The sequence below is a fragment of the Ornithodoros turicata genome, unplaced genomic scaffold (assembly GCF_037126465.1).
Source record: "Ornithodoros turicata isolate Travis unplaced genomic scaffold, ASM3712646v1 Chromosome12, whole genome shotgun sequence".
NCBI classification, from domain to species: domain Eukaryota; kingdom Metazoa; phylum Arthropoda; class Arachnida; order Ixodida; family Argasidae; genus Ornithodoros; species Ornithodoros turicata.
In genome coordinates, this window is record NW_026999301.1 from 3,077,703 (window position 1) to 3,221,881 (window position 144,179).

General features: G+C 45.1%; 1 protein-coding gene and 1 long non-coding RNA gene across 3 annotated transcripts; both read right to left on the minus strand.

The window, feature by feature from the left end:
• Positions 1-13,542: 13,542 nt before the first annotated feature.
• LOC135371620 (cytochrome P450 2F3-like) lies at positions 13,543-114,652 on the minus strand. Its single transcript, XM_064605609.1, has 10 exons — positions 114,464-114,652; positions 96,636-96,853; positions 73,927-74,048; positions 59,868-59,974; positions 59,488-59,789; positions 58,135-58,250; positions 37,570-37,682; positions 27,287-27,432; positions 14,726-14,916; positions 13,543-14,498 (listed from the first exon to the last, which is right to left on the minus strand). Exons 1-10 carry the CDS (start codon positions 114,491-114,493, stop codon positions 14,323-14,325), a joined length of 1,521 nt encoding a protein of 506 aa, XP_064461679.1. The 5' UTR covers positions 114,494-114,652; the 3' UTR covers positions 13,543-14,322.
• LOC135371621 (uncharacterized) lies at positions 70,739-73,323 on the minus strand. Of its 2 annotated transcripts, XR_010415668.1 has the most exons (4): positions 73,199-73,323; positions 72,273-73,145; positions 71,338-71,421; positions 70,739-71,058 (listed from the first exon to the last, which is right to left on the minus strand). It is a non-coding gene; the product is annotated as an uncharacterized LOC135371621 (long non-coding RNA). The 2 variants fall into 2 exon arrangements; XR_010415667.1 differs by having other exon boundaries at positions 72,273-73,323.
• Positions 114,653-144,179: the final 29,527 nt, after the last annotated feature.

Genomic DNA, 144,179 nt, shown 5'->3' on the forward strand with positions numbered 1-144,179 from the left:
GGACGGGCCGTCGAAATATTTTGTTTGTGATCGTATGTGTTGTCCTTGTCTCCGGGTTCAGTCAAATTTCATCATTTGCGACTCTGTTGGCTCTGAAAACTAAGCAAGATATTTCATGACAAATGGCAAATGATACATATATGCTTCCAGCACGAGACAAACGTTCTCAATCAGACTACATCTCTCCATGTTTGTTCAATTGAAGACTAAATGGCTAAGCCGCTACAAAGACTCCATACGCCTGACAGCGGACACCAGGCGCAGCGTCAGTCGTTGTCATGACAACGGGTAAAGAGAGTGCGCCTGCGCGGCAGTGTCGCCAAGGGCCCGAAACTCGCCAGTTCCATTGCGGGATAAAGTGAGGCGCTTCATGCGTTTCACGTCATCGGACGTCAGAAAACGTCACAAATTGAACGTCATGGAGACATCCGGTGGCTAGTGATTACTGATTGGTTCCCATGAGGATGAATTCGTTTTCTGAGCCATGATTGGTTGTTTTGAAATTTGTTCGCGAGCGCTCGAACAGGCGACAGCGCGGCGGCTGTGCAGGTCGGAACCGGCGTCCACGGAGTCGCCGGCGTCCGTTTCAGACGGCTCGTGTTGTGTGCCGGTTGTGTTGGACTATGAGTTCTGATTTTTCCTGTTTAAAAACGCAAGCTGTATCATGTGAGCGCCCTCGAACAGTCACAGCTGCCAGGGAAGATGCCTGCGCAACATTTGTGCTCTGCTTCTTGGTGTAGAAACTATTCGAGCGTCCGAACGCCTCGTAACTGATACCTGGTCAACGACTGCCGAGAGGTAAGTCATTTGTCGTTGCTTGTTGCCTTACAACACCGCATTCACTTCGTGTATTGTGAATAAGTTGCTTAACAGTTACCGGAATACGCGGTGACCGAGACAGACAGCGTAGTTTTGCAGATACGATGGTAGACGATATTACTTTTCGTGGAACAATATCATCTAAATGTTATGATTAAATACCCGTTCACGTCGTACTGTATAAAGGTATGACGCTACTGTAAGCCTTATAAGTCTGATTCTTGGTGATTTCGCTCGACAAGTTTCATCAGACGCGTTGACTTAGTAGCTGTTCTGTACGTAGCGCCAAAGCCAAGATTGCCAGGCTAATCGGTCTGAATATATAATTGTGAAGTAGCGCAATAAAAGGTATTTTTCGTACTAAGGTCGCTCATCACACCCCATGACTGCGAGCTTCTCACAACCCTACAACCGTTCTTATTTTTCGCGTTCAATAGCACCTTTATTTTTCTATTTACATTGCAACTTTCACATGCATAACCATATATCTTATACCAATTGTTTTCATCTTGCAGCCACTGAGCTCCAGTTCCCAGTAGCAGTCCTTGCCAGAGGCAATCCGACATCATCAGGCTTCTTCAAGCAAATTTTGGAGCAATATAAATGTCATCCTGTGTACGTCTTGCTTGCATAACCGTATGTCGCACAATAAAATACTTCGTGTGACAAAAACAACCAAGGCTCAGTCGTATTCCTGTAACTCCCACTACATTCCGACAAACGCGAACAAAAAAACAGTGCATGGAAGAAAAAAAGGAACAACAAAAGAGGACGGGAAGCAGAGCAGAGAGGAGGAAAGTAGTAAGAGAGAAACGGATGACACGTCATTTACGTCATTCGCGACATAATCAAAAAAGAAAAAAAAAATAGGGTGGCTAGTCCTCAGACATTGGTCGAGCTCCGGAGGTCACGTGAGTTTTCTGCTACAATAGATTTATACTACAGCTTCGCGCCCCTGGTGTCGCGTTCTCCCCCACGTGCTCCTACGTGCTCCTCGCCCTCTCTGTACCGGAAATCGTTGCCAGAAAAACTCACTCTGCCTGCGAGTAGAGGCAGTGGAGTGCAGCTGTTCGCGATTCCAGCGAAGCCGTAGTCACCTGACGGCGATTTCGAAAAGCTGCGAGTGGAGGTCCAGCGCGCGTCTGGACAGGGAAGCGGTACATGTTTCTCTTGCTTATGGACAGAAAGCCGGAAAGAAAGAATGTATCGAAATCGAAAAGATGAATGTTGAATTACTAGCTTCTTCTCAGACTGTTGGAAATACCGCACGCTTTCTTTTCATAGTCTTCTAATCAAGAAGAACGGAACGGAAGTCCCATGTGTCGACCCATCGCACGAGTTTCCTGATTAGCTCTGTCACCACAAATTTATCTTAATATTAATCTTAGTAATACAGAACGAGCAATCGGATTTTCTTTGTCACGTTGACATGTATGCATTTTCAGACCTCAGGTAAAGTAAACAATATCACCGTACTAATGCGGCATAGCCGAGCATCCACTATGGATGGTCTCTGGGAGAGACAGCTTCTGTCTGGTGTCCCACACGTATCAACGAATGACCCGCAAAGATAAAAATACCACACCAAGTTGTGTGTGAATACCAAGAGCAGCGCAGAAAACGAATACTGCAATTTGCCAAAGCATCTCTTGCCGCACTCAGATGTTCGCCGCAGAGCATATGACATATATGTTAAATAATTACACATGCATGGTGTTAAGGCAGGGGGGTCAAGTATAGGCATGACTGCCAAGGGTTTTCAAAATGTCAACGTATAAAGTTGACATACAGACACAGAGTTCTGCGAACGTCGGGGTAAAAGCTAACATCACATGAGCACGCTTTGTCACCACCACACCAAACAAATAAGTGTTCTCTTGAGTTGCAAATGCCCATGTAAGCGTTAACTTGTGCATTACAATTTTTTATGATACGTGTGTCTCAAAGGTCCAAAAAGGGGTATCTAATTCGTAGAAACACTACGCTTCCATTCGGAACTGTTGCTGCCTTGCAACGCTCACATGTAAATACTACGGGACTATCGAAGGAAGTAAATACAAGGACCAGAAGACGATGGAATGCACATGTGCAAATTTATTGACACGGTAAACATATAAACAAGAAGCAACACTTGAATGGAAGTAAATCTACACGACTATTACAGAATACTGCAGAATAAATAAATAAATAAATAAATGCTGCAGAACAACAGAACGCGTGACTATCATATTATACAATCTTTAAGAGAACTGTGGCGGCATTGCCAGCGCCATCACATCAAGGCGCGAATAATAAATAGCCTTGCCTCGCTCAGCCCGAGCTCTCGCTCTGACCTGGCAATTCCACCGCCATGTTGTTGTCTGGTCTCGTTAGTCTTCAGTAGCACTACAGTGGTGACCCGGACAATACCTTGGACAATACCTGACGGACCTGGACATGGCAGTCGTCAATTCCTCCGGCTTCTCGGAACTGCCCGCTCCGCCTGTTTCGCAGGTCAACTTCGAAAGCTCCGCCCACGCCTTGTCTCAGCAGGTTCGTCACCTTACCCAGTTGGTCGCAAACCTTTTATGCCGACCAAGATCATCAACTTCCTGCCACGCTGACCATCGCGCAGACTGCCCATCGGTTTCTGCGCGTTCCTGCTCCCGAACCTCCAGCAGACTTTGTCACTACCACCACCGTTTCGGCGCCGATGCACGACGCTGCCTCCTACCTTGCTCGTGGTCGCGACAGCCGAAAACCTTTTCCACGACAAGAGCGCCCGAGTCCACCAGCAGCCGCCTTTTCCACATCGTTGACCGTACCACCGGGATGCGCTTCCTCGTTGATACGGGCGCGGAAGTAAGCGTCATACCCGCCGACAAATTTTCACGCCGACCCCGACAGCAGTGCTTCAGCCTAAGAGCCGCCAACGCCTCTACCATACCCGTTTACGGCCAACGGTCTCTAACCCTCAACATCGGGCTCCGAAGAGATTTTAAGTGGCTTTTTCTTGTCGCCGACGTCACCCAAGCAATTCTCGGTGCAGATTTTCTCAACAGTTTCAAGCTGCTCGTTGACGTCAACGGCAGGCGCCTCATTGATCGCTCAACGTCCCTGTCAGTCTGCGGCCTTAACCTCCCTGCACCACCATCCCGCGTACTATCTTGCACTGCGCCGGACGTCCCCTTCGCCTCTATCCTGAAGGATTTCCCTGCGTTGACTCAACCACCCGACTGGACGAAACCCGTACAACACGACGTTGTTCACCACGTTTCCACCCGTGGCCCACCAGTTCACTTCCGCCCGCGGCGCCTCGCACCCGAAAAGTTCCGCGTGGCAAAGGCAGAATTTGACCACATGCTTGAACTTGGTATCATCAGGCCATCATCCAGTACGTGGGCTTCGCCGCTGCACATGGTGCCAAAGAAGACCGGGGACTGGCGCCCGTGCGGCGACTATCGCGCATTGAACAAAGCAACCATCCCCGACCGCTATCCCATCCCGCACATCTTGGACTTCTCAGCTCATCTGGAAGGCGCCACCACGTTCTCGAAAATAGATCTCGTCCGCGCTTACCATCAGATTCCTATGGCAGAGGAGGATATACCAAAAACCACCATCACGACCCCATTTGGCCTGTTTGAGTTCCTTCGAATGGCGGCATTGCCAGCGCCATCACATCAAGGCGCGAATAATAAATAGCCTTGCCTCGCTCAGCCCGAGCTCTCGCTCTGACCTGGCAATTCCACCGCCATGTTGTTGTCTGGTCTCGTTAGTCTTCAGTAGCACTACAGAACCTATTCGATTGGGAGAAAGTAGATATTATTATACACGTATATAGCACGTAATGAGGCGCAGGTGCCATTTGTTTCATCCTAGCACAAATGTACAATTTCCAGGTGACATGGGCTACATGCTTGGGGATCGCAGGGCCACGAACAGGTGTCGGTGTCTAAATGAAAAAAAAAGAAAGAAATGAAACAACCTGTTAACGATATGGTAAAGCAGAGCATAGTCAAAGTTAATTGACTAAATACGCTATGTATCGTTATGCACCGACGTCTCGACTAATGACAAAATTCGGGGAGCCAGACGTACGCGATACATGCTGTTTTCATTTTCATACCCACCAGTGTATTACACATCAGACACATTCAAATAGTAGAGCAAACGCAACTAGTAACACGATACAGAATAGCACATCAACCAGGTCATCACTGATGACCAGCAGAAAGTGATGTAATAAGGGACAATGCGTGCCTCAGTTATGCACACTGTTAGGCGGAAGTATTAAACGTCTGATCATTGACATGCAGCATACGTTTTTCTGCTTACCTTTCATTCTGGCGTTCGTCTACGGCTCGAGCATCTTCGAAATGCACGAAACGAAATCACCGTCTGCCCAAATGGACGCCGGCTGCACAATGGTCAGACGAGTCGGCGCCTCGGAGGAAACGAACGCGATCTAACCCACTGGGTAAATGAGCCTCAGCCAATCGTGATCGAGAATGGTCAAGTGGGGGACCGGAGCCAATGAAAAAGAAATAGCCGGACTTTGGCGGGAAATATCAGCGGCGACACTACTTTCGCGGCGGCGAAACCCGCTTTGGGCCAGTTCTCACTTAGCGACACCCGACGCGACGTCATGAACGGGGGGCGGATGTAGAGGCTCATTTCAACCGCCCCGTCAGAGCGAACAATTTTCATGTTCCCACCACAGTGGCATTCCGTCGTTCAAAATGGACGAAAACTCAGGAGGCGTGGCCTCTCTCTCTCAACTTATTGGTCGCCAGTGTATCGATCTCGCTATCTCTCGCCGACGTCGCGAACGAGATCGGCATGGCATTTTTTTTTTTTTTGGCTCGACGTCTCTCCACTCCCAATACCGGAAATGCGCCTCTATTTCCGCCGCCAGCTCACGACGTCGCGTCGGGCGTCGCCATGTGAGAAATGACCACAGGGGTGACACAAACCCGCCATTGTTGTAACTACCCTCAAGCGGGTGCTTTTGGCAAAACTGCCATCTTGTCCTGGTTTCACGTCATAGAAAACGTCATTTTGAGGTCATGTGACTTTGTTTACATGTCGTTTTGCCGCATACCGACATATTTTCGCCGTCATAACACCAAGAGATGAACGTATTTTGCCAGCGTAAACTATGCGGTGCTTCTTCCGCAACATGGTAGCCCGTTTCACCTTAGTTTAAGTACATCGCATCGGCTCGGTAAGTCTTAACGCGCGGTCGTCATCATATCTTTGGAAGTTGTCAACAATACGAGGCTTTGTGTGTAAAACTCCGCGTTTTATTGCGAGATTATCGGATAAAAATAATTACCGTGATCGAAAAACATCCAAAACGTCGTCCAGAAACAATAACTGCATTGTTTACAAACGGTTTGGCCACCGATCACGGGCGCCGCCATCTTTAAGGTCACGTGTGCCTTGACGTTTGCTGTGACGTGCGACCAGGACCTGTCCAGGATGCGTTCGCCAAGCACGCTTTCGTCTACGGAGCAATACATTGGATGCCACCCCTGTGGAAATGACCCATACTGTGCCTCCTCTGGTAGAGGTGCGCCCCGCACCGCAGCCGCCGCCGTGTAATTTTTGCTCGCCGTCGCCGGCGAGTTCCGTGAATCGGTGCGCCGCCGCCGGTTCGGCTGATCGGCGCGCAGCTGTCGGTGAAAGAATTTATATTTTTTTCTTGAGCATTTACTAGTCGATATGGTGAAAACATCAGTGCCTGGCAGTAATACTGCGACCATCCCATACACCGTCCTGTTATATATGGTGAACTGAAGCTTCGGCTCTCAGCAGCAATGAAACAGTTATGGTACTGGCATCGCCAGCAACAGATAGTAGCAACTTCGAGGAGTGCATTGACAAGCACCGACTAAAAAGTGGGAGAAAGAAGACAGACGTGTCGGCGTGAAGTCTCTCTAAGAAATGCCCAAAGCACGTTCGCGATTTTTGGTGGCAGTTTAGGCTAGGTTGGGTTGGGGTAGGTCAGGTTGGCCATATTAAATCTGAAGATGAAGTCTCACACATTCCAACGCTGTGAGAAAAAAAGAAAAGAAAAGACAACTCTTTAGATCGATAGGCAACTCTATCATACAATGAATGCCGCTATCATCGTATATCATCGTTTCACTCTGTCTATCAGCGTCACGCTTACATCACGGTGACGCTTCTTCGGTAATAGTCTACAGAGTGTTGTCCCCAGATGCTTCTAAATTCAGGGGGAAAATGCTGCCTTTGCTTAGAGATTCATGATACAACTTAACTTAATTAATGCGTCCAAACAGCCTGTTTGCACTGCGGTGTCTCAGTTCCCGGTTGTTGCCTGTACTTCCTTCAACACCATTTTTTTTTGACAATCTATTTTTAGGATTAGTGTCACCAACATTGCAAAGCGGAAACCCATCCTTTCCAACCCAAAAGTCCCTTACTGAAGAATGGAGCTGTGGCCCGTCTTCTGCATGCATGCGTGAGCAAGTCTGCGAGGCAGGAATAAGCCTGGATAATTGGTACATTATGCTTAGGGTTCTTTGTTTTCGGATGAAACCCGATTTTTCACGATAGTTCCCCCTGAACAAGTTTTCAAGAATCCGGGGAAAACCCGATATCTACGCGAAATCCTTGCAGTCCTTGAACTTGTGATTGTAGGTAAGCTGTGGGAAAAGTGAATCATAATGTCAGCAAAGAGAGCTATTTGTGTCGACTTATTTGTAATCCTTTGATGATCCCCTCCTGCAGGAGAAAATACGAACTTTTGTGGAGCTCGGACATGTGTTTGAATACCATGGTCATTCACTGCCCGAGTTCCAAGCGGGAATATAAATATTATTGTTTCTCTTCCCAGTGCCACAGCAGTGGCTTGTTTCATGCCTTTCGTATAACCCGAAAATTCCCCGATGACATATCAGACAGAGATCGAAGTGCCCGATTTCTCCCCGAGTTCTCTTATGTAAACAGCACCCGATTTTTACCCTCCGAATTTGAAAAATCATAAAACCCGAAAACGAAGAACCCTAATTACGCTTGGTGTTCAGGAGCAGCAGCAGCAGACAAAGCCATGGGTTAGGACACATAAAACAGTCACACACAGATGGCAGTAGTGGTGTCTGTTATATGTGTTCGAACCCGGCCTTTGCCTGCTGCTCATCCTCAGTACCGAGCAAGTCTGCATGCAGTAATATTGCATAGGAAGTGAGTGCATGTCTGTGTAGTTTGTTTCATCTTCGTTGTCTTTTTACACTCCTATCATGCAAGCAGAGATCGGCGCCGAAACTGAACTGGAATAAATTTAAGCGGTTACCGGTTCGCGAAACGATTCCGACTTAATGCGCCTTGTGAGAGATCGGAACTAAGATTTACACAGCGGATTGAGCCGTGTTGCCAAACAAATTCGAAACTGAAACTGAACAAAACAAACTGCAACTGTGCGAGGTATTTACTCCTCGCAGCTATTGCGTTCATTCAGATTTTTGGGGTTGTCCTTTTGGCAGTTATAGTCTTCCTTATGTGCGATTTTTGTCATCCAGCACCCCAAGTTTTCATTTTCTGCTCTAAAACTAACGGCCATTCTGGCAGGGACTGGACTCACGACAAGACAAGAGTATGTATTGTCATCAAGTAAAAGGGCTACTATGAAGGTAGCCCCTTTTACACCGACTCTATCTTGTTGTATTGTTGACTGATTAGACGAGCCACAGAATTCGTGTGCCCATCTTACATAGCAGATAACAACGCTTCAAATGTATATTGTTTTGTTGACTTTGTTATCTATGAGATCTATGTATTGGCATCGTAGCGGGCAATATTCCAAACACTACATTTTATGAACAAATCTTCCTAGGAACAGCACTGCAAGTGATACTGCCCCGACGACTGTTTTATAGGCCGCGCGTTCAGATGCAAAGGAATGTATATTGTCATCAAACAAGAGAACTACTGCAGGCAGAAGGTTAGACCTAACGCTGGTGAGGCAAGAACATAAGTCGCAATGTAGCGTATTACACGGAGCTTGAACTACACATGTGACGGTGTGGTAAATAATAGCAGTAATTAATTCTGACGGGGTTGCACCGGATATAGTCCACCACATATAAGGCGACAGGTGATTTACGAGCGAGTATATTAGTCTTCTTCCGCATTATTTTTAGTCCGTCCAACTCCAACTGCAATCTTCTTCCTCAATACCTTGAACATGTGCGACACTTCTACTTTGTCCAAAGATCAGACGAAAACTTCCTTGCAGTTGTAATTGGCTATCACAGTTAGCTGGTACTATGGCAAGTCCCTGGCCAGTCCCTGAGCAGGATGTAACGGGGTATATACGATAAGTGAACATAGGAAGTCAGTATGGTACCATAGCGCTGTCAGCATATGCCACATGCAGCATCATAGCACATAGACCTGCCATACGCAGCGTTCCTGTGAACTATTGCTGTGTCGGCAACAACAACGGTGATCGTAAGGATTTGTTTGGTTTTAGCCATTGGCAATTTGCTTAAAATTCACTTTCCCGAACCGGTTCGAACCGATATTTTGCTCTGCTGCGGAGCTGAACCCAAACCAAACCAATGATCCTGACCCTGAACCCCAACTGAATCGAAAAAGATAACGGTTCCGATCCCTGCATGCAAGTGAACGTCATCAGTATTGTGCACTGATGATGGACACGAAAGCATGGAAAAGATGGACAAGCCAGAAAGCAGTCATGAGAGAATGTTTTTTTTTTCCTTGTTTTCTGTTGCCCATGAAACCCTGAGAATTCACGTATCAATCTCAATTCGCAGAAATGTTAATTTTCTACAGCAGAAGGCTAGAAGCTTCATTGATTGTGTGCGCGTACTACTGTATGCAATGCTATTGTAGATTGCAATAAACTTTGCAAGGACTACAGTGTTTTCATTCCATTATACTAGCACTAAGCTCAGAGAGTACCAATAGGAACCATACAGCCATGTACATACCTTAAAAATCACGGCACATTTTATAGGATTACGTGAATTTCAGCACATGAAGTGTATATTTCTGTGCAGCGTAGATCTTCGAAAGCAAAGCTTTTGGTGACCAGATATATCACAGCACTGGAGATTCATCGTTGCGACAAATTTGTCAAATAATTTTACCGTTTGTTATTCCTTCGTAGTACATTTCAATGACGGACATATACACCCCATCGGTTCATCTCATATGAGCCTAGATTGTCCCTAGGGTATTTATGCAGGATGTGAAAAACCACCTTATGACTTTGGATGTGCTCTGTAGCGTGATATGATATTAAACATATTTCACTTGAGGTACCTGATGTCTATCGAATTCTGTATTGCTTCAGGTAGGTCCTACATCGCCTGTATGATACACTACGCATAGCACCATGTTGGCCCTATAGATCAATGCACGGAAGTTCAAAACATAATCCGTGTGGCCGTATACAGGTGTTTTTCAATATAGTCTACAATTAGCCAGCTATTAGACATCAAAAGCTAGACGTCTACTGTACGTTCAGAAATCATACATCTATTGTACGTCAAATATTTGATGTCTACTGTGCAATGTCTGAGCGATGTCTAGTAGACGGCTTTCTGCAGAGGTCTAAATAAAGTATAGGCTGTTAGACGTCTATAAGACATCTATACGTAGCCTCAGCCACAAAGTTTCGTCCTAGACATGTTTAGACGTCTACTATCCCACCATGTGCTGCATGGGAAGGCGAACATTTACTTTTCAAACCACGACCAATCAAACAGGCACCGTTCTGCATACGCTGTTTCTCATGTTTGTGACTTGTTAAATTTTTACTGCTCATGTGTAACGTTGTTGTAATGTTGGGCGCCTGTTCAATCACATATTCGTCCTATAGAGCTGCACTACCGCATGCCTCCTTCATTCGTCCGCGTGGCGCCTCGTCCCTGAATAGCAGACGCCGGAGCGCGTGCGTGTGGCTCTAGCCGCTACGCTCACAAGGACAAGTCCGCTTCAACGTGTTAAAAAGGACGCTGAAAGCTTACTTAGTATACGTCCTCGTTTAACAGCTAGGGAAAATTCGTGAAATCCACAACAGTGATACCAAAGTGTCCTCGTTCGTGGATTGAGAGGGACTTGGATTCTTATGCTGATTTCCGTTATGCCCGAACGGTTTTGTTGCGAACCGGTTACCGTTTTTTTCGTTCTACTCCGGTTCCGGTTCAAGAGTGTAATGAAAACGTTGGTTCGGGTTCAGTTCTTGCAAAAATTACAGTTCGGGTATGGTTTTCGGTTCAGGCTCGGGTTCGGTTCGACACCCTGGTGTGAGTACGCTCTAATGACAAGGGAGGCGGCAGGTCAAGTAAGAAACGCAATGCCCGATAGAGAGGGATATCTGTTCGGTAACGCAAAGTGCCGAAGTGCCGCAAGTGCCATGCTAAGTTCATGAGGCGTATGTCCGTCACCGTTACGAAAGTGTTTCCCTCCTCGCTACTCTAGGAAAGGGTTGTAAAATTTGGGATCGTATCGTACTGCAATCCCAATGTCGACTTCTGAGGGACGTTCGATGTTCCACTTGGGTAGTTTAGTATCGGACTATCTGAATTTGAGGAAGGCGGAGAAGTACTGTACCTGTTCTTGTTTTGAGGGTAGTATTGTTTTGATAACGCTGCGCAACGCAAATCAGTACCTGCACAAAAACAAACAAATAAGATAAATGAAGTAGTATCCCTCAATGACAGAGTGGAAAAAAGAGTCCATAGCGTACTTTGCAACCTTTGCAAAGCGCTGCGTAGGGCAGTCAAGGGAACACCTGCAGGAAGCGTATCAGGGGAACGCCATCAGGAAAGGGAGCCAAGGGAACACCTTTATCAAGGGAGCCAACAGCCTTAAAAGGGAAGTAGCCTAAATACCTTGAAGGGAGTCATATGTGTAACGAGCGTGAACACCCTCAAGGGAGTTTCCCATACTCCCCTTTTTTCTGGGAGAGCTGGTGATGATACGAATATATGGTACTTCACTTCCGTGTCAATTTCGTTATGTCAATTTCTACACCCAAAGCATAATATCACGGGGACGAAGACAATCTTTATTTTCCAAGACAATACCTTCAACCATCAACAAATTTTCCACAGAGGGACTGAATTCTTTGACGCCAAATGCTTTTGGTCTGTGTTAACAGTATCAGTGTCCAAACTGTGGACATCATTGACGCCAAAGGCACAGTTCTGGGGCTCACATGGGGCTTGCAGTAGAAGTACTCCACCAAGCTCTTTGAGCGTCCCTTGGGGTAGAAGATAGGGGGAACCGACAACGTCGCTGGTCAAGGGTGCGCTGTGTAACGAGAATATGTATGTGCTCCTTGTCTCAGGTTTCACTTTACAGATATCGTTAATGTTCAGTTTGCATTCCAAGGTTTCATCCAAGTGGTGTCGTGATATTAATTAGAACCAGTCATGAATCCGTGGAACTATGACACTCATTCAGTCGCATAATGTAAAACCCCACACTGCACCCACAGTTGCATAAAAACCGCACACACTGGGTCCCAGAAACCGTCCCTTATTTCATACTCATTCAGTGTTTCAGCAAACAATAGGCTTAGACCGCTTCTACTGTAAGTGATCCTTCTGAAATAGTTCCCAACACTGCAAAGGGTCCCTTTTAAGTACCTCTCCCCCCCCCCCCGACTTGCAAATCGTCCCTTGCGATTAATCGCCAAATTCCTAACATTCTCAATAAATTAGTCCTATGCAATCAGTCCCTAACTGCCCTATTTTTGTAGCAATGCAGCTACGCCCCCTAAGGAAGTGAAATAAACTCTCCTCCTCCTAGAGCGTACGGCGAGTCGTACGCTCAGCTGTTTTGACCTTTTACTGCCTCACAGCGGCCGGCCGGGGTTGCGCAACCTTGACACTGGATGGCGCGTCGAAAGCCGTTGTCGAGTGGAACATGAAATGGTAATGAGTTGTAGCCATGCAAGCTTGCATGAGTGGAGGATAAGAAGAGATAAAAGTAGATTGAAGTAACAAATTCAAGCACAAGAACCTTATTATGTGTTCCTAACTTATAGCGAATAACAGATTGCACTTTGTCGTGAAGCCAGTATATATGACCCGTAAACACGTGGGCAGAAAACTTTCGATGTTGTGTAGATATAGAAATACAGGGTGTTACCCTATAAAAGTCTACCCGTGCCGCCATGCCGTACTCGCCAATTAGTTAATGCAGGTGACACATTGTGCGCTCTTCATATAAAGCTGAAAAGGGCATTTAATCTTGGTAAATTTCGAAGTGATTGAGCGCCGCAGCGCGAAGTTATAACTGAAAACGTGCAATTCCCGTAGTCAAAACATTCAAGATGGCGGCGTTGAGAAGAGCAGTTGACATGCTGCTCGCCAGACGACGACGTGTCGCATACTCTGCCAGCCGGATGGAACTGCAGTTTTCATTTCGCTTTCATGTAACTGTCGTATTTTCCTCAGAAGTAAGCAACTTGAGGAACAAAAATGCCGACGTACTCAGCAGACGACACCCAAAAGGGATGTAACATAACGCGGGGACGTCTCTGCCTGGATGGACGGATGGATGGATTGCCAGAGCGATACGTTGCCGTCTGGGGAACTGTGTCACAACTGCGATTCACAACACCGCCATCTTGGCTGTTTTGACTATGGGAACTTCACGTTTTGCGCTATAACTTTGCGTTACGGTGCTCAATCACTTCGATATTTACCATGATGGAATGTTCTTATGAGTTTTATACGTAGGCAACACATCGTCCCACCTGCATTGAGCAATTGGCGAGCACGGCATGCCGGCACGGGTAGACTTCTATAGGGTAACACCTTGTATATAAAAATGTGTAGATATAAAAGGAATATTGAAAAACATAGGAACTACAGAAAGATATCAATATATATAAAATATTCAGACACTTCACAACTTATTTTGCTACCGAGGAACATGCAATACTATGAATTCAACAATTCCCAAAATGTATGTAATACAAAAGTAAGGCATCAAAATACAGAACGTATACTCTGCCGCCGCTCCCACTGAAACGCATTGGGTTATTCGAGTCGGATAATATGGTTCCTTCCACTTGTGTTCCTTGTGAATTCCCACCTTTGTATTCACATAATTATTTTGAATAGATCAAACGAAGCAAATTCTCGATCCCTCGACCCCTTCATCGAAATAAAAATGGAGATAAAGGGGTCGTATACCAGGTCATGTCCCATGAAAAACAGTGTGAACATAGACGGCGGCTCAAGACCACGACAGCGAGCGTGTAAATGGTAGCCAGCACTGAAGAAAGCTAGAAGCAAGTGACGCAAGTTAAGCCACGCATATAAAGCTCCTGCGAATGACCTCACAATTAGAACATATACTAGAGCACCAGAAAAACAAGTTCCACGTTTCGTTATTGTTCTTGAAACTTGCTGCTCTCAGACAGACCACAAGAATGCCGCGTCAACTGACCTCTTGCGGAAGTTATTCAAGCAGGCACAATGTAGCTCTTATACTTTGAGCAGCCGGTACTGCTTATCTCGCAACAAACCGGAGGTTCTGAGGCAATGGAGCGGTGACGGTATGAGACTGCTCTGTCATGTCGATTGTCTTTCCTTGTTCTGGAAGCACAGTAAACTTCTGCAGAATACTCGTCAGGTACAGGAAGATTTCCATCGTAGCCAAGGTTTCCCCGGGGCACATGCGTTTCCCTGCAATTCAGTTTTGTGCTACTTCAGATACACACAGGTGCCTCAGACTCTTGTCGTATGTGCATGACTATTTTCTATTATATGGTCAAAATTGGTTAACTCACACATGCTTTTTATATACTGTGTTTAATCGTATTTAGCTGATACAACATAGTTTTGCCAACAAATTAGCTGCCTCGTGTTCAGCGTTGTTCAACGCGATGTGGGTTTTGGTGGCAGTTACTTACCTAACGAGAAAGAAATGAGTTGTTCTGGCCTGTCCGCGAGCTCAGTGCAGTTGTTCCGAAGGAACCTCTCGGGGATGAAGTCTTCCGGGTTCACCCACACCTCCTTGTTCATGTGAACTGCCCAAAGGTTAGGCATTACCACGGCACCAGCAGGTAAAAAGTAGTCATGCACGAACGTATCTTTCGAAACGCTGAAAAAGACACGGTAACACCAAATTATGTCAAAAGCTACGCTTTCCTCAGTTGCTGTTGTAATTGGATGACAAAGTGTAGCCAGTAATAGTTCACGAGAGGTTTACGCCAAAACGGTTGACTTGGTTAATGGTTCTAAACTTTTGATGAAGTTCACATGTAGTAAACCGTAATATGGCAAGTGAGATCTTCACAAACCATGAACTTCTTAATACCCTATATATTGCTCACATCAACGAAGCTTCAAAATGGCTCCCTGGACAAAATATTTTTCAAGGGAATTACATTCAGAAACATGCATACATATCAGACCGACGCAGTAATGTTTGGCGCTGCTTCACAGTCTACTTTGCCAAATTTCTTCTCTTCAGAGTCGCACTGCCTCTGCAGCTATGGAAACCCCAGAGATAGTGACATACCAATGACGTTGCCCAGGCAAATGAATCGGAGCACAGAGCAGGCCACTGACTTCGAGCTCGTTTGTTTCGTGTCCGCACTCCAATATACTAAGCGAAATGCCGGGGATAAACACGCTGACTTCCACTGATGAGAGTGAGTTGTGACACAACCATATCCTGTGGAACACGGTGGTACGTTTTTGGCTGTACGAGAACGCCCGGTGCTAACCCAGAAGTGACATTTCTTGACGTGATCCCAGACCAACCGCGACTTCTAGAAGCCAGCTCGGCCACCGGTCGTCGAAAGGCATTCCAGCTCAAACGTCCCAGCGACGTTGCTCCATCAACGTCTATTTACAAGAAAAAACTATATGATGTTGGGACATGCGTAAACGTCCACCAGAAAAAATATTCCCATAGAACGACCATAGGGCGGGATCGAATGTCAGCCCCGTGCCAAAAACCACGCGCACTTTGGCGCTTGTACAGGGCATACGGCTATAAATAGATAAAAAATCCTATTAGGTCCTTTTGAGGACGGATAGCTTTAGATCTGTCAGCTTCCGTACCTCCAGCGATCAGCGTATTAAAGCGTACTGGACAAGCAAAGTCAGCACACATCGTGCCAAGTTCGGATTTTTTTTTTTCGTTAACAACGGTTGGCTAAAACCAGCCGATTATACTTTTATTCGATAGTAAAGTACGCATACATTCAAAAAATATTTTAGATCATATGAGAAATGGTTTATTTCCTAAAAAATTGAGAAGTTTTTGAGCAAATGAGCCTTTTGAGCAAATGTAGGCAAATTGGCGTGCAAGAAAAGGCATTAGGAAGGGAGTTCCCTCCAGGACAGGAGCCGCTCTCCCTTCCTACATATCAACCGGTTCGCTGGATTTCTACCCATCTAAGAAAGGACATTGGTGGACGAGTTACGGATCTAATTTACCACCGATGTAAGCATCAATATCCCTGCTACCAACACTGGAAGTATCTCCAGGGCGTTTTTATTTATCGCGCGTGACGAATTTTTAAATTTGCCATTATACAAGGAACATGAAATGGCGCGCAGCAATGCTTTCGCGACATGCAGCGGCGTCAGAAGAGATGCTTGCGAGGGGCATCTGTGTCCTCGTGCTAAGTACACCGTAATGAACAACGTAAAAAATATAGTAATGGTGCAGTGATGTTACACGCAAGATGTCAGCCTATTTTTGTGTGGCTGTGTGGCTCCCTGCATTTGCACGTTTGAACTGCAACTTGAGGAGCAACTCCTTATACCATCAAGATGTCGGCGAGACCCGAAAGATACCCCCAGAATTTGTGGGTACCAGTGTCAACTATATGTGCGCAAATACCCTCACGTCTTGGCTTCGAGGAACTGTGTTAATTAATTTTCTGTTCATAACAAGAAAGTGAAGGGCACGAATGTGGTTTCCGTGAACTTATCTCCAAGCGTACCATCACTGGGTCTCGTCCCTGGCGACCGTGTTTGACCATGGCCATGGTTGTTGGCATGGCCGTGCAACCAGTAGCTTAAGCATCTTCCACATCAGAGAGTGCCCATGATGATGAGCGGGAATGGGGAAATGCGCATCCTGGGCTGACTTCTAAGGGAACTATGCACTAATTACACTGGCGCCTGCCTTGCGGTGAAAACAGCAAATCATTGAGTTTTTTGGAACTACGGAATGAATGGTTCGCAAATCTGGGGAATTAGAGGCCACAAAAGGAGATCTGAAACCAAATGTGAGTACTACTCAAACGACCCACGGTTGTAGGACAAGAAAGACGCAATAAGGTCGTAAGTATTGTATAACGTCCGCAGTATGCCGTGACTGAGTTCCTCCACTCTGCAACTCACTTGGTTGATGCAGGTTAAAGTTTGTCTTTGATGATGCTATTCTTCCGACAGTTTCAAAAGACACTCGAAAAGACCAACTGTGACGCCGCTGCATGTTGCGAAAGCAATGCTCCGCGCTATTCCATATTTTCTCGTACTATGGCAACTAAAAAATTCGCCACGCACGATAAACAGTAAACGTCTTGGACATACTTTCAGTATTGGTAGCTGGGAAAATGGTAAGTACACCGGTAGTAAATTCGGATTCGTAACTCGTCCGTAACACGAATGCTTATTTGCTTTCTTTTTTTTTTTCTTTTTGCCAACTTTTTTTCCCCAACTTTGCAATTTTTAGGACAAAAATTGTCACATTACCTAAAATATTTTTCTCCGCAATGTATTGTGCAATGCATTGTATATCGGAGAAAAATACAATCGGCTTATTTTAGCCAAACGTTGTTAAAGGCACTGTAAAGCAGTAGACCAACAGGATATGCTGGCGACGCGGCTTGAGACTTCGTTGCTTGTAAATCCCATATGCGGAACCATACGACCGACAACGCTCTCTAAGTATTTTTAATTTAACATGAAAAATCCGGCTTAGTGCAGCGGCGCGACGCCTGGTCTCGACCAACCCCCTGTGCAACGGGCAACACTGTCGAATATGTATTATGCATGCAGCACTATTTTGTCGTGTGTTGTTCTTTTGGTGGCTATATAATTTCGTATCATATTTCCATAGGGGTGCAGAGACCCCTGTTTAGTGTGTTTTTTGCGAAATAAAATCAGAAATGAACACAGCGCTGTTCGGCTGTCGGGCCCAGTGTTATACGCATGCCACGTGGTTGCCGTGGTACGCCTCCACGTGGTAGGCGGCTGAGAGTACGGATCCCTTCCGAATACTAATACAGTGTTACCCGTAATCTTTAATTTTAATTTTCTAATTAACTGCACCACCGACTGGAATGAAATTTGCGCCGTTTTTGTACTGATGGCTTGGACTATCGAATAGCCACGCTAAATAAAATTCAGTTTCTGCTGCTTTACAGTAGCTTTAAGGAAAAAATTCCAAACTTGACACAATGTGCGCTGACTTTGCTTGTCCAGTATATTTTAATGCGCTGACCGCTTGACGTATGGAAGCTGCCAGAGATGACACTATTCTTGCTCAAAACGACTCCATTCATTTTTTTTTATTCATGTACAGCAGTATTCCCTCGGCAAGCGCAAAAGAGCGCCCTGGTTTTTCGCATGGAGCCAACATTCGATCCCGCCCTGCGGCCCTTCTACACAGCGTTGGAGAAAAAAAAAAGAAAAAAGGAAACAAGTTTCTAGTGCACGTTTACGCATGTCCCAACATTTTTTTTTCTCGGAAATCGACGTTGGTGGAACAGAGATTTACAAGTTATTGGGTAGGGAAACTGTCTTCCTACAAGGTGTGGTTTAACACTTTCGTTTCTGCTGCATATATGATCATTTTTGTGTGGTTTGACAAATACATTTTCATTTCGAAATATGTAACTACATAGGAAAATTAGCCAAATGAATGCCCTCTCGAATGATGTAAGTTTCATAAAAAAGCTTTCCATGTATTTTAGCACACAAAACAGCTGGCGCAAACAGCGGAAACCTCATGAATATATGTCTGTATTTTGAACAAAAATATCAGTCTACAAGTTCTAAAAGACACAAAATGTGGCGAACCTTCTCACAAATAAGATGTACGAATATCAACGCTCTGGATCAAGAAGTTAATGAGTTGTGGAAAATGACGTCAACAGCCACGTTGTTCACTAACTGAGTGGCAGAGTTCATTGAAGATTAACAGAAATGAACATCGTAATGTCTGCAGAAAACATTAGTTTCATGCTCCACTTAACTGACGTACCACATATTGCTAATTCGGCACTCTTCTAATCCTTTCGGTTACTTTTGAGACAGGGAGAACAGCAGTAGTGCAAGTTGGATATCTCCACACATTCAGGACAAAAATCGTACTGTGTAACGCCTTCGCAGTCGTTATTTGCGTTGTAATAAACGAAATCGCATCAAAATATGATTCAAATGCTTGCATTGCGCATTTACGAAAAAGTTCCGCCGCGGAAATGCGACGCCGCGACGAAGATAAAATCCCCACACTGCCTCCCTGGCGCAGAGCCAGATGCATAAATCTCTCCCACAAAGAAGAGGTAAGACTGAAAAACGAAACTCATTCTGTAATTCTTTAGCGTTTGTAGTACCAAATAAGGGTGACCACTCGTCCAAATCTACTTTAGGAACCGAGTAGTGCCGCCACGAAACGTCGCTTTATGGACGTTGTAAGGAAAGACATTATCATCTTGTGATCATACTCTTCCCCGAAGAGGACTGTGAGGACGCTGTCCCCAATTTTCTTCCTATATTCTGCTATTGCTACTGGGTCGACATTCAAATGCCGCACAAGGCTCGTCGTTGAACCGGTCGTCGTCTTCGAATTGCTGGTGGACACGTTGCGTTTGTATAGGAAATTTCCGCGAAGAAGCCCAACACAAGGCTTCTAGCCTTCTTCGGTTGCATTCCGGGACACTTCCTCTGAAACCCGGCTTGACCTGATAGCGGAGGACTACGCGAGGAAGCTAAGTTTACAGGGCGGTGCGTATGTAAGTAAGAGGAAGAGATTTGGGCAGGGAGAGGGGGACATATCTGAGGCGAACAATTCCCTTTTCGCGCCCCGACCTGATAACAACACTGATAACACGCCCCAGAGCTTTCACATAAGATAAAGAATAAGACGTGATGTATAATTGTAGGAACGATCGTTTCCATAGTTGTACATCGCGTCTTATTCTTTCCAGAGACTTTCTAGATATCGGGAGATTGCCGGATGAAATTGGCAGGTTGGCGCCTGTGATAGCCTTCTGGACGACAAATTGACTAAATGCGAGTTCTAAGGGTGGAGCAAGGAAAACAGCTACGGTCCGCAGACGGTACACAGACTGCGTAATTTTATGATGATACCGTCATTGTCAAGTTGGTATCAAGAGTTATTACGAGCTAAAATAGAGGAAACTGACAGTTTTGCGCCAGTGAGTGCCACTTGGGCGACGATTCGGCAAAATGTCTGAAGTACATAGATTGGGCTGGTTGGTGTAAATCGATAAGCGACCAGCGAACAAACACGAAACAACAACACAGCGACTTGTGTGTGATCTTGTGTCCTGTTTGTTTGGTTGCTTGAAAATGAACGATTTGACCAAACGCTACTTGGCAGGTTGTAGCATGGGAAACAGGTACGGGGCGCGGACTCATACCTATTAAGTATGGATATACAAACTACGTAATTAAATAATGACATCTTCGATATCGCATTTATATCCAGAGTTATTACTAAATGAAATGGAAGATATGGACAATTTGGCATCTGCGAGTGCTGTGGCGCTGCGAGTGGCAATGATTTGACCAAACGCGACTTCGTTGGACCAGAGATTTTGATGCAGAACTAAATATATTCAGAATCGAAGGCGTGTATATTCCCAAATCCCAGCAGTGGGTAGGAATATAGAAGGTCACGGACACACGTGGCTGTGACGAAGTAGAGAACACGGAGTGAATTTTATTTTAGTGTATTTACAATACTATTTACCCATACATGTAGGTACAGTCGCATGTGGGTAGGCCACACGGCAATTTATAACACAGGAACAGACAATTACAACAGATGTTGCAGTTTCTAACTTAAAGTCCCGTCAAAAATAACAAAGACTGTTTACTATATACACATTAAAAACAAAACTTTCGTGCAGTAGGCTGCACTTCTTCAGGTTTCTTAAAGTCCCATGTCAGATTTTGCCTTCCGCAGGTAGGAACATTTGATTGGCTGAAGTGTGAGAAAGAAAAATCAATTACGAAACCAAAATATCATGAAAATGAGCTTTTTTCTGGGGAGTCATTTTGAAACGCGTTCGGTGGTGTGTTATCGCATCTCTGAATGACAATGCACGTCTGCCGCCCCCCTCCTGGAAAGGAAACATTTCCGTGATGCGATCGAGCGGGTGAAAGTATTTCTACCGAGGTGACATTCGTTCCTTAGAACTATAAATGTAGGGTGCATCAGATGCACCGTACGGATCGTGTTGCATTAAGTTTTTTTTTATTTATTGCGTGTTACGCCGCGAAGTAACTGCGGCTATGAGCGGCGTACAGACGTCTACAGATGTCTGTTGTATTCAGTAGTATAGTTGTGCGTGGAAAATGTAAGGTGCTCCAAAAATAAATTGCATAGCAATCAGCGAGTTTAGATCAGCTTGAAACGAAACAACAATAACGCGTATTGATGGTGCGACACGCTTCTTCAATCCCAGCCTATTGCTTTCAACTTGATCTCCAATGTTTATTGTGGATTTCCAATAACCAGTTGTATGGATCCGTGGTATGAAGAGCGGCATGGGATTGAGTGTAGCCTGTATAAGGGAGTAGAAACTGGAACAGCGTAGAATATCGCCGGTGGCGATTAGACACCCCACCGCCAAAAATAAAGTTGTTCTTTAGCAGATTTGGAGATTTGGTGTTTCCTCGAGTATAGTATTTACTTCTCGCTTAAGATGAAGCAATGCTTAGATAAGGGTAATCAGGGCTCTCACACACGCGGGCCGCATGTGCATGGCTTGCAGTTTATGGGCTTGCAGAAATAGCAGCACCCTCTCCGGATATCATGCACGAAAAACTATACGGAGCACAGAGAGGCGCAGAGAAAAAAAAGAAAAAAGAAATAGAGGTGGAGTAGTTATGTGCGAGGGTCATTGTGTGAAAATTCTTAATTATTTCTCTTTCCCTAATTTTTTTTCTTTTTCACTTTGAAAATGCAAGCAAAATTAACAATACAGTGTGTAAACCAACAATTTGAGTGCTCTAAAACGTTGGGATAATCGTTCGTGAAGAACTGTGTACGAAGAAGTTTAAACGCCTTTCAAATTTTCAGTGTCTCATTTGGAAAATAAGCCTCATTTGTTTCTGTTGGTGTGTCAAGTGAAGATTTTCGTTAATGGATTGTATATGCGAATGCCTAATAACTATACCGCTCAGCTGTTTACGCTAAGGTACTTCGCTATAATCGCGGTCCTTTCCAGGGATTTCATTACCCCCACCCCCCAGGGAGGTGTACACTCCACCTGAATTTTTCCAAACACCCCCTGTAATTCATGAGATTTCCTGATACAGCTTGGCCACCAATGCTTATTCGCGTTTTTAGCCATACGACGCCGCACAGCGGTGAAACTCGGGACTAGCCGATCCAAGTACACACGGCCGACGACCCCGCGTTCACTTGCGGAGAACTTGCTGCTTTTCGCATGGGTCGCTGAGCTGCACCTGTATTTTTCTGTTGAAATCATGGATGAAGGAAACAGTGCACACAACGACCAGCAAACTAAACCAAACGACTTTTGTTCTGTGCCACAACGCGACTATGCGCGCCGAGGGGACAGCCAGTTTGTCTTTCCACGTTTTCTTCTTTCCACACATGGAACACCGCCTACTTCGACGCATCCTCGGAAGAGATGGATTGAGCGACGCAAAATCAAACCCGTTACATCAGCAATGCTTATGTGTGTATGGCAGAGCTCTTGGAGCGGTGCTGCCTACATATCTGATGAACGTTCTTTTTCTTTTCTTTCTTTATTTTTTTTTTTTCTGAAGCACACTTCTGTGCAACTCACGTCAGGAAAGGAAGCAAAACCTAGTCTAGGCAAAACACAACAATATTTTTCAAACTTGAGTAGCCATTATGTGCAATAAAGTACAAGGGATAGCGCGAAAACGTATATTAAGTCAGTTTTGTAACTGTGCATTTGAATCAGCGCGTCAAATCACTTGGGAAAGAATGCAGAAAGAATGCGACGTTTCGTTAAAGTTTCCCAAAAACATACGCATCAGTGATACACGGATGTGGCAACATTACCCTATAAATTCTAAACTACATTCGTACACGCGCTACACACTTAGAAGACCTTATCTGTAAGTGAGCATCAGCACAGACATCGTGTGCTTGCATGTCTCTGACATTCCTGCAGCACGGGACACTCGCTGCTTGCTATTTCGGCCTCGCAACCGGTAAACGTGAAATTCATCTTCACGAAGTGTGGTTGATCAAACACGCCGGAACTTCGCAAATAATATGCGACAGCTATAGCCTTCTCTTTGGACAACTCGGTTACGCTTGCCAGAAGTATATGAGCAGCGTTTAATACTGGTTCGCCTTCAACGCATCGAGAATCAACATTGCAGTTCAGCAATCTCAAAATCGAAACTATAAGTGACGACCTGGATACGTCCGCCATGTTGGAGTTAAGATGCGCCACCTACAGGTCGTCGAAAACGCGAATACCCATCGCTCCACTCCAAATCACGAAGACATCTTATCACGCCGGATACGACATCTTGCCTTCTATGCGCATTGATGATAGTGCCAGCCGCAACAACAATGACAAAGAATAAATTGTCGTTGCTCTTCGGTGCTGATACGAGTTGCGCAACGGACTAGAAGCTGATACCTGCCGTTTGAATTCAGCATGAGAGAGCCGAGACGATATGACAAGGGGGGAAAAAAAACTTGCCAAGATACGGGGCACAAAAGTGAGCTTGCAGGGCAAACCGCCGGCAGTCCGATCGTTTACACAACAGCAGACACCTACGAGCACTGGTGGTAAAGTCTGAGGAAAAGACGTCATAGATGAAAATACATATCCGTTAGGAAGGCGTTTGAATTTCACTGTTCCTGGTAATCAACCAATTTTTCTCGAAGTGCAGCACACATAGAGAGGTCCATGATTCACTTACACGTCTACCTGCAAGAAAAGACCCACAGTCTCCTTCTGAAACATTGCATCACTCGGCGTCTTCTTTGAGAAAAGAGTAACCTTTCTGCAACCCTGGTGATGGCGGGGGCATCCAAGGAATACACCACAAAGAGCCACTAAGCACTTATACTGGGATTTTAACAGTGGTGACCGCAGAATTTGGAAAAGGCGGCTGCAGAGCCCTTTAGAACGCCCGAAACCCTTTGTATCATGGCGCCAAAGCCATATTCGAAACGGCTTATGCTATTGCCCTTCCCACTGCAATTGTAACGGAGGCGACCGCTAAATCCGTAAAAGACCTCGCAGAGCCCTTTAGAACGAGCGAAACCTCTTTAATCATAGTTCCAAACAGATATTATCAACGACTTATGATGCTCTTCTACTGGTATTGCAACAGAAGCGACCACAAAATTCGGAAACGGCAGCTGCAGAGTCCTTTAAAACGTACGAAACCCGGTGTATCATGGTACCAAAGGCATATTCATGACGGCTTATGTTATGCCTTTCTACCGGGATTGCGCAAGAGGGGATCGCAAAATTCTGATACGGCGGCACCAAGGCCTTTTAAAAAGGGCAACACTCCCTGTATCATGGAGCGAAAGAGAGAAAGCTATCAGTGGCTTGGTGCAATGCTATTCTGCTGGAGTTCTAACACAGGCGATCGCCAAATTCGGAAAACGTGACAGCAGAGCCCTCTTAAACGAACAAAGCCCCTTGTGTCATGCTGCCAAAGACTTACTATCAACAACTTGTACTATGCCATTCTACCGAGATCATAACACAGGCGACCGCAAATATCAGAAAAGGATGCAGCATAGCTCCCCTTGTATCATGGTGCCAATGACACGTCATCAATGGCTTGTGCTATGCCCTTTTACTGGAATTGTAACAGAGGCAACCGCAAAAAACGGAAAATGCGGCAACACAGCCCTTCAAAACGGTCGATAGCCCTTGTATCATAGTTCCAAACTCATATAAGTATACGCAACGGCTTATGCTATTGCCATTCTACTGGAATTATAACGGACCCGGCCGCAAAATCCATCAAGGGCTGCAGCAGAGCCCTTTAAAACGGACAGAAACCTCTTTAATCATGGTGGCAGCCATTTTACACACATATAAAGACCCGACGGGTTATGTTATGCCCCTTCCTGTAACTGCATCGGAAACCACCGCAAAATTTGGAAAAAGGCGGGAGCAGGGCCCGTTACAATGACTCAAATAATCTGTATCATGATGGTGCCAAAAAGATAATATGAACGGTTTGTACTGGGATTGTAGCAGAGGCTACCGCAACGTTCGGCAGCAGATCGAGCCCTTTAAAACGTGCGAAGCCCCTGTAATCGTGGTGCCAAGGCGTACCTGTTTCCCCTGTACATGGAGAGGTCGCGTTTCAAGAAACTGCTTCCAAAACAACACTCGCGAAGGCACAAAAAAGGAAGAAAAACAAATAAAATCCTATCAAATGTGGGGCTTAATGTCAGCACATATAAAAATATCAAAAATGTCTTCAGCTGGTTTTACAGTATGTATACATGAAATCCAGATTTTGGAGTTTGAGCCCCGTACCATTTTCCCCTTTTGCACCCTGAGAGGTCGCGTTTTACAAAATCGCTTAAAAAATGGCACTCGAAATGGCCAAATGGCCAATTTCATCAGATGTGCAAAGCTGATTTTCTAATGTGTATATCAGAAAGTAAGATCATGGGGTTTGAACCTCGTACCTTGTTCCCTTTTGCACACAGAGGGGTCGAGTTTGATTAAATTTTTCGAAAACGGCACTTGAAATGGCCAAATAGCCAATTTCGTCAACTTCGGGACTTAATATCATTTGGTATAACAATAATATTAAAGATATCCTAAGCTCATTTTGCAGTAGTAATATGCGAAAATAAGATAACGGGGTTTAACCCCGTATCTTGTTCCCCTCTTGCACCCTGAGAGATCGCGTTTGACAAAATCATTTGCAAAACTGCACTGCAAATGGACAATTTTATGAAGTTTCATATAAAAGCGATATAAAATACAAAACAGTATTATTTGTAAAATACTCACTCAACGCAAAGTTGTCTATTCTGTTGGAGATTCGGAAAAATGACCGTCTGCCTTTCGAACCGCTTCAGAGCGGCCGTACAGTCTCAGCGCATGCGTATTACGATAATACTGGGACTTAGTTAGCGCCTAGTAGGGAAAACCTGTCTGAGTAGCAACTTTAAAGGCCCTGGGTGCATCAGGATTAACAGTCACACATCGTGCCTTGGTTGGTATGTGGCCTGGACGACGTACTGACTAAAAATAGGCGTTTCCGGAAGTTGACTGTCATTGTCGAAAAATCGTAGTCTGTCTAAACATGGCCCCCTGTGCAAAAATTGACGGAATCCCCATAAGCGCAATGCCTTAAATTCATTTGGCCAGGGTGCACTAGGTTTATATACTGCTAGCGCCTTTCATGTCTCCAGTTGTTCTTTGCATGGTGTCCTTCTGTATTAGACGATGGCATTTAAAATTTCTATTCTGTTTAGCTGTAATTGGCATAAACGCCGACTCCCATTGAGTTCACATTGTGTAAGGGCGCTTCCCGCATAGCGGCTGAGCATAGTGGCGGAGCGCGCCGGCGGGAGGGCAACCGCGAATTTTGGGATTGTGTACTGACGCACTTTCTTCACTCTCATCAGACATCTCTGAGTTTTATGAACTAGTAGAACTGAAAAAGACAATCCCACCGAAGAAACGAAACCACCAAATGCCCTCCCCCCATGTCCGATACGCTTCCGTGCGGCGAGGCCTCTATAGACAGTTGAAGCTAGTTTGCCATTCAGAGCCACTGCTCAGTCGGTACCACAGTCGAGATTAGCCGGACCTAATAGTAAAAACAAGACGGCACAATTATGGCATCTATGATGGCAGTGCTCACGGGTGTGCCGAATGCGTGTTTCCACATAGTGGAATCGTTGTGACAGGCTATATGTGATGGATTTTGATGTGTATCTAACGCAAGCTCGAAACGATATCGAGTACTCTAACGTTGACGACTCATCATTTATCGAGTCCAGTATGACATCAACACGACCCGAACTCGAATTTTCGATTACTTGAACAGCCCTAGTAAAAATGTGTCAGGAAGGAAAATCCACGACACGAGAGACAGGAATGGAAAAAGAAAGCACAACAAATTTAAAGTGGTTTATTTCCACCCGTGACCTTCCACAGCTGGACATGTTAAAAGTGTGTTGAGATTAGCCTGCGCTTTGAACGTTCTGCGTGTATTGTCATTCTGTGTTATTTGAACGCACGTACCATCTGGGGAACCCCATGGGAGCGATTGTCCTGTACCGGTACATTTCCCATATGGCTGCCATAGTAAAGTGCATGTGGTTCCTGTCTTCCCAAGTAGGCGCCCGTTCATTCCCAATTACTTCTTCAATCTCCTTCTGGATCTTCGCCTGCATAGCGTTGGCAACATTAGCATCAAATCATAACTATCATTATATCATATGACATCACAATTATGCTTCACGGAATAACAATGAAACAATATTATGCATGAGACAACTCAACAAAAAGGTACTCTTTGGCGCAGGGCTAAACGTGTACGAAAATGCAAGCTGCAAAGCACACCATCTCAGCAAACGAAGGGCGGCCCTTGCGCTGTGACCGTACATGATTTGCGTGCTGCGCAACGACAAACCAGACCTTAGGTCGCCGTGGAACGCGTGCAGAAAACCGGTTTTGCTTGCAAGCGGTTTCACTTCTTGTTGAAGTCACTCTACTCTTTGGCGCACATTTCTGAACATCTGGTCGAATGTAATGGCAGCACCCTTTGTCGCGTCGCAGGACGGTTCCTGGCGTTATCGGCCGCACGACGCTTAAAGGAGCAACGAGGTGACATTTAACGGGACTCGTAATCCTGCCTCATCTGTCAAGCTGTCCACCAGGAGTCAACATGCAAAATATATCGCAGCTCACGCGCCTGTTATACATGCTTGAGCTGTGCCGATCTCGACGTCCTCTCGGACTGCAATTCGCAGTTTTCACAAGGTGCATTTTTCAAAGGTGTGCCGAACAGCGCTTTCGCGCCAGCTCTGTAGGTCACCTACGTTCATCGTGGTTTCGCAAGGAACTCATTTTATTCTCTCTCTTTGTCATGTTATTCGTTGGGGAACACTCTGCACTGAAAAAGGAAAAAAAATGGATGTCATCACAGTGCTTTTTTAAGTTCATCATTTTTGCTCACCGCGACTGCATCTCTTACAGCAGCATGTCCGACACACCTGCGAACTCTATAATTGGCCGAATGCTCCGCAGCACACCCCATACGCCCTACACAATAATTCCGCGGCGTTGGTGTTACCACACAAGATGAACGACATAAAAGGAGACGGGCTGTGTAGACACTGAGCTGCATGGCCGAGTGGAAGCGGCAGCTCGTTGTAGTAGCCAAGATCCTGCTGAAGATATGGAGGTGGCGGGTTCGTGTCCTAACACCGGCAGCCCTGTCTAAGGTGTTCTAGGGGTTTTCATTTCATTTCATTTTTTTCATTTCATTTTACTACCTTAAAGGGCCCTAAGGCATTACATAAGGGGGGAGACAATATATACAAACACTATATACCTCAAAATAGGTACAACTCAATGCACAACCTTTCAAAAGCACTTACATTGATTGGCAATAGAAAATCAGGTGGCAAAGAGTTCCAGTCGCGCAAAGATAATATCAAAGGAGAATTTCTATAATACTCACTACGGCAGACGGGAAGAGCTAACCTGTAATGGTGGTGAATGCGGTCAGAGAAGAAGGGGGCAGGGGTGACAAAGGAAGACGATGCGTTGTAAAGCTTATACATTGTTATTAGTCTGTGGACCTTGCGCCTATTTTCTAAACGTGGAATTTCTTTGTGTCTCTTAAACTGTGTCATGCTGGTTTCCCTATCATAAAGGTTAAAAATAAAACGAGTGGCTTTCGTTTGGACGGACTCTAGTTTTTGAATTAGGTATTTTTGCCACGGGTTCCAAATGATAGACGCGTACTCCAGTCTGGGCCGGATCAATGAATAATACGCGATTAGCTTGACATCAGGTGAAGCGAGACAAAGTGTGCGACGCAAGGAACCCAGTGTCCTTAGTGAGTTACTACAAACGTATTCGATATGTGCCCTCCAAGAAAGGTCACAGGAAATCAGAACTCCAAGATACCTAAACATGGTCACTTTGTCAAGAATTTCGTCATTAAGAGTATAATCGCTGGGTATGTTAATATTTCGTCTGGAAAAAGTCATACATTTTGTCTTAGAGACATTAATTTCCATTAACCATTGGTTGCACCATTCAGAAAGGGAGACCAAGTCGTTCTGTAAAGCAACGCAGTCCTCTACACCACTGATTTCTCTGTACACAACAACATCATCAGCATAAAGGCGTACAGAACAATCTACACATAAGTGAAGATCATTTGTGTAGATAAGGAAGAGAAGGGGACCGATCACAGACCCCTGAGGCACGCCTGACACTACCTGTGAATAAGAAGACAGTGCACTACCCCACCTAACACACTGTGTTCTCGCAGGCAAGAAAGCACGTATCCAGTTTACTATGTTATTTTTAATGCGTAATGATTCGAGCTTACAAAGAAGGCGCTTGTGCGGCACTTTGTCGACGGCTTTCCGAAAGTCGATAAAAACTGCATCGACTTGCCTACCAGAATTCATGCTTTCATAGACGTCAGAAACAAATTCAAAAAGTTGCGCCTCACATGAATACTTTTTTCGGAAACCATGTTGGTTCTTAAAAAGCATGTTGTTATTATCCAAAAAGTTCATAATATGGGAATAAATAATATGCTCCATAACCTTACAACAGATACAAGTTAAGGATATCGGCCTGAAGTCAGAAGGAGCGTGAGGTTTTTCGGTTTTAGGAATTGGTGTAACTATTGCATGCCTCCAATCGGAAGGCAACTGGGAGCAGTTCAAACACTGTTGAAAAATTATTTGTAGGACTTTACATGAGTACTCTTTTGTTATCAACAGAAGCTTCGCAGAAATAAGGTCACAACCTGGGGACGACGATAAAGACAAAGATTCAATAATTTTAAGGATCCCCTCACAAGTGATAGAAAGTTCGTTGCATTCATATTGAACGTTTAGGTTAGGAACGTCACAAGCTTGCACCGAGAGATCAGTGTCAGCTTCATCAGAAAATACTGAAGAAAAATAATTATTAAGGGCGTTCGAACACTCGTCATCTGACATAGCATCGCCATTTACACGGAGAAGGTTCTTATTCGTGGCAGCCCCGAACTGGCCGCCAATGACCCTCCAAAACCTCTTAGGATTTGTTTTTAATATCGTAGATAGATAATCACCGTAAAACTTCTGTTTGGCATCCACAAGCGCCTTCTCATATTCCGACGCGATAACAAACCATGATAACAAAGTAACTTTCCCAAAGCTGTGGGCTGTTGTTAGTATGTGCTCGGCGATACAACCTTTTTTTTCTCCGTAACAAGCGCTTTAGGTCGCAAGTATACCAAGGGCTGCGCTCACGAGTTTTAATTTGGATTCGAGGAATATACGTGTTCATACAGTACAAAACGGCATTCTTAAATTGAAGCCAGTTATAGTTCACCGGACGGTTATACCAGGTTGCCAGAAAACTGGACATGAAGTTCTGCATGTACGACTGAATTGCAGCAACATCCGCGTTTTTGTAATCGAAAATGTATTTTTTTAGTACCCTCTTTTGTTCGAAGTACAGGTTCAGTGTAACAGAGACTGCTCTGTGATCGCTAATCTCGTCTAAATATTGGACGTCTGTCACGTGGTCAGGCTGGTTCGAGAAAAACAAGTCCAAGGTGGAGTCTCCACGTGTAGGGGAAGTCACGAACTGCTTTAATGAGAATTCCTCACAAACTTCTGGTTTTCTGGCAGATTTTCCAGGCTAATATCGGCGCAGCTCCCCATGTAGTCGGCACACGGCGCACACTAACACTCCAGTCCCGCACTCGTTCTCATTGTCATTTCTCCATCTTGGCTTATCATGCTTGGCTTGTCATGTTTCCGGAACTGTTATCATAAATATCTCCCTATAGCCAGGATGTCCACCGAAACGTTTCTTCTCAGTCGAGACGGCGCAATAAAGATACTACAGGTGGATATTGCGCATCGTAAAATTGAAGGGGCCACTTCCGTTTCCAACCAGTGTGATTCGACGCGGACATCGAGGGCCCAAAAGTGCGCCATCGCATTTAAAAGAAAAAGAGAAGCTGTGTATGAGGCCGAAATGCTGAGACATGGTTTGATACAAGATGTGATAATACATTTGCAATGTGCGGGCCGGTAGTTTCAAGCATTTTGCCTAGCACTCTTACATAGTTGTCGTATTGTAGTTTATACTGTACTGTACAGTACCTGTCAGTACCTGGGTGTACAATTTCTGGCTCTTGGGGTTCTTTTGACATGCTCCGGAAGCTTATGGACGGTTTATGCAATATTCTTCTAAATGAAACTACGATTCATATGGCCAAATAACAGGACTTCGGATCCGCTTTCCTCAAAAGAGTACAGCATTGCCTCTGATTACATTATCACAGCCGCATGACATTCATTAGGAACCCATCCAGTCAAAACCAACCAAATGCCAATCCAACCCTAACAAAATATTTAAAAAAAAGAGGTTTCTACGCTTCTGTTTGTTCAAAAGCGTTCAAAGAGATGAGCAATGCTGCTAATTAAGTCTCTCGACATAGGATGATAAAGCAACATTAGAGACGAATGCAAAGAGCGCAAAAAACGTGTATCTCTCCTGTTTCGAACTTGTGTGCTGTGTGTGAACACTTCGCAGGGTTGATCACGACGCCGTACTCTTGCAAGCGGCGAAAGAGCTGTCGTAGGTGATCTTCATGTTCTTTGGCGGAGCTGCTGGCAATAAGTATATCATCAAGATATACAAAGCAGAAGTGAAGGCCGCGCGTAACCTCATCGATGAAGCGCTGGAACGTCTGGGCCGCATTACGCAGCCCAAAAGGCATGCGAATGTACTCAAATAAGCCGAATGGCGTTGTAATGGCGGTCTTGGGGATATCAGCAGGCTCTACCGGGATCTGATGGTAGGCCTTGATGAGGTCGATTTTGGAGAAAATGTTGGCACCGTGAAGGTTGGCAGCGAAATCGGAGATGTGAGGAATCGGATAGCGGTCCGGGATAGTCGCAGCATTTAGGGCGCGGTAATCGCCACAAGGGCGCCAGTCCCCTGGTTCTTTCTTAGGGACCATGTGGAGTGCCGAGGACCAGGGGCTGCTAGAAGGTCGTATGTAGCCCAGAGAAAGTAGGTGATCGAATTCACGACGAGCAATGGCGAGCCGCTCTGGCGGAAGTCTTCGGGGGCGCGAGTGAACCGGCGGACCTTTGGTGATGATATGGTGCGTCGTTGTATGACGAGGCGGGGTGTCCGTGGGCGGCAATCTGATGACGTCAGGAAATTCATCGAGGATGTTACGGAATTGCTGCGAGGCAGCGGGTCGGGCGAGAGCTGGGCTTATCGGATTCGTCAGGGCGCGGATGCCATTGACAGATAATCCAGTACAGTTGTCGATGAGCTTGCGGTTCTTCACATCGACCAGAAGGCCGAAATGCCGCAGGAGGTCAGCCCCGATAATGGCGTCCGAAACGTCCGCAATGATAAATACCCATTGAAAATTTCGCCGCAGTCCAAGGTTTAAGGTGAGGGAACGCTCTCCGTAGCATTTGATCGGTGAGGAATTGACTGCTTGTAGTATGTGGGAGGATAATCGCTGACGATCGGAAGCGCGGGGAGGGATGATACTAACTTCCGCACCGGTGTTGACGAGAAAGCGGATATGGTTGATGGAATCAGTGACATAGAAGAGGCGACGACCGTCGGACCCAGCAGCCGCTGCCGCCTTCAGTGGCTGGGGCTGGAGTTTTCCTGCCATGTACAAGGCTGACGGCAGTGGTAGGCCCGTGCACCGAATGTCTCATGATACCAACAATAAGATGATTGTGCTGGAGAAGGAGAACGGTAGCGGCGAGGGGAGCGGCGTCTGCGACGAGGGTCATCCCGGTAATAAGGTGGAGGAGAGCGATGGGGCCTTGAGGTAGAATTGACAACAAGGGTTCTCAGGCCGGACACTAAGTCAGTGAGGCGGTCTACGCTGGACTGGAGCGATGTGACGGTGGTAGAGAGGCCCGCGATGGTGGATGCTGGAGAGTAGCTGGCACCGAACTGGGCCGCTGAAGATGGGCATGGTGGGCAAAAGGCAGGAACGGCAGGGTGGGAAGGAGCGGGGGCGGGTAGATCGGTAAACCCATGGGATCGGGTGACGTTCGCCACCGACGGTTGACGCAGGTCGGCAATGCGGTCGGCAAGGCGCGCCAAGTCGTCGAGTGACATCTCGCCGGAGGCCGCGAGGACGATTCGAGCGTCGTGGGGTAATCGCTGGAAGAATAGCTCCCGCAGGAAGGCATCGTCTAAACGGGTGTCACCCGTGAGCTGTCTCATGCGGCGCAGCAGCTGTGAGGGTTTCTGGTCGCCGAGCTCCTCAGTGCTGAGAAGCTGCTGGAGGCGCCGATGGGTGGAAAGGGTAGTACGTTCGAGAAAAGTCACGCTTGAGGGTGTCATAGGGCGCTTCAGCTGGTGGATGTAAAATGATGTCGCGAATCTCAGCGGCGATCTCCACTGGAAGAGTGCTGACAGCGTGCCCAAATTTGGCGGCCTGCGAAGTCACGCGTCGAGCGTCAAACTGGCGTAAGAGAGATAGGCCAGGAGCGTAGCGGAATGCAGATGTTTATTGGCCGGTGGCCGCGGATGGAATGAACTCCGGGTGGAGAGCGTGGGCGGGAGCACGCGCTTCTTCATCGTCGGCGGAGGCCGCTACAAACTGTATACATCGAACGACTTATCCAAACACCCTACGCTCTTCATTTACGTAGCGTTTCACTGTAGAGTGTGTATCGAAGCGCTAGAGGCGCCATGAAGAAAGCCTGAAAACCTCTGTAAGGATATATAATGCATGCTTGGACGCTAATATACTCGCAATGCGGAGTACTAACCAAATATTGGTTAGAACAACAAAGCTATTAAAGAAACGCACACACGCAAAAAAAGGAACCTGCTACGTCCCTACCGTTGCCAGCACGACGGAGAAATTCGATGCGACGTCACAGCGAGGCAGACAGGGGACTAGCTTGGTGCAACCTTGCTGTGAGCAAATGATGTACGCGACGTCAAGCCGCTTGTAAACGGGGGGGGGGGGGGTTCTTTTTTGCTAGGGAACAGCTCCCTTGTTGACTGCGATATGGCACACATCAGATATATTTCAGATAAAATTACCCCTCGTGAGCCAATATTCAACAAGAACTCAGATTTTTCGGGGACCTTTAAGTGCTAAGTACAGGTCCAGACAGAGGTTTACGGAACATCAGAGCGATCTATTTCTCGGTCAGAGCGAGACCCTAGCAGGGAAAGAGTGGACACTCTTACTGAAAGGTGCATGGAATATCCAGCTACCTGTCTGTAAGTGTATCTGCTCCCGTTTTCTGCACGGGAGTCGCTCTAATGAACATATACTCCACTCCAGTGTTCCATGAACTGTTGTCGGGATCTGTAACAGCTTTTTTTCAGTATAGTCTGTCATCCCATCCGAAGGCGTAGTGGAAGGACGCCCCTTTTCGCATCAAACCTCATCTGCGCAGCAACAAATGGCGGCTTTTTACTGAAAAGGCATAGGGTGAGAGTTGGTTTTCAACCTCTTTTCTGCAGGATCGCAACGCTTACGAAGAAAAAAATCTGGCACATGTAATGCAAGTTACAGTGGTATCAAACCAACGACAGCGACTGAGCTGTTTATTTGAGCTCTCCTGTCGCTATGGGCGTGGCCCGCCCTGTTCATTGTGATTCGAAAAAAGATATTCTGTACATTAATTGGGACAGCCCATAAAGCCGCTATTCCACATGCATGCAGTAGCGTCTCCTCTCCGCTGCTATTATATGGGCGATGAGAATCCTATACGCACACCTGTTTGCTTGTATCTCGCATGGCTGCCGTTTTTTGGCAACTTTTGTCAACAACGCATCCTCCCTCCTGACGTCATGTGCGCTCCGATTTGCTGCTGTCCCAACCAATGAAGTGCCGAGTCGGAAGTCAAAACCTATGCCGGCATTGACAAACAATAAGAGAAAAGAAGCGTATTCCAGCTCCAAATCTATGAGGTTTTTCGGCTTCTTTCGAAAATTCGTGAAAACGAGTATGTGATGTGATGTGCTGTGAAGGAAAAAAAAAAGGGAATGTGAGTTTTGGGAAGCAAGTAATCTTCACTGAAAGCATTTATAATTCACGAGACTTTGAGCAAAATTGATTGATAACGCGAAATAAAATACACGTGTTTCTAGTGTGCTGTGGCACATTAACCGATTTTTTATCTTGTCGCTGAAACGTTTGTGTCTTGACACGTTTGTTGCTGTTCATCGTTCGGGCGTTGCGAATGCGTGCTTCGTGAGTTTAACGTCTTGTGCAATGTGTGTTGTTCAATCGATACGCATTCGAGAGTACGTGAGGGCTGATTAAAATTATTCGTTTTTGTATTCACTGTTTGTGCTATTTCCGGCGACCGCTCAGGGTTAAGTGGAGAGGTTTCCGGTTCCTGGAATGACGTGGCAACGCCCATTCTATTCCCTCAATTCCAGAAAGAAGAATAAACGAGGCAATATGACTGAAACAAGTAAGAGCCTTGTAGTGGCAATTACGCTGTCTCCATGCGCGTATTGTTCCTCTATAGCTGACCTTCGCACGCCTCTTCTTCACCCGGCCGCCTATACCTGTGTTTCGTCGTTTCAGTAGCAGACGACAGCCGAGCTCGGGAGCAGGTTTGCTGACTCCGATCACTTTTTGCCAAAATGATTACTTTCTTGCCCTGATGCCTCCTGAATATTTTGGATGGCTACTTTTGGTTACAGTTAAAGTTCGCCAAAAAATCCTCAGGAAATCAAGTTCATGTTTATCGGAAACAGGTGGTTTTGAAAAACCGACGAATCGTGGTAGGCACAGTGTTCGAGCCTTATCTGGTATTCCTTTTTATTTTATATAACCTATTCTCCTCTTTAAAGTTCCACATTGAAAGTATGACGCATAACTATGCGAATTAATGCGAATAAATTAGAGACATGCCCTCTAATTTAAAGGAAAAAGAAGAAAAAAACGCGTGCAGCCCCGCTTGAACTAAATGCGGACGACAGGATGCGTTTGGCCCACGAATATGGCGGACCCTATGCGCGATCCAGTCCTGGGTGATTCCATCTCAACTCAGGCAAGCTGGTCCGGACACCGTGAGTGATTTTTATTGAAAAAATATATGTTGTAGCCTGACTCAGACTGAGATTGGGACAGCAAGCGTTTTTTCTCTAGTCTCCATAGTTCCCGAGGAAAACAATCCGGAAGAATATGCATGTCCGGCGCGCTTTCAGGCATTGCGATTTCGCTGTTCAATGACTGTCCAACGAACGCATTCACGGCTTTGAATTTTTTCCCACGCACTGTCAGCTATGTTGGCTTCCAGTGCTTGGGTTCTGTTGTGGCGGGGATTTTGTTATTTTGGAGCTAAAAATAAGTTGGTTGCGACGACGAAAATTGCTCATATTCTTGCGGCTATTGCGGCACTCGTGTACATGCCAGTGAAACAAGAAAGGCATCTCCGTGTAGGTGGATACTGAGCTCTATAACTTGGTATCAAATTTAAGGGTGTAGGCCAGGTTGGTGTCACGCATGACGGCGTCTACAACACGTGACATTTGAAAAAAAATGTGGTTCGGAAAAAAACTGTTAGCTCGGTAACAAAGGATTCAGATATAATCATTCAGGTTTCTGCCACATATTATTTCCCTTGTGGTCAACGTCACTAGTAAGTATGGGTCAAGTAGACGTTTCGGTGTTACCTAGTCACTAAGAACTCCTTGTGAATGTGTACGCATCCTCCCACATTATTTATTTCTACGTCAGACTTTTACTTTACAGGTGTTATGTACTGATTCTAAACTAAATACGCGTACGTTCAGTGCATGACAGCTATTTCGGTAACCACTATTTGTACGTATGGCAACTTCCGGTTACTTTTCGGTACCCGGGCGGCTTTTGCATCGGCGAGTTGGCAAACCTGCTCGACGTTGCCCTCCGATTCCTTGTCCGTATCGCTATAAGCCAATCAGTTATCAGCGTACCCAAGCAGCACAGTGTACTGAAAGTCGAGTGCAAGAGGGGTGGACGGGTAGGTGGAAGGCCTTGAACAGACTCGTGAAACTAAAGAACATTGAGAAGTGTCACGTACCGTCCACCCGTATTGCACTCGCCTTTCAGTACATTGTGCTGCTTGGGTACCAATAGCCGATTGGCTGATAGCAATACACAAATGGAATCGGAGGGTACTCACGGGTTCCTAAAACTCCCGATTGGAGCACATAGGCCGGATCCTTCGTTTCCCATTTTGTTTTCGGACAACATAAAATAAAATGACGAGATACGCGCAGGCCCTTTAGCCGCCCCTTTGAACCAAACAAAGTTCACGGCGCTTTACCTGAACTTCGTAGAACCGGTGGGCGCAGTTGAGTAGGTGCCACTGAATGCTCAGCTGAACAGTATTCGAACCAGCACCGAAAAAATTGATGACGTTTCCCACCAGACGAGACACTGCACAAAATACCAATGTCATATTAGGAAACAATAGACTGTTAGACACGGTTAAGAAAAAAAATCTCAAGACTAAGATCCGAGAATTCCTAATCGTACCTTTGGCGCACGTACGTACATATGGCAATTCAATCCTTCCGGTAATGCGAATTTTTCACGTAGTCAAATCGACACTTGTTTTCGAGCCATTATTATTTGGCTTCATTATAAACACTTCTAATGTGCAGTCCGCTTCACGTTTCACGTCTAGTGGCATTGCAGAGAAGTTGAAATATTTATGAGCACTAACGCGCACTGCGAAAGCCTCCTTTCACAAGTGTAAAATTCAGGAAAGCATGGTGCAACTAATTTCCTCATACCAATGTTCATGGCGCCCTATATGCCCTCTTTTGGAAGCACGCCTTTCCTAGAAGCGCGCCTAGACAGATGGTTCACGAAGCAGTAATAAACGCATACGATCAAAAATGATACATAGCCTAGATGCTGCGCTTTTAAAACGGAACCTCACCGCATAGGAAGTCATCATCCCCAGAATGGGGTCGTCCTCTCTCCACCATATGTGGAAAAGGGAAGCATACGCCTTTTTGTGACATTTATGGAGTGATGTTCTCTGTCATAGAAAAGTCTCCAGTTTTGAACATATCAGGGGATAATGATGTTCTTAGGGATGATGGTTTGGCTAGGGGGGACCGTGTTATGGGGTGAAGTTCTGCTGAATGTAGTGCACACCACAAGGAACTGAGTGGCGCACACGGAAAATAAACAATTGACATCAAAACATGATGACGTTGAAACCCGATAATTGCTGAATTCCTCGATGTATCACTGATGCCCGTAGAAACTAAACGCCGCGCACGACACGAAACAATACTAGTTGTACATAATAAGGCGGCATCATGCAACTTCGAATAGTAGAAGCTCGTCTGAACTGCGTTGTTCACCATTTTGTCAAGTGGATATTGTTTACGGACAAGCCTTGTTGCATTCTCACACTTCGGCCAGAATGTGGAAATCAAACAAGCTTTAAAGGGTCTCCGACCAGAATCTGGAGGCACTTTTGCGCAGTGGCTAGCGATACAACACATAAAAGCAACTTCACATATGAAAATGCATGCCTCAACACCTCGTAGTTTTCGTAAACTCGAATTTTAAACATCGCGGTTCACTTGGACGCTGGCACACCTAGCATCAAACCAAGAAAACGTACGCATATATAGAAAACTCATCTGGTCATCCCACTGGGATGACACCAAACGCCCATGCAATCAAGCCGCAGAATTCCGTCACGTGATCAAGCACTACAACGACAACTTTCTCCAAGAACCAAATATTTCTACGCCAAACGTCTGCAAATTTCGACATCTGTGTCCTGTTTTATAACTGCGATAAACTAATTAGCGACTTCGCTGGAAAGCGGAACTAGCTACGACGACTTTCGGGATCCAGCACGCAGTTTTCACAGCGTTAGTGTAGTGTGTGTACTTCGAAGTTTTCTTTTTCTTATATCTTTTGGAACAACCGACCAATTTATCAACGTACACTGTTGGACTTCGTTTGGCATGCCTCTCGGTCGTGTCGTCAAAGTGAGGTTTCTCAGTGGGCATTCAGTTCCGTATGATACTGCGCGTTCAACCGCTACGTCAGCTATGGCTTGGCAGTATTGGAGAGTGTCCTGACAGCGCAGTAGAGAAGTGCAGATTTTGCCAATCGCATTTGAAGAATGCAGACTTCGAGAGGGACCCGTCGGGCGACTGCATCAGTCGCTGCACTTCAGATAGGTAAATATATTTCAGTTGTTGTGGTTAGAGTAAGTTATGCTCATAGCTCGAGCTATTTGAAACACGGCATTTTGAAACACGGAAAATGGCAACGTGAAGTAACACATGAATATTTATAGTACTACAATAGGCACAATTCTTCATTCTTATGTAAATATTTAACATAACCTGTTATTGACTTTACAACTAAGAATACGACAGCGATGAACAATAACGGACACATTTTTCTTGTTGTTACTGATTAATTTAGGCTTCCCTGTTTCAAGTCATTGCGTCATTAATGTGGTATGATACGTATAAGTACATGCATCTCCAGCCTCTCGCACTGTTCTCATATTGACTGTTCTGGCCGTACGAAAAAATTAAATAATGATAATAATGTTCACCAGTATGTCTTGTGCGTAATTGTTACACGCCAGCAAGCTACGAAATGAAAGTGACATGTTTATAATTTTACTTTCGTATACAACATCTCATTGAAAATTATAACATATTCGCAGTGCACTTTGCATAGTACTTATATGCAGCTGCGCTTCCGCAGCATTAGAGTACATGCGCCTCCTCATACAATGCTTTCTGCTCTAGAGAATCCAGTATGCCCTCGGGCCTTGCCCACTAGGCCCGAAATGTTGTCACGAGACCACACTAACCAAATGAACGGAGCTGTTAGAGTTCGCTGGCATTTCTGACAAAGATCGAAAGTTGCTGTGCATGCGTGCGCAGCGGAGTCATGAGTCCATCACACAAGTATGCGATCACCATTACTACCTCTACATATACATGTACTCCAGCCTCGTTGCTTCCAAGTTATCTACGAACCCCTTTGGACATCACATAAGAGGTTCTAGGGGCACGAAGTTCAGAAGAGGGAGGTTCGAGAGAAGTTCGAAGAGGCTCAATGCATGGCTTCCGCCATGGGCATCCTCAGATGGGCTCTGAGTGGGCTCAGTGGGCTCTAGGGCATCCTCAGATGCCCTAGAGCCCACCAACGCCTTGTTGACTGGTTATCATGAGAGCGTGGACGTTTTTTTCCTACCTTTGTGGTTTGCTGTCGTTAAATTATTTTTGCACATTGTGACCCGAATATACGTGTACACGTATGAAAGCAGTAAACATGTACCAGTGTGTTGAATTTTATCACTGCTTTGATCTCTGCTGGCATGATTCTGTTAATTCAAACCACTAAACATATGGACAGAACAAGCTTGATGTCGATACACTAAAGCTGTGATTATATGCCATCTTCTATCTAAAGGCACAACCGTCGGAAATGTAAAGGTTAAACAAATAAATAATAACGTAGCCAAGTAACCGAAGAAGCGAGGGAAACAGAAACGCACGACTCGGGGTAACCGCACCGGACGATACTGCATTGGAGTAAACGTCTGACCATCCTCGAGAAAAAAAATAATTTCTCGAACTTATAAAAAAAACTCGAGCGTGTTTTTTGATATGTGCTAGAAAAACGTCTATGCCACAATTGGATATCAATTTCATGCTTCTAGTCCGAACTCCTCATAACGAATTTTGCGCCGCTTTATGAGCATTTTTACCAAATGTGGCAACTTTGGCAATTTTTATGACACAAAGTAATCGCGATAAACCGATTACTTTTTTTAAGTCACCCACCAGTACTACACATCATTTTTTTTTTTTCAGCGAAATTAAACTCATCGACCTTTTTACGAAAGAAATTCATGAATTTGCTAGAAAATTGCGTTTTTTGTCCCCCCGCATGTACACGCGCAAAATGCGGTGAAACGTACGCGCCTCCGCACAGACATAGAAGCAACATCCCTGCAGCTGATTAAAAAACCGCAACGACTCACGTGGTTTCACTGAGCGCCAGTTGATCTCTGAGCGTATGGTGGTTTTCACGAAGCGCGCACTTTTCAATGGCGCCTCGCGCCGGGACGCTTCACTGCATAGCATAAATAACTCGCAGTGAAGCATTATACGAACCCAGAAGCACACCAGAATTTCCTCAGAAAAAAATGCGGGGGTCGAACAGCGCCTCTGGATGTTTTCGCGTGGAATGACTCCACTGCAATTCAGATAACGTGTCGTTACGTCTACTAGGGTAAAACCGTAGCTTCTTCTTGACGGTTACTAATATATCACAAGGGCGCCCTCTCGAGGACATGAAAATCCCAGGATGGGCCTTAGGGTATTTTATATTGAGGCGAGCCATTGTCGATGCCCCATGCAGTCACCGGAGGTACGAATTTTCCCTGTCTAAGGTGTTTTCTTGTTTGATTTTCGTACATAATCAAAAAGGCGGCGGTTTTGGCACAAACAAGCCCCGGTATGTGAAAAGGTTGAGCTCGCTCAGTGTGGACGGTAAAAAACTGGGCGTCCAAAATAAACCATAGATTGAGAAGTTACCCGTCAAAAAGTACTCTTTACAAGTTACCGTGTAAAAAATGTAACTAAGTTAATAACGAAGTTCTTCAGCATGAATGTAACTCACAGTTACTGAGTTACTTAAAAAAAGAACGACTTACTTCCAAGTTACTTCGGATACAAAAAAGCATTACGCAGGTGCAGCGGGACTGAGCAGGTTAGACCTTGAGTTGCCTCCAGAGGAGTGCAACACGCTTAGATCGTTTTCGTTTATATCCAACAATAGACCTCTCCCTGTTTGTAAACAAACGATGTCCAAGTGTTCCACAGCGTCACAAATTTGGTAGAGTTGAACTACGCGCGAAGCTAGACGTGAACAAGGTCGCGCCCCAAAGATACGGCCTCGAGGGGATTACAATGATCTCTAAAAGAGACGCGACCTTCGGTCCTACTTTTCTTTCAATAGGAGGCAGCGAACAAGTGCCCGTTCGTGGAACCCAGCCCTCTCGTTCCGATTTGTTTCGGTTTCAGTCTGTCTGCCAACGTCATGATGACGTTTCTGTGGTAGAAGTCTATTCGAACGCTTTGCATCAGGGAAGGGTAACGGTAATGGTAACGGAAACAGAAACGGTATACTACCGAAATTGGAGATGGTAACGATAACGGAAACGCATACCACGGTCCTCCATGACCGGAAACAGGAACGGAAACGAAAATTATCGTCCGGTATTGAATTCGGGTAATGGCTATTCCTGTTGTGCGATGACATTTGAGTCACTTTTCATTTTGGTTTTTGTATTTGGATGACTCAATTCCCTGTAATGCTCTACATAGTATACGAGAGCATGGAAAGAAGGCACAATAATGGATCTCGAGGGTGCATCCGTCGTTTACCTCGTCCCAGTACTCGGAACTCCATGACATCAACACATGACTATGCTCCACCATAGCACGAAGATGAGAACCTACGATTTTTAGTTACTTATTTCGTACTTTTTTTTTTCATTTCACCGTGACCATGGCTGTATTAGTTACTATTCAGAGCGTCCACTTATGAATGTGAAATTGGATGAAGGTTACGCCCAGCCTGAATTGCTGGACTCCGAGTGACCACAGACATGTTGCTACATTATTCATTTTAAGGCTTCCAAGATGTGCGCATCCCAACGATGCAAAAATACTTGTGTAGTGTGTACTCGTGACACAGCACTTGGCCGGACGGGCTGTCCTCCCGCAGCTCTGTAACAGCCGTTCCATTAAGAGGCCATACCAGTCGGGGAGCAACTCCGATTCACGATTTTCCCGATTCTAGATGGCGCCACGCTCACCGTCCTTATCACGCCGTTCGCCTCCGACTCACGAAATAATCCCCATTGTGCATGGTTGACCTCACGAGTTTAAGGCAGCCCGCGCCCTCTGTTTGTCGAGTGGTAAAGGTTTGCCACGAAAGGTCCGCAGTTCGATTCGAGACATTCACGTCTTTTTGCTTGTCTCCTATTGCTACATGAGTACTTTATTTTTATTTTTTTTGTTCATATATTCATGCTACAATTATTGTTTTCACAAGTCACTGCCGCCTGTACTGACTGATTATGGAATTTTTAGTTGCTCTTCGTATTGTTTTACTAGTGCATACTTACTGTATGCCGACGTACAAGTGTGATTGGATAGTACGGATGCCGGTATCTCGGAGGCTCTCAATTGGATCTACCAGCGGCTGTAAATTAGGCTATAAACATTGCCTACACACAGCGCTTACAATGCCAGTCTGGAAAATCTGCTCGAAACGGTATTCCTTTTTTTTCTGCACTCGCTTACATCATAATAATAGTAATAATAATAAATAATAATAATAATAATTTTACTCAAGAAAGCAAACTACAAATATAATAAAACAGGCCTGTCAAAGCGGAAAAGCTTGTGGCACAGCGCCTGAAGCAGTCAGCGGCATACAGTTTGACAGTACATTAACATATAAAGGTACTACATCCTATGATAAAGTTGCCGTAGCGCTTTTTTTAGTTTGTACTTCGATTCCAAAGAAAAACTGTCGAAGGGGAGCTCATTAAAGATACGAGGTACATAGCATTGCCTGCGACAAAGTCCATATTTTGTGTGTGAGAAATGCACAACAGGGCAGCATTCACTAACCGGGGTCCTATATGAGGGGTCCCAAAAATGTTTTTACAACCTGCAATTTACCTTGATAATATCTCTATTATTCATGCGAAAATGACATTTTGATATGTATATTTCTGGTAAGTAAGCAATATCAAATATCTGAATTCATTTACAAGGCGTTTGTGTGAAAGACTTTTCAAAATTTCCGTCGTAGAACATACTTCTTATTATTACCCGAAAACTTCAGAACATATTTGAAAGGCTCCTTTCCTCCACGTTCTCCCTTCTTTTTCTTTCACCTTATACCCGCTCAGAAAAATGATGTCAGTCGACAACCCCAGTGACAGGGGACTCCCTTTCTTCTGGTGTACGAGTTTGCAAAACCGTGGAGGTGAAGGGCGTGGAGGTGAAGGAGGTGAAGGGCGATAAAGGCTTGGGGTCGACACACGGAAACCAACCAAAAAAGATATGGGAAGGTCGAGCGGCAAGGCCTTGCAGCGGGAGTCGCGATATTCCCAACACAGTCTTTTTCTTTTTTCTTTTTCCTGAACGCCAAGAGGAACGATTCGACAAAAAATAAAAGGACACATTGTAGAAAAATAATAATATGGTCACCTGACAACATAACAGGTTCTTGTTTGAGTGTGGCAAAACAGTACAGTTCGGCCTCCTTATTATGTGGGACAGGATAATATATGCCTTTTCTTTTTTTAGAATAATTTCTGAAGCGTAAATTTTTACTCCAGATTTCTTTGTGTTGGATGCTAAGGTCTCAGTTAATTCAATCGAAACTTGAAAACGTGAAATTCGGTCGTGGAAAAGCTGAAGAACTGGACACAATGTGAGCCAAATTCATGCGTATTTTAGGAAAATCACTATTCTTGAAGGGCAACACAGATGCAATTACAAAATTGGGGTTTCCAGATATGAATATGAGTGCTAGTTGCCAAATGAAGAGATGATCACGGAGAAGTCGTTTCATATAATCAAAGCTCGCCCGAGATGCCAGATTTTCATCCCCGGAAAAAATGTCCCCAGGAAGAACCGTCCCCAGAGAAAAATGCCCCCGGAGAAATCGTGTACGCAAGAACGAAAGCCGTTTGATCGAACGCGGGACATTTGGTCGAAAGTCATTTGATCGAACACCGTTTGATCGAAACGGCAGCGGTCGTTTGATTGAGTTTTTTATTGCTTCGTTTGGAGCAGATGCGTACTCTAAACAAGATTGATCTAAAGTTTTATATGGCTGTTAATACAATATCTGTATTTTATACTATGACGAAATTTCCTTCTTAGCATTTATACTTCGAGTGCCTTTCGTGCACATATCACTATCCCATTTCGGATCCCGGCAATGAAAAGGGTGCCCAGAAGAAGCACAGACTATTGGCTGCTCCCAACTTGAAGACATTTTCTTCGGTATGTGTCCTACAGCTACGCGGGATACTTCCGCATTGTTCTATTCAATTCAATTCAGTTTTATTCAATTTTATTTCCTTTCGAATGGGAGAGAGTAAAAAGCCAGAAGGCTATGCTGTTCGTTAATGACCAATAAAACTTTTCTGCAAATGACCAGTGGTCTCCCCTCTTTAGCTGCAAAAAAAAGAGAGCAAGAAACAAACAAAAAAGGAGAAGACACTGATTGCCTCATGCGGGTCTAGGACTTTTCGGTACAGGACACTTCGGTACAGGACCTTTCGGTACGCGGACCTTTCGGTACACGGACATTTCGGTACACGGCCACACCGCTGGAAGGTGGTCTTTGGCTTCTTAGTCATAAAACGGTGACTGTTTCTTTTTTTTTTCGAGTACCTAAAATTGCGAGTAGCTAGACTATGCATTAATCATGCAATGCGTTGTTTCAGTATGTCATCCAAGGGAAATACTCGAAGCATCCCATGCACGATACATGTCTTTAGATGGTCGCCGCGAAAAGTATAATTTCCAGGCATTGCCTCTGCAGGGAGTGGCAGCCATAAGGCCGAAAAATCGAATCCTCGAACAAACCGAAAGTCAAAATTCAAGGCTAAGGTTAGGTTAAATTTTCTTTATATGGTTAGTTCAAAAAGAGTGTTTACAGTTTACACGCGCTTGGACGGACATTATATTGAAATCTTGTGCGAAAAAATTGAACAATGTCTCTTCGGCCTTCAGATAGGTCGGTGTTTTGATTTTTGAGCCCTTCGTCTGTTGGCCATTTTAATCTTTTGGCCTTTCGTGTTTTGACCTTTTGATGGGTTTCCCTCTGCAGGACACATAAGGGCTCAAGGATGGTAGTAAATGTGGTGACGGGAGTGTAGATGTTCCCCTAAAATTGCCTGTATCTGCATGCTGCAATGTCGCAAAGTAGCCTTTCTGCAGTGCCTTACGGGTGGCAACCAGAAGGGCGTAGGAAAGAATGACCCCGGAGAAAACGTTCCCGGAAGAAAGTGCCGCCGGTATAGCAGGCGGGCATTTTTATCTGGCTTATTTTGTCCTACTCTCTTTCACAGAAGACATCCCAGATGCCCGTTGTTAATGTAGGTCGTCAAAAATGTTATGCTCGTAAAAAAGAAAATGAAGATGTTGCCGGACTTTTCAGCAAACGTATTTTCGTTGAAAGCCGTTAAAAAAAAAGAAAGAAAGAAAGGTCATGGTAATTTTAATTTACAGTGAACAACGCAACGGACAACGAACTGATGTTTTCGTACGTGCAAAACCTTGTAATGCCCTTCCTTATACAGGGTCTTTTTTTATACAGATTTTTTATTAAAAATCTATGAGAGTCCCAGATATGCCGTGTGGGTGACAATAGCTGGCAAAGAATATCTGCGGTCCCAGAGATGTTAGAAGTGAAAACAGGACGTCTGTAGCTCATACATTTTTAATAAAAAAATCTGTATTGAGAACAAAACACGTTGTCATAACCAATAAGCCGAAGACCATATTCCAGCGGTATGGCCGTGTACCGAAATGTCCTTGTACCGAAAGGTCCGAGTACCGAAACGTCCCTGTACCGAGAGGTCCGTGTACTGAAATGTCCGTACCGAAAGCTCCGGTACCGAAATGTCCTGTACCGAAAGGTCCTTATCCCGCCTCATGCTCCGTCTGTTCGAACCAAAAGTTACTGAAAAAGAGGTGCTAAGGACACGCTGCGAGCTTCGAACTCGCTTCGAAAAAACGTCTTTCGAACAGACGGCGTCGATCAACCGGCTTTCGACCGAACACCTTTATGTATAAATGTACAAGATAAAATGAAAGGAACTTGACGCGCGACGAGGTCTCAGAGCACGATTTCCGTCTCATAACGCTCTGATTATTACCCGGAAACTTCAGTACTATATTTTTAGACACTCCTTGGTTTTCACAGGGTACTTCACATTACACCAGACCTTTCGTTCAGCGTAGACACTAGTTCAGCGGAGAATCCCCAGTGACCCGGAGCTTTTCCTTATCTTCCTGAGAAGGCCTCCCTTTGTGCGCCGTGCACAGACAGACGGGTACAGGTTTTGGGTCATCCGAGGGAGGAGGAGTGTCGTTGGGAGGAACCCGAGAGGTCTGCCAGCCTGATTAGGCGGCATGTTTCTCGGGAAGGGAAAGGTGGTGGAGAGGAGGAGAGGAAAGGGTGAAGTGGAAGACCGAGCGGAATCCGCTCGGGGGGAGGATAGCTGCGTCCATGGGCCGACTTCAGGGGAACTGTGCCGGCATACGCCTATTACACATCTGAGGGAAACCCAGGAAAAACCCCAGACGGCACAGCTGGCCCGCGGATTCCAACCGCGGACCTCCCAGTCTCCAAGCGCACGCGTTACCGCTGCGCCACCGGAGCTGGGTCATCCAACGTGCAACTAGCAAGGATTGTCGAAAGATGGAAAAACCAGGGAACCGGTCTCGAAAAATTGGCCGTATCTCAAAATAACGTGATCGAAGTCCCCGTTGAAAAATAAACTACTGTAAATAAATGTTATCTGGCTATTTCTGCGCATGCATATATTATACACCGCCTTGGTTTATTCTGTATACTGGTGGCAGTACAGAAGCTTGTAGCAACATTGCGGCGCGCGTTATGCACCGGTGCGCGTTATACATGGAAGTTTTTTTCAAATTCGGCTCATTTTTAGGGGTGCGCGTAATACACGAGTGCGCGTTATACACAGGAAAATACGGTACTGTAAATAAATGTTATCTGGCTATTTCTGCGCGGAAAACGCAAAGCCCACTAAAACTAACCTGAACATGAAAATGCAACCACCGAACTTTTACTAACCTAATAATCAGCTAACTAACGTGCTGTTCCGTCGCGTCCGTTTCATTTATCTCCTATTTCTTAATTTTATTTATTTATTTATTTATGTATTTTTGGAATAGCAAGCCGACGTCCCGTTTGGCTGACCTTTAGCCCGTTTTTTTTTTTCTTTTTCGTCTAATAAATATCCCCTCCCCCCCTCCCCCGTCGCTGTCGATGGTTGTCGTTGGTTTTCCTTGCTTCGCGAACGTGAATTTGGGTTCCGGAAAAGACTGTTGCTCATTGCGTGGGCGGAAATTAGCAGCGGTCACTTGATCGATTTTTCTTATTGGTTCACGTGGAGCGTTTATGAAAATAAGTTCCCCTAGAAGTCGGCCCAGGACGCACATTTCCCCAGGGCGTCAGTCGTGACGTTGCCCACATACGTGAGGCCGACAACGGCAAGCCCTTTCACCATCACCACCACCACCACCACCAAATAAATAAAATAATAAAGATAAAAATAAAAATAAATCGATCAATAAAAGAAAGAAAGAGAGACAACAAATAAAGCTGCAGTTCTAAGTGCGGTTATCCTAAGAAACATTTATATGTGTGTGATCCGCTTGCTGGCTGTTTCAACATTACGAATATTACAGGGCAGTCCTGTTGAACGTTACTGGAATGTTTGTGAAGTTGGCCTTTCACTAACCGTAAATACGAGAGATTCTCGTTAGCCTTATGAGACAGTTGACTGAGTAAGCACAAACCCGAAACGGCTGTGATGTTCGTGAATGACAAAGGTTTGCAAATAACCAGAGGTCTCCCCTCTTTAGCCTAAAAAAAATGAAGCAAGAAACAAACAAACAAACAAAAAGGAGAGGACACTGATTGCCTCATGCTCCATATGCTTGAGTCAAAAGTTGCAGAAAAAGAGGTGCTAAGGACACGCTGCGACCTTCGAACTCCCTTTGAAAAAACGTCTTTCGAACAAACGGCGTCGATCAACCGGCTGTTGATCGAACGGCTTTCGACCAAGCGTCTTCGATCCTTCTCCAAACAGCTTAGGATTTCGGAATATCCAGCTATAATGTGATGAGGACGATGCGATGGACTGTGGACGGTGAACTGTCAAAAACAAGCCTAAACTAACCTACCCTGGAAACTACCTAACCTAGGACCCGGCTCTAACCGGACTAGGGTCGCTACGTCCAACGAGACGTTACATCCAACGCGCCGTTACATCCATCGGTGGACGTAACGGCGCATTGGATGCAACGGCTTGTTGGCTATAACGGCACGGTATGGACGTACCGACACGTTGGATGTAACCGCACGGTGGACTTAGTGATCTTTTGGATGTAAATGCTCGATGGAGAAGCGGCTTCAGGATATGTCGGTCGTGAACTAATATGGCATCGATGTAGTTTTGGAATCAGCCACTCCATAACACACATTTCGCTGCGTATCCTCGCAATGTTTTTGTTTGTTTGTTTTCATAATGTGATGTCATGTGATAAAGCCAAAAAAAATTGGGATGTGAGTTTCGACGACGTCGAACTGGCTACCCCAGTACTCTTACACAAACACATGATGAGATTATGAAAAACAGAGATGATGATTTTCGTTTTCGTGAGAGTCCGTCAAATTACGATGTTTTATGATTTGATATGTTCACAAGTTACGGACAGAGTTGCTGTTGTGAGAGAATAAATTAGGTCAGTTTCTAAATTACGAGGTTGGTCCACAAGTTGAAATCCCCAAATCTCAAAATATTCACGAAATAATATAGAGGTAAAAAAGGTAAAAGCGCATTAGGTAAAAAAAGCTGCTGGTGGTGTGTGTCATATTCTGCTTGCTGTACGTAGTTGGCCTCGCTGAGGGCGGACCGCTCGTCACGACCAACGCAACAGCGCGCGTCCTAGGCCGACTTCCAAGGAAACCGTACCGGCATGTGATCGTCGGGGGAACCCAGGGAAAACCTCCTGGCAGCACGGCCGGACTGGGCATAAGTAATACCCCTGTCACACGGGGATTCGATCCTTCTCGAATCCGATCCGCATCGAACTTCCCGAGCACGCTCGAGTTTTGACGCTGCTACACGGCCACTTTCAATGCGCATTGAATGGTTGACCTGTGGCGCGAGAGGCGGCGAAACCGTCGCCGTCTGAGTACGTATCCGATTAGCTGTTCCGGCTGTTGTCGCGCGGTGTCGAGAATATAGGCAAATGAATAAACGGAACTCATTAATTTCGCGTTTCCTATATAACAGCGATATTAGTGGTAATTTATCGTATACCGATGTAAGCATCATTTGTAGCTTCGCACGCATGTCCGTCTTAAGTTATGACAGTTCACCGGGGTCGAGGATGCAAATGGCGTCCGTCGAGCCGTCTTGAAATTCTCAATCCTGTTATGGGAACTGTCTTGAGTCAAGCAGGATCAAAGTTCGATCCTGCTTGGAAGCGGCCGTGTAGCACCATCCGATCTGCATTGGGTTCAAGCAGGTTCGGTCCAGCAGGATCGAAAATGCCCGTGTGACAGGGGTATTAGAAAGCACCATGCCTGCCTTCGCGCCATTCGTTGTCGTAAAGCCGTGTTGCAACACGGCTTTACGACAACGAATGGCGCGAAGGCAGCCAATGATATAAGTGACAACAAAGCAGCGACAAAGGTAACTTCCCGGAATGCAGACGCAGCATTGCGATTTTTTTCTATTTCCAAAGTGCTGTCCGTTGACAATACAAAAAACCATCTGCTGTACCCCTAACATTTTATTAATATGCCCGTTGCTCCACACATGCGCATTGCTTAGAACTCAGTTGATGTTGATATTGACGAAAAAAATATAAGGGAGAAATAGGAAACTCAGTAACATGCCTCATACCCCAACGACCTTCGTTTTGTGGTTGTACCAATATAGCAGCTGTCTCTGAACCAATCAATGTCAATCCGTACTACAGGTCACTCCTTTTATTTAGTTATTTTTTCCCTGTTCAAAGACGTACCCGTGAGGTACCGCGTTAGTATCGTAACAGCTCGTTGTGTGTACTGACTTATGGATGTATCGGCCAGAAATGGACGTAAAGTCTCGTTGGATGTAACAGTCGTTTGTGTGTAAGAGCAGGGTGGATGCAACGACTCGTTTTCGGATGTAAGAGCATGATGGACGTAATGGCGTGTTGGATGTAGTGGCACGGAATCGCTCTAACCTAGGTTCCCACCGGGGACGATTTTTCCGTATCCCGGAAATTACAGGAGCGCCGTTGTGAACAGCTGAGGAAACGGATCATAGCCGATCAAGTGCTATCACATTATTTGTTTAAATTGGGAGACGGGATTTTTTAAATTAACATGCATGCTAATGCAGAGTAAAACCACTGAACAAGGAACATAAATGCGGTTACACCCACTGCTAGGGTTGCCACCTTTCGGAGTGCAAAATACCGGCTGAGGGAGAGGAGGTCGAATAGAGGAAAAGGATGAAATGTTCGCGGGAAAGGGAAAGTGGGTGAGGGTGGAGAGTATACAGAGAGAGAGAAAGAAAGAACCAGCGTACTCGGCTCAAGACAACAATGATAATAATAATGAATAACTAAGAAAACGACTGGTGACTACGGAGTTGGGTCTGTGCTTCAGATTTATTCAAGCTGTAGTGGAATGTTGAAAGGAAAACCCCGTAAAAACCCCTATGAGAGGTGTTGAGCCACAAATACCGGCAAAAGGCTGCCGGTATCACCTTCCTACCGGCAACCGGCAGAGCGAGCAAATAACCGGCCCTGCCGGTATAATACCAGCCTGGTGGCAACCCTACCCACTGCGCCGCTTGCGTTGTGCCGATTACATCTGTTCTTTCTGTTCCTCTCTCGCAAAGTTTGCTGAGTGCAGACAATGCGGTAAGATTAGGCAGGGATTCTCCAACAACAAATAAATATTGACTATGACACGAGGTGATTCATCACTGGTGATTTTCCAAGGTCCTGCTACCTTCTACTTATTTCTGGCAGATATGTTAGCCGCGTTCTTTTATAAAGGGGAAAAGGGGAGTACTACAGAATACTGAGCGCAATGACACATTACCTTCTGTATTCGTATCAATGAAATGAAACGCAAATGCCCACTATCCTGAGGCTCTGACTTCACGCTCGTTGAACGTGGATATCGTCGGACGTAGTTCCCAATTCAACCGGAATGCTGGTATTTTCATATATAGTTCTGTTTTGTTGTTGGTGGCGGTCAGTCAATGATGTTGTAGTTGTTGTCTCATACTTTCTATGTTGATGAACCGTATTTTCAATGCAATCAAACCTCAATGAAGCGCCTGAATAAGTGGGTGTAGAGCTTTTATAACCTATAAACATCGGCCCAGAAAAAGATGTAAGGACAACTGTAACACCCGTGTCTGACTGACAGTAGAGAAATACTGTAGAATCCAGCGAACGATATCGCTAGCGAACTAATGCAGCAAACTATGTATATCCATTTTATGTTGCTTGTTGAACGGAATTTAGATTTAACTACTCATTATTAACACATAAAAAAGAAAAAAAGCACCCCATGTCTCCCAATTTCAACAAATCCGCAAAGCGAACGATAACATTCGGTCGGCTGTGATGTATTTCATCGGCTGTCTAGATTTCAGTTCTTACTTGCATCTATATTCCAGGGGCTTTTAATGCACAATTATCCTCACTTTACCCACCACATACTTTCTTTTCGTAGTAAACATATTGTAGATTATTGTTTTCCATATTCGCTGGCTAGTCTATTTGCGAGCACCAAATGCTATGCATTCCAGTTATTTGATTTCTAATACAATAGCCACAAAACTTTTTCATAATCTACACCATCCCATTCAGTGGTCATTCACTGGAGTGCTGACCCGGTGTCTCTTTGGCCTTTCCATTTTCAGCCTTCTGACAGTTCGGCGTTATGATTTTTTGGTCTTTTGGCTGACGGCCTTCTGATAGTTCGGCGTCATGATTTTCGGCCTTTTGATAGGCTCAATCAGACTAAATAAATGCATTGCATTTAGCAACAGCTATTCAAAAAAATGAAAAAGAAAACGGAGAAGGAGGAAGCTCCTAAAACCCCTTGAACTCCATCTTTATGTATAAATGAACATGATAAAATCAATGGAACTTGACGCGCGATGAGGTCTCGGAGCACGATTTCCATCTCATAATTGCGCTGATTGTTACACGGAAACTTCAGTACTATATTTTTAGACACTCCTTGGTTTTCACAGGGTACTTCCCATTACATTTACACCAGACCTTTCGTTCAGCGTAGACACTAGTTCAGCGAAGAATCCCCAGTGACCCGGAACTTTTCCTTATCTTCCTCAGAAGGCCTCCCTTTGTGCGCCGTGCAAAGACAGACGGGTACAGGTTTTGGGTCATCCAACGTGCAACTAGCAAGGATTGTCGAAATATGGAAACTCCAGGGAACCGGTCTCGAAAAATTGGCCGTTTCTCAAAATAACGTGATCGAAACCCCGTTGCAAAATAAACTACTGTAAATAAATTTTATCCGACTGTTTCTGCGCGGAAACTGCCAAAGCCCACTTAGACTAACCTGAACATGAAAATGCAAACACCGAACTTTTACTAACATAATAATCAACTAACTAACGTGCTGTTCCTTAATTTTATTTATTTATTTATGTATGTATTTTTGGAATAGCAAGCCGACGTAACGTTTGGCTGACCTTCAGCCCGTTTTTTTTCTTTTTCGTCTAATAAATATATCCCCCTCCCCCGTCGCTGTCGTTGGTTGTCGCTGGTTTTCCTTGCTACGCGAACGTGAATTTGGGCTCCGGAAACGACTGTTGCTCATTGCGTGGGCGAAAATAATTGTGCAGCGGCCGCTTGATCGATTTTTCTTATTGGTTCACGTGGAGCGTTCATGGAAAAAAAATAATAACGATAAAAATAAAAATAAATCGATCAATGAAAGAAAGAAAGAGAAACAACAAATAAAGCTGCAGTTCTAAGTACAGTTATCCTAAGAAACATTTATCTGTGTGTAATCCGCTTGCTGGCTGTTTCAACATTACGAACATTACGGGGCAGTCCTGTTGAACGTTACTGGAATGTTTGTGAAGTCGGCCTTCCACTAACCGTAAATACGAGAGATTCTCGTTAGCCTTATGAGACAGTTGACTGAGTAAGCACAAACCCGAAACGGCAAAATCGAGCAAATTGACGTTTCATGTCAAGCTAATAAACTCATCTCACTTCTCTATAAGCGCACCGAAAAAAGAAGAGGTTTATTGGTCTCGGTGGTCTCTTACACGGGCCGCGACAACGCTGGCTCGTCTACCCAACGTCCCCTCCCCCCCCGACAATGCTGGCTGACGATAATCCCTTTACGAGCAGCTAAGTAAGCTTTTGTTCTGGTCTCCAAGGCCATGCTCTAAGTCCGCTGTCCATGAAAGTAAAGAGGAGAGAGGGAGCACTACAGTTCGCGTGCGCGCCGCATGGTCGGCGGATGGATACGGTCAAAATGTTCCGCGCGATTTTTCCTGTGCTACGGCTAGAGGGCGACACAGAATGACGCGGTTTACGGGGCTTTGAGACGGTATTTATCCGTACACACTTTTCATGCTTTTTATAAAAACGGAAAGTGGTAGACATATAAATTTGATGTCTATCGATTCCTGAAATAATTCCAGAGACAGTAAATACAAAATTTTTTTTTCGAAATGGCTATAGAAGTTTAATAAAACCTGTTCAAAAAGGGAGGAGAAAAATTGTGTATTTTTTTCGCATTCGTGACGTCGCCGTACAATACATACGACATATATGAGAAATCCTGTAGCGTAAGTAATTTCATCTCATCTTCCCCTTTATGATGAAAGCACCCGCGTCAAAATCTGCGCGGCGGTTACCGAGAGAAAGCATAAAAACTGTTCCATGGGAAATACATTGGGACGGAGAGCCCTCTTAACAGAAACAGTAACGGAAACGTAACGGAAACGAAATTGAGAGGCCGGTATCGGAAACGGATAACGGAAACGAAAATATAGCAGTAACGAAAATAGAAGCGGTAACGAAAATACGTCCGTTATCATTCCCTGCTTTGCATCTTTCTCTCTGTGAGCGCACAAGGGTTTCATTTGAATGCCAGCTTTTCTTATTTCCTGAGTAAAATACTGTCATAGATTGAATATCACGTCTTATGGCAAAAAATGCCACGAATGAACCGGAGAGAAAGCAAGAAAATAAGCGCACGGGAGTGAAAAGCGAATTAAAAGTAACTTGGAACTTAACTTAAGTTCCTTTGGCAAAGTTACCTGAAAAAGAAACAAGTTCCTCTGAAAGTTACCTCTGCGCAAAAGTACCGAGTTAAGTTACAAGTTACCAAAAAAACGGAAGTTACTGTCACAGTAACAAGTTACCTCGAACTCTAAAATAAACTATGCCACTGTGCTTGGTGCAATCGTCACAGGAGTTACTGGACTGTACGAACACTTTGAGACAACAAAGGCCTTGTAAATGACGTGACTCATCCCTAGGGACACTGAACCGGCGATGTGCTAAAACATTGGGGTCCTAGAATTATATTGATTTTGATAACCACATTATACTTATAGAAGCAAATATCCGCACCCGTTCTAATGAAATAAAATACAGCACAAAAACATTTACCTCAGGTACTTTTCGTTGTCACGCATTTCCGTTCACACATTTTTGTGGTCTTCTAAAAGCCCATTGTGGAACGGACGCCTTGGAAAACTGTCTTTCGTGGCCCCCATTAAGATCCCGAGACAATATAGGGACGACGAAAACCGACACACACAGACGAAGTTTCGATCCTTGTTCCATGTGTGCCTGTTTTCGTCGTCCCTATATATAGTCCCAACGTTTTGCTGTCATGAGTTACACTCAACAACGCACTTTTTTTAGCAGTTCTTTCTGTTTCTTCTTTTGTGTGTGTGTGTGTGGGGGGGGGGCAGCGTATTGTACAGAGAGTTCCGTAGCACTGTTTATATGTGTAGAGCTATCGGGTTCGACCACATATTAGAAAAAGTTACGGAGTCCTGTTTGAGCGCAGCCTCCATACGACAGCTGATTCCAAACCGGAATAAAACAGTCAATCAGTTCGACCACGACTGGACAACTGCACACGAAAACACATCGAAACCATCGGTACTATATTCTTCCATAGCTGCGTGTGCCGTGTCCACGGTTGCGTTGCGGATATTCTGCACGTGCAGACTACAACCAGATGTCCCGCAGGAAAGAACAACTATTCGGGTGACCGTTTCATGATTTACAAATAAATAAAATAAAGAAATGTTCCATTCTCGAGCGATAAGACATTTTCCGGTTTCTTTTAGATGTCCCTTTATTAGTCTTCATTCAGCTCCAGAACAAAGGATATATGCCAAACCACAGACCTTTCAATTATAACATCTAACGTCTTCGGTAAATTCCAATTCGATAAGCATTCTACGAGTTAATTTTTGTCCCGTTTGTCCCGATTTTTCTGTGTATAAAATTTGTACTTTGCAACACCGGTGTGCCACGGAACAGACAAAATATTCTAACAAATAGCGCAATTCGCGATACATATGCGTCTGGTACATCGGAACAAATCACACCACGTCACATCAGATATTTCAGAATTAGAACTGCGGTGTTGGCTGAACACATGCTTGCTAGAGCGTTGGATCGCACCCGGTTGTCCCGCCCAGGGGACATTTTTTATATCCATCAACTTTCTCCACCAACTCCGACCACCATCTTACAAACAACTTGGTGACGGTGATGTGGACACACCCGGCGGCTCCAACTACCGACCACTTTTGCATCTGCTCATTCGACGATAGGGCTGCATTCTGCTAATGACTAAACGTCCATATGAATATCTGTTTTGTATGAATTTGCCGCGAATGAAATGTGCACAAGCTTCGTTAGAGAACCGTACAAATCATAATTAATTCGCAGGAAGTTCAGAACATCCGAAATTTCATGGTCATGGAGATTTCCGCTTCGTCGCTCGTACCTGTGCCTCTCTAATTCCGCATTACCGAACTGTTTATACATGTTCTCGATGTCACACTTGTGTTGTGGGTGTAAATTTCTGTGTTCTCTACGTACATGTATAACCGTGTATGGTATAAGGGCAAGCTCTCTGCAGCGAGAAAAACGAAAGCGTGCTTGAGACAAATTGACAGTCCAAGATGCAGTCACTACGGTGATCTCGAAGGTCGAGACCACATCCTTTTCGATTGTGCGCACCAGTAATACTCCAGGTCCACACTTTCAGACCGTGGAGACTTTCAGAGTCTCCTAATCGGCTGGCACGTCTCACATGTGTGTTTGGTCTATGGCGCAATACAGCCCCCAACGCTCTGCCCTCAAAGCACTTCTGATCTTTTTGGACAACGTAGAACTTTTGTCATCTGTGAGTCGACTGTGAGGAACTACCACCAGCAAGAGGGTGGAGTAGAGCAAGAGGGTGGAGTAGAGCAAGAGTGACCCTGGCGATGAAACTCCACAATCGTAATCACAAAATGAAGTTCATGTTGATGTTGTTAATATCATATGGAAGCGGGTGCTACGGCGATAAATATTTCGTCAACGCTATCGTACACGGCCAAGAGCCACTGAATAAAGACAAGGCCAAAAAAGAAACTTTCCTTGAGGGTATCTCACTTAGTTATCGGGGCAACTGTTCCCGTCCAACGTTGCTCGGGTCTAGACAGCTAGCAGATCTTCTACCCAATCCCACTCACCCCTCATCACTCTCGCCTTCACCTGAAAGTCATCGAAAACGTCTTGTTTAAAATGACCTTTTTTACCATTCACGCATATCCTGCACATATCAGTTCGCCGCGAACAGTCATTCGCTTTCTGATGGAGTCATTTGCCCTTATACATGTATAGCGGTTGTCACCGTTAAGGGGCGCAAATCAGGTGACACCTATCGCTTAGATGCCGGAGGTTGTTTAAATGCTGCAATTGGTACATGTCACTGTGTAGGCAAGAACACTCACTCGTGAAATTAGACGCAGGATCTCCTTCGTTCTCGTGCATTTTCTTCAAATAGCCGTCGATGAAATCTCGATTGGAATAATTGTCGAGAGTCTCCCTGTGGGCTTCTACTTCACGCCTGAACAAATGAGGTAAGAGATACGAAAATATCCTAGCACATCATGACCAAAGGAGGCGAAAAGCGTTTCAATTTGACAGCTCCATTGCGTGAAAGTGTGCCCCGAGCACAAGCATGAAAGTGTCTTTATAGTTAAATATGAAAAACCTGTGACGGTTATCTGTCGAATCCCGCACCGTGTATGTGAACACACGTGTGGAACCATGAGCGGAGTCTTACAAGAAGAAACATTCTGAGCAAATCGTTAAAGAAGCACGCAAACCCTGTTTAGTTTAATCTCAAGCACTTCATGAGAAGAGGCCATGCTAAACAATTTCTCTGAACACGCTTATGAACGATGAAAGATGAAAGTCACTGAACAGGTTAGCCAGCTGTAGGATTCGAACCCATAGCTTCTGGATTACCAGTCCAGGACTCTACCAATTGAGCTAAGCTAACACGCCTTCTCAGCGACTTCCACGGGTGCGTCATCTGAAGGGACAAACCAGCCACTCTCTCTCACTCATTCTCCTTTCACTCTTACATTTTTGCTCACTCATACACAGTCATAAGACGGGATCGATGCAAGCGGCAACGTTTGAACAAGAGGGAACTGTTGTTCTGAGGCTCGAACAACATAGAAAGGACAAATACATACAAAGCCTCAAATTGCCTAAGAATGAATTAATTGAATTTGAGGCTTTGTATGTATTTGTCCTTTCTATTTTGTTCCAGCCTCAGAACACCAGTTCTCTCTTGCACGCTTATGAAGACATGTAAGCCATGGAAGTGCGGCCGCGCCGTCTTTCGTGCAGTGCTCTAAAAAGTTTTTTTTTCGTAAGAGAATTGCCTTGCATATTCAAGCAGAGGTCTCCACTGTATGCAGTTTTCGCATATTTCAGAATGTGTGGGGGCACCACACTCGTTCCTGCTGATAAGAGGAGGCGGGGTCAGACAAGAGCAGATAAAAGCACGCAGCACGGGGAATCAGGGATTCCCTTCAGTTAGCGAAGATTAAGGCGGCTCTGCACTGTAAGTCATGAAATAAACCTTTGTTTTTGAGTGCACTTTTCTCTTGCTGTGTCTTCCTCGTTGACGTAACGGACGGGCTGACGCCCAGAGGTTGTGGAAACACGGGTTTCCACGAATGTAACTCTACAATTTCGCCTTTAGCTTATGGTTTCTGGATGATTCTTTTGTTTTAGCCCAAAAATGTAGCATTATTTACAGGGAGTGATTTCCCCGACACCTCACCTACCTCACAAAGTCCTTCATATCTGTAACGGCCTTTATGAGAGGAGCCCACCTGGTAAAAGGCAATAAAACCAGCTTGTTCAACATTGGAGGCAGAAAGTTTAACACACTGCTGGTGCTGACAAACTTGGCCACTTTTCTCAGGGAGTCGTCCAAGAACTGTCGCCTGCGATCGCCGTATGGGTAACGGCTTCCAAACACCAGAGCCGTGATGTTATTCGACATGCTCGGCACAAGGTACTGCGATATGAGCACAGGAGATCCAGTCGATGCAGACAGTTTTTCAATGAGGTACTGGATTTCTTCCTGTACGTGAATGAGATAGTAAAGATCTCGGTTTTTACAATTATGTCTCTGAAGTAGGAGGTTCGGAGTACTCTGTACCTTCATATGATGTTCCATGGATTTCTTACCGAAACCGAGATCTCGCAATACATGAAGACAGTACCTTCGGTTGTCCAACCAAGCTTCTCCATTCAACGTCACTATGCCTGATTGAGAAAACAAAGCAAGGGGTTTAGGTAATGCTCTGACATCTCGAGAACATTTTGGGTTGTAAATGTTACGTTGTAAACATTTGGGGTAAATGTTAGCCTCCGAAGCGGTTATTACGTGAGGCATAAGTGAGGCAACACATCGGTAACAGTATAGCAACTTGCGTGGAGCTTTCGTGGCCAAAAACTATTTTCATCGCTGTCGTAGTAAGGTATGTCGAAGCGAAGAAGGTTGTCGTTGTCTTTCAGTGCCGCAGGTTCCGCCATTACCGTAATTGATTTTCAGTATCACGATACATTTTCTTTTTAAATCTGCACTTCCGTTACAAATTTATGGTAACGCGACCTCCGTCTCGTTATTGATACCGATACCGTGTACTGTTCCCCTCCTTTCTTAGATGGTCACATTTCTTACTTTTATTCAGCAAGGGCAGCTTTCCAAACGCCTACCGTGCCTTCAAGCAAGTGAACACAGCACTTCCCTCATGAGCAGAACGTCTGTGTCTGTGCGGGAACGCTCGCAAGAAAACGCGTTGGGATCACCGATAGCAGAAGAACACTTTGAAAGCCAGGTAGACGTGTACAAATCCAGCAAACCGGTAGGGAAGTACGAAGTTAACCAGTGTCTCAGCTGTATAACGCTGTTTTCTCCCAGTTCGCTATTTTAGAAACGGAGCGTTCATGCAAGCGAGATTTTCATGTCGCAGATTTCGTGCGGCCTCTTGGTATTTCAAAAGTGTTTCAAAAGTGGTTGCAAAAGTATCTTGGCCTTGACTTTTTTAAACGGTAGCGGTTAAAACGCTATGTTTATAAGGCAGTATCTAGCTAATCAAGTAACGAATATGGGTATAGCGATACCGGTAACGGCTACAACACTGCTGTACATCGATGCTGCGTTGCGTTCCAGAAAATCCTGACCTAAGATTACATAATGCGAGCAGTACGACAGAACAGTGTTCATTATCGCCCGCACTGCAAACATCAACTTCCCGGCATTATCTTTATCCTCTGCAGTTTCAACATGAATCACACCATTAACGATAACCTGAAGATTATTGCCCTCATGTTGGACTAACCCAAGCAGCACAATGTACTGAAAGTCGAGTGCAATGTGGGTGGACGGTATGTGTCTTATCAATGTTCTTTTGTTTCACGGGTCTGTTCAAGGCTTTCCATCTACCCGGCCACCCCCATTGCACTCGACCTTCAGAACGTGGTGCCCAAGCAGCAAAATGTACTGAAAGTCGGGTGCAATAGGGGTGGACGGGTAGGTGTAAGGCCTTGAACAGACTCGTGAAACTAAGGAACATCGATAAGGCACATACCGTCCACCCCTATTGCACTCGACGTTCAGTACATTGTGCTGCTTGGGTGCTGATTGGGAACTATTCAGTTGCGCTTTGCTTATAAAAGTTAGTGAACTTGAGGAAGATCGTCTGCCCGATTAACAAGTATCTAAAAGAAATGACAAGAAGAAATTGTCTTTCATCGTTCTCTCACTTTTTCTCCACGTATTCCATATTATGAAAAGTAGCGGTAGCGGAGAAAGAGTCCGCCGCTACCGGTGTTTGTAGCCGAATTAGTTTTTCCGTCACGAATTTAAAATGTAGCGCGATCGCTACTCCGCTACTGAAAAAAGTAGCGAATACGCTTGCGTTTGTGAATATGTACAACACTGCGCCACAGTGGTCGGGTCTCTGGATTAATTCTGCCCACCTGAGGGCTCTTTAACGCGGCGGTTGCTGGGTTTTGGCGGTGTTGCGCTACATTTGTTGTTTTTGGTAGGGACGGTATCATCTCCGTTAAATAGTGATTAAATTAATAAACATGGACTGAGTACATCAGCGTTTTAATCACCACGGTTAGTGATGGACGGCACCGCATTATCTCTACCCGGGATAGCCAAATCAAAGCGTCATCACTCGTAAGCTTCTTGTAGCTTCTCCGGTGAAGGCGGCTCCACAGTTGACGAAGCTGCAATGCATCACGTCACTATCTGTTATCCAGTCTGTGCCATACTCTGCCTTGCATAACCGTCGCCGAGAAGTATTCCGAGAAATAGTGCTCCTGGAAGGGCTTTTCTTAAAGGCTCTGCCACATTTCTTTATTGGTCGAGTAATGTGCAAGTGCTTTCCACTACGGTTCACACCCTTGCGTTGTGGATACGACCTTTGTGAATACTTGTCTGAAGTAAAGGTATATCTAGCGACATAATATTTTTCTCCTCTTCCCTTCACTGGTCATTGTTGTATTAGAGACATATTTTGTTGTTCCGTTTATATATTAATTTTTATTTTGTACCAAACTGAATTTGGAACATATCATTCTTATACAGGGTGTTCCACCAATCATTACAGAAATTCATAGTAAAAAAACGTAGGTCCCGGAGAGACATGCGGTCAAGGGATTTTTTTCTGCCAATAGCTTTTGCCACATATTGGTAACATTTTTTATTTAATTTCAATTGTTGGAAAGTTAATTTCTTGAAGTGAACTGCGAAATATCCCAAGGCAACCTATAACGTTTCTTTCTCTCTCTTTTTTTTTCGTAAATGGGTTCCCCGTGGTCATTTTACTCAGTATAACACATAGTCCCACTCGTAATACAATGGCAATTGCCGAAATAAAATCCTCGAAAATCCGTTTTAAATGAGCCCTTAGTTCCGCCTCTTTTTCGACGATTGTATCTCATTACGGCCGATGTCTCAATACGGCCGAAAGTCTCAATACGGCCGATAATCCTTTAATCCCCAAGTGTCTCATTACGGCCAAAGTCTCAATACGGCCGAAGGTAGTCTCATTACGGCCGAAGATGTCTCATAACGGCCAAAAGTCAAAATGTGTATTGTAACGTGCATTGACACGCAATGTTGCTGTCAGGTATGGATATACATTCCAGAGGGTATAAGCCATGCAGTGTGCCCTTATAATATATATAAACATATTGTGTGACAATCAGTATGTTATCATACCACAGCACAATGCAGCATATTGTGTAATGTGTACACCCCAAAGGTAGTGTTCATGTTGCTGTGAAGCAGCAGGCTACTAGGTGGAGTTAGCTGCTTGTGGAGAGCTAGATTTTTTGGAGACATCTTACAATCATTGGCCAAGGAGGAACACCTATCTCAGTCGACGTCAATTTATTTCCATTCGCTGTACAATGGTACAATTCTTGCTTCTGGAATGAGTGGACCTGCAATAAGCAAAGAGCAACCGTGAATAGGCTAGAATATTCAAAGGAAACAGGCATTTGACTCTACAGGGCTGGTTTTAATGTGCACAAGCTGCATACATGTTGATGTGTGTCTGTTATTTCATACAAGGCTAACATAAACCTTCATCTAGACCAAAAATGTGACTTCCAGGTAAACACAATGCATAACCATGAGATGAATTTAGCTGCATTAGTTCATTCACTTAATGGAAACATGTGAATATGAAACAGTGATACATTACAATTCATGAAATGATGCATGCATGACTTTCCTTTTCTCGTTTCTTCTTATAAAAGTAGTGCACGAATTAACTCTCGTGCACTACTATAAAAAAATTTTCACTTCACAACATAACCGTATGATACAATTGGTAATCTTAACAGCTCACCTCTTCAGCCAAGACTCCCTGGGCAGCAACATCCTGTTAGCCATGTTTTTTTTTTTTTTTTGGAATCCTTCGCGTACCCACATAACATGACTGAAATGGAAAATAGCTATAAATAACAATGTACTTAAATGACTTCCTCTTGAAATATTTATTGTAATCAGATATGCTTTTGCGCTTAGTACAGTGCAAAAGCCTGCGCAACATTTGCAGATGTTCGCAGGAAGCAATTCGAGGAGATCAAGTATGCCGACTTGTGTACACATTTCTGAACAAATATGAGGACAAATTTTAACAAATGAAATATGGCTCACAATGATAAATGCTGCTGTATGGTGCGGCATTATCGGTGTCTTAACTTCAACAGCAACTTAACTTAACAGCAACATCCTGTTAGCCATGTTTTTTTTTTGGAATCCTTCACGTACCCACATAACATGACTGAAATGGAAAATAGCTATAAATAACAATGTACTTAAATGACTTCCTCTTGAAATATTTATTGTAATCAGATATGCTTTTGCGCTTAGTACAGTGCAAAAGCCTGCGCAACATTTGCAGATGTTCGCAGGAAGCAATTCGAGGAGATCAAGTATGCCGACTTGTGTACACATTTCTGAACAAATATGAGGACAAATTTTAACAAATGAAATATGGCTCACAATGATAAATGCTGCTGTATGGTGCGGCATTATCGGTGTCTTAACTTCGAATGAATTTGTTGTTCCTTAAACGCGCAACGAACCACAAATGGTGCAAATCTAGAAACACATACCCACCTACATCTATTACAGGCACTTCGGCTGTTTTGATTCAGTCAAATTACTCGTATGAGAATGCAACTATGTGTAGATAACACACTGCTAAGCCAGACAGTCGACGAAAGCATAACTCACCAGACTTCTTTGTTCTCGGTCTTGGTCAACACAGCGCGATATACGTTGGGACTATGACGATTCATTCAATTCAATTTTCACCGGAACAATACGCGCTGCTCGAAAGACAACGACGGAAAATAAAGCGCCGCTTAAGTCCGCTAATTTGCACGTTACAGCACTACAAATCGACAGATAAAATTATTGCGTCGTAAACTACAACTGATCGCTAACACATGGATGGATGGATGGAGCTTAACACAAGAAACGAGATACCCAACATTGCTAGACACCATCCGAACTTCTGAAGTGAGAGCGTGAGAGTATATACTATAATAAGATATCAAAACACGAAAGGAAGAGTATTGATCGCCCCTCCTTCTATAGCATGCAAAACGTGATTAGCGCTGAGATGAACATGCATGTCCATGACGCGAGTTATTTTCGCTGATCAAAAAAAGGTCACGTGGGATTGCGGGACGCTTGCGAAATGTGCAGCAATGTGCGGTGAGCATCATGGCGAAACGAAACTTTTAAATCGTGCATTGCACTTCATGGTAGCTGCAGGAAACGAAGCAAACTTATGAGACACTGGATTACAGGTATATTGGCATCTTTTTCATTCCTGCATATCATTTCACATTACACTATACGTGAATACATGGGCTCACGTCATGGGTGTCATTTCTCACGATGCTGGGGAAGTAGTTGCATGGGGAAGTGTGCATGGTTCTACACTTTTAATTTTTGATCGCGTAATCGAAATATCGGCACCTCTCGCATTGTGGCTTGCATGTAACCAACCAAGTGCTGTTCCCTTACTAGCGCTTCCTACAAACGACAAAACTAAACATGTGGGAATGTATATTTTTGATTACTCATATATAACACGAAAATGTATCGTTTTCAGGTTGCTGCCACTACTCCATGTGGCCGCAATTGTCTTGCGTGTATGTTTACACTAACGACGTCGCCCACCACGGCGGAAGTGTTTTGCGTACACGCGTTTCAGCATGAAGCCTGCAGGTAACATCTGAAGCTTACCCTTCGGATATTCTGAATTTACATATTGTAGCTTAGAGGAATTCCGAATGCCCAGAGTGACACACACGTATAACATTGTGACATCAGTGCAGTGGCATAAGCTCTAATGTAGTGCCCCACGAAAATGAACAAGGGGCAGTGGTTTATCCACAATCCCAAGCACGAGAGGGGTGTTGGAAAAAATTGTGGGGGGAGGTCATCATTATAGTTACGTCATTACAGCATAACATATCATTACAGACGTATATGAAGCTGAAATCGCAAGGGCACCTCCTGTAGGAGGTGCACAGGCAAAAAAAGTTAGGGGGGTCTGGATCAAGCACTGACTAGGGGGACTCCTCCACCCCATGTCAAGCTTCATAAAACACCTCCTGAAATATTTTCCTGGCTATGCAGCTGCATCATTATGACGTAATTGTCATTGTTGTCCATAATTCTTGAATATGTTTTGAATATATGGAAAAAAGTCTGCTTGACAGCATACGTCTTATGGTCATCATCAAACAAGAGCATATGCCATTTTGTTCAGTGCCTTATGTACTTTCTTTTAAATTTCAGGTGGACGTAAATTGTAGAAGGTAGCTAGTGGGGGAGAAGATCATGGTCATAGGTCATGTGGCTCCTGGAGCTGCCAGTGGGCTCCCTTGTGGAGTACTTTTCAGAACACACACACAGTTTGCTCACAGAACCAACGAGTAGGATGTTGCTTGAATACTGAGAGAAAATGGCGTAACGCATACAAATATCGTGCGACACATATGACAATAAAACCATTTTTCACGAGGGATGCATGAAACGCTGTCGCAATATTGTGTGCATGAACCATTGTGTGTGACACAAGCCGTGGGGGCACACTGCCTCGGACACATTTTGGGAAGCATAAAACACAGTATATACACAGCTAATATGGTGGATGCTTCTTTTTTTCTTTTTGGCCGTTATGAGACATCTTCGACCGTAACGAGACACTAGGGGATTAAAGGATTTTCGGCCGTAATGAGACTTTCGGCCGTAATGAGACTTCGGCTTTAATGAGATGTTACCTTTTCGACGGCTCTTAGTTTGAGCGCAAACTGCGACGAAAGAATGTCACATTGTCCCGCCGCACGAGGGGGGAATGGTGACAAGCCTTACAAACCGAACAAATACGCGCGTTGAGTGCGGGAACCAGAGCTATCTTACCAAAAATGAGGTCACCCGACGTGTTGACAGTGTGTTGACTCAGCACACTTGACAGTTGTCAAGTGTGCTGAGGGTACTACAAAAGCGCAAACTCCACCCGTACCGCGTGAGCCTTCATCAACATTTCCAGCCGGGCGACAGCGAGAAACGCCTGTATTTCTGTAACTGGATCCTATGTCAGACCGAGAAAAGCAGAAATTTTGTGAACAGGGTGATATGGATTGATGAGGCCCACTTCTGCCATAGCGCTCAAGTGAATCTCCACAACGTGCAATACTGGAGCAAAACAAACCCACACAGGCTACGGGACTGCAAGTATTAGTACGAGTGGGGATTCAATGTATGGGCCGGGTTTTATAACGGATTCATTATTGGGACAACCTTCTTCACAGGATCCCTACATGCGGACCGCTACTGTAGCGAAATTTTAGATGCCGTGTTCAGCTTTGTTGATGACTGGCTCTTGCTGAACGGACCCGCGTATGGTTCCAGCACGATGGGGTTCCACCTCACAGCGCGCGGCGTCCAGTACAGCTGCTCCGTCAGATGTTCCGGGAGAAGTTGGTTGGCCGATTTGGTCCAGTGTCATGGCCCGCCAGGGCTCCTGACTTAACGCCGTTGGGCTTTCGCCTCTGGGGTTGCATCAGAGACGAAGTATACAACAGCGAGCCACGATCGCCGGCTGACCTGCAGGGGAAAATCACTGCTTTCTGCTCGTCGCTCACCGTATCGGAAATAAAAAGGGCCGCGAAAGACACACTTTGGCGAGCCCACCTGTGCGTTGCAGCCGATGGCGAACACCACTTCTGGTCATATCTGGTGCATGGTGATATTTCGCTTTCACGCCTTTCGTTTTTCTTTCAACTCTCGTTTGTTTTAAGGTGGTTTGTCTTCTTTTCTTCAGGGAAACGTATCCTGTTCTACATTGAAACTGTCGCGAATGATAACCTAATAAAAGTACGCAGGAAGTGTGTTGAATGTGAAGAAATCAGCAGCATGTCGAAACAAACGAATTGAAAAAAGACTGGCGCTGACAGGCGTTTGGTGCTTACAACTCTGTCTCTCTCTCTCTCTCTCTCACACACAAACACAGGTTCATGACAATAACGCTCTGCAGTAAAACTGTGAGAAAGCAATCCGCCGTCATAGGGTAATTCCATTTTAAATCGACCAAGGTCCGCCGATGACATTTTTTTATTTCATTGAAAAAAATATATGTTGGAAACGATCTTACGTGAAGACGAAACCAGGTTCCCGGAGCTTCGTATGACCAACCAGTCCACAGATGGAATGGTGGTAAGGTGGTGCCGTCTTCGCGCCGTGAGTTTTTCTCGCGACTTTGCAGCCTTACTGATGCCATTTCATTCGCGTCACAGCTCTCTCAGCTAGCACACGTAAAGTCTGGGCACTCTAGTATTCCTGTACGGAGTGAAAACGGTGTCACTTTAAAGGGACGCTGATGTAAAAATGCCAAAGTCAGCAGATATGACAAAAACTGCACATTTTTAGCGCTCGTAGCACTTCTACGGCTGGTCATATGTTGCACTATTTTAGTAGGGTGAACGCAGCGAATTTTTCTCTGTGCCCAGGTCTCGCCGTTGCGGCGCCACTCGAACGTGGAGCCGGAGTGCAAGGCCGGTACGGCGAGACCTGGGCACAGAGAAAAATTCGCTGCGTTCACCCTACTAAAATAGTGCAACATATTTTTGCAGCTGCATTTAGGGGATACGTTAGCCTTTCAGTAACCGCAAAAGTATTGGAATAAGTATGGCAGCGGCTGATGTACGCCATACCAAACATCGGCAATTTTCTGCTCCCACCTAATTTTGCTGACATCTCTTTAGGCAACGAAACGGGTTAGGATGGTTTTCTATACATTGAACGATAGAGGAAAGATTGCACATTAAAAGCATGCTTCATTTACGGATATCTGACTTGCCGTCGATGAGCTATTAGCGCTAAGATATGTGCAATTCTTGTCATATCTGCTGAATTTGGCATTTTTTCTTCAGCGTCCCTTTAAAGCCACAGCATTTTCGCTCCGTACAGTTACACGAGAGTTCCCAGACGTTACGTGTGGTAGCTTTGAGGGCTGTGACGCGAATGAAATGGCATCAGTAAGGCTGCAAAGTCGCGATAAAAAATCACGTCGCGAAGACGGCGCCACCTTACCCCCTCTCCATCTGTGGACTGTTGATCGTAGTGATCGTCCGGGAACCTGCTTTCGTCTTTACTGCAGTTCGTTTCCAATATATATTTATTTCACTGGAATAAAAAAATGTCATCGCCGGACCTTGGTCGATTTGAAATGGAATTACCCATAGTGAAAACTGCCGCGTACAGGAGGAACCCAAAAGCAAACAAAAACAGTGAGCAAAAAACGAATAGAGGAAAAAGAGCGCGCTCCTGAGACTGACGTGGGTAAAGCTGATATCTAGCAGCGAAATTCTTCTGTTGGCAAGTCTTGTAACCCTTTCGCCACTTCGTGTGGCGTGTCAATGTAACCTCCTTTCTTTGCAGCTTTGCGCTCAAACTAAGAGCCGTCACAACAGAGGCGGAGCCAAGGGCTCATTTCCACGGTTTTTGGCGAATTGATTTCTGCAATTACCATTGCATTACGAGTAGGATTATATGCTATCCTGAGTAAAATGACAACGGGGAACCCATTTCCGCAAAGAAAACCTTTGGTTGGAAATTTCGGAGTTAAATTCGAGAAATTAACTTTCCGTCAATTGAAATGGAATTAAAATGTTACCAATACGTAGCAAACGTTATTGGCAGAAAAAAAAATCCCTTGACACGTGTCTCTCCGGGGCCTACGTTTTTTGCTATGGCTTTCTATCATGGCTGGTGGACCACTCTGTATAGGTTTGCAGAAGCAGTTTGTATACCTCTCAGCTATCAATTCTAGGACACTCTCTAACGTACAAACTATCCCAGTCCAAAAGAGAGAAAAAAAAAACGCCAGAAACTGCGACAAACAACAAGGCTGTCGTATTTTGGGACTTTGTCCTCGTTCGTAATGTCTGTCGTGCACCGTTCTATAGTGTGTTGTACTTTATTGTGCCGTACGTATCCCTTCGTATAGTGTCGTGCATATCCAGTTTTTGCAGAGTGGTGTTCACTCAGTAACAGGTATGAACTATGTCTAATTGCATGCAAACATACAACATGAGGGAGAACCTGTGTATGAAGTAGTGTACATCTCTGTATTATTTCTTAACATTCAGCAGGATGTGCATGTGGGGCGTCTTCTAGCATGTAGAAAAGAAAGGAAAAGAAAAGACGACGTCAGCATAATAATGATGACAGCATTTATAATAACGATACAAGTCTCATATAATATCATTCACACTTTATTCTGCTGTGGAAAGTCGAAAAAAAAAAACAGACGCTCCGCAATAGACAACAAATTAATAAAAATTTCTCAGGTCTCTTGGTCTTGGATTTGGTCTCAAATCGGAACAGTTTTGAGTGATATACCGTTGTTTGTGACGTCGTGGTGACTCCTTTTCAATGCATGCCTTTTCTTCTAAGAACTACGAGAAGGCCGCTGAAAGACGAACAAGACACACGAGTGGCCTAGGAGACGCAAAGTCCACTGAACAAATTGTAATGCTGCTAACCAAGCAAACAATAACACTCAGCCATACAGAATTCCCCTAGCTGAATAATAAAAATAAGGCTGATATTATGAAAGAACGTTCTTTTCGGTTAGCATTCCTGAATGGTCTGCCGTGACGTGACCACTACGTTGCTCATTTGGATAGGTTCACTATGATTCAATAATATATGGAACTTGGAATTTTACTTTTTTTAGAACCAATGCTGTAGCAGTGACGACTTTTTGTAAGGGCTATTGCACAGAAAAGACAAAAAGAAGAACATGTGGATCCATAATGATTTTTTTTAGTTACAAATCCATTTCACACGTCTAAAAAATCACTAGTGGCCCACATATGTTTAGAGTTGCGATAGCTCTTACTGATATGCTATGGCATAGGCGATAAGAGCGAGGAAGTAAGATTCATAAGGTGCAAATATAGCCAGGTTATGGCTCCCCCAACGTTTTCTGCCCGAGAAACGGTAATAATAGCCATTTTTTAATTGTCCAGTCGGAGGGTAGTCATACAACACCTTGTACGTACGTAAAGAGGACCGAGACATACAGAGAGACACAATGCAAGTATTGAATTGCAACTGTGGTTTATTCAGCACTGCTCATCTACCATTTCTGCCCCTGTGTCACACTGCGAAAAGAGGTCAAACGCAAGCAGGAAGTGTTGTGTCCAGCACATTTGTCCTCTGACCTTTTTCTGCAGTTTGGTGTCAGTGTGTTATCAAGCTTTCATAACGCCATCCACTTTGTGATTCCCACCTGATGAGGAACAGATTGGTATGTTGCAACAGATGCGTAGTGAAACAGTAAGCAGCTAAAGAGTCTCCAGCCAACCATGTCCACAGTTTTTGACTGCAGACTGCGTCCCGCTTCAATTTATAAACAGAAGGTGGTACAGCGACATGTCAAAACAGCTACTTGAGTAGCTGTTTTGACAAACAACTCAACACAAACAACTCAACAACAAACAACTCAAAACAACTACGTGAGTTATGCATACTATGCAGTTTGCGTATGGCATGCGGCATGACAACTTACTGCATGTCACAAGCTATGTTGTTTAGTCAGGACTGTTGGAGAGACGGTGCTCAAACAGGTCTTGTCGGAAGCTGTCAAAGTAGTCTGTAATTAATACAAGGCATCGTTCGACCTGTAGCTACCATACATGATGCTTAGCCTTTTTTGCAAACGACCCTCACTCGTGGATCTAGGCCGAACCAGGCGAACTACTTGTAAAAAACATCTTTTCTGACGATTCCATATTTACGGAACCCTGAACACTCGTTCTTTAAATTATTACTGTTACAAATATATAAATAACTCACATGAATCTAATACTTTAGGGAAGACAAACTTGTACAGCACAAAAGTCTTCTGTTTTACTAATAGATGGTAGTAACCATGTAATTCTTACCTCTAACATTTAGTACCAAACTTTGCGACGAAATATTACCCTCCCAAATTTAGCAGAAATGACACTACAACAGAAACATACCAGCAACTTTCTCATTCATGGCTCCAGTATTTATTGCTAGTAAAAAAAAATATATAAGAAAAGTTCCAGCAACATAGCTGATTAACAGCACCCGCTGAAGCAGCGCAATGCATTTAGTGCGCTGCATTTGCATATATTTTTATATAAATGCTTATATGCATTTGCAATAGCATTTGCATGCATTTAGCATTTAGCAATGCATTTAGCGCTATGCCTTTATTGCATGTACATTTACTTGTGAAAGTTACTTCGAGATTTTCTGATAGACAACCTTTTCCAATTAAAAAAAAGAAAGAAAAAGATGCAGTTGCAGAATTTGCCCAAAAAAGTTGTCTGACCAGTAAGTGCAACATGTAGGTAGACAGCAACGCTGCATCATAAACATCACCGAGGAATAAAAAAACCATGTACATTCATAAACAAACTTTAGAAGGAACAAGTTGGCGCAGCTAGCATGCATGCTCAAGGTTCTGCTTACCAGTTTAGAAAACTTTCGAAGCGATGACAGCATACGATTAATACCCCTGTCACACGGGCGAATTCAGTGTCATTTTCATGAAGTGCACCCCAACCAAGGGAATGTCACTGTCACTCCGTGCTTGCTACACGGTTTCAGTAAGTGTCGCTGAAACAATGATCGCGATTGCGATACTTAAGAATAAACGGCGGCAAAATTTTTAGGCGTGCACCACAAACCTTCCTCAGAATGTTTTTGTTTTATTTAGAAACATCTCCTGCAAATTTTCTTTCAGCATTTAGGAAACTAGCCGCAAACACGCCCCACAACAAAAATTGCCACCGCCAGATTGCAAGACCGCATAAAGACCGCAAAGTTCTCATAGGCGGTTAACGTGAATAAGGAGGTGGTTTTTGGCACATTCTCACACCGTAGTAAAATAAAATAAACACACTGTTGAAAATACTTGTTTAAAACTATTGTGGTGTCGTGGCTCTTCACTTTTTCTCAATATTTTTACGTGTACCGTAAAGCCTGGCGACACACTGGGCTACACACTCGCTCAGCCAAAGAGTGTGAATTGACTTTGGGGAACTCACCAAATCGTTTGTGCCCTTTATCTCGAGTGTCGTTAAAAGATGCCGTGTTACAGCACACGAATGACACTAAGTGAAAGTGTCACTCGCTGAAAGTGACGCTAAATTAGTCCGCCTGACAGGGGTGTAAATTTCACCAGCGTCGCCACTTCTGCCTGCGAACTATTCCACGTCTTCTTCTGCATGCCTTCGTGAAGTGCTTGTTTGTCCTTCCTTGCGACATGTTTCCATAAGCGCTTACTGGTGTGCACCATGTGACGTCCGAAAGCTGTGATAGCCATTCACTTCCAATTGGTCACTAGCAAACGATAACAAAATCCGTCGTAGCCCAACAGAAGTGTCGGTTCTTACCTTTTTCTTCTGCACGTGGTTTACGACCCAGTCTACGTGGGCTTCGGCACCAGTCTTTTATCTTGCCCTATTTCTAGAATGTTTTTACGATGAAGAAGTAACTTATTCAAAGTCAGCTGTCGAAACCACCTTACCTATGGTGTAAGGTGTATCGCCTCGTCGCATTCCAAAAAGCCTTGGAAAACTTTTGTTTCTCGAAGTCATCTATTGCGTGAAAATTCACGATGGGATCGTGCTCGACGAATTCTTTTCCAGTTCTTCCTCACATTGGATAAACAGGAACATAACTGGCAACGAACGGAACCGCGTCGACCAACAGAAACACTACTGGCAGCCGTCTTGTACAGGAACAGAATCTGTTCTTGCCTGATCCTGAATATGTTCAACAGATTCAGGATCAGGCCTACTACGCGTACAGGGGGGCGCTATGTCAGTCGTCACAGGTGACCAGAAGGAGAGGAAATACTCATAATCAATAGTGTTATTAATGTGCTCGAACGAAAAGTAAACAGGATCAATATGCTAATCTGCTAAGAACTACTTTCCAACAAATTTAGAAGAATTTCGTACGGCCACCGAGCTATTTTCAGGAAAATCGCGTTGCAAATTTTTGTTTCTTTTAGAACCTACCAAACTACCCACGTCAAGCGATATGAACTCAGTGGCATTGTTCGCAACACCAAAATCGGAATTATTTCCATCAATACTCGATATCAATGATGACTTACCACTCATGCCGATGTGGTCCAGGACAGTTGGAGGTCGGTTGAGTAGCTCGCTCTTCGTCAATGCTTCTTTGATAGAGTCAAAGTCGTTGAGAGTGATCATGTTTTGTGCCCCAACTCTAACCCTAGAAGGCAAGGACGCCGCGGCGATCTATTTATTTATTTTATTTATTTCATAGTACCCCAAGGGACCAACGCACAATCTGCCCTATGGAAAATGTAGCGCCCAATAAAGCGATATTCTTGAGTTGGCTGGTTCTTAGACTTCATTTACTTGTAATTTCCCACTTCGTCATTCATAAAAAAAGGGAAAATTGTCCCGTACCACCCATGATTATGTGCACATGCTGCGATGCAGATGACAATTGGTTAAGCATTTTATAAAGACGTGACTGATCCCCTGGAGTTACCAATAAATAATTCATGGAGGGAATAAGACCGGGAGAAGAGGGGGGGGGGCGTGGATGTAGAGGAAGAGGGAACGGGAGTGAGACAGTAGGGCCCGGTTTCACCGACACCGATTACCACTGGAACCGAGATCAACGGTCCCTTAACCTGAATTTAACGCTAAACTGTGCTTCACTAACAGGAGTTATTGTTACTGAAACATTCGCCACGTCACCAACTAAAGTTTACAGAAGAGAATTGAGAGTTGACTTCAAGCTTTAGCAACGTTTGACATCGGTTGAAAGCTAACCAGCGTTGGTGAAACCGGGACCAGGACTCTCTACTGTCTACTGAGACCCTAGCAAGGTGAGACGTTGGGCTTGTTGGAACATACTTGTAGTGGAGTAGCGCAAAATACGACAAGGACACAGAAGAGAACAAACAAGCGCTTGTTTCAACACTTTGCACAGAAAAACATAAAAGTGTTGTGTAAATACATACAGTGTTGAAATGAGCGCTAGTTTGTTCTCTACTGTGTCAGTGTTGTATTCTGCGCTACTCTACTACAAGTGAGACAGTAGACAATCCGTTATGAAGAAAGTAATCTAGTGTCTGTGCACCTTAGTTTCGATAGAAATTGATTGAATAATATTGGAATTTATTTGGTACTTGCAGGGTACGTCTCCTCAGCATACCGTGGGAGGGACGGCGAAGGACCTGTGACCCCACATCGCCTGACTACCCCAGAAATTTGATTACCCTCTGAGGAATAACTCACTAACGAACAGCAAGCTGTTCCTTTCTGGCAAACTTTTCCTGTCAAAATCAAGCAAAGTGGTTCTCTTTTGTAACATGTATATTTGTAAATATAGAAGTATATACAAATACAATAATATAATAATATACAAATAATACAAATATACAAATAAGAGAATATGCAAATAATATTCAAATAAATATACAAACTTTTTACAAAAAAGAACCACTTTGGTTGCTCTGAAAATTTCCCCACGTAACGCTAACCTCCGTATCTTTCGGAATTCTCACTTATTCCCGCCTGTTGTCCCGTTTCGTCCCGTTGTTCGTGAGCTCCTCATTTCTGTGACCGCTCTGGAGCAAAGACGACTTCATTCACATAATCCCCTCCACAATCTCACAAAGCGGCCGCTCACTGTGTCCGTAAAAGTATGAACGGACGCTTTCTTACCCCCCGGCTGTTAACACAAAATTCGCATGAACCTTTAACACGTCACACCTAACCCTTTAAATACCATGCCAATGATGAGGACTGTGCCCAGAAGAAGAACAGTCTGTGGTGGAAATATCGGCGGCCCTCGTCCTAAGGCAATATCCTTCATACATTAAGGTACAGCATTTTACATTAAAGGCGTTTTAAGTAATCGCAATGCAAGGTGTTCACTTTTATTTGCTAGAGATTTTCTTTATAAACGGCTACGAGATCAACATATATCTCGTTTTTGAAGTTAAGCCCTACAGCCATGCGGATGTCCTCTCGAAGAGGGTAGAGTTGAGAAGATTGTGTTCCCCTACATGAGGTCTATCGGCACCGTCCTAGCGTCAGGTCACAAACATCTGCCCTCTGGGACATTTCGTCACCATAGGTCAGGTCTCATGTAGGGAAACTACAGTACTCATGTAACCATAACATGACTATTACCACAAATTCATTATTGAACTCTTTCATTGGGGGATCTCGGCCGAAAGCGACACATCAGAGTAGAAGACAATCTTCGTTGGGAGACCTTTCCATTTTTAAATAATCTTGACACGCGTACGTGCATTGAAATATTCGTAGCCGAATTTTGGTACGCAAATGAGCCAAAACAAAAACTACGCTGATCGGGACAACAGAGAGGGCAGCGCTCATTCTGCGTCAAAGAACTACGTCAGCCAATCCAAGCCAAATGATCCACAGATGCCGCTCAACCTACCCTGGAATTTTATGTGAATTTTATTGGTATTTTATGACCCGGTGAAGTAACAAAACGTTGTTCTTTTTGACGTAATTAAACTTTATGGGATCCAAAGGCCTTCAAAGCTGCAGTGCTTGGCGGAAAAGATGTCGTTTTGACCAGACGTATCGGCCCACGTCAGGCTAGGGGAGAGTTCATATTATCGTATTCAAGCAATTATCATCATCGCACTCCTGTGCTTGTGACAACCGGAATATTTGTAAAGCTTGTGCACACCATGCACGATGTGCAGTCACTATATTTCTTGCAAAATAAAATTGTGGAATTTTTCCTGAAAATTTTTGGTGAATGTCCCCGTATTGTGCTCTACACACACACACACACGAACGCTCAGTCCTACAGGTGGCCTGTAAGCCGCCGAAAACTGGGGGGGGGGGAGCTGGGAAGTTCTGAACATAAGACAAAATGAACATTTTTACCAAAAAAAATAGGCGTGAGGAGGTCGGGACAGAAGCGTGGTCAATATGTAACTTAGCAAGACGGAGCAAAAAAAACAAAAAAATCTCAGAGGTAACTTTTGTTAAACCCAAATAACATATATGCTTTTTAACTTGAAGGTAATTTGGCAAGCGTGTGTGCGTGTTGCGGTTCATCGTGGCGCGGGAGCAACTGAGCGGAGAAGTCCCCAAGCACTAGATGGAAAGAAAACACTAAGCAGTCCCATTATTGAACAGCAAATAACGATTCCAAACACGCGTTCTCCTCCTTCGAGCCCTGCCGTTGTGCAGTGAGCGCTCATCAATCTGGGCATCTACAGATTTTTCCGCCGTTATTAATCATCTTGTCCTACATTTTAATCTTTATATCATGACATTTAATCATTTTGCCATCTGAATTGATCCTCTTTTTATTATTGTTAATCCTCATTTTGACGTACTTAATCCATTTGTCACGCATCCACGTGACTATTCGTGGGTTACGTGACTTTTTGGGGGCATTTTGGGACCATTCCCATGTCTACGAGTATTACCCATGCTTTTGATTAAAGGTGCGGGTTTCTGCATTGTAATTGGATTTCGATATTGTAGGACTTGACCCATATCTACGGGTATTACCTATAGTTTCCATTAAAAATTTTGGGTTCTGCACTGTAATGTGATACTGTAGGAAGGCCTATCTGGATTGCCATACTGTGCGACTATCCCAATGTCTACGGGTACTACCCATTATTTCCATTAAAAATGCGTGTTTTTGCACTGTAATGAAATACTGTGAGATTGTCGATCTGGATTACGATGTTGTGAGACTGTTCCCATGCTAACGGGTATTACCCATGCTTGCCATTAAAAATGCGGGTTTTTGCACTGTAATGGGATACTGTGAGCAGGGTGTCGAACCGCAAAAAATACGGGTTCGGGTTCGCGTTGTTTTGATTTCGTTCCGGTTCAGTTCCGGTTCGGCCACGCCAGAAATCGAACCGGTTCGCAAACCGGTTCGCAGCCCCGAACCGGTTCGCGAACCGGTTCAACGCTTCCGTTTTATATGTTCCATAAAACTGCTTTTATCAGGAAATGCGTGGCTAATAGCTTACTGCTGTTGTCTGCATTGACGTCTCTAGCGGTGAGGTAGCCCTTTAGCGAGAGAAATGAGAAATGGATGAACACTTTTGCAACTAGAGGCACGCTGTTCACGCTGTTGAAGCGGTGTAGTCCTGCTACTTTCTGTACCCAAAACCTCTTTTTTCACACGCACAGTGCCAGCAAGATACACTTAAAGGAAGCCTAATAAGATGGACAGCGTAACATAGACGACAGTACTTGCCGGCACACTGCCTTCGCAGCGTGAATCGATCTGAAACCGTACTGAAGCATGTCGAAAATAAGCCTGCCAGCCTTACTCTGTCCGAGCTCACAGCAGTGTTATAGTTAATCCACAACATAACGGCAATGTGTCACGACACAACTGCGCTACCAATAAGCAGAACCACATTTACTTTTCAAGCCACGACCAATCAAACAGGCACCGTTCTGCGTACGCTCCTTCTCCAGTTCTCATGTTTCTGACTTGTTTAATTTGTACTGCTCACGTGTAAAGGAAAATCTTGGGCGCTTATTTGATCACATATTCGTCCTGTAGAGCTATATAACTGGCCTACTCCATTCGTGTTTCATTCGTCCGCGTGGCACCTCGTCTCTGAAGAGTAGACGCCGCACCGCGTGCGTGGGGCGCTAGCCGCGGCGCTCACAAGGACAACTGCGCTTCGACATGTTAAAAAGACGCTGAAAGTATACTTACTATACGTCGTCGTCTGACTGCTAGGTGAACATTTCTGAAATCCATAGGCGCGTGATGATGATACCAATGTGTCTTCGTTCGGGGATAGAGAGGAACTCTTATGCTGACTTCTTTTATGTCCGAACCGTTTTGTTGCGAACCGGTTACCGCTATTATTTTTTACGGTTCTGCTCCGGTTCGGGTTCAACAGTGTCATGAAAATTTCGGTTCGGGTTCGGGTTCGGTTCCGGCAAAAATAACGGTTCGGGTACGGTTTTCGGTTCGGGTTCGGGTTCGGTTCGACACCCTGACTGTGAGACTGCCTACATGGATTACGATATTGTCGGACTTTTCCCATAATTGTGGCTATTACCCATCCTGTTCATTAAAATGCGTGTTTCAGCACTGTAATGGGATACTGTGGGACTGTCTATATGAATTACGATATTATGGAACTATGTCCATGTTAGCGGGTATTACACATGCTTTTCATTAGAAATGCGGGTTTGTGCAATGCACTGGGATACTTGGGGACTGCCTATATGAATTGCGATAGTGTGGAACTATAACCATGTTTACGAGTACTACCCATGCTTCTCATTAAAAATGCGGGTTTGTGCACTGTTATGGGATAATGTGGGACTGTCAATCTGGGTAACGATATTGTGGGACTATTCCCGTGTCTACGGGTATTAGTCATGCTTTTCATTAAAATATGGGTCTGTGCACTGTAATGGGATACTGCGGGACTGTCTACATGGATTACAATATTCTGGGACCATTCCGATATCTGTGGGTATTACCCATGCTTTTCATGATAAATGTAGGTTTTGCGCTGTGATGAGATACTGTGGGACTGCCTATCTAGATTACGAAATTGTTGAATGTACAACCATTTCTCCAGGTATTACCCATGCGTTTGATTAAAAATTCCAGTGTTTGCACTTTAATGCGGCACTTTGGGGCTGTCCATCTGAATTACGATATTGCGGGACTTTGCCTATGTTTACGAGCAAAGAAAACAAGCTTCCCGCACCTGGTCACTGAAAGAAAAGTGGACGTATTTCTTTGTTTTGTTTGTTGAGTGCCTCGCGAAACAGTGTGGCGGATAGAATCGTTGCGGTTACCAATGTTCCCAAGTTCGCAGCTGTGTCATTACTGCAGGTTGCATCACGTTGTGCAACGGTCGGCGTCTTGGTGGTGGTTGGCTAGGCGGACGCCGCTTATTTTGGAAGCAGTTTGTCGGTTTGTCTCCTTGGCTGTGATACATTGTGACATTGCTGGCGTTGTAGAAGGCCGGTGTCTAGACTGATTGGCAGTATGAACGCATCGTTGACATCGTACAACTTCCGCAAGAAACAACAACTTTGTCAGCCGAGCCTCCGTGCACAATTGGTATCCGACGATCGGCCATGAAAATGCCGGTAAGCAACAGGCTGGGCATAGTGTACCTTTCCGAGTACGTTTGCGGAATATTGTCCATACTTGCAGCACAACCACCTCTCGTAGTTGCCTCAGACGAAGAAAATGATGTGCTGCGCGTCTATACCAGTAATTCACCTTTCCGTGATTGCGTTTCTATGTCATGTTGCCCTTGCGTTTAATTTTCCTTGGTGTTAAACTCTTCTTTCTTTCAGACTTAGCTGGCGATACTCCGTCCTCCGACTACATTGGGGAGAACACTGTGATCTGAATATTTCGGGTAAGGACATTTACCGCCGTATTCTTGAACGAGCCTCGACTCGAAACTCGACTCGAGCTGCTCCTCGAGGCCGGTTTTGCGCTTCATAAATCGACCTTGACTCGAAACGCTCCTCGAGTGGAGGAATTCCTCCGTGCATTCCTTGAAAATCTCGAGGTAGCATCGGTGCTACTTCGAGGACGCTCCTCAACTCGAGTTTGGCTGGTGTCATGGCGGAAGACAGGTCGTTCGCTGCGTCTATCGACTGCGTTCTGTGCCACGATGGCCTTTAACTGGGTGTTGACAACATCACCACTGAGAGACAACGTTCAATAAGGGGCCATCAAACTCCTTTTCACCATTTTGATTATCACGAGTTCCTCATATGGTATACGGTACCGCTTCATGAAGACAACCGTACGAAGCCTTTTGGATATATTCCCGCTGGAGGAAAATGTGTGCAATCGTGGGCTGCCTCTACCTCCTGTGTTACAGCTGCCCGTCGACATGTGATTTTATGGCGTTAGGACTTTTCGAACTGCCACGGGAGACATTGTGAAAGTGTCAGAAACGACGGTGTGCCGCGTTGTGGACAAAATCCCACACCTTCTCGCAAGCACACTTTTCAGGACAAGGTGTAATAAATTTTCCTTCTGTCGCGCTATTTAGCACAAAGAAGGTGTGTTTGAAGGATGTTTTCACGCAAAAAGAAACAGTGGATTGACTGGACATCTAAAAAAAAATAAACATCTGATCTGCCTCCTCAATGTTTTTCCGTAATCTTTATACTGTACCAAGCTGGCCCAACCCCTGCTCCAGCTATCACCGAAACGGCTCAACAAATCTTCCATTCATGTTTTTTTTTCTCGTTTTCTTTATTTTCTTTATTTATTTTTTGCAGTCGAAGACAAAGCGGCAAAGCGTCCATCTTTCGTCTCAAACGGTCGCGAGAGTTCTGTCGCATACCTCCCCCTTTTTTAGGGTATTTGGGAGATGTCGCAATAGTGTCACCCCAGGTCATAGTCATGATTTTTTTTTGTTGCTCCAATAGTACGAATTCCGTTTGTTGGGTGGGATAACAGGCTCCACCGTTTAGGGAGAGCGCGAATGAGGGCCATAAAAGCTCGTACGACATGCTCGCGGTGACTCCCCAAGAATGGTCTCCCCGATTCTTTGCTCGGGATGTTGTTGTAAAATCTGTTTTGTTTGTTTGATTGTTTATAGCTACCCTCAAGGCGTTGGGTAAACGTACCCATCCGCTAACAAACAGTCATTCACGCCACATATTGTAACATAATAGAAGAGTGACAAGCAGTGACATCATCTTTCATATTATTTGATACGAGGTGACCATGCCATTAAGCTAGCTGCTGCCGTTGTGGTTGTAATTGCCAGACCAGAAAACTAGGAAACCTATCAGTCTGTTTCCCGGTTCGAAACACCTGCACCCTTCTTCAAACACTTGCAGACCTTTCTGTTTGTATTTGAAATGCACGTTGGTCGAAATAAAGTAAAGAATTACATTTATTTTTCATGCCATAAATGTGTTTTAAGCACGATAATTAACATTTTCGAGTGGTCCCGAAAGGCGGCTGGGGACGAGACTACAGCTTTATTCGAGGACGGTTTCTCGAGGAGCGCCTTGGCGGAGGAATCCCCGAAGCGGGTTCATGAAACGCATTGGCTCTTCGAGTGGAGCAGCGCCACTTTCCTCCACTCGTTGGAGTCGAGGCGGAGCGTCGAGTCGAGGCTTGTTCAAGAATACGGCGGTTAGAATTATTCATAGCAGCTGGTGTTCGTTTACTGAGATAGCTTAAAGGTAAGCCCTTACCAACTCGTGTCTATGCCGCACTATTTAATTCTCAATAATAAATTGGAAAGAGAGGCACATGAACATGATAAAAACACGACACTTGAATGTATAAGAGTGTGAGCATGCGAATGTGTGTCAAAAATTATTCGGTTAATTGTAGAAATGCTTAAATGTCTGCACTAATCTTTTTTTCTTTTGTTTTACAAACCTGGGTGCTGAGAGACTCCTATGCAGAGTATACACGCGCCTTATTGGGATCGCCATTAATGTGGATTCACCTGTGAACTTGCATTGTAATCGAAGATATTCCAAAAGCCGGGCGTCATAACTGGAGAATGAAAAAATTGTCACCGACTTAACGCAACGGGAAATAACAATTTATTTAGACGTTTCGTCTCCTATGCGGGAGACATCATCAGTGCAAGTCTAGGGACGGGAATGAGGAGCACTAAAACCGGTCTTGCTATTTACGGGTTTTCCGAGGCCAGAGTACAGTCCAGGAAGTGGGCCACGGTTGGCATTACATGCTGTTGGCTCCCTCTGTATGTGCCACGATTCGAGGAATTTTCTGGGTCCCCACCGCTGTTCACGTGCCAAGGTGACGGCACCCTTGTAGTCGAACACGTGTCCCGTTGTCCAGCAATGATCCACGAGCTCGGTCTTTGACCTAGTTGCGTTGGTCGCCTTTTCAACGTCTCGTCTGTGTTCTTTAACGCGGGTGTCCCGTTTCCTGCCTGTCTCACCTACGTACGTGGCATTGCACTCCAAACAACATAGCCTATAAACAACACCGCTTTCGCTTCCAGGTGGGGTGGGATCTTTTGGCCTTGAAATGATGTGTCGAAGTTTCATATGGGGTTTGAAACAAGTCTTTATCCCCAAAGGTAGTAGAATGCGCCGAATACGCTCCGAAACCCCTTTGACGTAGGGAATTGAGATGGTCCCATTATGTGTGGAAGGTTCTTTTGGCTGCCTGTCTTCTCTACGCCTGCGCGTGTCGTCGATAAACTTCTGGGGATAACCTCGTTTCCTAAGCAGTTCATTGACGGTGGTCTCTTCTGAAGATTGAAGTTGAGAGTCGGAGGCGAGACGCTCAGCACGATCCAACAGGGTTCTGACGACGGCTCGCTTGTGTTCGGTAGGGTGGTGGGAATTAAAGTCCAGGAAGTTGCCAGTGTCGCAGGCCTTACGGTAGACCGTTGTTTTGATTTGTCCTACTTGGTCGTGATGTACATTTACGTCCAAAAAAGGAAGCACGTTGTTTTTCTCGATTTCATAAGTAAACTGAATAGAAGGTTCAACACTGTTTAGGACCGAATGGAAGGCATCGATGTGAACCCTGCTTAAAATCCCAAAGGTGTCGTCAACGTACCGTCGGTAGAATTTAATGGGGCAGGGCGCTTGCTCTAGTGCAGATTCCTGCACGTGCTCCATGACCAAGTTGGCCAGTGTCACGGACACTGGGCTACCCATTGGGCAGCCCTCAGTCTGATGGTACATCTCCTGATTGAACGTGAAGTATGTTTGTTTGAGGCAAAAGCGCAGCAGGACAATAATGTCTTCCACAGTCAGAGAAGTACGTGCACTGAGGGTGGCATCATCACGGAGCCGCTTTTCGGCGACCCTCACCGCGAGAGTGGTCGGAACGTTTGTGAAAAGGGACACCTCGTCGAAAGACACCATCACGTCGTCATCCTCGAGTACGCGCTCACGCACCAGCTCCACAAACTCACGAGAGTTCCGAACCGTCAGGGCGTTGGCTCCAGTTACGGGCGAGATGATGTCAACCAGGTCCTTGGCGAGGTTATAAGTTGGGGAACCAATGAAGGACACAATAGGGCGCAAGGGGCATTCTGGTTTGTGTACTCTGGGGAGGCCGTACAGCTTTGGAGTGGAACCGTCGGACGAGAAAAGATGACGGTATGTAGACTCGTCGAGGTGGCCCTTCTTTTTTAGGTGCCGGAGGTGTTCATTGAGACAACGCTCAGATTTCGCTGTGGGGTCATTGGAAAGTTTCACAAAATGTTTCTTGTCACTTAAAATGGTCTGCATCTTGGCCTGGTAGTCGGTCTTGTCTAGAATGACGGTCCCCTTCCCCTTGTCAGACTCCGCCACATAAAAGACAGCACTGGTGTGAACCTAGCTCGCAGCCGCGTAGCAGCTACCTTGTCTGTCGCAAGAGTAAGCCCGGCTAACCTGAGCTGCCAAGAACAAGCGGCGCTGCGTGACCTCAAGTCGGACGAAAATATAATAATTCTCTCTGCTGACAAGGGGAAGGGGACCGTCATTCTAGACAAGACCGACTACCAGGCCAAGATGCAGACCATTTTAAGTGACAAGAAACATTTTGTGAAACTTTCCAATGACCCCACAGCGAAATCTGAGCGTTGTCTCAATGAACACCTCCGGCACCTAAAAAAGAAGGGCCACCTCGACGAGTCTACATACCGTCATCTTTTCTCGTCCGACGGTTCCACTCCAAAGCTGTACGGCCTCCCCAAAGTACACAAACCAGAATGCCCCTTGCGCCCTATTGTGTCCTTCATTGGTTCCCCAACTTATAACCTCGCCAAGCACCTGGTTGACATCATCTCGCCCGTAACTGGAGCCAACGCCCTGACGGTTCGGAACTCTCGTGAGTTTGTGGAGCTGGTGCGTGAGCGCGTACTCGAGGATGACGACGTGATGGTGTCTTTCGACGTGGTGTCCCTTTTCACAAACGTTCCGACCACTCTCGCGGTGAGGGTCGCCGAAAAGCGGCTCCGTGATGATGCCACCCTCAGTGCACGTACTTCTCTGACTGTGGAAGACATTATTGTCCTGCTGCGCTTTTGCCTCAAACAAACATACTTCACGTTCAATCAGGAGATGTACCATCAGACTGAGGGCTGCCCAATGGGTAGCCCAGTGTCCGTGACACTGGCCAACTTGGTCATGGAGCACGTGCAGGAATCTGCACTAGAGCAAGCGCCCTGCCCCATTAAATTCTACCGACGGTACGTTGACGACACCTTTGTGATTTTAAGCAGGGTTCACATCGATGCCTTCCATTCGGTCCTAAACAGTGTTGAACCTTCTATTCAGTTTACTTATGAAATCGAGAAAAACAACGTGCTTCCTTTTTTGGACGTAAATGTACATCACGACCAAGTAGGACAAATCAAAACAACGGTCTACCGTAAGGCCTGCGACACTGGCAACTTCCTGGACTTTAATTCCCACCACCCTACCGAACACAAGCGAGCCGTCGTCAGAACCCTGTTGGATCGTGCTGAGCGTCTCGCCTCCGACTCTCAACTTCAATCTTCAGAAGAGACCACCGTCAATGAACTGCTTAGGAAACGAGGTTATCCCCAGAAGTTTATCGACGACACGCGCAGGCGTAGAGAAGACAGGCAGCCAAAAGAACCTTCCACACATAATGGGACCATCTCAATTCCCTACGTCAAAGGGGTTTCGGAGCGTATTCGGCGCATTCTACTACCTTTGGGGATAAAGACTTGTTTCAAACCCCATATGAAACTTCGACACATCATTTCAAGGCCAAAAGATCCCACCCCACCTGGAAGCGAAAGCGGTGTTGTTTATAGGCTATGTTGTTTGGAGTGCAATGCCACGTACGTAGGTGAGACAGGCAGGAAACGGGACACCCGCATTAAAGAACACAGACGAGACGTTGAAAAGGCGACCAACGCAACTAGGTCAAAGACTGAGCTCGTGGATCATTGCTGGACAACGGGACACGTGTTCGACTACAAGGGTGCCGTCACCTTGGCACGTGAACAGCGGTGGGGACCCAGAAAATTCCTCGAATCGTGGCACATACAAAGGGAGCCAACAGCATGTAATGCCAACCGTGGCCCACTTCCTGGACTGTACTCTGGCCTCGGAAAACCCGTAAATAGCAAGACCGGTTTTAGTGCTCCTCATTCCCGTCCCTAGACTTGCACTGATGATGTCTCCCGCATAGGAGACGAAACGTCTAAATAAATTGTTATTTCCCGTTGCGTTAAGTCGGTGACAATTTTTTCATTCTCTTGCATTGTAATGTAGGACAAACAGTTTTGTCTTACCTTCATATTTTGGCGACTTCATGGGCGCCTACTTAATCCCTTACCATCCTAAATGTGTATAGCAGCGTTCATAACTGCACTCTTATATTAGTTCTGTTGATTATAATCTACTGAGAGATATCACATTCACTGCATCCTACCAAAGTGAGAATGGACAGACATGATACTCAGATTACATTTATCATAGTGACCCTGCTCCCTCACGCTCAACTGAAGAAGTCCTTATGTTTTGAAGTGCCTCATCCACTACAGTGCCCTTCAAGTTCATCAGACATTGGCGATCCTGGTACGGTACTGTTACCTTCTCTAAAACTGATTTGTTGTATTAGCACGGAAACAGCATGTTGAGGCACGAAATTGTTTAGCTTAATTTCTGTTGCTGTTGTATCTAATTTGCCATCTGGACAATGCATTTTGATTGAAGCATAAAAAAGAATAACGTTCTTCTGCATTGCACATGTTTTCAACACGATCACCTGCAACAGCCACGCTCGCATTGCTCTAATACAGTTCTTTTTGTGAAAATGCAGTAGCTTAAGAAAACAACTGTCTTGTCAGAAATACACCCGCAGGCCAGATAGATGCCGAAGTAGTGGTGCTGTACATGATCTCTGTGTGTTGTGTGCCAATAAAGATTGAATTCGCTTTCCACACATTGATGTAGTGCATACCGGTTGACGCGAAAAACGCGCAACGCATAACAATGGAGGCGCATAGGAGTCGCGGCGCATAGAGCACGCGGCCTGCAACGTGGAGGCGCATAGAAGCCGTGGCGGTTAACCCCTGCGGCGGATATATCCGGCCTTAGAGTAAGCGCTATAAATTTGCAAAGAAATACCACTTATTTATCCGCCACCGGGTTTAGACTGTAATACCCGAAGACATGGGAATTAGTCCGACATATCGAAATACAGATACATAATAGTCCCTAGTATTTCATTACAGTGTAGACCACCGCACCCTTAATGAAAAGCAAGGGTAATACCCGCTGACATGGGAATAGTCGCACAATATCGTAATCCAGATAGACAGTCCCACAGTGTCCCATTACAGTGCAGTCACCCGCATTTTCGATGAAACGCATGAGTAATACCCGCAGCCATATGAATAGCGCCACAATATCGTAATCCAGATGGACAGCCCCACAGTATCGCATTACAGTGCTGAAAGCCACATTCTTTTATGAAAAATATAGGTAATACCCGCAGACATGGGCATAATCCCACAATATCGTAATCCAGATAGACAGTCTCACGGTATCCCATTACAGTGCAGAAACCTACATTTCTAGTGAAAGGCATGGGTAATGCCTGCAGACATGGGAATAGTCCCACAATATCGTAAACGAAGAAGAGAATCCCCCAGTATCCCATTACAGTACAGACAACCACATTTCTGATGAAAAGCATGGGTAATACTCGTAGACATGGGAATAGTCCCACAATATCGTAATCCAGATCGACAGTCCCCCAGTATCCCACTACAATGCAGACAGCCACATTTTTGATGAAAAGCATGGGTAATACGCGCAGACATGGGAATAGTCCCACAATATCGTAAACGAAGTAGACAGTTCCTCAGGATCCCATTACAGTGCAGAAACCCACATTTTTAATTAAAAGCATGGGTAATACCTGCAGGCATAGGAATAGTCCCATAATATCGTAAACGGAGTAGAAAGTCCACTGCATCCCATTAGAGTGCAGACACCCACATTTTTTATGAAAAGCATGGACTATACCCGTAGACATGGGACTAGTCCCACAATATCGTAATCTAGATAGACAGTCCCCCGGTATCCCATTACAGTGCGAACAACCACATTTTTGGTGAAAAGCATGGGTAATATCCGCAAACATGGGAGTAGCCCCACAATGTAGCAATCCAGATATACAGTCCCACAGTATCCCATTAGGGTGCAGAAACCCGCCGTTTTTAAAGAAAAGCATGGGTAATACCCGCAGACATGGGAATTGTCCCACAATATCGTAGCCCAGATAGGCAGTCCCGCAGTATCCAATTACAGTGCATATATCTACATTTTAAATGAAAAACATGCGTAATACCCCTAGACATGCGAATAGTCCCACAATATCCCATTGCGGTGCAGAAACCAGTATTTTTAATGGAAGCCATGGCTGATACCCGTATAGGTAGGCACCGCACTGAAGTACTCCTAAAAAGTCACATAACCTACGAATAGTCAAGGTAAAGTGGATTTTATATAAAAGTGGACTAATTTGGGTGACAAATGGGTTAAACTATGTGAAATGAGGATCGAAAATAATAAAGGGGGATTAAGTCTGATGGAAAAAGGAGTAAATGTCATGGTGTAACGATTAAAATGTACGACAAGAGGATCAATGACGGCGGAAAAGGCTGTAGTACATCACGTCGAAGCAAACGTTCAGACAGCTTGCGGTGCTCGTAACTGAGACATAAGGAAAGACACGGTAATACGGCTTTATGGTGTCATGTGGCTGCTTTTGGTCGTGATAGTCAGTCGATCCAGTCGTGATTCATTCGAGTCGTTTACATGAGGCGAGTAATGATGATACCAACCGCGATCATCTACTACCTGCACTGAGCACAAGCGGAGATGGTTTCACCAGTAAGTTCCTGGGGTGTGCCATTCTTTCTTTCGTCCGTTTCTTTATATGTATGGGAACTCATTCCAGTATTTGAAGCAAATTAGCATCCTTTACGCTCTCTACTCTCCTTGTTACACCTATTTAGTGGCTGTGATATACTTTTTTTTTTCGGTTTGTTCGTCATCAGTTCAGATGTCGTATACCCCGTACGAAACGCCGTATCAGGCGCATATCCGAGTATGATCAGATAAATGGCGACTATGTTCCCGCTACATTCAACTTTTAGACCAGGACCCATTCAATCCCAGAATAAACTAGCGGAACAAATCCTCATTCCTTAATAATTCCTGATTGCCATTCCCGCCCAATTTGAGGTTTAGTCGGAATCAGGTCTAATGGAAGAAACCTCATCTTAATTTTCTTACGGGATATATACCGAAAAATGTTGCCAGTCACGGCCGCTATCACTTACGATATCAAATAAGCTATTGTAGGTCAGCTCTGTTGTGGACAAAGCTATTGCGCCATTCAGACCAGGTCGACAGTTTCTTTCATGGTTGTTTTGCATACGGGGGTAGTTATTGAAGAGAAACACGGGCGGGCTTATGAGAGCATACCGAAATTTATCCTGCTTAGTGCATCTATCCCTAAAATATGATTTCAAGGAGAGCTGTGAGTTCGTCTTGTTCCTCAAGATCTGATCACTGCCATAAAAAAACGCTCACAAGGAAAGTCAATTTAACGTTTTTTCGCGAGTTGGACTGTGACAGCCAAGGTAAGACAGCCATAAGAAACAAGGCGAAAAGTCACAGATCTCCATGAAATCATTATTTAGGATCGTCGTTACGCACTAAAGTGTCTTCATATAGCGTACAGTGTAAGTGTCGTCAGTCCTGGTACACCCGCCCTGACCTGAATACCTGACCTGAATAACGCATTATCATTGTTTTGTACATTAGAGAAATGCCCGGAATCAGCTATCCGGTATCGAAAGTGGTAGCACCGGCGGCTGACAACATCGAGCGTCTTGGAAAGCTGGTCACAACCAACGTTTCCATTTTCTTCTTTCTACATCTACCTACCTAGCTAACATTTTTTTTGTTATATATAATTGGGGTGTTGGCGCACAATGCAAAAAAAAAACTGCATATCGCAGCCTCTAAGTAAGTTTCGCAAGAAGAGTAGGCAGCTAAAACGATGCTAATTTGTCTTTAATACTGGAACAAGTCGCCGTACATATACGAAAAAAATGATGAAAGAAAGACTGACACACCTCAGGAAATTACTGGTAATTTCTCGGCTCTCCTGGTGAATTACGTATTCTCCACCTGTGTCCAGTGCGAGTAGTACTAGATCGCTGTTGATGTCGTCATTACTGTGCTCATTTCAACGACTCCACGGACAGATGCCACCAAGGCCATAAGCAGCAATTTCGTACCATAATGGCTGAGTAGACCCACTATCTTCATGCCCTTCTTGATCTCGCGTTTACCGGGAGCTGACTGAAAGGTTGCTTCGTCGTAGTGCACATGATGGCAAGATTGATGAGCTCTCACTGCACTACCGTCGCGTCTCGAAGAAGGAAAACACGTGCTTGCTGTTCAATGAAGCGACTGCTTATCGTTTTCTTCCCATATAATGTTTTGGGAACTTTTTTTTGTCATCTGCTGTTCAATCACTGGGTTTTGTAGTCAGTATATTTTGCCTACGAATGCGTATGGAGTAGCCAGACCCTAACCCGTCGGGACTAATACATCAGTATTTTTTTCTGTTTCCTTCTAACTCTAACTGTTGGAACGAGCCTTGTTAGAGCAATTATTCTTCCTCTAATTTTCGATCATTGAGCTCATTCGGCCCTTCAACTCCCAAATGTTGGTTCGTAATGGTTTATTTGGTTTGTGTTAATCTTTCATTGTATGTACATGTATTATTGTATGTATATGTATGAGTGTTCAGTAAAATGTCTCAGTGTTGTTAAACTATCCTGTTCATGAATCTATCGAGTTAGCACAGCGCATCGGCCCGCCACCGACGATTGACTCCATCGTCTTGCTTTGGCCCTGCCTCACATGGCGCAGCCGATAGATGTCTACACAGCGTTTACAACACAAAACAACAATGTACTTGACGTTTCGGGTCCCATACGGGTTCCATCATCAGAACTGAGCCGTCCAATCCGCTGCTGCCGATTTATGTACCAGTGGGGTGTAACAGTCTGGGAGAGGGCCAGGGTGCTTCTTGAGAGTATCTTTTGTTTTCTTTATGTACCAGGATTCGAGGTGCTTCCGTACACCCCACTTGGTTTCCCGTGCAAGGGTGAATGGATTATCAAGGTCTACCACGTGTCCCACCTTACACGCGTGTTCACTTAGTTCAGTCCTGTTTAGGGCAGATTTCTCGATATCTTTCTTGTACTCTTTCATTCGAGTCTTCGTTTTCCTTCCCGTCTCCCCGATGTATACCGCCGGGCAGTCTTGACAAGATATCTTGTATACAACGGCCCCTTTCATCTTCAGGCGGCGTTCTGTCATTTGGATGACAAATCAGGCTTCTCAGTGTTGACATGGGCTTGAAGGGGTCTTCATGTTTATCTGAGACAGTACACGCCTGATCGGTTCCGATAGACCTTTGATGTAAGGGATGGTGGCGTATATGGGTTTGTCCTGGGTTTCACCAGGTATCTCCGGGCGGGGCGATAACATTCGATTGTATGTGTCATTAATGAAAGATTTCGCATAGGCCCTTCTTTGAAGGTTTCTTTTTGCTTGTGTGATTTCTTCCTGCCTCGCTTGGGGTTCTGAGGAGATCTTAATGGTACGTGAGAGGAGGGAACGAACTACTGACCGCGTCTACTCCAGCGAGTCCCCTGAAGTATAGTGGAGAACTTGGCCTGTGTCACATGGTTTCCTGTAGACCGATGTCCTCAAAGCACCATATTGGCCCCTATTTACCAAGATGTAAAGGAAGGCGATATTTCCATTAGTTTCTTCCTCGTGCGTGAACTGAATGCTCTGATGAATGCTGTTCAGCTTATTAGAGAATGCGTCAATAAAAATCATCTTAATAATCACAAATGTGTCGTCAACATAACGTCGGTAGAAGGCCACATGAGGTCCTGAATCCGCTAGGGCTTTGTCTTCAACGTATTCCATGACTAAATTGGCAGTGGTCATTGATATTGAACTGCCCATAGGGCATCCGTCGGTTTGTTTAAAAAACTTGCCCTTGAACTCGAAGAAGGTTTGTCCCAGACACAGATTTAAAAGCTCTAAAATGTCGTCCACTGTAATATCAGTGCGGTCTTCTAAGTCGTCGTCATTTTCCAGCTTCGCACGAATTATCGATGGCGCCAAGTCGACCGCCACATTGGTGAACAGGGATACGACATCATATGACATTATGACATCATTATGAGATACGCAGAAGTCACGGATGAGGTCACAAAACTCCGCAGAATTTTTTTACCGAGCGCCCGTTCATGCCAGTTAAAGGCGTGAATAACTCGGATAAGAACTTGGACAGGTTATAAGAGGGTGCTCCTACGAAAGAGACAATGGGGCGAAGGGGGCAACCATCCTTATGGGCTTTCGGGAAGCCGTAAGCTTTCGGTGTGGCGCCATCAGATGAGTATAGTTTCCAGTATATGCCTTCTGAGATCTGTCCTTTTGTCCTCAGCTTCCTGAGAGCGGCAACTAGGTATCTTTCTTTTGGAGGTGGGCGTCGGGTCACCAGGAAGTTCCATAAAGTGCGCCTGGTCCTGCAGGATGGAATTCATCTTGTTGTCGTAATCATCGCGATTCAGGACGACTATTCCTTTCCCTTTGGCCGCGGGTAGTATGATGATTGCTTTGTCGTTGGCGGAGGTTGTTCATGGCGTTACGTTCAGCCCTTGTCATATTTGAAGATGGGGGTTTCGAGTTCTGTAATATTCCCATGATTCTGTTCCTGGCTGATATCACTGCTGTCTTGTCTTTCATGTTCCGTAGTTTATCCTCTATCTCCGAGACAATTTGGCTGACAGGTATATTTCGTGCCGTCACAGCGAAGTTAATACCTTTGGTTAATACGGAGAGGTGATCATCGCTTAATGTCTTTGAAGAGAGGTTAAAGGGGCCGTAAACAGGCCACCAAACATTTCTGAAATAATGATACCCCATGAAAGAACGCAGATCATAATACCCAAACATACATTTCGTTCGGCTCGTGCCAGCTCATTGACCCATATAACTTCTTTCAAAGATGAGTAACCAGCGAGCCTCTCCACCACGCATACGTCACATGGCTACGTAGCGTTGGCCATCCAGTCGGGGGACCGAGCTGCGCACATGACGTTTCAAATTACCAGCCAATAAACATACTTCGTTATCAGCTGTGAGTCGGAGCGCTCAGTTTGTTTGTGTGAAACGACGTTTTGCGCTCCGTGGTTCCGAAATTCAACGTCATGACAGCTTCAACATCTCCTGCTGGCGCAAACGTCAACAGTTGGGCTGCTATCACATGACGCGATTCGAACCCGGGTTCCTCCCAGTCACGACATGACATGGCCAGCACGCTATCCACAGTACCACGCGAGCTGGTGCCGCGATGCCGCGTGGCTCAAACCAAGGTACGGCAGCCCAGTATTCGGAACCATTCGAAGATGACGAAGATATTCCATCGCGCACCTACCAAAGATTCCGGGACTGTAGTCCCGGATATTCATTCGCGCTCGCGGTGTGCTGCGTGCTACTGCCCAGAAAACGTAGTGCGCGTATGACACCTAAATTAAAGGCATTTCTTTTTCAGTTTGAGGCTGTAACAGTTTAGATTTTGAATAGAAGAGGATTCACGTTCATCTAGTCCAATTCCTGATTTGAAATAAAATCATACGTGGAACACTCGATCCTAATTGGTGAGGAAAGCGCTACGTCAAAATGACGTAAAGTTAGAGCGCGGGCCAGAGCTAAAATGCGAAAGGGTGCAGTGAATATTTCATCGGTATGCAAGCCCCTTTTGTTTTTGAGCGTTAGTAATTGCAAGGAGTTTTCACTGCATAAGTTTCAATAATATAACGCAAACAAATGTGCACCTTTAACCCCAGTAGTCTTATCGGCTTGTTCAAGGTTATTCGGGAGCAGAAGGTTAAGCTTCTTCCGATGTGCGGTTGACCGCTGGTGGTGCTCTAGAAGTTCCGTTTGTTTTCGTGCGACGATGACCTCGTGGAAGTCATTCACGCTGAGGGTGCGCTGAACGCTCTTCTCAGCAGTATGTAGTTCTTTCCTCGTCACTCGGATCACTTCCCTGTTTTGTTGAGCACGAGCCTTCAGACAGTTCCTTTCATAGGTTCTGGTGAGACGTCTACCGTATGTTGTATCCACCAGTGGTTTACAGTGAAGACCAGGAGGGATGACACCGTCGATTCAAGCAGATTTGATTAAAGTAAAGATGACACTGGTATCTAGTCAGCTTCGTCACCAGGTTGAGATAACGACGGGTAGCGGTCAGGGCGGCGTATCCATACGTCTCTTTCCATACGTCTCTTTAACGTATCTGAATATAGTCCAGAGGCAGGGAGTAGACGTGCCTCTCGACTATATTCAGATACGTTAAAGAGACGTATCGATACGCCGCCCTGACCGCCACCCCTCGTTATCTCAACCTGGCGACGAAGCTGACTAGATACCAGTGTCATCTTCACTTTAAACAAATCTGCTTGAATCGACGTGTCATCCCTCCTGGTCTTCACTGTAAACCACTATGTGGATACAGCATACGGTAGACGTCTCACCATAACCTACGAAAGGAACTGTCTGAAGGCTGGTGCTCAACAGAACAGGGAAGTGATCCGAGTGACGAGGAAAGAATTACATACTGCTGAGAAGAGCGTTCAGCGCACCCTCAGCGTGAATGACTTGCACCAGGTCATCGTCGCACGAAAACAAGCGGAACTTCTAGAGCACCACCAGTGGTCAACTGCACATCGGAAGAAGCTTAACCTTCTGCTCTCGAATAACCTTGAACAAGCCGATAAGACTACTGTGGTTTACCTCTCTTCAAAGACATTAAACGATGATCACCTCTCCGTATTAACCAAAGGTATGAACTTCGCTGTCACGCCACAAAATATACCTGTCAGCCAAATTGTCTTGGGGATAGAGGATAAACTATGGAACGTGAAAGACAAGACACCAGTGATATTAGCCAGGAACAGAATCATGGGAATATTACAGAACTCGAAACCCCCATCTTCAAATATGACAAGGGCTGAACGTAACGCCATGAACGACCTCCGCAACGACAAAGCAATCATCATACTACCCGCGGACAAAGGGAAAGGAACAGTCGTCCTGAATCGCGATGATTACGGCAACAAGATGAATTCCATCCTGCAGGACCTGTAGGAGCAGGATTGTCTCTTTCGTAGGAGCACCCTCTTATAACCCGCCCAAGTTCTTATCCGAGTTATTGACGCCTTTAACTGGCATGAACGGGCGCTCGGTAAAAAATTCTGCGGAGTTTTGTGACCTCATCCGTGACTTCTGCGTATCTCATGATGATGTCATACGATGTCGTCTCCCTGTTCACCAATGTGCCGATCGGCTTGGCGCTATCGATAGTTCGGGCGAAGCTGGAAAATGACGACGACTTACAAGTCGGCACTGATCTTACAGTGGACGGCATTTTAGAGCTTTTAAAGCTGTGTCTGGAACAAACCTTCTTCCAGTTCGAGGGCTAGTTTTTTTAAACAAACCGACGAATGCCCTATGGGCAGTCCAATATCAATGACCATTGCCAATTTAGTCATGGAATACGTTGAAGACAAAGTCCTAGTGGATTCAGGACTTCATGTAGCCTTCTACCGACGTTATGTTGACGACACATTTGTGATTATTAAGATGATTTTTTATTGACGCATTCTCTAATAAGCTGAACAGCATTCAGTTCACGCACGAGGAAGAAATTAATGGAAATATCGCCTACCTTTACATCCTGGTAAATAGGGGCAAATATGGTGCTTTGAGGACATCGGTCTACAGGAAACCATGTGACACAGGCCAAGTTCTCCACTATACTTCAGGGGACTCGCTGGAGTAGAAGCGGTCAGTAGTTCGTTCCCTCCTCTCACGTACCATTAAGATCTCCTCAGAACCCCAAGCGAGGTAGGAAGAAATCACACAAGCAAAAAGAAACCTTCAAAGAAGGGCCTATACGGAATCTTTCATTAATGACACATACCATCGAATGTTATCGCCCCGCCCGGAGATACCTGGTGAAACCCAGGACAAACCCATATACGCCATCATCCCTTACATCAAAGGTCTATCGGAACCCATCAGGCGTCTACTGCCTCAGATAAACATGAAGATCACCTTCAAGCCCATGTCAACACTGAGAAGCCTGATTTGTCATCGAAAGGAAAGAACGCCGCCTGAAGATGAAAGGGGCCGTTGTATACAAGATATCTTGTCAAGACTGCCCGGCGGTATACATCGGGGAGACGGGAAGAAAAACGAAGACTCGAATGAAAGAGCACAAGAAAGACATCGAGAAATCTGCCCTAAACAGGACTGAACTAAGTGAACAATCGTGCAAGGTGGGACACGTGGTGGACCTTGATAATCCATTCACCCTTGCACGGGAAACCAAGTGGGGTGTACGGAAGCATCTCGAATCCTGGTACATAAAGAAAACAAAAGATACTATCAACAAACGCCCTGCCCTCTTCCAGACTGTTACACCCCACTGGTACATAAATAAACAGTAGCGGATAGGACGGCTCACCACTGATGATGGGACCCGTATGGGACCGGAAACGTCAAGTACATTGTTGTTTTGTGTTGTTGCTTGCCGGTGCGCTGAACTTATTAAACATGTCTACTCCCGGCCTCTGGACTATATTCACAGCGTTTACTGAATGCCTTAAATTCACGTTGGTAGACATGATCGACACAAAGTGAGCTACAAAAGAGGAACAGGTACCTGACGACAGGGCCATAAATCTTTGAGAGTTTCCAAAATGTAACATGTTGAAGTTTTCCAAGAAAGGGTAAATATCCAACAAAAGGAAGCCCCCTGGGTCCCGGTGGGAGCTTGCTGGAGTATCCTTTAATGTCCCACCATGAACGGAGTACCATGAATACAATGACGCCAACGAGAAGTGCAGTTGATAGGGAATGGTCCTGGAGGAACTCGAAGACCTAAACAAGAAACCACGATGGTAAAAATGCACAAATAAGCAAGAAAAACGTGTAACGTCGGGGGAAGTGGTCGCAAACGGTTGCATGAATCGACCCAAACTGGTTATATGTACTCAATGTTACTAAATGTGGGTACTCCTTTAAGAAAGTAGGGACTATATGTCGTTTGTGGAGTTGTTTCTTAATAAAAAGGAAACTTACTTTCTACTCCTCTGAATAGAATTACATCCTGTGAATTACATCCTAGAATTACATGCTACATCGGATGCTATTCTTCACGAAATGTACGATTCCACTGAGCTGCACAGCAGAGAGCCTATCAAAGCACGCACGAAGACTTACTGTCGTCCCCAGGTCTAAACTACAGACCACTTTACTGTTTACAAACAGAAGGCGCCATCTGCGCATGCTCGGGGTTGGTGTGGGCAAATCACACTGAGCGCAGCCGCGCGGATGCTTTCCGCAAGTGCGACATCAGCTGTGTTGCACTGCTACACGGTTCTCGGCTGTCGCTTTCGGGCATCGGAGCGTTTCTGAGAACTGCGCTGATTTGCTGCTGTGCACCGATTCATGTTAGCCTCGTTTATTTCTACACAGGTATCTTGAGGGGATTAAAGTCCCTGAAGTGAGAAAAGCACCGTTATCCCATGATCTTGCCGCCTCGACCTTGGATCCCTCGGACGCTGGGACAAGCGCATTAGTGCAGCTGCCAGATTACGTTGAAAAATAAAACTAACTTCTCTCCTGTAAGTTCATTTTACTTTCGCGAAAAATGCAAAGTCCCGGTTTGACTTCATCACTCCCGTAAGTTGTACATGTTTCTAAAGCAGAACGTCGTTGGCATTAAAATGGCTACTACCCCATCTGACGACGCGAAGACAAGAGGAAATAAAATCTCTAACAAATGACACAACTTTTAATTAATCATTTTCTTATTGAGTGAATAGCCCAGACGCAAGAAAATAATCAGAAACCACTTAATCAAAGATGATATTCTGAATATGATTACAATCAAAATCACAACTTTTATTATAAAAAGTCTAAGATTCGTATATGCGACTACCATAATTGCAATAGTGGGGTTTTTACAAGTGCCGATAGATGTAATTAATTGTGCACAAGAGAGACCCTGGAAGAGCATGGGACACATTGAAGAACGACACAAAGAAAGAGGAAATAAAATCTATAACAAAGGACACTACAGTTAAGACAATCTTAATCAATACAATTACAATCAAATTACAAGTTTTATGATAACAAGCCTGAGTCGCGATCACTATTATTGCAAAACTAACAATTTCCCCATTATGAATATTATAAGAAACCACCATTCTATCTTTTTGGTGCCGACTGATGGATGTGAAATATTAAGTATATTTTTAGGTCTAAAAAACAACAAAACTAAGGACGTTTATGGCATGAACATAAAACCAATCAAGTCTCCCAAGCAACACAATGTACTGAAAGTCGAGTGCAATAGGGGTGGACGGGTAGGTAGAAGACCTTGAACAGATTCTTGAACCTAACGAACATTGATAAGACACATACCGTCCACCCCTATTGCACTCGACTTTCAGTACATTGTGCTGCTTGGGCTGTTATTGATGTCCTTGCCTCTTGCCTAGAGTACATTTTCAGTTTCATTATCACAAGGAAAGTTTCCAGAGCAGATGAAACGCTCAAAAGTGTCAAAAGTCTGTTATCTTTAAAGGAGGCGACATAAACAGTCTCGCAAATTACAGACCGATATCGGTATTACCCGTGTTTTCGAAGGGCCTCGAAAATATGGTAGAAACGCGCCTGAGTAGTTTATATTCTAAACATAACGTTCTTACCGACGCTCAGCACGGTTTCCGTAAAGGTAGATCTACCGAAACTGCGCTACTTGTGATAAAGGAATCCATAATTCGTAATCTGGAAAATAAGCTCCTTGCACTTGCTGTATATATACACCTTTCAAAGGCTTTCGACTGCTTATGTCCCAATATTTTATTACAGGGTGTCGAACCGAAACGTTTTTTGTTCCGGTCTTCGTTCCGGTTCTGTCATAAACAGTCCGGTACAGGGTTCTGCTCCGGAGCAAAAAAGAAAAGAACGGTTCATACCGGTTTTAACCGGTTCCGCTTCTGGTGGGTATATTCATTCCCAGAAAAAAAAAATCAATGTTGCAAGATGTAAACCCGTTTATTCCGCATACATGGTATTTAACATTAATAGGCAGCTGTGAAATTGGTAGCTCCTGGTTCCTGTAGGTGACTGTGTGTTCAAATAGACTTTCTCCTTTCTGGAAGCGCATGATACGGACGGACTTGTTTGTGGTGATGTCATAGGTAAAGTAGTTTCTTGCTGGATTGGTGTGATCGCGTCCCATTCGAATGCCTGTTGCTGCTTCCTCGCCAGGAAGCACTACCGCACGAGTGGGACGCAAATCGAGTCACACCTGCGCTCACAAACGCGCTCGACGGCTCCGTTTTGTTTTCTTCGTGTCCTGTCCACAAAAGCGGCGCCACTTCGCACGCGCTTGCCTCGCCAATACGTAGATGTATTCGACTTCACTGCTCTCGAACAAGGAACGCGTTGCGCGACATTACCGATAGAGGAGCCGATACTCAGCCCCCTTGGGTCGCAGTTTAATTGAGGAGAGTTTGGCCGGATGAAATCAAAACGAACACTACGGAACATTGGTAGAGAGCCACATCTGGTCACATGTACCTCTAAGTCTATGTGCGCGAACAATAAAACGTTAAAAAAATGGAGCCAAAGGGTCATACTATAACGACATACATTCCACCTTTCATCCAGTCGTCATCCAGTCAAACGTTGCCTGCCTGACTACTGCTGATGAGGCCCAAGAAGGCCGAAACAGCTGTCCAGTATGGCAAGGCGACCCACAATTTTATGTCGATACTGCCATTTGGTCAGTCCTCTGCGGATAAATCGTGAAAATTAGAAAACCGCCGCTGCCTAGTCGGCTATACATGTGTTCCAGCTCCTTTCCGTCAGATGGCGAAACGGTCGAACGCGGCTTTGCAGACAACATCGAAATCTGAACAAGTGGAACTGAATGCAGAATCGTGCTCTGCAACGCCGCGTTCCACCGTTTCGCCATCTGACGGAAAGAAGCTGAAACACAGGTATAGTCGTTTAGGCAGCTACGATCTTTTTTTTTTCACGATTTATCTGCAGAGAAACAGGCCAAGCGGATTTATCAACATAAAATTTTGGGGCATAATACGTCTTCTAACATCTACTTTGGCTTTCTGACACTGTTCTAATTTGTTTTATCTTCGTTGCAAACCCCGAAGTTTATCTTGGCTAACCCTGTATATATATAATAGACACTAAGGGAAGAAAAGTAGCAGAAGCTCTTTGGCTTCACGTAGAATATGTTTATAAGCCCCAAACGTCGCCACACCAGCAGCTGGTGGCAGCTGGACAGCTGTTTCGGCCTTATTGGGCCATCATCAGCAATGCGTAGGTGGGCGACGTATGAGCGAGTGGGGTCGAAAGGTCACGTGGAACATGATGTCCTCCCGTCAGGGTGAGAGACTTGCCTCTGAAAGTCCAGTGCAAAGCCAGAGGAGTATTACAAACATTATATACATTACATATTTATATACATTATACATACATTACATTATACGCCCCACCCTACAGTCCAGACTTGGCACCGAGTGACTACTTCCTGTTCTCAAACTTGAAGAGGGATCTCAGAGGACGGAAATTTCAAAACGATAGTGAGGTGCAAGAGGCAGTTTTCCAGCATTTTGCGGACAAAACTTCGGACTATTTTTTCAAGGGTATAAGAATGCTGATTGAAAGGCGTCAAAAGTGCATTGAAGTTAAGGGTGACTATGTCGAAAAGTGATACACTTGTTTCGTCTCAATGACTATTAAAAGTTGGTCGGGCCGGAAACTTATGGAACCACCCTCTAAAACCTCGTCCTTGGCGCTGAAAGTAGCTGAAAATAATCGGTGGTTCTATTTTAATGAATCATCATTCTGATGTGGACATTTCGACCATTGCGTTTCCTATGCAGCTTGACGCCACGTATCTTCATAACTATTTAACCTTTTTTTTTTACATATTGTCTGGGGTGGGAAGCATTGCATCGTAAGTTGTGAGGATCCTAAGGTTTGGCTTTGAGGAGATAAAAAATCGAAAATTTGCCTCATTTGTAAAATATGGTACGTTTTGGGAACCTCACAGCTCGGCTCCCAGTTGAGATACCCGGATCTGATACCCGATATCTAAATGACATAATTAACATTGATGTCAATTGTGAATTTATTTCGTATGCAGACGATGCAAGCGTGTTTTCCAGTGGCTCTGATATTGATGTAATAGCCACTACTGCTAACGAGATGCTTTGCAACTTGGAGAAATGGGTTAATTTAAACTCTTCACGCATTAATAATAGTAAAACTGAAGCAATCATATTTCGACCAAAAACAGGAGTGTTAGTCTAAATAAAGACGTAGGATATCTTAATAGTCCTGTTGATAGTGTAAAATGCATCAAATGTTTAAGTGTCATCTTTAACGAACAGTTGCTATGGGATGAACACATTGAATACGTTCGTTACTAGATGAGCAGGTTGATACAAGATCCTTCGATGCATCGAAACAGGAACGAGGACAAACACGAGAGACACGCTACGTTCACATTTAGTACGTTCAGAATAAACTGTGTAAAATATTAGGCATGACCGCTAGGCATAGACACATGTTTCCTTTTCGAAGTAAGCTACTACTATACCGTTCACTGTTCATGTCTCACCTAAACTATTGCCATTTATTCTGGGGTACAACAAGTAAGAATAGTCATCAGGAACGTTTGCGAGCAAAATGAACGATGTTACGAGTAGGAATATATGGTATGCGCGGTGTCTAATTTACGCATTTTCCGTAGATATCCGTCACAAAAAGCCTATTGGGGGTGTTGCCCCAATTCACAATACGACGTACCCGCTATGGGAAGAAAGGGAATTTCGAGACGAACACAATGATGTCGATTACTTTCGGGTATCACAACTGGGGGAGGAGTTATGAGGTTCCCAAAACCTACCATATTTTACAAGTGAGGCAAATTTGCGATTTTTCGTCTCCTGTGAGGCAAATTTTAGGATCTTCACAAATTAGGATGCAATGCTACCCACCCCAGATAATACGTGAAAAAAAAAAGCTGAATGTATGAAATGGTTATGAAGATGCGTGGTGTCAAGCTGCGTAGGAAACTCACATCTGAATGATAATTCATTAAAAATAACCACCAATTATTTTCAACTGCTTTCAGCGCCAATATGCCTGCTAGAGACAAGGCTTTAACATATGTTTGAAAGAGAAAAAAATCGAGATTATGCAACCACCCTGCTGATCCCTCACTGTTATCTGCTGCAGCTGGGATTTTCTCATACAAATCTGCATGATGAGGTACACCACATCATTAAGGCTCCGTCCGGCTGTCCGTTCACAGAATATTTTTAATCAGTTTGACGTGACCCGTATCGGAGCTGGGTCACTCCAGGCCAAATCGCCCAAAGGTCGTGCTCGACCCCCTTCACTTTTTGTTCGAAAAATTATCATGGACTACTTACTGCAAATAAAGGCACTTTACGCAGTTTTACTGGACTATGTTGAACCGCTGTCGATTTAGGCGCGTTCGTCAGAACCGCGAAAACCATGCTACGAAAAAAGTTATCTAGTCAGCAGGATTTTGCGTCTAGGTGTACTTTAGTGACATACAATGAAAGAGCGTGGCCCTAACGTTCTCCCAAGATCACGCCCTTCCCACGTGTTCCATTTTCGGCCAGCGAAACAGGGCTGCTTTTTGGCGTTATTTCTTGCAACTTTGCGCTTTGCTAAGCTCACTTTTCGCACAAGCTGTAAGGTACAAAAATATTCAGCGTGTTCTGGACCTTCCATACTTCAAAGTCACATGCTTTGAAGGCCCAGCACATAACACTTTTTGCCACATTTATTTCCAAAGCTCGTACTTTTGGCAAAGTTGGCCGTTTTCAACGCCATTTTTGAAAATGAAGCGGTCGGCCGAGAAAACTCCAAATGTGTGTAGATGACAAATCAATATCTATAGTAAAGCATATAAAAAGATTAAGAAGGTACTTTTTGATAAGGGCGAGAAAATATTTTTTAAGCCCCACCCGTTCTACACATGGTTACGCTGGGGGGGGGGGGGGGGCTTGGTTCGGCAATTAACTTTTTTTCGTGTGGTGACGTTTTCCTATCCGTTATGGAGGACCAGACATACATTATTTACAGCTACATCACATCTATACTACTATCGCGTAGAAGCCCGAGACGTTCATGTGGTGCTTGCTAATCTATCCACACCGAGCAGCTAGCTGGTGATGCTTACCCAAGCAGACTGCAATGATAAAACGTTTATTTGCAACTCAGACAGTCTACATATTTTATTTTCTTGATCGTAACAGCTTGAAGTAAGAACAAAAAGATACCCACATAAATGAATGCACAAATCTTTCATTATTATTTCACAGTTTCTTTTCAAACGTTAAAAATCAAAAGCGACCATTGGTAGGGTATCTCATTAAAAGTGACCACTACAACTTCGTCTGTACGGCAAAAGGATAGGTATTGAACGGTGCTGCGATTGAACTTTCCGTGCGTCTCACGCACTTTCGTAACGGTGTCCTTCATTTTGCACGCGCGCATTTGCTGACGATAAGTCGTGAGCATTTGCCACATTATTCACTGGCACGTTGTGCGCGTTTTGCCTTCACTTAGATAAGTATGAGCTGAAGTGTAAGCTCTAGACAACCATGGCGAAAGAAAACAACGACTTACCCAGGGTGTTGAGGAGACTCAGAGGTTCCTCCTGACGTTCCTACTTCGGTCATTGTTCAACACAACGACTTCATCTTACGTGTAATATCACAGTCCATTTTATTCAGCAAGAAACTTGGAGCAATAACGACCTGTTTGGTAACTCGGCATGCATCACATGTGTCGATTATAAACTAATCAGCTGAGCCGCGGATGAACTCTCTCCTAGAACGATTTCAAGATCATGTGTCAAAGGTTGCGTGGATATACGAGCGCGACCGGCTACCGTGCTTTACGTTTTAGACGCTACAATGCAGCGAAAGCCACTCGCTCACAACATGGCCTGTCTTAGTATTAATAATAAGAAATGCGCAATTGAAGGGATAGCATGATTTGCTCATGATGTTCCTTGTGATTGTGAAAGCATCGTTATCGTTTCTCATATATGACTACCACTTTAAAACACCGCGAATGAAAGTCTTTGAGAAACACCTACTAACAATACAATAGATACTAATGCACTGATAACAATAAAAACTACACAGTTTACTACAGAAAGGGATGGAAAAATGTTGGGCTGTATCTTTTGCGTCCAGCATGAAACCTCAACAAAAAAAAAACAACAAAAAAGAAAGGGCATGCTCATAACCGGCGGGAGGACGCGGCTTGTGAAACCTGAGGCGCGTTCCCGGCCACCTCGCGAGCTCGCGAGCTCGCAATTGCTCCGCTCACAGTCGGCGCTGCGCGTGTGACCGACGGTGTGCCGCCGCCAGCCGACGCATGGCAAGGAACGCCATCTTTTGAGTGCGCATCGCGGCTGGCGACAACCAACCGCGAACCCGCAATAACTCTCTGCAACAGGTGCCTGTTGGAACAGCAATAAGGCTGGAAGTATATGTAATAAAATGAAAACCATACATGTTCTTTTGTTGACATTCAGAAATAAAGTGCTGCTGTATTGCAGAAATGTGTCCACCTTTACCGCAACTTTTTAAGTCAACTTATAACCAATAACAGCACCGAGCACTGTCGTCTGCTATCGAGTTAGTCGCTTCATATCGACATTCACATCCACAGCGAAAACTTCGTGGTAAGTGCAAATCAGCTACATAAATCATTTGTGAGTGAGTAACTGACGTTGTACGATGTTATGCAACGTAAGTAAAGTTCACAGCAAGTTGGTATCACATTACTCGTAGTTTTGTTCAATTACCTTGGGTCCTGACTTTCGGTGTTCATTACAACAAAGTTCCTGGTTTGTAGACGTTAAGTTTAACGTTAAGTTTCTGACTGAAGTTGGGAATGTTTTGCTGACATTAAACTTGTGCACAATGTAATTTTGTACTTACTGTAAACAAATTGGATGAACATTTGAGTGAGAGTTCGCAAGTAGCTCAATAGTGATTAGCTTCAGCACTCAGATACAAACCACAGGCTGGCAGGAGAATACTTTTAATTACAACACATGACTATTCCTTTTTTTTTGTCTTTGTCCACTACATAGCATATTTCCCCCCTTTTTTACAGATGGCGTTACATCAGCAACATATGCTTTCGTTAGGCGTCCTCGAGGAATCGCCACAGTTGTGTAACAACAGGACGTTCCTCGAGGGAGAAACTGCGGCACAAAGGAGAGCCCAGTGGGAAACTATCGCTACCCATCTGAATGCAGTTGGGCCACTCCACAAGGATGGGAAGGGGTGGCAGCAGTTGTGGAAGGACTGGCGCTACAGAGTCCGAAGCAGAGCCAGGCAGATATCCGACAAAATGCATGCAACAGGAGGAGGCAGTGGCTTCATTGCTCCTGGGCCAGGTGCCGCCCCAGTGGACATTGTATCCCTCCTGTCTGGAACCGATCAGCGTGTCATGGCACTAGTTGGCTGGGACACGGTGACCGGCTTCGCAGGAGGGGTTCAAGTGTCCTCCAGAGGAGAAGCGGCAGTGCCAATAGTTATTGCTGCTGCTGTAAGTGGTACATCATGTCACAATCAGAGCTGACAAATATGCCACGTTATAAAACTGAAAGCAATTATATCAACCTGGATTTTGCATCAGAAGAATCAACGTGCTTTAGCCTCTCGGTCTTGCTTTATTCTTTTGGGGACAACATTATGTCTTTATTTTTCAGAGTGACACGTCAGAGCCACTGCCATCAACATCTGCTGCCACAGAAGTGACAACACCAGCAGCGGTACATAAGACTGCTCAAGTACATCCTCGGATGGTATTGTACCACAATGTTTTATGGCTCACAGGGGGAGGCCTCATCTGAAGCTGCTGAGGTTCAAAGCGAACCCCAGCAACAGCAGCAGCAACAACAGCAGCAACAGCGAACACGAAGACCGTGCCGCAGGCGAAGGCGGCGGATTCCGCCATCCATTGCCACTGATGTCCTCGAGCAGCAGCGACAATTGGTGGCGGGACAAAAAAAAATCATAGACAGGATGAGTGCACTTGTCCAGGTATAGTAAACATATGTGCACATGATTGTGTGTCAGAAGCAGTGTTGGAGAGCACATGATTTGCATTACTATGTAAGAAGATTGTATTTAAGAAGAAGAAGAGAGAAGAAGCTATTGTCTCACGTACTCAAGCAGCAAGATGTTTTCAAAATGTTACGAAAACGTCAGATCAAACGTCAGAAACGTCAATAGTCAGGGAACTATCTTAAAAATGCAGACATTGCTCATGAAGGAAATGAAGTGTACAGAGCATTTAATGGGACACAACAGAGCATTCCATTGTGATAGCAGTATGACTACCTCTGAAAACATGTTTCCAAATCTTTGTTGTACTCGATACAAGATCTCATTAATTACTGATGTAATGTACTTTTACAATATTTACAGCTGTTCACTCCCATAAGTGAGTATGCTGCTCTTCTGTTAGAGAGGGAGCGAAGACATAGGTCAAGCCAATAAGGTAAGCTAGCATCCAGTGTGACAACCCCTCTCACGAGCTCAACTGTAACATGCAAATGCAATGCATGACATCTTTTGGCCTGTGCCGTCTGCCCCTCTGCCATATCACTTTCTGCTTTTCTCCAGCCTCTGCACCCTCATCAACAGCAGCTTGCCATCACCCTTTACCATTTCACCAGTTTCCCAACATTATAATACCACTACTGACTGATTTCTCTATTTTTAACTATGTTCACTTTTTATGTCTGTAAATAACTTATAACTGCATCCTCACTTACTGATAGTATAGCAATGAACTTATTCACTATGTATTTTTTATGTACTCTATATACCAGTATTGGGGGTAACTGGCTACTGTAACTAAGCTTCTTTTTTTAGTACCTTTTTCCTTAATTTGTTGCTTTTGAGCTCCAGTAACTTCCTCGGGAACATGTTCATTTGTCAGTTAACTTTCTCGGGACCGGCCTCGGTGGCTCAGTTGGTAGCGTGTTTGCCTTCTGATCCCGAGATCGCGGGTTCGAACCCGGCCGAGGACGCCTGCAACTTGGTGGCAGGGTACAAGCTGCTTAGACATGCCGTCTTCCTCGAGGGATGTTAAATACAGGGCACCGTGTGATGAGCTGTCACCGCACGTTAAAGAACCCTCAGGTGGGCAAAAGCAATCCACAGACCAACCGCTGTGGCATCACTCCTTATCTCAGTTTTCTCGCGACGTAAACCCCTAATTATAAAAAAAGAAAACTTTCTCAGAATAACTTGGAGAAAGTTCACTTTCATTACATGTAAATTTGTTAGTAACTTAGATTTCTTGCACTGTAACCTAAGCAGCAATGAGTTCCCTTTGTATACTAATTTCCCCATCTCTGGTATATACACATGCACATATTTGACACGGGATACTGTAATCCTTCAATAAATCAGTTCTGTCAGTTTCGTTACTGGTATCTGTCCTTGTTGATCACACACATTTCTATCAGTTGATCCTCTGTGTGCAGTTTGTGGTGTTTCCGTATGCTTCACCCACATTACATGACACATTCACTTAATACATTTCGCAATTACGAGTGGCAGCATGAGTCTGGAAGAACAGAGCAGAGGCACATGAATTTAGGACTGCAACACTGTGAACAAAGGCAATGTGCACTGCACAGAAACACAAGTACATAAACAAATCTTTCAATTTTTCACTGCTACCTCCACAGAGTAAGAACTGGAAGTGAAAGTAAATACTATGATATCACAAATAAACCAATTCTCACTTTTCCCCTCCATTGATAGGAAAACATTCACCACATATAATACTGAAAATCTTCGAAAACTGTAAGGAAGTTGCGTGGCATGTATGCACATCGCTGTCATTGAGTATACCTTAAAATGTGTATGTACAGGAGAATAAAATGAGTTGAGTACCGTAATTTCACGCGCATAAGCTACAGGGACTGTCCTTAGGAAAGTCTTTTGAAAATCTTTTGCCGGATAAACCGTGTGCAATACGACAACTGATTTCATGCCACAAAAAAGACCATAGAGAAGGCCAAAAACCCTGCATGTGGTCCGTATTCCAGGGTTTGCATGGTGTACAACAAAGAAGGGCAGTTGTAGTGCACTACCAGGGTAAGATTGTGCCGTTGAGTGTTTTTCATGGATCGACAGGTCAGTAGCCTTCCACAAGAAATGAATCATTAACACCACTTTCGTTAAAGCTGCCTGGCAAAGGCACCAGAAAGTCAGTCTACCTGAATGTGGACAAGCCCCTATTACGTATTGCTCGTTCATTGGCAGGGCAGCGCTGTTCCGAAGACACAGTTGGCACTTTTGTTAAAACCACCCTATGGGGAAAACACGACGGAAAAATAGTCTCCAGATAAGCCGCTCTGTGAGAAAAGCTACAGGGCTTCTGTGAGGAAAAAAATTGTGCACGTACCACGGCTAATGCACACGAAATTATGGTACAACAAATAATGAATGTCACTACAATTGATGAGCTCTAGAACAGGGGCCTCAAACTCAAGTCAGGTTGTTGGTTGCATAGAGGGCCACACAGAGAACACACAACAGCATTTACCATAAAACACCTTATTATAGCATACAGTGATGGGCTAAAAGGAACAAATGGGCAGGTGCACTTAATGTGGAGCTATCTTGTGTGTGTACAAAATTTGTTACTGGAAAACCCAACATGACACACAAGGGAAATAAATCAAATGCCTTTCCAAGTCCAGTACTGAAAACGTGAAAAACAATGCAACAAAAATGTGTAGTCCCTCAGAAACAAATACAATTGTCAGGAGAATTCAAATTACCCGCTATTTACAAACTGTATTGTGCACTTTCTTCACAAAATAGTCTTGGAAAAAGAAATTGAAAATCAGTCACACAGCTTGCTCAGGTGTTTGAGGCCCCTGTTGTAGAGCAGAAGTCAAAGGCACAGTTTTATAGCCACAGGTGACAAAGTTCCACAAGCACTGGAGTCAGTTAGGTAGTTAAAGATGTCGCCTAAAGCACCGTGCTATAAGGCGACTTCTGACCTGGGTTGCACGACTGCTTGTGGCAACAGCACTGCCATTGTCCTCTGCATCGTCTGCCCCCGCAACGTGTGCCTCTTCTGTCATGTCATCATCAGGCCCACTTTCTGCGTCAGCTGCGTCAGGTAGCTGAGGTGTGTTGTACGCTATACACATGTTGTGCAACACCACACAAGCATTTATGATGTTGCACGACCGGTCTGGAGCAAAGTGTAAGGTGCGGTACCTCTGAAGGCACCGGAACCGCATCTTCAGCATGCCGAAACAGTGCTCAATGCGCACACGTGTTCGACTGTGTGCGTCATTGTAGTCCTCTTCTTCCTGTGTCGTTGGTGTTCGGACAGGCGTCATCAGCCATGGCTGCAAGGGGTAGGCGCTGTCTCCTGTAGATTATTAAAAACTCTCATCCGTTATTCTGCAGATGTAGGTTGCATGCCCAATCGTGATCATAGCACGTAGTGCAAAGCAGGTCACTCAAACATGTTATGAGACTTAAAAGACTGAGTACTGAGAATGGCTGTATCAAATGAATATTAAAAAATAATCTTTCAAGTCACTGCATGCTTGCACTCATCAAGCGTCAGGGAGCAGCTGGTCACATCAGTGTAATCTATGTTTCCGTTTTATTCTATTTCTTCAATTCGCCGCTGAAGCAATAAGGCACCAGTAGTGGGTCCCATTCCACATCCTTCAATTTCTGGCCAGAGAAGCTAGCAGATACACCATGCTAGCCATCCTCCGTTCAACGTGCGAAGCCATGCTGGGAAACACAAACACCCACCCTCAGTATGTTCTCTCTTACATCAAAGCATGCAAAGGGGCATTGTGAGGCTTGTATTTTGTTCGTCATTCTAAGCTAAGTTTAACTACCTCATCGACTTTTATGTTGGCTGTATCAGACAAATTAAACGATCTGCATCCACGGATAGTCTGAAATGACAACTTGACACACTCTGACATACAGGGTGTTCAAAATTAAGCTTTCACTAGCACTTTATAAATAGGCGAACAAAAGAAAACTGGTGCTATTTTTTCTGTTCCTTGAGTAAGAAACAGGTGCTACATAATTAGCAGCACCTGTTTCTTACACAAGTAGCATAACGTTGTCATCCGGTTTCCTGTCATCGCTGTGTTTGCGTAGCGCTCGTGAAAGCTTAATTTTGAACACCCTGTATACGTAAATGTCATATGGAGAAATCTGTTGAGCAGATCACTGAATAACCAACAAAAGCATAACACATGCTCTCTAGCTATATGATGATGCAGTCGTGAACTGCAATAGCTATCAGGACGTCACATAGATGTGCCTTTTATATACATTTCTCTCACGAGGTAGGATTAGGCCTGCGAGCTTCATTTTGAACCCGCGACTCAGGTGTTGGCAGGCAATAAAATCTAGGCAGCGTCTAAGAAACACTGAAGTACATGTGTGGGGATGTTGACACAACTTGCAGTGTGTGTGGTGGGGGGGAAGGGTTACATGAAAATGGGCCATCGTAAAAAAGTGCAACCCAGATCAGTAACCAAACGAAGAAAAGCAGGAAATGTACAGACTAACCAAAAAAAATTCTCACCAATTAGCCACTCTCCATCTTCAAATATTGTGGGAGCTTCTCGACAGAGCTGGGACGCTGCCCATACAGAGGCATCATGGCACGATCCCGGGTATCTGGCATTCAGGAACAGAATGCGCCTGGTTGCATCACAGATCTTAGAAAGATGTGCAATGTTACAGCGTGAACATCCTCTGTATGCATAAAAGGCAACAAACAAGCAAGAGAATGTACATAGGGGCATTGGAAATACAATGGTTCTGGAAACACAGTTGCTTAATTGATTTTTTGACTTTGTGGTACAAAATTGAAATGAAATATTCATAGATTGAGAAGTTACTCGTCAAAAAGAACTCGTTACAGGTTAAGTTACCGCGTGTTAAGTGTAACTAAGTTAATAACGAAGTTCTTCAGCATGAAATCTAACTGGCAGTTACAGAGTTACTTAACAAAAAGAATGCGGTACTTCCAAGTTACCTAGGACACAAAATGGCATTAGGCAGGTGCAGCTCAAGAGCAGTTGAGTTAGACCTTGAGTTGCCTGCGGAGGAGTGCAACACGCTTAGATCGTTTTCCTTTATGTCCAACAATAGACCTCTCCTTGTTTGTAAATAAATGACGTCATAGTGTTCGATAGCGCCAAAATTTGGTAGAATTGAACTACGCTCGAAGCTAGGTGAACAAGGTCACGCCCGAAAACCACAGTCTTGAGGGGATTACGACATGATCCCTTGAATGGACAAGACTCTCGGTCCTATTTTTCTTTCAATGGGAGACGGCGAACATGTGCCCGTTCGTGGAACCCAGCCGTCCTTCCGCTTTGTTTCGGTTTCAGTCTGTCTACCAATGTCATGATGACGTTTCTCTGGTAAAGGTCTATTCGAACACTTTGCATCTTACCCCCTGTGGGCGCAGAATGGTTCAGCTTTATTTCAATGGCAGCGGTTCTTACTTCCTGAATAAAATACTGTCACTCATTGAATATCATGTTTTATGGCAAAATATGCCATGAAGGAAACGGAGAGAAAGTAAGAAAATGTGTGGACGTGAGTAAAAAGGGAGTTAAAAGTAACATGGAACTTAAGTTACTTTGGCAAAGTTACCAAAAAAAGGAACGGGTTCCTCTGAATGTTACCACGGCGCAAAAGTACCGAGTTACGTTACAAGTTACCAAAATAGGAACTCAGTTACAGTAACGAGTTACCTCGTACTGTGGAAATTTGTGCAGAAATAAGTACCAAAAAAGTACGAGAATTGCTCACCGCTAAGACGTTGATGGAATGGTATCCCTTATGGCAATAGTAGTTTCCATCCACGAACCGTGGATCAGCAAGGCTCGGTTGCTGTATTGCCACTTGGGTACCATCAATTGCACCTGCGAAAAATGTACACTCAAATAATGAGGATGTTCCCCTCTGACACGACTTTTAGGGGATAATCATTCATTTTGTACCAGGGAGTTGCATGATCACGAATGCTGAAGCTAATCACCATTACTATTTCATGTTATATCCAGTTTATGTTTTTGTATACTGACTTTTTGTTACACATTGCCATTAGGCAAAAAAAGTGAAACGGAGGAGACGTGTTATTCATCATGATTCTTGCATGCATTGTGAGAGGCATTCCTATGTTGTTTATGGAAAACAGGGATTGCTTACCTAGGCACCCAGGAAACCCAGCCAACTCGTAGAACCCGCGCTTTACTTCCAACTTTTCCTCTGGAGTCGAGGGGAACCGGAGATACTTCCGCGCAAGGTTCATTGTGATGGCTAGGCTCACTGCGTGGAGAGCCTCGGATATTGCATGCTTACTGCAAACGAAGCTCTCTTCCCTCGCAATGTTGCCGAGGAATGCCCCAGTGGCGTAGAACCGTAGCGCCATTAAAACTCTCTGCTCGACGCTGAGGGTTGTACGACGCCACTGCTGAGCTGAAATGTGCCGTTGTTTAAAAATGGAACTTCTGCATTGGTGCACAAATGCAGTTAGCAAGTGCACTGTATGAGTTTCTATAGTTATACTTACGCCGCTCTAGATCCCCCTTGACAGCTTCGCGGACCTCTCTAGCAGCGTCCTTAGACAAGCGGAAGGTCGCAATGAAGTTGTCCTCTGACATCGTAGCGAAAGCATCGCTGTAAGTGCGATATGTGCGTTCCGGGTCGCGATCGGCGATGCCCTCCTCGTCAAAAATGACGAACAGATCCGCCATTTTGATCGCGAACCCCGAAGAGGTTTGGGTCGTCCTACCTCCGCTCACAACGGCTACGGTCACGTGATGCACGAGCCGCCGCCGGGGTAGCAGGGAACGGCTCTTTAGTGCTCCATCGCGAAGCCTGTCACGTGACCCGGCTGTTGCTATGGGGATGGGTGAAACAATAGCGAGCTCGCGCACCTACGACGTGGCTGGGAACGCGCCCCTGGGCACACGATCTGTCCACGCGCCGTCTCGCGCGGCCCTCGCGTAACAATGCGGGACATAAAAAATATTGTGTCGCGCTTATCAAAAAGTACCTTTTCTATAAGCTTTAGTATAGATATTCACCTGCCATCTCTACCCATTTCGATTGTTCTCGGCCGAACGCTTCATTGTCAAAAATGGCGTTGGAAATGGCCAACATAGCCAAAAGTACGACATTTGGGATTAAATGTGGCAAAAAGTAGCATGTGCTCGGCCTTCAAAACATGTGGTTTTCAAGTATAGATGATCCAGAATACGCTGGATTTTTTTAACCTTTCCACCTTGTGCGAAAAGTGCCCTTAGCAAGGCGCAAAGTTGTAAGAAATAGTGCAAAAAAAGCAGCTCTGTTTCGCTCGTCGAAGATGGAACACGAGGTAAGAACTTCATATTGACAGAATGCTAGGGCCAAGCTCTTTCATTCTATGTCACTAACAATCAACCTAGACGCAAAACTCTGCACACTATGTTACTTTTTTCGCAGCATTATTTTTGCGATAGGCTGACGAACTTTGACCCCGCCTAAATCGACAGCGGTTCAACATAGTGCCGTAAAACTTGGTAAAGTGTCTTTATTTGCAGTAAGGAGTCCATGATAATTTTTGGAACGAAAACTGAGGGAGATCGAGCACGACCTTTGGGTGATTTGGCCTAGAATGACCCAGCTGCTTCGAGATGCCTTGCCGCGACAATTATTTATGAACTGTGCCTCAACTTTACACACCAATATGATTTCATCCTCTTGTTGCAATACCTTTCAGTGATAATCGCTTATTTACAATGCCCGGAGTCACATATGTAGCACCCAAGGATTAATTCCTAGGTGCAGATGAGTGACAGCGAAGGCTGGAAGTATGTTATCCTCAAGGCAAGATTATATCATTTGCCTACCGTGGGCACACATAGAGTTTTGAGTACACGTAACATATCGTGAAGTTAGGCTTATTTTTTTTCGGATAAAAGCCACCGTCAAAGAAGGTATGATACAACATTTGGGTGTTCACAATAAAAGAGACTGGTTCCGGGACATAAATAACCACGGTCCTTTGATGGTAGATATCAAGGGACCGTGCTATAAGCAACCTAGCTCCAGAATAACGCAGCATGAGATAGCAACCCAACCACGTTCGCTACTTTAGGAGCGTCACTTTGTACAATGCGTACACCTGTCAAATTTTCGATTTTTCTTCCAAGTCCCTGGTCACATGTGGATGCTAGTTATTACAATCAATGAGAATGACACCTTGTGTTGCCCAGGTAAATGGGCACCGAGGAGCCGTAATGTTGGACAGCGAATCCTTCGTCAAGGGCCTAATCCGTCCTGCACACGTTTCATGTACTTTTCACCTCACCTTTGCAGCGGAGCTCCAGTCCAGCAACATTGTATATCCCTCCGTATCGTCGAGTATAATGGGAGAAATGTGCTGAGTAGATATAAAGTAACGCGGCGAAAACCCGCACGGTTCCACTAAAATGCAACCGATGCTTCCTGTCTGTACGGAAAGAGTCCCTTAAAAGTCGCGCAATTGACTGAGGGTGGAAAACTCCGTGTTGTTGTTCTGGTATATGTTATCTAAATCGTGCACTTTGTCACCCACGTGCGTACCAGCGTGCTTCCCACCTTTATTTACCGACCAGACTTATCGTAATAATGATTATCCGACGCACAGCAAATGTTGACGAACGATATGATTATGAGACCGCCTTTGTGGCGTCTGACAAGCCTTGCGTAGCGGTTACGGTTACCTAGTATTGTGCGTAACATCATCACCGTAATAGATACTTCTTTCCGTATCGAAGTAGTGATCGCGATACTTTTTGAATGGGTATCGGATAAGCCTCTCCGTTATAAATTTATGGTAACGCGATCGCCATATCGTTACCGGTGTTAAAGGGACGGTCGCATCCGTGAACGTGGGCATGAATCTGCTACCATGATGTTGCGCATCCTCCGACAACCTACTTGACGATTTTTCTCTCGCGATAATTGTTTAGTTATTTCACAATCATATTTTGAAATTCGCGCGGCCTCTACGGCGGCGAGCGTCGCAGCAACGACGACATCGTTGTGACGTGGTTCGGACCATGACGCGACGGACGAATCAGAGCGTAGTCGGTCCCCGAGCTTCTCCGTCGAAGGTTGTGTCTGAGACCGTCTGCCTCGACTTCGTTATATATATATATATATATATATATATATATATATATATTAGAAGCTTAGGAGGGCGGTTGACCACGAGAATGAAATAAGCAGGAAAAATCAGAAGACGACAAAGAGCTTACAGGAAAACACAAAGGGGAGTTTATTAACACATATAAGGGGATAGGGGTCGACGTTTCGGCAGTCAGCGCTGCCTTCGACGGGACTGGGGTTTGGTGACAAGAACAAGCTTTATATATGGGAGAGGGTTATGTACAAGGGAAAGAGAGCAGCGCATGCGCTTTTGTCATGACTAACATAGGTTGGTGACTAAGTGAAAGGGGAATGACCGGGTCTGTGCAGCAGGACCTTGAGGAAATACGCGTGAGCCTGAAAAAGAGACAAAAGAGTGTATGTATTGTGCTGGATTAGGAATGGAGGTTGCGAATAGTAGAAAGGATTCCTGGATCTTCGTTTATCTGACACTGGAATTTATGAATGAGATAAGACTCGCGCTGTTCCCTGAGCCGCTGGGAAAGAAAGCCTGACTGCAGGATGAAAATAGATATATTGGTGATTGAGTGTCCTGGTTTACTGAAATGGCGCGACACTGGCAGATTAGGTTTCTTCGCGACGTCAGATTTGTGGTTATTGAATCGCGTTCTAAATGAAGTAGCTGTCTGTCCGATATATTGGGCGTTGCATTCATTACATTGAAGAAGATAGACAACATTGGAAGAATTACAGTTAAAGTCGCCATTAATGTTGACCCGATAATTAGAATTGGTACTATCTGCAGAGTTAGCGGCTTGCATTGATTTACAAATTTGGCATCTAGTTGCATTACAAGGGTGGCAACCAATGTTATTTTCTGGAAGTTTGTTAATTTTGGCATTTACTAGTTTGTCTTGGATGTTCCGCGCCCGGCGATAACTTACGCGCGGTGGCTGTGAGAATATTTCCTTCATCCGATCAGATTGTGAAAGAATTGTGTAGTGGCGGTTGAGTATCCGGCTAATGTTAGGAACGCTGCCATTGAATGTGACAGTGAGATTTACTGCAGAATTTCCATTGGCTCGAGGAGATCTTTGGAGCAATTGTTGGCGATCTGTGGATCTTGCTCTGGCTATAGCGTCTTTAACAAGTTTGTCCGGGTATTCACGATCAATGAAGGTTTGTTCTAGTCGTTGGAGATGGTTGTCTAGTTCGGCATCGTTAGTGCATATTCTGCGGTAGCGCAATGCCTGACTATAAGGTATGGCTAACTTAGTATGCCTTGGATGGCAACTGCGGAACGATAAGTATTGCTGAGCATCTGTAGGCTTCCGGTATAGGCTTCCTGTAAGCTCTTTGTCGTCTTCTGATTTTTCCTGCTTATATATATATATATTTCAAGTGTTTCGCTGTGATACTTTCTCCCAAAGGAGATTATATCATGTCAACGAGCACAGGAACGAGATGTTATGCTCCTGGCTGCATGAATTCGTCCGCGGCCAACCCGGAACTAACGTTTCACCGACCGAGGGACAATAACACAAAACGAAAATGGGAGGCGGCCATCGCAAGCAGATATCCTGCTATGGAGAAAGAACGTCGTGTTCCGCACATATGTTCTTCACATTTCTCTGACGAAGCTTATCTGGAGACAGACACCATGCAGGTTCGCCTCGGGTTCGCTCCAAAACGAAGGCGGCTAAAACCTGACGCTATGCCTACGTTGTTCCCGGAACAATTGGAAAGCCTTGACATGCCCAGTGACGAGGTAAGCTTTTATTTCAGTACGAGAGCGGTATAGTGTGCAGTTAGGCAGTCGTGATTTCCAAACAGAATTATCCAGCAACCAATATTATTTATTGGCTGGCAAAAGTGCACATCGCGGGACATCGCCGGCACAACCATAACAAGACTGATGATGCTGTCATTATCCCCCCACATAGCGCGTGTAAAGTGTCTGCTTCGAGTGCTTTCATATGTACCTATTTCTCTTTTTTAAACACTGTACTTCTATTACAGGCTCAGTCAGGCAGCATGATGGAGTCTGCTTCATTTGGCATGTCAACAACAATATATCTTCTCTTATAGCATTGGTAGTGCGCGTGTTGTCTGTCAGTAGTAGTCTGTCTAGCAGTAATATATAGTGATAGTATCTTTTGTAATATGTATGGAGATTGCTTTCATTAATAAATGAAGATATCTCACGGCTCCGCACCATATTTAAACTCAGCCTGCTGGTATCATATGCTTGCATTATAGAAGCACAAGTGCCACCTACAAGTGGCACCGCATATCCTGTCTCACAGCGGATGGCACCAATAATATTACCAGATGATGGTATGTACCTACATAAAATGCAGTGCATCTCTAGTGCAGTGTCTTACAGGCCTTTTCTGTTGTACCTTTCTACCCTTTCTACCCTTCTACTGGGGGTCTTTACCTAGCTGTTTTCATGTTGATAGGGTTGATATCATACGCTTGCATTAGAGAACCAAGAGGAGTGCCATCTACGAGTGGTACCAGTGCATGTTCTCTTTCACAGCACATGGCACCAACGACATTGCCAGAAGGTGGTATGTATACAACACGTTTATCTACCTTGTTTTATGGTTTTCGGGTTAATTATGAGGAAGCAGTTTACGTTCTCTCTGAAAATCAGACTTTAGGCACATATATACTTTCTCTGATGCAGTGTGAAGGTATCAGTGGGCATTATGCATTTAATACGAAATTTTATGTTCTTTTGGTTTTTCAAGTACTCGTCCTGGATGGACTACCCCTCAACCCTTTGCTTCCATACCAGAGAGTCAGCCAATATGGCTTCCTGTACACCTTGGTGCCATATGAGCCTCACATTGAAACTAGAAAAATGGTGCACAAGAACACTCAGACTGCTGTTCCAACTGCCACACTTGGTAATAACGTCTGACGATATGTCTTTTTTGTACTTCACGTAACACAGAGGAGAAACACTTCACATGTGTAATTAGAGGCAATTACTGACCTGTGGCAAAGCAGAGTGATGCTAATACTGCCTTACATGACTGACATTCTCCACAATTTCAGATTGTTGGCAGATTGTTTTTGGTACACAAAATTTGTTGATGTTGATGATTTGTTGTTCAGAAGAAAGCTATAATGATGTGCAGGGTCACTGCTGCATCCTTACAATAAATGTCAGCTAAACAAGGTTACGGAGGCAGTCGCAACTTGAACAACTGTACAACTCACCATACCTCTCGTGTTGCTTGTTGGCATTGCCTGCACACACATGGCATGATATGGAAATGTTACGGAAGCTACTAAGGTACTTTATATGCATGCAGTTGTACTCCATAGCTGTGAGGTCCATTATCACAATACATGGTTTTTGGAACACCCATTAAGGTTACACAAAACTGACAAAGTAAGAGAAAAGCATGATTTCAGCACTTTCTTCCAAAATGTCTTAGTTTCTTTGCGTGTCTACATGCGGGAACTCAAACCCGAATCCTTATGCCAAGCAGGGCAAGTCAAACGAACTTGACCATTCCAACTGGCAGTAGCCTATCCTTCACGTCATCGGAAATGACGGAATGCCCAGAAGACAGTGTGGGTAAAAGTGCATTGCTTTCCACAGCAGAGGTTCCTTTGCATGATGTGGGCACGTCACAACTCTTTGATGCCTCACTTGAAATGTCTCATGACAAGGACCGGAGCTCCATTCCAGTACCTGAACAGTTGGATACGACAGTTGGATCCTCCAGGTAATGTGAGCTATATGAGCATATCAGTTACTAAATTGCTATTACTGAGACTTTGGTTACTGCATTACATGTCAGTGTCCATGGAAAGTGTAAACGGAATGACCTCTTTTCTTTGATGTACACAGCCAACCTGACCCTATGGATGCGACGTTTCACCTGTCCACAGCAACGGAGAGCTCGGATACTGAAGAGTAAGCATAAGAGACACTAAGTGGATAACAACAGCTCCTCTTCTTCTCACCCTGTCCTTTTTTTAGTGATGAATACGAGAAGCAGCAGCAGCCTGGGCACTCAAAATCTCGTAGTCGTCAAACGTAAGTGAACGATTCTCTACAGTATAATTACACGACGCTATACATTTGTAGAGCAAATAAATATCCTTCTGCTTTTCAGAGTAAATCCGGAGGAGCGTTTCTTCCTAGTCGCTGAGTCCAGCCTGCAAGAACTCTTGTGTTTCTGCCCCTTCTGCATGAGTGATGGAGCTCGTGTTGACACTACAACAAAGGGAACATCGGTAAAGTCTACAACTGTTTGCAGCTGTGGCAAACAGCGTACTTGGCACAGCCAACCATGGGTGAAGGACAGCCACTTGGCAACATCCTGCTATGTTATGCCATTCTGTTTTCCGGGGTCAACATCAGAAAAGCATTTCGAATGCTTGATATGATGAAGGTGGCAACCCTAACAAAGTCACAGTACTTTTCAGCAGCACCTTTTCCCTGCTGTGAATGACGTGAGTGCAGTGACGTAACGTGGAAAAATAAACACTGCGAGTGTCTATGACCCAATTAGTCCTCAGTTCATCACCTAACTTTGATGCACGCTCATATTGCATTAAAAGTCGCGAATGTCTAATGTTTCAAGGTCTACATGAGTAAGCAGGCTGTTATCCTGTTCCAGCTTCGTCCGGTACCCCTGATCCTTGCCGGAGACGGCAGGTGTGACTCACCTGGCCACACAGCGCTCTATGATACATACACTCTTCTGGAGACAGCTGTCAACCGCATCGTCCACTTCGAATTGGTGAAGGTACTTCAGATCTATCTGTGTATGACCAACAGAGCAGCTTTTCATAGTTGTAGGCTCCGTAGCAAAAGTGTAACCAGAAGAATATTTTGGGAGAGGTTCTATAGGGAGTTTACATAAGAGAGGAGGATTTTCTACAATTTCTCTCTCCCAACTGCACTACCAAATGTACTATTTGGGGCTGAACCAGTAATCCCCCTCCGGCTATACGCTAATGCTTGGTAGAATTGGATAACTCAAGGCATCGTCACCAGAAACATAGGTATGGTGGTCATCCCATATTTACTTGTTTTTTATATGTCAGACATTTTAACACAACGGCTATGAAATCTGTGAAGATGCTATTTTTGTGTGCGGGTCATACAGCCAGGACATTCTATGTGAGATATTGATTAGCGGGCCAATAATTTCACAATTGATATTCATTGATTAACGTTTTAAGCATGGCTTCTCGGGCAAAGCTCAGATCAAATACTGTTTGTGCATAGTGCTTATCTACACTCATTTCATTTTTTATATAGCAAAAAATACTTATATGTTGTATATCCTTAATATGTTATTCATAATGTTTTCTCTGACATAGTCATCCGAGGTCTCCAGCAGCAATACCATGGAAGCGTACGGCCTTCAGTAATGCCTAGCATTCCTCGAGGTCCAAGACATGGTTGTGGACAGTTTAGTCACTGACCGCCATTCTGGGATGAAGGCCATGCTGAAGGAGTCCTGCCCACATATTAAACATCGATTTGATGTGTGGCACGTCGAGAAGGGCGAGCATAGTGACTTGTAAGAATAGTTTGATATTTCAGGCACAGTGTCTCCCAACAGGTATCAAGAAGAAGCTCATAGCCCTGAGCCGCTCTACAAAGCACAATGTTGTGAAACTGTGGATTGAGAGCCTGACCAGGCATGGCTATTGGTGTCCGAAACCGAGTGGGGATGATGGGGAATTGTGCATCGCAACGTGGGTGTCGGCACTTAACCACATTGTCGACGGCCATGAGCATGACAACCCCCTGTACCCAGTGCGCTACTATGCTTTCAGAACCACGACAACGGCTCAGAGAAGGTACGCACTGACAAAACTGACATAGTGGAGCATGTAATTTAGTTGCAGCTTGTAAAGTGTTACACACTCCACACTCACTTATGTGACATCCATTATTCCTGGTGGTCGGGATAATGACAGACCTATGAATATTGAACTCAGCGGTGCCTTAAGCTGAAACCCGTCCCCATATTCAATGTTTGGGAAGTGGGGAATCTAAATAAGTTAACTCTGGATAAATGTGAGTCTGTAGTGATCCAAGAGACAATGAAGTGCTGACTACAGCACGCTCACGCTTCTGGAGCCCGTGCTCCGAATAAACACTTCTTTTCTGCTGCCGCACTGGCCATTCCGGTTGTCTCTTTCTCTGGCTCCGGTCGAGCTCCCACATCTGGTGACCCGAACGTACCGAACGTCTCCATGACCTCCCAGGGTGGCGCCGACGCGCCAGCCCCGGCGCCGCACGTCAATTCCGTCGCGGTCCGACTCCCTGCATTCTGGCCCGCCAATCCCTCAGTGTGGTTCTTGCAGGCAGAATGCCAATTTCAGCTCGCCGGGATCTCCACACAGCCTACGAAATTCAGGCACGTCGTATCTGTCCTTCCGCCCGAAGTCGCTTCCGACGTCGCGGACGTCCTGATGGCCCCAATGGGCGAAACACCGTACGACACCCTCAAATCAGCTCTTATTGAACGTACTATGGCCTCCGAACGACGCAGATACCAACAATTGCTGTCTGCTGAAGACCTGGGCGACCGCCGCCCATCGCAGTTCCTACGACATCTTCAAGGCTTGCTAGGCGACCGGGCCTCGTCCTTCGATGAACGCTTACTCAAGGAATTGTTCCTCCAGCGACTCCCTACCACCGTACAGATGATTCTTGCCACGGCCACCAACCTTTCGCTTTCGGAACTCTCCCTACACGCTGACAAGATCATGGAGGTGGCACCGCCGCCTGTTTGCGCCGTCGCCTCACACCACTCTGCCTCCCAGCACCATCCAGCGGAATCTAGCGTCCCCGCCGTTTCCCAGACCATCCCTGCCTCTGAACTTTCACCCTTGAGGGCAGACATTCAGTCCTTGGCGGAGGCAGTGGCTTCTTTGCGCCAGTTCCAGCCCGCCCCCGCTGCGTCCCACCGCCCCCCCCCTTCTCTCGCCGCGACGGAAGGCGCCCAGGCTCCCGCTCGCCTCGTACGGACAACAGTCGCCGCAGGCATCCGACACCTTCGCCAGTCCCTCCGAACCCGACCACCTTTTGCTGGTACCATTGGTCGTTCGGGGCACACGCTCGTAACTGCACCCCACCCTGCACGTGGCCGGGAAACCAGCCTGGACTTGATTTCCCGGAAACGCTTTCTTGTCGACACCGGGGCTCAGGTCAGCATACTACCGGCAACTAATTCGGAAAAGCTCAGATCACTTACGTATCACCTCGTTGCCGTAAACAACACTGGCATTCCCGTATTCGGAGAGCGATCCCTCACGCTTGACATCGGCCTCCGCCGTACTTTCCCGTGGATTTTCAAAGTGGCGGCCACCGATCAAGCCATTATCGGAGCCGATTTTCTTGAACATTTCGGCTGCTTGTCGACCTCCGGCACCACGTTCTTCTTGACCACGGCACCAAGCTCTGCGTTGCGGGCATCGCCTCGTCTCCCACACCACAGCTCGCCACAACCACCCTTGCGGCGCTACAATCTCCTTACGCCACCCTGCTTGGCGAATTTCCTTCACTGTGCTTACCACCAGACTGGACTAAGCCCGTCAATCACTCCGTCCTCCACTACGTTTCCACCTCAGGTCCGCCGGTGCATTTCAAGCCCCGACGAGTCTCTCCTGATCAAATGAAGGTAGCCCGCAGTGAATTTGAGCACATGCTCGCCATTGGAATCGTCCGCACCTCCTCTAGTGACTGGGCAACGCCTCTTCATATGGTCCCCCAAAAAAACCGGGGACTGGCGTCCCTGCGGAGACTACAGGGCTCTCAACGTCATCACCAAGCCCGACCGCTACCCCTTGCCCCATATTCAAGACTTTTCTTTCCACCTCGCCGGCATGAAGTTTTTCAGCAAGATTGATTTAACAAAAGCATATCATCAGATCCCTGTAGCCCCCGAAGACGTCCCCAAAACCGCCATTATAACACCCTTTGGATTATTCGAGTTCTTGCGCATGCCCTTTGGGCTGCGCAATGCAGCCCAAACGTTTCAAAGATTCATTGACTCTGTTCTCCGCGGACTGCCTTTCACGTTCGCTTATATGGACGATCTGCTGGTTGCCAGTGCGACCGAACAGGAGCACCACGACCACCTCCGCCAGGTTTTCTCCCGCCTCGATGCTCATGGCATCGTTATCAACCTACAGAAATGTGAGTTCGGAAAGACATCTCTAGAATTCCTTGGACATCACGTATCTGCTGACGGGATAGCTCCCCTCCCTCAAAAGATCCAGCCCATCATGGACTATCCAGTTCCATCCTCCGTGCGCCAGTTGCGAAGATTTCTCGGCCTTGTCAACTACTACCGCCGTTTCGTCCCCGCCTGTGCAGCACTTCTCTCCCCCCTCGAAGACCTCCTGAAATCCCCTAAGACCCCCCGCCAATCTCTGCCGTGGACCGGCGTGCACGACACCGCTTTCACGGCCGTCAAGCAAGCCCTTGCCGACGCCACCCTCTTAGCCCACCCCCGCCCCAATGCCCCGCTCTCCCTGCTTGTGGATGCCTCCGCCCAGGCTGTCGGCGCCGCACTCCAGCAAGAGGTTGACTCCTGCCCACAGCCCATTGCATTTTTCTCACGGAAGCTATCATCAGCAGAGTCACGATATAGCGCATTCAGCAAGGAGCTCCTGGCAGCTTACTCAGCCGTTCGCTATTTCCGCCATTTTCTCGAGGGGCGGTCCTTCACACTCTGGACGGATCACAAGCCTCTAGTCGGCGCCATGGCGTCGGCCGGCCGCAACTACTCTCCGCGGGAAATCCGTCACCTTTCCTACATAGCGGAGTTCACAACCGACATTCGTCACATCGCTGGCTCCGCGAATGTAGTGGCTGACGCCCTCAGCCGCATCTCCACCCTTTCCTCCAGCCCGCTCTCAATCGCGGACTTGGCTACCGCCCAGGCACGGGACCCCGAACTGCAACGGCTTCGCACCGCGTCTACCGGTCTAAAGTCCAAGATATCTCGTACCCTTTAACTCCGACGCCGGTGCTCTGCGACATATCCGGTGCATCCCCTCGCCCTCTTGTCCCTGACGCCCTCCGGAAACCCATATTCAATAGCATCCACGGCCTCGCACACCCCGGCGCACGCGCCACCATTACGCTGATCACGGATCGCTACGTATGGCCGGGAGTGCGCCAGGACGTCAGAAGGTGGGTCCGCGCTTGCACTCCTTGCCAGCTGTCAAAGTGCCACCGCCACACAAAGTCTCCGATTGGCACGTTCCTCCCCCCGTCACACCGCTTTGCTACCGTGCACATCGACATCGTGGGCCCCCTCCCTCACTCTCATGGCCAACGATACATTCTCACATGCGTGGACCGCTTCACCCGTTGGCCAGAGGCAACCCCCATGGCGGATTCAACGGCCGAAACGGTCGCTTCCACGTTTCTTTCCTCCTGGATCGCCCGTTTCGGCGTGCCAACGGAAGTCGTCACTGATCGCGGTCCCCAATTCGAGAGCCGCCTATTTACAGCATTCACCAAGCTCCTTGGTACCACGCGCCTCCGCACCACCGCGTACCACCCTGCCTCCAACGGCTTGGTGGAGCGTTTGCATCGGCATCTCAAGCAAGCCCTGATGGCCCGCGGCGCGCCCCAGCACTGGACCGAGAATCTGCCGCTGGTCCTCCTCGGCATTCGCGCGGCCTTGAAGACTGACATCCAGTGTTCCTCCGCGGAATTGGTATACGGCACTACCATCCGCCTACCGGCTGACGTGTTCCAAGTCTCCCCCCTGCCGCCCGATGCCCCCTCTGACTACGTGCGCCGTCTCCAATCTACACTCTCCCGCCTTCATCCTACGGCTACCCGCCCTCCCCCGCCGTCGCCGGGATACCTTCCCAAGGCTCTATCTGAAGCCTCCCACATTTTCCTCCGCGTGGACAGGCTTCGACGGGCTCTTCAGGCCCCATATTCCGGCCCGCACAAAGTGCTCCGTCATGGCACGAAGACCCTCGTCATCGACCTCAACGGCAAGCCGGAAACGGTGTCCATAGACTGCACCAAGCCAGCCTTCATCGACGCGCCCTCCGTGCAGGCCTTCGACACGCCTCTTCCATCGGGCCCGGTGTCCCCCGCCCCGCGCCCTAAAAAGTCCGTTTCCTGGACTCCCTTGCTTCGGACAATCCTTCCAGTCCCCCCGAGGGGGAGGGTAGTTTGTAGTGATCCAAGAGACAATGAAGTGCTGACTACAGCACGCTCACGCTTCTGGAGCCCGTGCTCCGAATAAACACTTCTTTTCTGCTGCCGCACTGGCCGTTCCGGTTGTCTCTTGACAACATCTGACAACATGCCATTGTAGATACAGAGACCTACTGACGAGTCAGGGATATCCTGATGGCACCTATGCTCCTGAGGGACATCCCAATGCTCTCCTCGCACGGGCAAACTTACGTACTAGAGGCTTTCCACAGTGTCCTCATCTATTTCCTGCCAAAGTCCTATCCATTTTCGGACGAGGGGATGGTCGCCAGGTATGAAACATAATTTGCAGTTTTCAAGGCTTAGGAAGACTCAAATGTGTCATGAGAATGAGAACGGGTTCGTAGGACACAGCTAGCTATCCTCCACTACAATGAAAATGCGGACCGCGCGCAGTTGGAGAGAAAACGTGGGTACCCGTACCTCTAAAGGAAGATGCTACGTATGGTATGTTCTTGTATCTTCTAAGATGTGAGCATCATGCATGAGCTTATGTGCTGCGTACCGCAACTCAACACAATCTATCATGCGTGGTAGACTCTTGTTGATTCAAACTCCAGGGGACCATAGAAATTTGTTTGAATTGTCGGACATGCCTCAAAATGTGGGTTACAAGCGAGAATTATGTTATGGAGGCATATATGTCATGTGCTAGAGGTTGCTGACAATGGTCTACAAGTGATGGTCATGACTGCTGTAGCTGACATCATGCAATCCGACTGCCACTACATTTGACTGGTGTCACAGCTAACCATATGATCCAGGTCTCTACCTTTCTTGATAGGATGCACCCAGAAAATAGCAGGCCAGGACCTTCTGTAGCCCTTTTAGGTATAGAATGTGTGCTCCATGAGCATCTGAGCAGCTTGTCAGCACATTTTATTTTGTGTTTGGGTAATTCTACTAGTGGGTGAAAGGTTGGATTTACGGGACGGTAGAGCCTGGGTCATATAGCTCTTCAGTAGATGGAAAACAGAGCAGACCAAACAAAAATTTCAGATTGATTTGAATTAACCAAAAGTTTAAATTATCAGGGCTTGAAACAATGGCTATAGGATAGTACAACAGACAAAAAAGTTGTGATGCGTACAATACTTATAATGACCAACTGAAGTTTGACCATGTGACCACTGTGAACTTTACAATCAGGATGTTACTCAATTCTTGCAAACAAGCCATCAGTGCCAGATTTATGCTGTTTTGTCATTTGTCTTGTACAGGCAGGTTGTTTTTCTATCTAAGACGTACTATGCAGGTACCTGATGACCATTTGCCACATAGGAAGCTTTCACGAAAAAAGTTGGATGCAAGAACGTGGAATGGGAAACAATCCTGCTTGAATCCAGACTTGAGCCTGTTGCCTGGAAAAAGTAACTGATCACCGTTATTAATTGCTCAACTTAAAACGGAACTGAATAGCAAGAGGAAAAGTAACTTTACTCCGGTCGCTACTGTGAATTCATCCAAATTATATCTTCCTTTGAAAAAAGGGGGTCAAAAGGCAGAACATTTGCAATAACACGTAAAAAACGAGACGGTCAGGTGCACAATTCTTCATACACCTCATCACATCAGCCACGCGGTATTGATATGAACACATTAATGCAGTTACTGCTTCAATATGACGGAGCACATGATACATTCAAGAAAAGCTGACGAGCAGTCCCTGACATGGTGGCGCACACGCTGCCAAAGAAACACTACTAACACAGTCCAACCGGTAGTACGTCTGTATATATCGCAAGGGAAGATGTTGACTGATTCTTGAAGAACAACTTAACCACACCCTGGAACTTTCCTATAACTTGTTAAAACTCTAAATCTTCAGCCACTGCCACACTGGTGTAGGAAGTGATTAGCATTTGCAAGATAAGTCAGTCTCTGCGAAAAAGTAATACACCGCTGGGTAATGGATCACTAATTCATTACAAGTCATGCAATCACTTTAGTGCATTATGCAGAAGTCTGGTTCAAAGCTAATCTGTCTGTTACAAATCTTGAAGATTGTCTTCTGTTTTGCTATCTCCCCTTTGACCAAAAGCCACTGAACGATCTCATTAACAAAATTTCGGTCACTGGGTAGCATCTAGCTGCTGCTGTCATGCTCCTAAAGTGCTATACAGTTTTGTGGCCATTTCACACTTTCTCCTTTTCTTTTAGACTATACATCAATCCTCATTGGCGAGGTGTTGTCTTGCACAGAAAAACACCTAAAGGAGCCTGTTTCTGTGGAAATTGGACCACCACGTGCAGCAACATATGGTGAAAGACCAGCTTTGGCACAAGCTATGGAAAAGCACCAGGCAAGGTGTGAGCCATTTGCCATCTGCTTACTGTGACAACTAGTCGTTCAATTACACTTTGCACTTTTCTTCCTAGGTTCCGGAAGTGAGGGCTGTGACCACCTCACATGCTGACACTTCAGACCCTTCAGAAACCATGACAAAGAAGAAAAAGAACAAAAAAAGCCCTTTTCAGGGCCACCCAATGCTTTACACAGAGACAAGCGTTGCTTTTTGATAAATCCAATCTGCATGCTAATATATGAAACCAGTTTTACATATTCATACAACTAAAGTATTGTGACACTACCTGGACTGTTTAGAAGTAAAGGTGTTGGAAAAATGGCAGTATCGAACTAATTGAAATCAGTTTTTTATTTTTTTTATTTTCAGAAGTAGTTTTGGAGAACCTGCAACAATGCTGAGGTCATGAGAGCTCTGGAACATTCACCAACAGTGGTGGCACCCAACAGTGGTCTCAGCTACGCCGCTTCCCTGGGGTATTTTATGTACAGTTTTATGTACAGTACGTTCCCTAACCTAGTGAGATTCGTTCATTTAACTCTGCATGCCAAAATAAGTGCCTTTCAACAGCTTTGTGGGGTATTGGGGAAGGATTGCCAGAGGGGATGTAGTGAGATGTGGTTGTAGGGGTGTATCCCGTAGGTCCTTCCTTGATCTTTTACACGCGGTGGTAATACAATAGCCAACAGGAATTGATCATAAAATATTGCTACAGTGTTCTATCTTTGCCACCAAATAAGCCCAACATGGATCTACAGATTCCGACAGAAGTTCCAACAGAACACACGGTTGGCATGTATTTCTTCTTAGGAGTGCCACCTTAACCGCAAAATTCATCCGTAGCTGACACGCTGACAGGTGGGCACCTTGGTAGCCTAGCCACATATTTGTAATTGCATCCACACCAGTTCGCTGATACGGTGTCACTCCTGTGAGGAAGTATGTCAACCCTGTGTTCTGTAAACTTTTGAAGGAATCTGTACATACTTATATGAGGTGGCATAACTGTGCCAGCTATTTTGTCTTCCTACTGCGCGCACTGACATGTGGGAAGCATCACGGTGGTCTTGAAGGAAGTTCTTTTCACAGCTGTCGAAGAAGGGTCATATGCCTGAAAGAGGTAAGGTAATGATGTACCAGCAGGCATGTGCGAATGCACATGTAAATAAAATACGCATAGAAATAAAGGGTGCACACTTGCGTCCTTGTATTCATTTAATGATGAAAATTACGATACTCCCATAGGCTCGCGATACCTATGGGGCAGAATAGATCCCCCACGGGTCCCTCGAAGATCCGCATCGGCGGTCCTACAACGTCCATTTCGCATAATTTTCTCTTGATTAGCACGGTAGTACGAGCGTAGTTAAAATGTATCCGGCAATAAATGTGTACGTTCGTGAGACGTACCCAGCATCTACAACCCGGCGTTCGCTGGCTGTTGATGGGCGGTTATTGTTCTGTGGGATGTAGACGAACATTCTCCTTGTTCAGCATGAGATGGCGAAGCCCCACTGAAGCCAGCCTTGCACTGTGTCTACCCCTGGGCTGATTTCGACGAAATCCGGTGTCATTCCATTCCTTGCCTTGTTTGCATTGCGGCATTGTTTGCCGGACAACGTCGAGCCATGTGCTTCATGGCTTGGTGGGACCCTTGCTTTGTGAGCGATTTCGGCCCCGTAACCGTTCTGACGGTTCTAATGCATACCTAATGCTAATGCATACCTCACTTTTTCCGTTGTGAGATCTGCCAAAACACACCCGTCGAAGGCCCGGGCAGCGCCATGGTAGCTCATCGGCAGTCCTGGGATAGCTACTGATGCTATCTCTGCATCCTCGATAGCTTCACCCAGGGCTCGAAGTTGTTCGCCGAGAGGTTCTACTCGTTGCATATACTATGATGCACCCTCGTCCTTCGTCCACTTGATTCCATTCAGTTCTCCAGTGTAATTTTTCGCTTCAGGACACGACCTCGATTGGCTTCTTGGAGCTTCAACCTAGCGCCGTTTGCCGCTTAATCAACTAAACTTGATTAATGACGCAGCATGCCTGGCTTATATATAAAGTATGTATTATTGCGTTGAGTACTTCTCGATCCTCCTTTACCAAGGCTGGCAATTCTTCTACCTTGTTCGGTGGATCACCTTCCATGACATCTCAAAAGCCCTTTGGCTTCAAGTATACTGTGATCTTATACCTCCAAGTGGGGTAGTTGCCTTCTTCTAGCCTTTCGAACTTTTCGAAGCCTTCCGCCGTTTTGAACGATTAAGAACACCGGCGGAGACGTTCATTCACGTATGTTCACCGCTCTCCACTCCGCCCTGGGCCCATAACCATTGTTGCAGATACGCATCAGGTGTAGAAGCTAGCGGTAATACCACAGCATCGTTCCTTTGGTCGAAGTATCAGACGTCTGTACTCGATCTCGTGATAACTAGGAAGTGAACGAAGAGCGAGCTTCTCGCGCCTCCTGGTCCTAAATTTATTTTTCTCGTATAAACGTGTACCGACGAAGAAAATACACACAGAAAATATTAATGTACACGCAAGACATATCAACGTCCGCCACCCCGCGTATCTGATTGATACGCGCCCTTTCTCTGTTCGCACGGACGAAACACAGTTTATCCCATAGTACCTTGATATCAGATCCTTTTCACTAGCACAGCACTGGCCCAAACTTTTTCTTCAGCACCCCCCGTTGCGAAGTAAGCTCAAGAACACTCAATTCATTGGTGGATAAGGGAGTGGAAAATCGTCCTTTACAATATGTATGCATATATATATATATATATATATATATATATATATATATATATATATAGACTACAAGTAATGAAGAGACTTGGGAGGCCGTATAAGGGTTAAAAACACTTGCTACTTTTATTACATTACTAATTAAGGGGGCGCTAGGAATATATTTACAGTTAGGGGTCGACGTTTCGGCAGTCAGCGCTGCCTTCAACAGAACTAAACTTGGAAATAGGTGACAAGGGCTTATATACAAGGGAAAGGGGGAAAATGAGAGGGGAACAGTGCACGTGGAGCGGAGTTGGTGATGTTGCAGGGGCATTGTTGCTAATGGTCCATTGAGCACTTGCAGGAGCGTTGGCTGTCTTCCAGGAGAGTTCTCCTTGGTCGTCTGATAAACCTGAAATGATAACAGAGAGACGGCAGAAAGAACGAAAGAGGGTCGGGGGACTTGGTCTAGGAGCTAAGGCTGCGAACTGTAGACAATACGCCGGGGTCTTCGTTTATCGTGGACTGGAATTTGTGGATTAGGAATGATTCACGCTGTTGCCTGCTACGGTCTGAGGGGAAACCAGATTGTAAGATGTACACGTGGATGTCCTTGAATAAGTGGCCGGTTTGATTGAAATGACGCGACACAGGGAGATTTGGTTTCTTTGTAATATCGGACTTGTGATTATTAAAACGAATTCGGAATGATGTTGTAGTTTGGCCGATATATTGTGCTTTGCATGCGTTGCATTCCAATAGATATACTACGTTGGATGAGTTGCAGTCAGAAGTAGTTTTGATTTTTACTTGGAAGTTGCTGTTTGTGCTTTGTACCCTGTCTGCAGTCTGCATTACAATACAAATTTGGCATCTTCGTCCGTTGCATGGGTGGCAGCCTTCGGTTGTAGGAGGTGGCTTATTGACTTTTGCGTTGACTAAGTGGTCTTGAAGATTCCTTGCACGACGATATGCTATGCGAGGCGGTTCTGGGAATACTTCTCCAAGGCGCTCCGACTGTGTTAAAATTGGGTGATGACGTTTCAGTATGTTTTTAAGGTTAGGGATCGCGCCATTGAAGGTGACTGTAAGATTAACCCGCTTGGGGCGTTCGGGGCGTGCTGAGTTTTTTAGAAGTTCACTGCGATTAGTACGGCGGGCTCTACATATCGCGTCCTTCACGAGATCCTGGGGGAAGTTTCGGCTGACCAGCGTGTTTTGAAGATCGTTAAGGTTTGCGTCCAGCTCGTCCTCTTGGGAACAAATGCGCCGGTAGCGGAGGGCCTGACTGTACGGGATGGCCAATTTTGTATGTCGGGGATGGCAGCTGTGAAATGATAGGTACTGTTGGGAGTCAGTTGGTTTTCGGTACAGATTTGTTACGAGGGTGCCATTGGATATGCCTATATGGACATCTAAAAAATCTATGCTTTCTCTAGAATAAGCGTGAGTGAATTGTATTGTGGGGTGCACGTTACCGAAGTTTTCAATGAAAGACAGAAGCGAGTCTTCAGAATGTGGCCACAGCATGAATATGTCGTCCAAAAAACGCTTAAAAATTAGGGGTTTAAGTTGACAGGTGCCAAGGAACCGTCCTTCTAGATCACCCATAAAGATATTTGCGTAATTTGGGGCCATTTTCGTGCCCATGGCTGTGCCGTTAATTTGAATGTAATGCCTGTTGTCAAATTCAAAATTATTACATGTGAGTATTAGAGAAATTAGTGTTTCTACGACAGCAGAGTCGTACGGTTTTTCGGAAAATTTTTCATATGCTACGACAGTGGCATGGATGCCGTCATCGTGAGGAATATTGGTGTACAATGAGGTAACATCGAGTGTTACAAGCAGGGAGCCGGTCGGGACTTCGATATCCGAAATTATTTGCAGGAAATGGTTCGTATCCTTTATGTATGACGGGAATTTTGGGGGGATGTCTTTGAGGAGGTGGTCAACGAACATGGAGATTTTTTCTGGAGTCTTGGAGTCTGGATTTTTTACATGGAGACTGCACCGCGGTCAGAATTTTGATAGGCTCGCAAGATATCCCTTTGGGGATATCTTGGATATCTTGGATATCTTCAAAGGGATATCTTGCGAGCCTATCAAAATTCTGACCGCGGTGCAGTGAAACCTAACCTTACTAAAGCGGAGCATGACAGTATCTCAGCCTTAAAACAGCGCAGTGATATATTAATCAAAAGAGCAGACAAAGGTGGTGCCCTAGTAATCATGGACAAGGAAACCTATATCGCAGAAGGAATGCGGCAGCTCGGTTGCCAAACATTCTACAGGCCCCTAGAAAATGATCCCACCAATGACATCAGCACCAAGATCACAAAAACCTTAAAGAGATTAAAGGTCAGTAAGAAAATCGACGATAATCTATTCGAGTACCTCCTGCCACACGACCCCAAACCAGGCCGATTTTACATGCTCCCTAAAATTCATAAGCCAGGAAATCCCGGTCGCCCCATAGTATCTTCGAATGGCACATCAACCGAAAAAATCTCCATGTTCGTTGACCACCTCCTCAAAGACATCCCCCCAAAATTCCCGTCATACATAAAGGATACGAACCATTTCCTGCAAATAATTTCGGATATCGAAGTCCCGACCGGCTCCCTGCTTGTAACACTCGATGTTACCTCATTGTACACCAATATTCCTCACGATGACGGCATCCATGCCACTGTCGTAGCATATGAAAAATTTTCCGAAAAACCGTACGACTCTGCTGTCGTAGAAACACTAATTTCTCTAATACTCACATGTAATAATTTTGAATTTGACAACAGGCATTACATTCAAATTAACGGCACAGCCATGGGCACGAAAATGGCCCCAAATTACGCAAATATCTTTATGGGTGATCTAGAAGGACGGTTCCTTGGCACCTGTCAACTTAAACCCCTAATTTTTAAGCGTTTTTTGGACGACATATTCATGCTGTGGCCACATTCTGAAGACTCGCTTCTGTCTTTCATTGAAAACTTCGGTAACGTGCACCCCACAATACAATTCACTCACGCTTATTCTAGAGAAAGCATAGATTTTTTAGATGTCCATATAGGCATATCCAATGGCACCCTCGTAACAAATCTGTACCGAAAACCAACTGACTCCCAACAGTACCTATCATTTCACAGCTGCCATCCCCGACATACAAAATTGGCCATCCCGTACAGTCAGGCCCTCCGCTACCGGCGCATTTGTTCCCAAGAGGACGAGCTGGACGCAAACCTTAACGATCTTCAAAACACGCTGGTCAGCCGAAACTTCCCCCAGGATCTCGTGAAGGACGCGATATGTAGAGCCCGCCGCACTCGCAGTGAACTTCTAAAAAACTCAGCACGCCCCGAACGCCCCAAGCGGGTTAATCTTACAGTCACCTTCAATGGCGCGATCCCTAACCTTAAAAACATACTGAAACGTCATCACCCAATTTTAACACAGTCGGAGCGCCTTGGAGAAATATTCCCAGAACCGCCTCGCATAGCATATCGTCGTGCAAGGAATCTTCAAGACCACTTAGTCAACGCAAAAGTCAATAAGCCACCTCCTACAACCGAAGGCTGCCACCCATGCAACGGACGAAGATGCCAAATTTGTATTGTAATGCAGACTGCAGACAGGGTACAAAGCACAAACAGCAACTTCCAAGTAAAAATCAAAACTACTTCTGACTGCAACTCATCCAACGTAGTATATCTATTGGAATGCAACGCATGCAAAGCACAATATATCGGCCAAACTACAACATCATTCCGAATTCGTTTTAATAATCACAAGTCCGATATTACAAAGAAACCAAATCTCCCTGTGTCGCGTCATTTCAATCAAACCGGCCACTCATTCAAGGACATCCACGTGTACATCTTACAATCTGGTTTCCCCTCAGACCGTAGCAGGCAACAGCGTGAATCATTCCTAATCCACAAATTCCAGTCCACGATAAACGAAGACCCCGGCGTATTGTCTACAGTTCGCAGCCTTAGCTCCTAGACCAAGTCCCCCGACCCTCTTTCGTTCTTTCTGCCGTCTCTCTGTTATCATTTCAGGTTTATCAGACGACCAAGGAGAACTCTCCTGGAAGACAGCCAACGCTCCTGCAAGTGCTCAATGGACCATTAGCAACAATGCCCCTGCAACATCACCAACTCCGCTCCACGTGCACTGTTCCCCTCTCATTTTCCCCCTTTCCCTTGTATATAAGCCCTTGTCACCTATTTCCAAGTTTAGTTCTGTTGAAGGCAGCGCTGACTGCCGAAACGTCGACCCCTAACTGTAAATATATTCCTAGCGCCCCCTTAATTAGTAATGTAATAAAAGTAGCAAGTGTTTTTAACCCTTATACGGCCTCCCAAGTCTCTTCATTACTTGTAGTCTATTTGTTTTCGCGTCCATCTGTACTCAGTTATACATTCATATATATATATATATATAGGTATTCAATAAAGATCAGAAGTGGAGACGGTGCTTCTACAGGACAAGGAATAAAAGGGGAACTTTATTAAAAACTAAGAGGGAGTATTCGACGTTTCGACAGCAGCGCTGTCTTCAACTGGTTGAAGACTGGTTGGTCTGGTTGAAGACAGCGCTGCTGTCGAAACGTCGAATACTCCCTCTTAGTTTTTAATAAAGTTCCCCTTTTATTCCTTGTCCTGTAGAAGCACCGTCTCCACTTCTGATCTTTATTGAATACCTTTATTTTTCGTGGTCAACCGCATTCGTTTATTTCAACTTATATATATATATATATATATATATATATATATATATATATATATATATATGCTGGAAGAAAGGGGTTCGGGCGACCGCGAAATTAAATATGTACTAACAAAATATGAGGCAGACAACGAAGATGTAGGAAGTAAAAAAAGGGGGAGTTATTTATTTACTAGTGGAAAGTTAAGGAGGAAGTCAACGTTGCGGCGGAAGCTCCGCCTTCGTCAGGACTGAAGAATAACAAATGACACTTGGAGTTTTATACAGTGCTACAATGACGTCACAATCGGGGGGTCCCGCCACCTGGCGGCCGTCAGCAGGTCAAGTACAAGGAAGTGGGTGAGTCATGTCCGGTGAAGAGGTCATCGTCCGGGAGGTGGGATGGAGTCCAAGGGCTGTGGACTGTTGTTCTGCAAAGAAAAGGGGAACAAGCAGCAGTACACTATCTAAGCAGATAAGTTTCTTATTGTTGACAGTACACCAGGGTCCTCGTTTATGATAGATTGGAATTTGTAGATAAGGTAAGATTCGCGCTGTTCTCGGCACCGGTCGGAAATGAAGTTTGTTTGAAGAAGGAAAATTGAAACATCGTTAATTGAATGCCCTGGCTGGCTAAAATGGCGTGAAACTGGAAGATTCGGTTTTTTCGTCACGTCCGATCGGTGATTGTTAAATCTGATTCTGAATGCGGTTTTTGTCTGGCCCACGTACTGTGCTTGGCATGCGTTACATTGAAGGAGATAGATAACGTTGGATGAATTACAGTCTAGGTTTGCTCTAATTGTCACTCTGAAGTGAGAACTAGTACTTTCGGCTATGGTGGTGTTTTGCATTGATTTGCATATTTGACATCTGCGGCCTTCACATGGGTGACAACCCATTGGTGAATCATTTGGTTCGTTGATTTTAGAATGAACTAAGCTATCTAGCAGATTGCGTGCGCGCCTGTAGGTGACACGAGGTGCCTGCGGAAAAATTTCCTTTGTGCGCTCGGATTGCTGAAGTATGCTATAGTGTCGATTCAGTATACCCTTAATGTTTGGGATATTTCCAGCACATGTTACGATCAGGTTGATAGCGTCCTCTTTTGTGCTATTTTTTCGCGTACCGAATTGTGACAGGCGCTCTATTTTTCGGGCCCTGTTGAGAGCGTCTTTCACAAGGTTCGGTGGAAAATGGCGGTCAACGAATGTTTGTTGCAACTGATTTAGATTCCTGTCAAGATCCTCATCGTTCGAGCAGATTTTCCTGCACCGAAGGGCTTGGCTGTAAGGGATGGCAAGCTTTGTATGCCGTGGGTGACAGCTATGAAAGGACAAATACTGTTGGGAGTCAGGGGGCTTCCGGAATAGGTCGGTGCTTAGAACTCCGTCTTGTAGTCTTACCTGAACATCTAGGAAGTTAACAGTTGCAGTTGAATACGTGTGGGTGAACTTAATAGTGGGATGAAATTGGTTGAGATCATTTATGAATTCTATGAGGTCCCTTTCTGAATGTGGCCAGATCATAATGAATATTATGGCCAGATGATATATTTATGATCTGGCCACATTCAATTTCAATTTTCCTTCTTCAAACAAACTTCAGTTCCGACCGGTGCCGAGAACAGCGCGAATCTTACCTTATCTACAAATTCCAATCTATCATAAACGAGGACCCTGGTGTACTGTCAACAATAAGAAACTCATCTGCTTAGATAGTGTACTGCTGCTTGTTCCCCTTTTCTTTGCAGAACAACAGTCCACAGCCCTTGGATTCCATCCCACCTCCCGGACGATGACCTCTTCACCGGACATGACTCAACCACTCCCTTGTACTTGACCTGCTGACGGCCGCCAGGACAACGAGGAAAAAATAAATAATAATAATAACTGTCGGCTAGAAGCCACAGTGTCCACAGTGCGTCAACCGGGCCGTTGTTGGAAGAGATCAGCTTACACTCGTTCGCACGTGAACCGATCAGCACAAGGTACAAATCGTAAGGCCGGAGTCACACTGGTTATACACGTGCTCCAAACATGTATGACAACACGTCTTCAAACATGTATGGCGTATGTATAATGCTCGGTCACACTGGTCATACAATTCTTGTTTGACAACATCGTTCGATTCAAACGCTTGTATGATTATACATCGCCTCGAACATGTGTCGTTCAAACATCGGTCACACCGGTTATACAACTACAGTGGGAGTGGCTTAAACACTGATGTATGACACACGTCAGTGTCACAGTAACCAACCCAGGAGTTTATATAACTTCCATTCGCGGACATGGCAATTCAAAATGTACGAAGACGACGAAGACGGGGCTGCGCTGGCTGATTTTCGATTGTTTCATGCTCCATGTGCGCAGGCAAAGAGGTCGCGTGGATTAGAAGCTACCTGACTGGTCGCTCGCAAGCTACGTTAACTAACAACTCTCTCTCTTCTCTTCTACCTGTGTCCTCTGGCGTACGCCAAGGGTCCGTCATAGGTCCCCTCCTTTTTCTCATATTTATTAATGATATGCCTAATAATATATCGTCATGCGTTCGACTCCTCGCCGATGACTGTGTCATTTATCGCGCCATTTCTTCCTCTGCCGATACTGTCCTCCTACAGCAAGACTTAGACGCAATTAACGCATGGTGCTCGACCTGGCTTCTCTCATTAAATGTCTCCAAATGTGCTCATATCACATCACTCGGTCTCAATTGCATAAATGACGTACGTTCACAGTGAAGCTGCATCCTAAAAAAAGAAAAAAGTCAACGGGACCATTTTTTCCGCCCTGCTGAGCCTAACGGCCGCCAAAAAGGTGGTTTCATTCGCTAATATGCGGTTAAAATGTGGTTATATGACTTCGACAGACACCCAAAACAAGTGAAGCCGAGAGGTTAATTACTAATGTCGAATATTTAGACACGACGTGTCATCCATGTAGAAGGGAGAGAGATACGGACACAGAAGACACGCGAAAGTTCTCAGAAATGCCATCTTACGAAGCAACCGAGCATATTTTTCGTTTGGAGACCGTCAAATCGGGAATTTCCTCGCGAATAGAAATATGCGCACAACAAATACAATCTAAATGTCAATTTACTGAATACTTACAATATCGAGGGCGCCGACCTCCATATGCTTTTGAACTATGCTGTTCCGCTTTCTTTCTAGATGCTTTTCAGTGCCTGAAAGTTAGTGGTGCACACAGGACGTTACGAAAAGGAACAAATAAACAGTCTAAAATGTCAACTTACCAATAGCTACGACGAACGCTCTGTCTTCTCCGCCCTCCCACTCAATCCTGAAGATTTTACCATGCACGAGCTCTATCAGAGTAGGGTCAGCACATAATCTTGCAGCCATATCTGCGTCTTTCAGTGCCCTGATGGAATACACATCCCACTTTTCGTCGCTGACCCACCTCACAAGGATGTGAGACATTTTAAGGTCAAGGGACAAGACGGGCGTAAAATGGAAGTAGCAGTCACTGTCACAGCACGCACGACAGCAACGACAGCACAGCACCCCCGCACCGCCCGCGCACTACGTGGTGGTGGCCAGCACGAAATTTGGACATCAATGTGCCGAGACCCCAGCCTAACCCATACTTATTCTCTACACGAGGAATTACCTGACTGTTTTACTAGCAATACCAGAAAAAGAGAGCAGAAAATTACCAAAAATAAATAGCTTATTTCGTAGGCAATCATATTTCCCTCGCTTTGCAAGGATTACACACTGCTTTACTACAACTACTAGTTTTTGGTTTCGGTGTCTTGTACACATGACGTGAATTTTCAACACTTCACAGTTATATGCGTCGTATATTTCAACAGGTACAACGCTAACATTTCCTCGCTTTTGTTGGTCGTCGTTGGTAGTGCCGTGTTTGCTTTGTTTTATTGCGTTTTATTGGGACCGTCGTTCGTCGCATCGTCATGATCATTCTGCTTTTCTAGGTTTTCGGCGTTTTAGGAGTTGCGGAACATGGATGTAGGCATGGAATTCACTGTGCTAACCGCTTAGTAAATTGTTTTGAGACAAGTAGGGGCCAGTGACACTTTGTGAAATGCCCCGAAGGTCATGCGGTCGCTACAGATGGGATTCAGAATACTCAATGCCGGAGCGCTCTCAAGATCGCACGCGAAAAATAGATTCGAGTCACGTAACACTGATGCAACTTCAGTCGAGGATGACTTGTCGTCCGGGAGTGAGATCAGCTTTTCGTTTTGTCACGGATCAGAGGAAGCACCTCTTGTAGCCCCGTTTGAAAATATCGTTTTGAATGGAGCTGCTGCTGGTTCAGGTGCTTCAGCTTCACCTGAAAACACAGACCTCAGAGGACCTACATATGCGAAATCGCGCCAGACTCACGAAAATTCAGTTGGAGACGTTGCCGCAGATGTAAGTCTTAATTTATTTTATGGGCGAAGTGTATATTGTAACTACCATTTTCTTCTCTCTCTTGTGCTCCAAGACTTTGATAGCCACATCGCGGCTTTCAGTGACAGCGACTTTAGCGGTTCTGGTGCTGAGGATGAGAACCCTGCTATACACCAAGAACACCCTCCCCGGGTAGTGCCATTCACATCCTTCATATTGCATACACTACAGAGATGAAGAAAAAAAGGAGAGGGAGAGAAAGGTTAAAGCTAGCTTTTGGTTTTCAAAGCAGTCTTTTGAAGTACTCCCAAGCAACTCGCTATTTATCATGGGAATGCATGTTTGAGTGATTTGTGCGCCTTTAACCCCAGGCCGTTTGCCTACACACAGAAACAAAAAATAGCCCAATTGTATCCATATCACTCACACGACTTCACCCTAAATTTCAGATTTATGAATAGCACACGATCGTCGCATCCTGCCCCGCCCTACTCCGAGAGCGGCATTTAACCTGAAAAAGCCTGGCCCCATGCCTGTATACTTCGTGCGCATATTTTTTTAAATTTCGAATTCTGTGACAATATGATGGTTAAATCTACTGGGCGTGTGAATATTGTTGCATGGCCCTGAAATGGACTATGACACAAATATTTGTTTTTACATCATGACGCTCTCCATTACCTCTAACCAGGGATTGGAACCGCTATTTCTTTTTTCGTCTCGGGTTCAGGTTCAGGCATATTGGTTCGGTTAGGGTTGAGCTCCGCAGCAGCGCAAGATATTGGTTCAAACCGGTTCAAGAAATTGAATTTTGAGCAGATTGCCATGGGTAGCAGCAAGCATATGCTTATGATTCTGAAATAACACAAATATACTTTTATTGTTGCTGACACAGCAGGGATGCACAGCAACACTGTGTGTTACAGATCTGCATTTCGGGCACAACGTTATGGTAGCGTAATGCACTCTGTGTATTCACTCATCATATACACCCTGTTACATCCTGCTCAAGGAGGGCACCTAACGGTCACCAACCTCAAGAGAACAAGACACAAAAGCACCTTTGTAATCACAGTTGTGCCATCTAAGATTACATAGCGTGCACACTTAATGTTGGCTCAGGCCTATTGGACCATTCGGTGCCTTCCTGAAGTGACGCTACTTTTTCTCCGTTCAGAAAAAAAATAAATAAATAAATAACTCTCGCCATAGCACCGTCTTCAACACAGTTTTCTTAAAAATGTCATTTCAACCTACATTTGGTGTTCAAAGTACCCGTTCAGTGATCGGTGTTACTTCAGCTGGTGAAATCAAGCACCGCTGAACCTCAAAACTTGCACAACTGAATGAATGCAATAGCTACAAGGTGGAAATACAAAATACCTAATGCACTTGTGTTGCAGTTTTGTTTAGTTTCGGTACCAAATTTGTTTGGTGATGCGGTTCAATCTGCTGGTTAAATTGTAGTTCCGGTCTCTCAAAACACGCGTTGCGTCTGAACTGTTTGGCAAACCTGTAACCTCCCAATTTTTTTTTCGGTTCAGTTCCAGTTTGATTCAATGTGAGAACAAAAAATAGTTTGGTTCGGTTCAGCGGAAACACAGGTTTTCAGTGGTTTTCGGTTCAGGTGTAATTTCGGTTCTGACCTGTAGCCAGTGCTGCTTGCACGTATATGTGGTTTACGGTGTGGCTAACCTGAAAACTCACAACAAACCGACTAATGAGGGCAGATCCACTTACATTATTGTGGCTGTACATATGTGCAATATGTGCTGTACATATTTAGTCATGTCGACCTACCCGGTGTAGGTTACACCACTGCAACACAGAATTATAACACTTAATTAATCATTGCCAGACAGGTGTCAGCTGGTACAGAGCACAGACATTTGTAGCGTGCATGTGTCTTTCTACAACCATGTGCTCATGTTTTTCCTTTCACGTTCCCAGGATGAAGAAGAAGAACTTTACCCTGGTTGCAGGATCAGCCGGTCAGAGAGCCTTCTGCTAGTAATGGGCCACATCGTAAGACACCACGCAATCAAGGAGGCAACAGAAAGTGTTCTCAAGATCATAGAAGCACATTTGCCAAAGGCAGCAAGTTTTCCTTTGACAAAGTATTCATTTTTTAAGAAGTTCACGGAGGGCTCTCACGCAGCGAGACAGCGCTTCTACTGTCCAACATGTTTTTCTTACTTCGGAACAGTCTCTACAGCAAGTGAATTTGCATGCAGTACATGCAAGACTGTGCACAACAGCAGTGCACTTATGGATACCGGATCATATTTCATAATGCTCGACATAGAACAGCAGCTGCGCGATCTTCTCCAACAGCCGGACTTGTGCTTCAAACTGAATGACCGCACTTTATCCCTCGATGTCAGTAACGTTACCCAAAGCAAGGCCTACCACAAGCTGCCTATCAAGGACAATGACATTTCACTCACGTGGAATACAGATGGTGTACCTGTATATGAATCATCGAAGTATGCTCTGTGGCCACTTGAGCTAATGATTAATGAATTGCCTACTAAAAACAGGAACAAACATATTGTCCTGGGAGGCTTGTGGTTCGGATCTGAAAAACCCAACATGAACTGTTTCCTTAGGTCATTTGTGGAAGTGATGAACAAAATGTCATTGGAATGACTCACATGGACAGGGTCTGATGGCCAGGAAAGGACACGAATGGCCACGTGTGTTCCCAGGACCTTGCTGTGTAGATACAGTCGCTCGTTGCACACTAGCAAATATGAATAAGTTAATGGTTGACATGGCTGTCTATGGTGTGAGCAAGAAGGTGTCGTCATCGAAAAATGAAATGGGCATGCACGGGTATACCCAGTTCAAACCAACACGCCAAAACTTCGGACGCACAAGTCATTCCAGAAACATGCGCAACGGGCACAGCAGTCTGGAAATCCATCTTGCGGCGTGAAGGGCTAAAGTGTACTGCTGTTACTCACATTTTTTCACATTTCCCACTGGATTTGTCATTGACTATATGCATGCTGTGTGCTCGGGCTTTGTCCGGTACACAGCATGCATGTGGCTTAAGCACAAGCATGCTTTTCCGTACAGCCTTGGAGGAAATATTGAGGAAATTGATGCACGTCTGGCAGAGATGCATCTCATCTGGGAACTGCCAAGACTACCCCGGTCGATAGGGCTGTGGAAGTTTTGGAAGTCATCCGAGTGGAGGAACTGGCTTTTATTTCTATCCCCTGCGGTATGGAAAGGAATCCTCAAGAAGAAATATTACCGGAATTGGATCAAGTTTGTTGAGCTCATGCACATTTTGCTTTCCACTTCAGTTCCTCTCGACAAACTTGCACTGGTGAAGGAGCATATGACGGCCTTCTTGAGAGAGTACGAAGAACTGTACGGTGTAGAGAACGTCACCTACAATGCCCACTTGCTGACGCACATTGTTGATTGTGTATGTGAATGGGGACCATTATGGAACTACTCTGCATTCCCCTTCGAAAGCATGAACGGCCAGGTGGGTAGTCTAGTTAATGGGACAAGATATGCGCACCTCCAAATTGTGTTCAAATTTTCAATTTTTAGAAAACTATCTCTTCTTCGGAAAACTCACTCATGCATCACGGGCACTGGACGACAGTGTTCAGAAGCATATGTTATGCCTGATCAAAGGGTAGCGTCTTAGAGTTAACTCTACAGTGCAGCAGTCTAAAACCACGGTTGTGTTTCATGGTAGAGGTGCAGCATCCTCTGATGGTACGTTTTTCAAAAAGGTAACTGTTGGTGACTTCACTTTCTGTGTTGATCGATGCGACAAGTCAAGACGGCTGAACTCCTACATTGAAGCCTCTGGGACTTATGGACAAATCAAAGCCATAATTGCAAAATGTGTTTGTTGTGTATGCGATTCCGGTTTGACGGTAAACTGTAAGTGTGAGAGAGACCTGTTTTCTGATGTAGTTGAACACAATGTGTGTCGTTCCTTGTTTGGAGGCAGTTGTGATGTTGCCATACAGGGCATTGTGGAAGTTGAGAGCATTGGAGATGATGTGAGTGTGCCGGCTACTCACATACAGAAGTGTTTAGCTCTTATTCTTGGTGGCAAATAGTATCTGTGCTCAGTGAACGAAGATTTAATACTTGAAGCAAAATGAAAATTTCAGGCAGGTTAAATATTGTCTGGTTTTGTCAATTTTTTAAGAGATATCTTGATTTCGAAGAATGTGGATCAACTGTGCCACCCGAATTCCAATCTTTCCAGGCACACTGAGTCCTTTGTGTACTGAAATGTCTAAGCACCAAGTGAACATATTGTATCGACATTTGTATCCCCAGTGTGTTCTGTCGTGCATATCCTATGCCGTCTTGCTAGTTTGGGCTTTGTTTTGTAAAAGCAGTAAGGATTCCGTGGAGGCAACAAATATCTGCGATATTACATTCTTCAATATATTCATGGTTCAATTTTTTTTCTCATTGCCACCATTCTTTGTACTATGAGCTATAGCTAGGGTCTGACTTCTTAGGGTTAAACCAGCTTACCCCCAGTTATTCCATTCGGAATCAGTAT

Coding starts and splice junctions, on each gene's coding strand:
- LOC135371620 (XM_064605609.1), bottom strand. CDS start 114,493: ATGTTGCTGGACTGGAGCTCCGCTGCAAAG. Junction 59,975..73,926: donor GGACCACATCGGCATGAGTG/GTAAGTCATCAT, acceptor TTTCTCAATCAG/GCATAGTGACGTTGAATGGA. Junction 14,499..14,725: donor ACTCATTTCTTTCTCGTTAG/GTAAGTAACTGC, acceptor ACTGAATTGCAG/GGAAACGCATGTGCCCCGGG.